Source organism: Calonectris borealis, chromosome Z (genome assembly GCF_964195595.1).
Source record: "Calonectris borealis chromosome Z, bCalBor7.hap1.2, whole genome shotgun sequence".
Classification (NCBI taxonomy): domain Eukaryota; kingdom Metazoa; phylum Chordata; class Aves; order Procellariiformes; family Procellariidae; genus Calonectris; species Calonectris borealis.
The window spans coordinates 71,344,020-71,481,531 of NC_134352.1; the positions used below are offsets into that span (position 1 = coordinate 71,344,020).

General features: G+C 43.2%; 1 protein-coding gene across 1 annotated transcript; it reads left to right on the forward strand.

Moving 5' to 3' along the window:
• The first annotated feature begins 19,614 nt into the window (after nt 1-19,614).
• On the forward strand, nt 19,615-103,826 carry PLCXD3 (phosphatidylinositol specific phospholipase C X domain containing 3). The gene is made up of 3 exons (XM_075136654.1): nt 19,615-19,717; nt 73,084-73,792; nt 103,670-103,826. Exons 1-3 carry the CDS (start codon nt 19,615-19,617, stop codon nt 103,824-103,826), a joined length of 969 nt encoding a protein of 322 aa, XP_074992755.1.
• Nucleotides 103,827-137,512: the final 33,686 nt, after the last annotated feature.

Consider the following 137,512-nt stretch of genomic DNA (forward strand, 5'->3'; position numbering starts at 1 on the left):
GTTAATTGAAATGTATTAAAAAAGATGTGAGACCTAAGCACGACGTAAATGGTATGGAATAAGGGGTGGATACTGTCCTGGTTTCGGCTGGGATAGGGTTAAATTTCTTCCTAGTGCTGTGTTTTGGATTTAGCACGAGGAGAATGTTGATAACACACACTGATGTTTTCAGTTGTTGCTAAGTGCCCTCCTAGTCCAAGGACAGCTCCCGTGCCTACTGACTGAGCTAGGTACACAAGATGGGAGGGAACATAATCAGGACAGCCAGCCCAGCTGGCCAATGGGGTATTCCATACCATGTGACGTCATGCTCAGTATATGAAGGGTAGGCGTGATCCAGGAAGTACCGATCGCTACTTGGTTATCGGTCAGCGCGGGTGGTGAGCAATTGCATTGTGCATCACTCATTTTGTATATTTTATCATTATCATCATCATTGTTATTTTCCCTTTCTTTCCCTGTTCTATTAAACTGTCTTTATCTCAACCCACGAGTTTTTCTCACTCTTATCCTTTCGATTCTCTCCCCGTCCCGCTGGGGGTGGGGGGAGTGAGTGAGCGGCTGCGTGGTATTTGGCTGCCTGCCAGGTTAAACCACGACAGTAAATTATCATAAAAAGTTTTAGGTGAGAGATCTCCTAGAGAAGCTCTACAGAAAGATAACTTTTAAAATCAGGGCAAAAATACGAGGTTAAGGGGGATGGCCTAATAAGCAGAAAATGGGGGGGAATGGACACAGGTCCCTGCTCAGGGCGCCAGGCGAACCCCCGCCCGGCCTCCCTCACCTCAACCTTCCCAGCTGCCCCTACACAACAGATATGGGGCTCTGGAACTTGAGGGCCAGACGAACGAGGACGCAGATGAAGGCCCATCCAGGGGGTTGCCCGAGGCGAGGCAGCCAGCCCCACGCATTACGACTGCCTCCGCTTAATAAAAAAGGAGGGTAATTGTCATTGGTGATTCCCTTCTGAGGGGGACGGAGGGCCCGATATGCCCGCCAGACCCATCCCACAGGGAAGTCTGCTGCCTCCCTGGGGCCCGGGTTGAGGACATCACTAGGAAGCTCCCCGGTCTGGTACAGCCCTCCGATCACTGCCCGCTGCTGGTTATACAGGCTGGCAGTGAGGAGGTTGCAGAGAGAAGTCCCGAAGGGATCAAAAGGGACTTCAGGGCACTGGGGCGACTGGTGGGAGGATCGGGAGCACAGGCAGTGTTTTCCTCGATCCCTTCAGTGGCAGGGCGGAACACTGAAGGGATCAGGAAAACTCATCGGATCAACACGTGGCTCAGGGGCTGGTGCCATCGGCAGAATTTTGGCTTCTTTGACCACGGGGAGGTTTACACGGCACCGGGCCTGCTGGCGACGGACGGAGTTCAGCTGTCTCGCAGGGGGAAAAGGATTCTCGCGTGTGAGTTAGCCGGGCTCATGGAGAGGGCTTTAAACTAGGTTCGAAGGGGGACGGGGATAAAACCAGGCTCTCTAGAGAAGAGCCTACGGACCGCACGCCATTGTCGGGGGAGAAATCGGCAGCCCAGCTCAAGTGCATCTATACCAATGCACGCAGCATGGGCGGCAAACAGGAGGAGCTGGAAGCCATTGTGCAGCGGGGTAGCTATGACTTAGTCGCCATCACGGAAACGTGGTGGGGTGAGTCTCATGATTGGAGTGCTGCAATGGATGGCTATAAGCTCTTCAGAAGGGACAGGCAAGGAAGGAGAGGCGGTGGGGTAGCCCTGTATGTTAGGGAGTGCTTCGACTGTCTAGAGCTCGATGGTAGTGATGACGAGGTCGAGTGCTTGTGGGAAAGGATGAGGGGGAAGGCCAACAAGGCAGATATCCTACTGGGAGTCTGTTATAGACCACCTAGCCAGGACGAGGAGGCAGACGAAATATTCTACCAGAGGCCCACAGAAGTCTCACAGTCGCTAGCCCTTGTTCTCGTGGGGGACTTCAACTTTCCGGACTTCTGCTGGAAATACCACATGGCAGAGAGGAAACAGTCGAGGAGGTTCCTGGAGTGTGTGGAGGATAACTTCCTGACGCAGCTGGTAAGCGAGCCCACCAGGGGAGATGCCTCGCTTGACCTGCTGTTCACAAACAGAGAAGGACTAGTGGGACATGTGGTGGTCGGAGGCTGGCTTGGGCTTAGTGACCATGAAATGATAGAATTCTCAATACTTGGGAAGTAAGGAGGGGGGTCAGCAAAACTGCTACCATGGACTTCCGGAGGGCAGATTTTGGCCTGCTCAGGACACTGGTCGAGAGAGTCCCTTGGGAGACAGTCCTGAAGGGCAAAGGGGTCCAGGCACGTTAGGTCGTGCAGAGAGGAAATTAGAAAGGCAAAAGCCCAGCTAGAACTCAACCTGGCCACTGTCATGAGAGACAACAAAAAATGTTTTTACAAGTGTATTAATGACAAAAGGAGAGCCAATGAGAATCTCCATCCTTTATTGGATGCGGGGGGGAACGTTGCCACCAAGGACGAGGAAAAGGCTGAGGTACTCAACGCCTTCTTTGCCTCAGTCATTAGTAGTCAGAGCAGTTATCCTCAGGGTACTCAGCCCCCTGACCTGAAAGACAGGGACGGCGAGCAGGATAAACCCCCCATAATCCAAGAGGAAGCAGTTAACGACCTGCTACGCCACCTGAACATTCACAAGTCTATGGGGCCGGATGGGATCCACCCGAGGGTACTGAGGGAGCTGGCGGAGGAGCTTGCCAAGCCACTCTCCATCATTTACCAGCAGTCCTGTTTAACTGGGGAGGTCCCAGACGACTGGAGGCTTGCCAATGTGACGCCCACGCCCATCTACAAGAAGGGCCGGAAGAAGGATCTGGGGAACTACAGGCCGGTCAGCCTGACCTCAGTGCCGGGGAAGATTATGGAGCGGTTTGTTTTGAGGGCGCTCACGAGCCATGTCCGGGACAACCAAGGGATCAGGCCCAGCCAGCACGGGTTCATGGAAGGCAGGTCCTGCTTGACCAACCTGATCTCCTCCTATGACCAGGTGACCCGCCTCGTGGATGAGGGAAAGGCTGTGGATGTGGTCTACCTGGACTTCAGTAAAGCCTTTGACACTGTCTCCCGCAGCATTCTCCTAGAGAAGCTGGCGGCTCACGGCTTAGACAGGTGCACTCTTCGCTGGGTAAAAAACTGGCTGGACGGCCGAGCCCAGAGAGTTGTGGTGAACGGAGTTAAATCCAGTTGGCGGCCGGTCACGAGTGGCGTTCCCCAGGGCTCAGTTTTGGGGCTGGTCCTGTTCAATATCTTTATCAATGATCTGGATGAGGGGATTGAGTGCTCCCTCAGTCAGTTTGCAGACGACACCAAGTTGGGCGGGAGTGTTGATCTGCTGGAGGGTAGGAAGGCTCTGCAGAGGGACCTGGACAGGCTGGATCGATGGGCTGAGGCCAACTGTATGAGGTTCAACAAGGCCAAGTGCCGGGTCCTGCACTTTGGCCACAACAACCCCAGGCAACGCTACAGGCTTGGGGAAGAGTGGCTGGAAAGCTGCCCAGAGGAAAAGGACCTGGGGGTGCTGGTTGACAGCCGGCTGAACATGAGCCGGCAGTGTGCCCAGGTGGGCAAGAAGGCCAACGGCATCCTGGCCTGTATCAGAAATAGTGTGGCCAGCAGGAGTAGGGAGGTGATCGTGCCCCTGTACTCGGCACTGGTGAGGCCGCACCTCGAATCCTGTGTTCAGTTTTTTGCCCCTCAGTACAAGAAGGACATTGAGGTGCTGGAGCGTGTCCAGAGAAGGGCAACGAAGCTGGTGAAGGGCCTGGAGCACAAGTCTTATGAGGAGCGGCTGAGGGAACTGGAGTTGTTTAGCCTGGAGAAGAGGAGGCTGAGGGGAGACCGCATCGCGCTCTACAACTACCTGAAAGGAGGTTGTAGCGAGGTGGGGGCTGGTCTCTTCTCCCAAGTAACAAGCGATAGGATGAGAGGAAATGGCCTCAAGTTGCGCCAAGGGAGGTTTAGGTTGGACATTAGGAGAAATTTCTTTACTGAAAGAGTGGTCAAGCCTTGGAACAGGCTGCCCAGGGAAGTGGTGGAGTCACCAACCCTGGAGGTATTTAAAGGACATGTAGACGAGGCGCTTAGGGACATGGTTTAGTGGGCATGCTGGTGTTGGGTTGACGGTTGGACTCGATGATCTTAGAGGTCTTTTCCAACCTTAATGATTCTATGATTCTATTCTATGATTCTATGAAATGCTCTGCAGTAAGATTCTACTGTTACTTTTCCAAAAGGATGAGGCCCAAAGAAAAGCCAAAAAAAAAAAGAGGAGGAAACTATTTAGCACAAACCTGTGCAAGTCAAAAAACCCCAAGCGATCTAGAAGCTTTTGCAAGTACAAGGCAAGGTGGCTGTTGCCTAAAGTGCTGAAATTAGGCAGGTTGGCTTCAGAGTACAACCGCTTAGGTAGCACTCCAAGAAGTGAAAAGTTGAAAGCTTAAAGGATGATGGTAAATGAATTCCTGCCTGGGAAAGACAGGATCTGTGGTTAACTGTGGTTAGCTGGACTGGGATAAATCCTGACTGGTGCTGCCAATGATACAAATCTGACCCCAGCCACCCAGCTCTCCAGAGACCTTCACGCACCCACATCGTTGCTGCAACTTCAAAGCTGATCCCTAAAAATGAGGGATGGTCTAATGCTCTTTACTAAGTCTTTGCCCTCTGCTCACTGATATTTCCAGGTTGTAGATGCTGGTGTTGCACCCAAGACACGCAGGTGGGAGGCAGTGGCCTGGGGGTGTTTTCCCCCTCGCAAAGCACCGAAAGAAAACCCTCTTCACAGGGCAGAAGTTCATCCCGATGCTGACGTGGCAGGAAGGGCCAGGGAGGGGCGATGCCCTCCGCCTGCTCTGCCTCCGCATCAGGGCAGCATGTGCTCAGGGAGCGGAACAGGGGTGCGTTGGTTCCAGCACCAGCGGGAGGTGACCCCTAAGGAGATCCCAGCATTTCCACGCTCCATCCTCACCTGTTGGTGAGCAGGTCTTCCTTGACTTCAGTGTTACAGGACCCAGCACTTCCTACACAAACCACTGCGTTTTCAGTAGTGGAATGAACACTTGTATTTCAGAGGTTTTATGGATTTCCAGTAAGTGTAAACTAGGGCGGGGATGAAATGTTGACATGAGGGAGTGCTTGCTCGCTTGCTTTTTGTAACCCACAGGTGTTGGGTTGCACAGCTGGTATTGCACAGCTCTGCACCTGAAAAGCAACTAAAAAGCTTTGGCTCAGGGAGACTGATGCATAAACAGCAGCTTTCGCTCGCAAAACCTCAGCTTCCAAAGCAAATTTCACCTTAACTAAAACAGTAATTTTTTTCAGGAAAATGGTGCTGTCTGTCATGATTCCATTTGGCAAGCCTCACTAGCTTTACAGCTGTTATTTAGAAACACAGTGTTTGCCAACATGATACAATTGTAGATGCAAGTCTCTACTTCAAAGAGGAAACAGCTTTGAAATGGCAAATGAAGTTTGGTAAATTTTGGCAACTACTTTAACAGTGAATTATCACTGAAAATATTTTTTTGCCATGCAATTACTCTGTTTTCCATGAGAACTCCTGCTGAGCCAGCTCAGGGACAGCAGACGCAGTGGTACCACTTTCATAAGCTAAGGCAAAGCCTCGGTAAAGTATTAACACACACCTACAGCTGTGACCTAAGCACTGACTGATTTAAAATAGATTATTTTTTCCATACTGAGCATTTGGCAGGCTGAACTGAAATGCTTAGATTATTTGATTGATTTCCATTTCTATGATAATTCTGTTTTTGTTCAGTCTTGCCCCCTGTTTGATGCCAGGGATAGGTATTTGGGCTCCAGAGTTTTCCCTCAGCCCCCTCCGTATATTGCGCGTACAGGAGTTGGCATTGCGGTTTGGTTTGTTGCTTGGAGACAGCTGCAGGGACGCACAGTGGCATAAATCACACCTGACTGTTGCTAAGGAAATAGGACCGTCTCCTGCTTTTCCTTCAGGCCTTGTAATAAGAGAGGCAAACAAAATTCGTATTCAGGATATTTAAAATATTGCTTTAATTCAACAAAAGTGAAAAGGAAACTACATAATGCACATCTGTAACAGCTTTCCAGGGGAACAAATACTGCATTTTCTTTCTTCTGGAGGTGATTACTGGAAGCACAGGATTCGAACACATTGTGTGATGGAGGAGAATAATTAGACACAATTTGAATTTGGGGCATAAAAACTCAATAAACTTTTTGGAGGGTTTTTAAACTTGCAGAGCAGTGCCTGCTACTCACCCTAATGTTTATGCGGTTTCAAAGGAAAAAACCAAGACATTTTTGCTACTAAAAGCTTGACTGTAAAAGTGAAAATTGGACTTGAGAAGCTAGTTTTTCCTTCAGGAAGACCATAAAAGAAATGAATTTGTCAAGCTAATGAAGAATCACAGATGCATACTTCAGTTGTCCTTGACAAAACGCTCATTAAGGAGTTAGCTAAGAAAATGTATTTGGGGAACAACAGAGAATGTGTGAACGCATTTCCCAGTCTCTCCCAGCTTTCTCTTAGGCTTCTTTCCCAAGGAGAAACTGGGATGCGGCACGAGCACGAAGGCTGGTCAGATGGACCTATTGCTGCTGCTGGTCCCTCAGAGTAGCGGGAAGGAGTTGGGCATCCTCTGTTCTGAATCATTCTTTCCCCTTGGTGAAAGCAGCGTGCAAATAGCTCCCTTTTTGTAAATGCTTCACAATGTGCAGTGTATGTTATTTTGCCCTTTTTCAAGTAAGACAAACTTTCTCATCTTTTATCCTTTGCAAAACCTATGTAAGTCCCTAATCAGCACAGCATACCAAATCTACATGTTGCATTGTGTTGGAAACAAAGTTCATCACTACAGGGAAACACATCCTTGGAAATTTTACTCTTGAGAGGTATTAAGAGGTTTAGAGGTACCTAAATGTTTAGAGTCTGTTACCAGTACTGGCACTGATTTGCAGGTCTCATAATTATTTCTTTATGTCTCATTTATTTATTTTGATTTATACAACCAATAAAGGAAAAACCTATCCCTGTCCCTAAGCATTCCTCATAACTTTTAAGATCTGTCTTAAACTTCCCAAGCTTTATCAGACAAAGCACAAGCAACAACATTTGTTCCCTCTTATGAATCTTTTAAAGACCCCAGCTTAAATGCCCATCATTTATCCTCCTGAGAAGTTTCACCTTCAAAGTTCAGGAAACGAAGCTGGGCTTTGTAGGCTTGACCAGAATACCTTTCTTTAGGCGAAACAAAAATGTCAAACAATAAAATTGTTCCCAGTAATTCATCCCCTCTGATGCAGGGCAAGGTTGATGGCATGAACGGCTGGTCCTGGTGACGGCCGGCGGAGGGTCAGGCAGGAGGTGGGTCCTGAAGCTTTCCCCACCAGGGGGGAATTTGCAGTTGTAGGAGCCACTGAGGGGAGCTGTAGAAAAGCCAAAGCAAAAACCTGTCCAGGATTTCACAGGCACCTTTAACCACCTGAATGCTAGTATGCTAATCACTCCTTCAGGTTATGAATTTGTATTGCATTAATGAGTAGAGGTCCCTATTAGCATGTCACTGTGAACAACACCTGAGCTGAAGACTTTACTGCTACAGTAAGAAAGTGAATTGCAAGGAGAGGGAAAAGTGAGGAAACAGTGAGGGTCAAGGTAGTACACAGTGCTGCCAGAGCATCTGCCCAACCACTGCAAGGTTTTTTGTAGGTGCTGTGCTGTGAGTGGATTACAAGAAGAGTTTAAAAGAAATTACTATTCCTTCTCCTTTCTCCTGCCCTCTTATCTCTCACAGACACAGGCAGTTTTAGCAGAGAGATTCATTGCCTTTTCTTACTTATATTTTTAAATATTTTCTTTATGTGTGTACATGAAATGCCAGAAGTTCCTTTTATATCTAGCAAAACTTCCTTTTTTCAAGGACTGGGTGCACAGTAAAAGGACATTCAGATTATACCCATGTACTTTTGTGAGGATTTTTTTTTCCAAAGGTTATTATTCCTTGGTTGGCAAACCATTTATCCACTGCAGGCATGCACACAGCTTCTGAAATCCTTTGCTCTCATATTTTTCTTAATTATCCTTCTTCATTGTCCTAGAGCTCCTCTCCGTGCAGCAGAAAGAAGGTTGCACTTCAAACCAATCTCGGCTGAACTTCTCTAACTTCCTGAAAGTTGCTCAAACAGCTTCTCCCAATAAAGAGAATTTCTAGAATATTTTGTTGTGAGAAGTATTGGAGAAGAGAGTTAGGGTGGTGACTAATATATATTCTTCTCTCAGAAATCCCTCTAGTGCGGGTCATGAACCGTGTCCCAGATGGATTTCCAACTTCAAGTGTGCGTGCAATGAAGCACGTTTCTCAAAATGGCTTTGTTCTTCCTGGAGGCAGTAGGGTTTCAAAGTACGCCTTTGACCTCTGGGATGCCTTTAGTTTGAGGGATTAAGGACAGCTGTCTCCACACAGGTCGAGAAAATTTTCAACCTGGGATCTCAAGTTGGTTTCCAGAGAAGAAGAACAGTGCAGGAGATCAGTGCGTATTTCTGACTCTCACTTGCAATGGAATAAGTAGCTCCTGCTTTCCCTTCTCCTCTACAACACTCTGGCTGTTTAGCCAACAGTGTGACTTGCAAAGCTCTTGCAACATCCCAGGGAAAGCCAAAACAGCACTTGTGAAGGCTGGGTCCCTTGCATTCAGCACTGAGCCTCCCATCGACTTCAAAGGGGCTGTGTCTCCTCAGTCTGTGCGTGATTCAAGTTGTTTATCATCCAGACCATTCACAAACCTCCTGCTGCCGCTTCCCTTTCAGCAATGGAAAATTCTTCCAAAAATGACATTCTAAAAATGGGACTGAGTTTTGCTGGCTTTTTCACTTCATATGGCTAGTGGAATAACACATCAATGCTCCTGTTTCTCAGATGGCATATGCTTAACATAACAGTGAGGAGACATTACCAGTTTATCTTTACAATTTAGCTGCTGCTGAATATGCTGTACCATTTCGACACAGAGATTTTCAACAAAATACTTACGCCCTGAATCAATGTACATTTTCTTCCATTCATAAATATGTATTGTCTGATTTTGATATGCTTACATACGTACACTTGCATAAATCTGTTGATTTACATAGAACTGCATCTCACCACACTTCAACCCAGAAAGAATCTTGTTAAAACAAAAGGCTACTTAAAAATCTTCAAATTGAACCTAGCACTTAAAATTACACTAATTAAGCCTACATAAATACTTTGTTATGTTCTGCCACTGTGCTCTGCTCAGAAAGGTCCTTTCATTTGTCTGGAGAGCAATGAAACCAAACTTTTTTTCTCTCCAGCTTCTTCCTCTTCTCCAAGTCTATCTGCACCTCCTTCGTTTCACGGTGCCTTTGCTGGCGCTGGGGACTGCCCTGACAGCAGCTGTGGACATAACCCAGCCGTCCCCTGGCTCTCCAGACCCAGCCTCCGTGTCAGCCCCAGCGCCCGAGGAGCTTTCTCTGCACTGCAGCCCGCTGACGCCGACGTTCCCAGCACCGCTCCTCCCAGTCTCCTCCCGAGGCTCGTTTAGCTTTATCCTCAGGTATGTGGGCTTCGCAAAGCTGTAATTACCGCGAGGAAAACACCCTGCATTTCCCCTTAGGTGAAAGAAAACAGCATGCGCACTGGCTGGCTGAAGTTTCTTTCCACAGCAGCAGAAATTGGAAGTCTGTTGCTTTGCACACACAAGAAAGGGTATTTCAGTGAAGTTTGTATGTCTGTGTGCAGATCACTGCAAAATTCTTTTGCTTTTCATGGTCTTATCCGTATGAGCCCCACTGACCTCCACAGGGTCTGGAGCCGACATGAGGAAGAGCAGATACTGCACATTATAGCACAGCCGTGCTCTAAGTTGCTCAGCCCTTGCAAAAACACATGTTGAAACCAGCTGGTTTGTGGAAAGGACAGGGAATATTTATTGCTGTAAAGGATTGCTTTTCCTTATCGCCCCGAAAAATTGTAATGAGAAGACTGAGGATCTGAAAAAAAGCAGAACAACTAAAAGATCAGATGTATATTAAGGCAAAATGATGGTATGCTGAGCTCAGGCTATGGGTCAAGGAAAGGAGCTGCCCAGTACTGTTGTGTGAAGCACTGGGGCTTTGTTTTGTCGTTGGAGTGACATTTTGGATTTGCAAGGGACACTTCAAATTTAGATTCCACTTTTGATGAGACATCCTTCTCCCCTTGAAAAAAAAAAAAAGATGATCTCCAGTGCTCACAGTGGGCGTTGTGGGGGTAAGGCATGAACAGCTGAGCTCCCAGCCCCGGCGCCAGTCCTGCTGGCAAGGGCGTGAGCACTGTCTGTCCCTCCAGCTGCTCATCCCGAACGGCCCCATCCCTCCCACTGCCGTCCTGCTGGGATCTGTCTTCCCTGCCCCCTATTTGATTTAGGGGGCAAAAGACAACTTTTGAAGGGATTATTTTAATTTGCCAACGTGTATTTTTCAACAGGGCTCTGGATGTCAGGAGAACGCGATCAGACTTTAAGGTCTTGAATCCAAAAAGCAGGTGCTGAAACACTCTTTGTTAGACTATGACCACATGTAGGTGCTTCATTGGATCAAGGCCTTATTCTGATTTCCAAGCTACTGCATCCAATGAAAAATAGTTAAAAATGGGTAAAATGGGAAAACACTGCTAAAATACTGGCAGGCTGTGAGGACCACTGTATTAAAGCTGCAACCTGCACGAGCTGCTGGAAGCATGCAGCACTTGCAGCACATTGGAGGGTGGTTTGCAGGTTCTCCTACCTGCTCGAGAGCAGCGGGAGGAGGCTGGTGAGAGCCAGGCTGCACCTTTTGCCCTTTGCGATGGTTTATGGTGCTTGTGGGTTACATAGCGAGAAGTCTCAGATTGCCTTTTTAAGCCTGGTCTTTCCCAAGAGAATTAGCCAAGTATTTTACAGCTTAGCAGCTAAAATGTGTGACTTTATATTGCAAAAAATAATGAGTTTTAATCTTTAATATGCTAAGGCACATGGAGGACAGGGAGGTGATTTGAGACAGCCAGCATGGCTTCACCAAGGGCAAGTCCTGCCTGACCAACCTAGTGGCCTTCTGTGATAGAGTGACTACATCAGTGGACATGGGAAGGGCTACTGATGTCGTCTATCTGGACCTCTGTAAGGCCTTTGACGTGGTCCCTCACAACATCCTTCTCTCTGAATTGGAGAAGTATGGATTTGATGGGTGGACTGTCCAGTGGGTGAGGAATTGGTTGGATGGACGTATCCAGAGGGTAGTAGTCAACGGCTCAATGTCCAGATGGAGATCGGTGACAAGTGGTGCCCCTCAGGGGTCCATATTGGGACCAGTACTGTTTAAGATCTTCATCAATGATAGAGGCAGTGGGATCGAGTGCAACCTCAGCAAGTTTGCAGATGACACCAAGCTGAGTGGTACGGTTGACATGCCTGAGGGACAGGATGCCATCAGAGGGACCTGGACAAGCTCGAGAAGTGGCCCATGTGAACTTCATGAGGTTCAACAAGGCCAAGTGCAAGGTCCTGCACATGGGTCAGGGCAAGCCCCGGTATCAATACAGGCTGGGGGATGAAGGGATTGAGAGCAGCCCTGCTGAGAAGGACTTGGGGGTACTGGTGGATGAAAAGCTGGACATGAGCCAGCAATGTGCACTCACAGCCCAGAAGGCCAACCGTATCCTGGGCTGAATCAAAAGAAGCGTGGCCAGCAGGTCGAGGGCGGTGATTCTGCCCCTCTGCTCTGCTCTGGTGAGACCCCACCTGCAGTACTGCGTCCAGCTCTGGAGCCCTCAGCACAAGAAAGACATGGACCTGTTGGAGCAGGTCCAGAGGAGGGCCACAAAAGTGATCAGGGGGATGGAACACCTCTCCTATGAGGACAGGCTGAGAGAGTTGGGGTTGTTTAGCCTGGAGAAGAGAAGGCTCCAGGGAGCCCTTACGGCGGCCTTTCGGTACTCAAAGGGGGCTTATAAGAAAGATGGGGACAGACTTTTTAGCAGGGCCTGTTGGCATAATGGTTTCAAACTAAAAGAGGGCAGATTTAGACTAGATATATGGAAGGAATTTTTTTTGATGAGGGTGGTGAAACACTGGCACAGGTTGCCCAGAGAGGTGGTAGATGCCCCATCCCTGGAAATGTTCAGGGTCAGGTTGGACGGGGCTCTGAGCAACCTGATTGAGTTGAAGATGTCCCTGCCCATGGCAGAGGGGTTGGACTAGATGACCTATAAAGGTCCCTTCCACTCCAAACTATTGTATGATTCTACGATTCTATGATTCTATCTTAAGGGGATTGTATTTTTATTAGGAATTCATCACATCTTTTATTCTCTTGGTGTCATATGGATCACTACATTTTCAAACTTAATTATCTTTATAATCCAGAGTTGTACTGCATTTAATGAAAATGTTCTTAATGACTTTTCATTCTGGTAGCAAGTCGTGATGGACAGCGATTAGGGCCCAATCCCGTGGGCAGAAAATTCTTTTGGAAACTGATGTCTGATTTCCAAGCTCTAGGAATGGTTCATTAGGTACAGTGTGGTCAGGCAATTAAGGTCTTAGGTGCATAATTTAATTTGCCATGTAGGTCAAGAGTGAGGCAGCAATTCAGAGCAGAAAGAAGTGGAGCCGAGTCTACAGGAATCAGGAGGAGCTGGATGGCAGAAGGACAGACATTCTCTGAAGAAAAAGCAAGACCAGCTCCTCCATGCCATCGCCCCAGAGGATGGAGGTCCAAGGGCAGAGATAAAACCCAGAAGTTGGTCTCTAACCTCCTGGTGATACCACCACCTTTGGATATCAACTTTCCCCATGCCCTTGGGAGATTCTTTTACTCTCTTCGTTACCACCCACTTTTTCCATTCTCTTGTTTTATCCCTCTTTCTCTCTCATTTCATTTTCTTGGGCTGGAAGACAAAATATCCATGGTTTCATGTAAGAATTTTTATGTTTTTGCACAGGATATTACCTCTGAGCAACAACTGTGTAGCATTCTTTACATCACAAGGTGGAATGGGTCACACCATGGAAACTCTGACTTCCCACAGGTAGTTGTCGTCTCTGTTTCTCTAGCGTCGGTGCTTCCTTTCCTACCTCTTCCTCTAGAGAAGCCAGGTGCACCACCCCTTTCTTTGGAGTTGAGACACTGCCCTGCATCCTGTACTACTCAACCTGCAAATGCCAAGCTGGAACAACTGCACTGCTCACACCGATCATGGGGTGTGTGTAATTAAAAAGGGACATTACCTCTCATAGCCCCAGCAGGCACTGACTGCAGCCTGTGGAATATGGCTAGCATAATAGTTCGAGTAGTCCGCTAAAATCTCATTACTCCTGCTGACTATTTTCAACACCTTTTGGGAGTGCTTCATTACTATGCAAACAGCAAGAGCCTGTGTGGAAAGCCTCATCCAGGATGCAGAAATGCATCTTTCGTGAAACATGACTCCAGTTGCCAAGAGTGGAACTGACCACTGTTAACACTCCGCAGCTCCTGCTGGAAAGTCTCTGTGTCATCTACCATCCTTTCTATTTAAAAATAGAAAAGACTTTTCATCTCCAGTGGCTTAGGATATAAGCACAGTAATCGCAGCAGCTATTAACCAACTGATACTAGTTTTCCATCCAGTAGCGTATTTTCATTATCTTCACTGATTTTGGACTATTCTCCAACAGGCACAGAAATAAAAATAATTCGTTTATTATTGCTTAATATTCATTGCTTAAGCAGCCATTATACATTTATTTGCTTTCACTATTTTCTCATTTAATGCAGTTCCCATTTCTTTTAGCCTCTTTTAAATAACATTTACTACAGAACATGAATGGTTTGACTGATGTTTGCTCTTTTAAAAATAATCCTACAGCAAAGAAATGGGGACTACATAATAGTGCATATGTGCTGCTCAGTCATAGCCAAGATCAATTACAAGATGTCATTCTGAATATCTTGATGGTAAAGAAACAGTTGTAAAATCTGTCCCTTTTTATAGCACTTAATTTCCATACTTTAACAAATCAAAAAGTACTTTACTATCTATTTAGAAATACTATTTCACTTTTCTCCCTCAGTTGCTAAATACCCTGCAGTAGGTCTGAACTACATCCTAAATGGCTGACGCATACAAACTGATTGCATCTGCTGTTTCTGATGGTCCACTGTAAAATCCTGCAAGCACTATCCACTTCTGATTATTGTGACCACGTCAACAGTACATTGGGTGGCTACACGAACTATGATCAGCACTGCAGCTTGCTTCTGCATTGCCTGTAGTAACTCCACTGCTAAACTACCTCATTTAGCTCTTGTTTATGTTAAAACAGAGTTTCCTCCCTTGAGAATGTGCTGAAATTCAAATGCTTGAATCAAGCTTTGTCTTGAAGTCCTTTACAAAGCTAAACATAGGGCCTTCAAGTCACAGAGACACTTGCTCACGATAAAAATGTTCATGAGCTTCTATAGAAAATTTTTAAACATTGTCAGGTCTATTTAGAAAGAAAAAGCAACCTCTCTCTCATCCTTCCCTGTACCGAAGTTGCATACTTTGCTGTGATCTTATAGCTAGAAAATAGGACTTTTCATGTTCTGCCGTTGCTGCTCTCGGTAATGCCATTAGAGTCCTTGCAGGAATGTCAACATAACCAAACTTGTTTATTTTTAACCAGGTAAAAAAGTAGCTGCTGCTGTGTTTTTAAGCAAACATCTTAAGTGAGACACAGCATGACTCTGCATGACAAACTTAGAAAACAAAAAACCAAGAAAAACCTTCTTCCAGAAACCTGAGAAATACTCTTCAGAGAGTAGTAGCTATAATGAAATTGATTTCCACCTGAAGACTGGATACATATATTATCATTCATCTCTTTATTTCAAGTTTCTAGAATTCGATAAACTATAACGAACTGTCTTGCCATACACTTTAATGATTTTATTCTGTTCTAATAGTAGATGTAATATGCATTTTGGACTTGATTTTTATTTGCATTAAGACGTATATATTTTCTTGGGTCCTCTGTATATTATTGTAATGCCTCTGCTTTTGTTATAAAGTATGCAAGTAAAAACATATGTTGGATCTTTATATTAACCGTAGTTCACAACAACAAAGAGTGGGGATAACATTAACATCCTGACATTTGTGAGCTGCCCAGAACAAATATGGCTCCTTCTCAGATTCAGTATCAGCACCAGCAAGGATGCTCAGATTCTCTTAGTAGAGAATAACAAATCAGAGTGCAGAATAAACCACATTTTCTTTTGCTTGAAAAGCAGAAACAGACATATTCTTTCCCATAAAATGAGGAAAAGGCTATTTACCCTGTTTCTACAAGACTTTTTTTTCTGTCTGCTCGGAAATTTTGTAAGCTGTTTTGACAGGACAAATACTCCTAAATAGAGATTGCTTAATGAATGCAAGGTGAAATTGTCAAAGTAACAAGATGAAGTATGAAATGACAACAAAAATACTTGTCACCTCTTCTATTCACCCATATGGTCATTTAAAAAATGATCTCATTCAATCAATCTACTTACTTTGTCTCTTAAGGGTTTTATGTGCTTGTCTTACCGATAAAAATGACTTTTTACACTTGTTAGCCATAAGAAGTAAAGAACTTGAGAATAACACGGATTCACTGCATTCTCAGGTAACAAGAAGATAATTGGGAACTCAGCTGCAGACAACTGGAAGGGTTTTGCTGCCCAGATGTGACTGATGGCATCATTTAAAGCCATGAGAGCTGTAAATATGGGATGGCAGCCAGGATTTGTTCTGAAAAACTTCTATTAATAGAAATGGGCAGTAATAAGGAGGAAGAGACCAAACCTCAGAAGCAGAATCCACAGAAAAACTTCAAATATTTAAACAATAGTAATTCTTCTGTTTGAAGCCTCATTTTGAACTCTTAACAACAGATTTAGAGTAGCCTCTATATAAATCAGATATAATAGGAAAATTACAGAGAGACAATGCCCCATTTAGCCATTTTTTCTTTTACCTTTCAGAGTGGAATGTACTTTATGTAATTTAGAGAAAAAGATCCTGTTACTCCTTTGTTATTCACATGATTAAAACAGATGCCAAGGACATATAAAAAGGTAAAGTATCTGACTGTTAAAATGACAAAGTATAACAGTGGATGTTACCATTAAAATGCTATTTTTTAAGAGAATAAAAACAATGGGAAGCCTTTTTTAACAATGAAATTAATTTTAAGTGCTGAAGAGACATTCCTACTGGCTAAATTACTCTGTTTTTCTGTTCCATTGAAGCAGAGGTGTCACTATTCATTCATGCTGTTATAGTTGCAGACTGGAGAGAACACAATACGTGATGAACAGATAGTACAATTTCAGTTTTCCTTCTCTTCATGGCATCTTCAGTGAGCTCAGCATAGTTGTGAATAAAAGAGCAAAGATGGTATTTTTCAGTATCTTGGCACTGCCTTTCATTTTCATTGTATCTGGTCTCTCTTAAGCTTTTAAAGTATTTGATTCCTGGAATCCACTTTCTTTGACAGTTCAGACTTGTTATGTGTAGGAATTTCAGTAATTTGACCACAAATGTGATTATTATTTTGTTTACTTTTTTTAAATAGGAACAAAAGTTTGTATGGATGCCCTGATTTTGATTTACAGGCTGCCATTGTTTATAAATCAGTTAAAATTAGTAAAATGGCAGGTTCAACCTAAACCACAGTAAGCTGCTCTTCAATCAAGATAAGTGAAGAGTTTGTTCTGGTTTTTATTTAAATTCTTCCCAAGCAGATATAGACAAATGCTGAAGTTTCAAACCACTGAAAAGCTCCAAAAAGCTACCTTTTAAGTCAAAGCTTCCACATACAGGTTTTTTTCAGGTTGTAGAGATGTTTCCCATAAAACCTTCTTCTCCTATCCCACTTCCCTCCAAATTATTCAAGCCTGCGTTCCCACAAGTTCATAGAGATCCAGTGCCAGATTTTAAGCCTGCTATCTTAGCAGTTACAGTGCATTAGAAACAGAGGCGAACCTCTTCAAACATGATTAGTGTGAGTCATGTTAGAGGCGGACTGGTTTTTACAAACCAGAGTATCCATGGTTTGAAAATCCAGACTATGAAGACTCTTTCTTTGGGCATTAAAAAAAAGAAGATACAAAAGCTCTAACTACTCGTGGAGGCGAAGGCTAACAAGTTTCTACTCAGCGCAGAGAGGGACGTTTACAGTTCTCCAGGTCAGCAGAAAGCATTACTGAGAGACCTGGAATTATATCAGATGGTTTAGGCATTATTATACATAATAATACATTTTAAAATGACAGTGTTTTGCAGGTATTTGTTTTATTGTGCTCTGAGCTACACCCAAAGTTTTAGAGACTGGAGGAGATCAACAACAGTATTAACAACATGTTTAACCTTTCAAAAAAGCTGTATACTTCAGTTTTATCTCAGAAAAGATAGAACACATAGTGGAGTGGATAAGAATTCAGCAGCAGTTTTCCAGGTAACCAGAGCAATCATTAATAACTTTGCCACTTAAATTAAGTTGATCCAATCATGCTGATAAAAACATTCATTACTACTTACTTGAATGCTCTTAGAAATCTTGACCTTTTTTTGCTATAATTTCTTCCTGTCCTTTGAAGATGATGTAAAGTAACATCTTCCATCTTTAGGTCATTAGTGGCTTTTATGTCTTTGTATCCAAAATGTGGCTTAGTCTTTTTTTTTTTTCCCCCCACACACATTTACTAATACCAGTGATTTTGGAAGGGGCAGATTAGCATGCTAATAGGCAGGAAGTAATACTGCAAAAATTAAACCTGTCTCAGTGACTGTTTGCTTACTCCTCCCCCTTTTTCATGTATTACGCGACTCAGATTCAACATCTCCCCCGAGGTCAACCATTTATTCACATTTCCCCAGTAAAATCCCACCTTAAGAGCTATTTCTATTGCAAAAAGTGAGTCAGCAAAATTTCCTTTATTTTTAAAAACCTCAGAAATACTAACTCATTTTCCAAGAATTCATTCCTTTCTTTTCTGGCTGAAGGAAGAGCTTTTCTTCATGTTTGCTCTGGAAACTTGGACAGAAAGAGAAAAGAGGGTTATTATTAGTTGTTCCCTGCATTTGTATTTCCAAAGCCAGCTGTTATAGAAGATGTTGAGTGAGAACACAAACTACAAGACCACAGCTGACCCTCCTAGGAATTCAAGGTGAATTGATGATGATATCATTCAAGGTGAATGATGATTGATCCTGGCTCAGGCATGGTTCTCACCAGGCACTGTTTTTGACAGATCTACTAGGTGAACTTCCACAAGTGTATCAACAACTTTGATAAAAACAAACAGTCACGCTGAAGTCAAGAGATCAACCTTGTTGTAACTGTTCAAGATGGCTCAGAGTTTTATCAGGTTCATCATTCATTGATCTGGAGGCAGTAACGTAAATGCTTTGTTAATGCCAACATTTAAGATGCTTCTCCAAAGACAGGTTGTGAATGAGAGTGGAAGATACTACTTTGGATCATCCTCAAAGGACAATAAAAAAGTATTGCCAAAAAAATTACAGATCATAGAATAGTTTGAATTGGAAGGGACCTGTAACAGTCATCTAGTCCAAGCCCCTGCCATGGGCAGGGACATCTTCAACTCAATCAGGTTGCTCAGAGCCCTGTCCAATCTGGGCTTGCATGTTTCCAGGGATGGGGCATCTACCACCTCTCTGGGCAACCTGTTCCAGTGTTTCACCACCCTCATTGTAAAAAATTTCCTCCTTATATCTAGTCTAAATCCACCCTCTTTTAGTTTAAAACTATTATCTCTTGTCCTGTCGCAACAGATCTCCAAGGAGCGTTCAAGTAAGAAGCAATGCTTTTTTAATGTGAGTAACCCACCACTAATTGCAAAAGGAGAAGTTTGCATCAGAGGCAGACAAGCCTGGCACAGGAATCAGCTGCGAGATGTGCCCAGGTCCCAGCCGAGAAAGCGTTCAATCAACCCCTTGCCAAGGTCGGGGAGGTTATTGCAAAGTCTCAGGGCTACGCAGGGGAAGAAGAGCCAGACATTGCCCCTAAACGCCATCCTAGGAGCAGATGCTTCGGCGGCTACAGCTCCGTGTCCGTGGCCGAGCTCTCGGGTGGGCTCTGCTGCCTCTCCCCGACCTGGGGGCACGGCGATGGGGCTGAGCCGGCCGGCTGGAGAGGTGCATGTTGGCGGGTGCGAGGGGCCGGTGCAGATGTGGCTCCCGCCCAGGGCCTGGGCGGTGACACCGCTCCCTCCCCCATCCCCCTGTGTTATTTAGGGCGTTTTCGCCCTCCCGAGCACCCCGGGCCCCGCCGCCGGTGATGCCGTGCGGCCCCGCCCGCACACGCCGCTGAGAAGGGACGGGGGAGCCCGGCGGCGGCAGACCGAGGGGTCTCACAGGACCCCGGCGCTGCGCCGGCGGGAGGCGGCCGGGGGCAGCGCTGGGGCTCGGCGGGCGCCGGGGCTCGGCGGGCGGGGGGAGGTGGTGCGGGGCGGGGCCGGGCGGGGGCCGAGCGGGCTGGAGCGAGCGGCGGCGGGAGAGCGGCAGGGGCACGGCGGCGGCGGCGGCATGGCTTCCTCGCAAGGGAAGAACGAGCTGCGGTTCGCCGACTGGATGGCAGCTCTGCCCGGCAGCATCCACCGCACCCCGCTCACCAACCTGGCCATCCCAGGTAGGTGCTGCCATCTCCCCTCCCCGCCGGCTGGGCTGCGCCGGGAGAGGACAGCGGAGCGCTGAAGGCGTTTCAGTTCTTCATGCCGCCGAGGAGGCAGCGAGCGGCGGGCTGTGCTGCTGCGGCTCTCCTCTTGAGATGTCTTACCGTGCGCTGCCTCGAATAAGAGGAGCGGGGCAGGTGCACGGAGGGGTGCCTGCAGGACGCGGTTCTTGCGACCCCAAACCGTAACGAACTTGGAGGCGACGGCTGGCAGAGTGCACAGGCTAGATCTGTTGTTTGTGTGGGAAAGTGGCGGGTTCCTATACCTCTTTACTTGCGTAACAGTCCATTTACTGCACCTCCTGTACGACCGAAATGCCACGTATTGCCTTGCCGCGTATTGCCTCGTAAACTTGTGTGGCGAGGTCGGGTCTGAGCTCGGGGGGGGGGATTGGGGAAGGATGCTGGGCTGCCGGCTGTCGTGAGGGTTGACAGATTGCACCACTGTGCGACTTCATTTCTTGTCACCTTCAGAAAACATTCGATCTCAACCTAATTGAAGTAAGATGAGAAATGGCAGGTCATGGTGCTTTGATCATGAACTCTTTCTTTCCTGCGCTCTCTGCATTTTTTTGGTAAGGTATTAACTATAACTGTAGACTTACGCAAAATACATGTCAGAATCCAAACCAGTAATTGATTCAGATGATTCCTGGTTTGAGGGAGCACCTCATTTTGCAAGATCTCTTTACCAGCATCCTGTCCCCTCTGAGATGCCTTAACAGGAATGATGTTCAGAGATGCTGAAGCTGTAACATCTCTTAAGCTCCTTATGAGAAATGTTCACTTCTTGCAAGTTTTGTGTAGCAGTTGCTTGTGTTACAGCAATTTTTATAACACTAGTCAAAGATATTTTTTAAGACAATGTAATTGCAGGAGCTATTTGCTAGAATGTGTTTTCCATAGTTTCGTTTAAGCATAAGTGTGCCCTTATAAAATCATGTGTCTCTTAGTTTCTTACAGTTTGCACAAGCTATGTCTAGTGCTACACTGTTTTTTGCTATTGGTTGAATATATCGTGTATAAACCTGTGTCCCTCCGGGGCATAGGAATCCAGCATCTGTAACTGTTACGTCAAATCATGTTGGAGCTGTAAAAGCTTTTGGTGTTAATAACTTTTCATTAACCCACAAGCTGTGCAGTGTTCTTGCAGAACACTGGCTATGATGAGAAGTGAGTCTGTTTGTGATTCATTGGGCCTTTACAGGTTAAATGTATTGGTTTAGAGACTTTTTCTTGGTTTTTGAGGAGATCATGATCAAACTTACTTGCTTCCAAGTGCAAGAAATTGCCTTTGGTATGCATCGCCTTAAACTGACTTCCTTGACTGAAGCATCATGAGGCCATTATTGGTGCATCTATCTCACCAAGATCTCTCAGTTACTTTCTCATAGCCTCTTTGTAAAGTATAGGACAGTTTTTCACAGCGGATGTTTTTTTCAGAGCTTTGGCAGTAATAATATAAGCTTTCACACTTCGTTAACATGTTTAAATTAAAAAAAACCAAAACAAACCTACTGGGGGCTGTAAGTGCCAGTAAATCCCAGCACAGCATTAAGCAGTGGGCAAGTTCTGCAGCCTGTAAACGCAGAGATTGACCCCTCACATTGGCAGAAGGGTTTTGTTCATGTAACAGCCATGCACACAGTTTTGCTTTTTGTGAAATTAGCAGCAAAACTTAGGTATGACTTGAGTGGCATAGTGTTAAGACCTTTGAAATGCACCCTTTTGTTATTATAAATTGACACAAACCTCACTTGCCTGCCTATGTCACTTTTAAAATGCCAGCTTTGGCAAATAAAGCCTTATGGGGAGGGGGGCGATATATTTCATATGAATTTGTCAATTAGGGAGTCTGGCACATAGGCTGTAGTTTAAACATTATAACAGTAGATTTATTATTATATTCAACATACGATGTGGAAATATATAATATTAGTACAAAGGCAAACATGGGATTGGTTTCATCCTTCAAGAAGAAATAACCTTTGAGACATTCATAATGTTTATTTGGAAGTTTCCTCCTGTATGACCACAGCTGAACATTAATAGCTATTAACATATAACTGCTATTCAAGTAGTTAATGCAAGGAATGTGTAGAATCCAAAACCTCGTATGTCAAATCTTCACAGTTTTAACTTATGTATTTTTAACTAACATTTAATTTAAACTAACATTTAATTACTAATGTATTCATCGAATTGCTGCTATATCTTGTAAATAGCATTTTGTTTACATTGTTTCTTTTTTTTCCTTACCAAAAGAAGTTAACAGTACATTTTTGTTTTTTCCAGCAGAATGTAAGCTTCCCTTGCGCAGTAGGAATACGGATTTTGACCTTAATTCAGCAGGATAGAATTCCGTTCCGGAGCCAGAGTCCAATGCTAATGTTGAAGAAAACAAACTATTAGCTTGAAAACGTTAGAATGAATTTTCCAAATGAATGTGTCATCACTTGTCCAATACACAGGATGTTCCACTGTATTAGGGGAAAAATGTTGTTGTTTTATTAGAAATCATCAGTACATTTCTCATTGTTTAGAAGGAGTGCTTGGAACTGAGATGATACACTGTGTTGTTTTTGCACAGACATGCATGTAATATTTTAACTTGCACGGAGAAGCACAAAACCAATAGTATTATGTCATGATCGTATTTAAACAATACTGTTGAAGGTATGTTATGTTCATATTATGTTTAAAAACATGAATGATAACATCTTTTTTTTTTTTTTTTAAATTGGTCAGTTGTTAAGTTTATGCAGGCACAAATTTACACTATTTATCACCACTTATGCTTCCATAGTCATTCCTGGATTTTGTTAGTATTCCAGTAAATTAATTTACTCTTTTCATTCTCTGCAGTTCAAGCCAGGTACTTTTGTTTTCCTAAGACCAGGAATCCCGTAGATGAGGCAGAGATCTCTAACAAAACTTCTGCCAGCTTTGTCAGTCAGGAACTTTTCCATTTGGATTTCTTCCAAATACGAGGATGATGTGTTACACCATGATGTTTTCTTCTTTTATTGTGCTGTCTTTGTCTGTGTTCTCTTGCACTGCAAATGGCAGATTTTTCTTAAGTGAGGGATACCAGTAGTGAATAATATTATACACTGTTTGGAAATAAAATAATCTCTTAGCTTCCAGTAAATATCACGCATATTTAATCTTCTATTGCTATGACAATTGGAACAATGAAAGGACATATTCTTAGGATTTCAGCGCAAGATGTATGTCTCCTAGTGTTTGTAAACTGCCTCTTATGTTAAAAGATCTGCCTGGCTAAACTCACAAGTCGGGCTAAGAAAAAGTTGGAGGATTGTGGGGTTTTTTTTTGTTGTTGCTGTTTGCAGGGGGCAGGGGGTGTCTTTTGGTAGTTGGTAAAGTGTAGTTTTGTTCAATGCCTGCGCCTCTTAGACCAGGATAAGAAATAGTTTTTTGTAGGTAATGTACATTTATAGCACTGAAATCTTTGTGCCCCCAAGTTGAGGCTATAGAGAGGTGAGGTATAGAGAGCCTATGTATTCCGCTGTGTTAATGCCCTCTTCTTAATCCAGGTTGAGGATATGGGCTACGTGCAGTGCAGTAAAATAGACATCAGCAGGCAGCATTTGCTTATGAATTGACATTGACAATCTGTAAATATGTATCTAGTTTTATATCAGTCTGAGTTTTTGTACAAATAATATGTGTAAAGTTGCCTTTTCCCCTGGTGCTAATATTCCAAGCCTCTGAAATGTCTGTAAGAATAATTTATGATGGAAAAAAGTATTTTCCTCCCCAGATAACTAATCCCTCCACCAAAACTGGTGCTAGCCTAAGATCTGCCATATGAGCCATCCTGATGTGTGCTAGGGACATGTCTGTCCTTCATACAGTGTAGATAAAATCTTCTGAATGAATTTGAAACCCAAAATATCTCTTGAGTGCATAATTTTGAGAGTTGGGACTCTTCAGGCTTTCGTTTCATAGGAGAGTTTTCTACTTTCTTTGAGCAGATGAAACCTTTGGCCTCAGCATGTGCTTTTGTCGCTGGAGGATTCACTGTGAGCAATACAATTTTCAGTGAAAATTATTTTCACAGTGATACCAGCTTGGCAGCTGTGTTTACTTAATGTAGTTCCTTAAGAGGAATGCACAGGACCTGACTGGCAGCTTTTGTTTCTCAGATGAGATTTTTTTTTTTGTATTTTGACCTATAAAATTCTTTGTCCCTCAGCCAGAAAGCAGTTACTGGACACAGCAGAACTAAAGTTGGCTCATTTTAAATAAGGAGCTGTTGGCAGGTGGAATTTTTTTACACTACCCATCTTTAGAAAGAGGCTCTGAGACTTGAAATTTGTATTTCCCACTATCCCACCATCATCATGCTTTGAAAAGAAAGAGCAAGACCTCATAGAGAATTAGTTTACCAAAAAGGAGGATATGCGTTAGTGTCAAAGATGTATTAAGAGATGGGAGATGGTACGGGGAGACTTGGGAGAAGCATGCATGTTACTGTAGCTGGAATATTTTAGCCATTTTATGAATGACAGCACTGCTGAGGTAATAGCTCTGTTTTAAATACGTTAAATTCCTGTCTTCCGTTGTAATACTTTGCAAATGTTCGAGTGATTACTTCTTGGGCGGACACTTCTCATTCTCAGCCCCACAGGGAAATAATTTCATCTTAAAAATAGCTAGAAAAACTTCCTTGTCCGTTACATATATACACAACACTTTCACTGTTTAAATGTTATTACGGAGCTCTTTAATTTTGAGCTTGAATAGCCAATAAATTGGATGTTCTTAGAGTGAAGAGTGGTTGTCTTTGGGAAGTGCTTGGGACCTGTTTCATCCTTGACTGTCCACTAGTGGTCAACAGAGCACCTCCGCTTCGCTTGCCAGGGTCTGATTCTGTACAAAATTAGCTCCGCCTAGAACCGTAAACTGATGATGCATGTAAACTTATAAATAAACCTATAATGCAGGTTGCTCATCAGCTTTTGCAAGTGTGTAAATATCTGGAGGAACTGTTTCTTTTTCCAGTGCACCCTGTACTCTACTTCATTGTTCTTTTACCTGAAATGAGTACTTTATGTTTTATTTTCCGCTCAGAAAATGAGCGAAGATCTTCATAACTGACCTTCCTAACTTTTTTTGGATAGCTCTCTTCTCTCTTATTGATGGTCTTCTTTTTACATCACTTTTATCCACAAAACAGTCTCTCATTGGCCCTGCACATGCTAATGTGTCATTTCCAACCCTTTCAAAAATATTTCTGTGTGATGCAGTTTCCTCTGGCATTCACCATTAATTTCCCCTGCCGTGACGTGTTTCTAGCATGCATAAAATGAAGCTGGCTGGTTCCTCATACTGCCATAAAAATCAAACAGTTCAAGCCCTTCAGTTACTTGCCCATCTGCTACAAGAAGTAATTTGAAACCGCTTTTGCTTGGTTTCCCAACAGGAGCTATTTATTTAATCCATCAGTCTCTGTCCACTCTTGTCTCCTGCAGCTTAGTTCCAGCAGAGCTGGCTTCCTCTCTGACCTGCCTCGCATCCCGCCACCACGGCAGGTGCAGCAGAACGAAGGGCTTTATTGCCATCTGGAATTATTCCTCTCTTTCCACCTCATTGAATTCCTGCTTCATTTCATCTCTTGGCCGAAGATGACTTAACTATTCTGTGTATCCAAACTGCCCTTACCTTCTGACAATTTTTAACTTTGTGTTTGGTATGCGTTTTATGTTTGGTAACTTTCTACAGTGCTTGCGATAGTGCAACTTGTACTTTGTCTTTCGCACAAAATGGTACTTGCTTTGAAGAAGCTCAGCCACACTCAACTGTGCAAGTAATTAAAAATGCAGGTGCAAAGTAGACAAAGTTATGGCAACTGTAACTTTTAAGCCCCCAAGAGGGCTTCTACTGCTCTGCATAGAGATGTTAATTAAAATTTTAGCTACTTAATTAGAAATTGATTCTATATCTTTAATAAATACTTTTCCGATTTAGTAAACAGATTTGTTCTGCTCTTCAAAGAGCAGCCAATTTCCAGGGACAATAACTTCCATGCCCATCTTGTCGTTTCTTCAAAGTAGGTGGAAATTATAGGTGATTGACAGATCCACTTGTGCAGTCCTTACAGTGAAGCCCATGGGACACTGCAAAGAATATAATTTGGAAGAAAGAGCATTCAAAATCTGAAACTTTGGATTTTAATCTAAATTTTTGCAAAGTTGAATGTTTTTTGCCGTGACCTACTGTAGCAAACCTTGGTTTAATCTTATCTTTTCCATTATTTTGAACAGCTGTATGGTATCAGCTAGTAACTGTACAGAAATACTGAAATGCTGGGGTAAATCAATGTAAACAAAAGTGATGAAACACTTCTTTTCCCTTCTCAAGTAACCTGCCAAAAATGGGAATCACTAGTGATTTCCTCTGGGGGATGACCATCTACAAGATGGGTCAGAAGGAAGATCTGGGGAACTACAGGCCTGTCAGTCTGACTTTGGTGCCGGAGAAGGTTATGGAGCAGATCATCTTGAGTGCCATCACATGGCATGTACAGAACAACCAGGTGATCAGGCCCAGTTAGCATGGGTTTATGAAAGGCAGGTCCTGCTTGACTAACCTGAACTCCTATGACAAGGTGACCTGCTTAGAGATGAGGGAAAAGCTGTGGATGTTGTTTACCCAGACTTTAATAAAGCCTTTGACACCGTTTCCCTCAGCATTCTCCTGGAGAAACTGGCTGGTCATGGCTTGGATGGGTGTACTCTTCACTGGGTAAAAAACTGTCTGGATGGCCGAGCCTAAAGAGTTGTGGTGAATGGAGTCAACTCCAGCTGGCGGCCGGTCACAAGTGGTGTTTTGCAGGGCTCAGTATTGGGGCCAGTTCTGTTCAATATCTTTATCAATGATCTGGACGAGGGGATCGAGTGCTCCCTCAGTAAGTTTGCAGACGACACCAAGTTGGGCGGGAGTGTTGATCTGCTGGAGGGTAGGAAGGCTCTGCAGAGGGACCTGGACAGGCTGGATCGATGGGCCGAGGCCAACTGTATGAGGTTCAACAAGGCCAAGTGCCGGGTCCTGCACTTCGGCCACAACAACCCCAGGCAACGCTACAGGCTTGGGGAAGAGTGGCTGGAAAGCTGCCCAGAGGAAAAGGACCTGGGGGTGCTGGTTGACAGCCGGCTGAACATGAGCCGGCAGTGTGCCCAGGTGGCCAAGAAGGCCAACGGCATCCTGGCCTGTATCAGAAATAGTGTGGCCAGCAGGAGCAGGGAGGTGATCGTGCCCCTGTACTCGGCACTGGTGAGGCCCCACCTCGAATCCTGTGTTCAGTTTTGGGCCCCTCACTACAAGAAGGACATGGAGGTGCTGGAGCGTGTCCAGAGGAGGGCAACGAAGCTGGTGAAGGGCCTGGAGCACAAGTCTTATGAGGAGCGGCTGAGGGAACTGGAGTTGTTTAGTCTGGAGAAGCGGACGCTGAGGGGAGACCTCATCGCGCTCTACAACCACCTGAAAGGAGGTTGGATTCGATGATTTTAAAGGTCTTTTCCAACCTAAATGATTCTGTCATTTCAGTGATGAATAGTTTTTGTGCTGATTTTCATGTATTTATGCTTCTGATAGAAAACTGTACCAGTTGCACAGCTAGACCGCTTGAGGTCATATTTCACATTTTTTATAGTAAGGGTTCAGTTTCCTTATTGATTATAGATAGGTAGCAAAGAAATAGTTTGTGCTAAGAAGCGGTTGGTTAATCTGGGGTTCTGAAATAATTTTTTTTTTCTACTATTGGCTACATGGAAGAACAGCTAAACCACAAAAATATAAATTGCAGTTTATAATACTAATAGTAATCCCTCCTTAAACTGTCATCTGTCCAGAATACTTGAGGCAAAGCTGAAGATCTTTCTTCCCTTGTAGATTAGTGCCTGGTAGATGGGGACTAAATGCTGAAAGGTGCTGAGTGCTTGCAGATCCCTTGGAAGCTGGGCGTCCTCAGTCTTCCATCAGCTCAGATCCAAGTATTCAAAGAGAATCTTCGCTGTGTGATGTTCCTACTGTAGCAAAATAGCATAGCCACTTAAAAGTTGTTTTTCTTAAGGTGAAATGGAATATATTGTTTCATCTGTTTGGAAGTACAGATTTGGTCTTTTTCTGTCTATTTTAAAACCATCTTACAGTTTTCACCGTGATCTGATTTAAAACAAATCACTAGAACAATTTTCAGATGCTTTGCCACTTTTTAAAACATCTCTGTTCATATTAAATAAAGTTTAATCTTTGCTTCATCTAATCTCTTATCTGGTTAGCTTGCATACCTCATGCTTAAATACTTCATCTTAGTGTTTCAACTATGAAATAAAATACTGCAGAATAGCCAGAAAACGAAAAAGGGAGGGAAGAAAAAATGGATTTCCTTAGTTGTGGTTCCAGGCTTCACTCCCTTCTCTGTGTAACTTTTAGGATGTTTCAGGTGATTGGAGACGTATGACATGTGCTGCTGGTGAAAACCTATCCATGACGTTTATTGCATTATATATTTTGCATGTGATTTTAAAAAAGCCAGGATAAAGGGCACTGAGCTAACCTGACCTTTAAATAAATTCTGTAGCCTTTTTTTTTCCTTTTTTTTTTCCACAAAACAAAAGGCAGTGAGATGAAGAGTATACTTTATGCTTTACCTTGTTGTCGTGCTATCATCCACAATGTATTCATGTTTTGATAGATTTTTTTTTTTTAATTTTATTAAACATTTGGCATGTATTTATACTTCAGCAGCCATGCAACTTGGTTTTATAACTAGAAAGCGTTGCTAAACTGGGACTTAAGTGCGAGTAGGAAAAATGTAGAATATATGAGTTACGTGTAGTGCTATGCAATCAAACTGTTGGCTTAGGGCCTCTAAGTGTATTAGTTTGTTCTTTTTGCTAAATCCTTTTGTTAAAACTTTGTATTCTTCAAAAATACACGTTTCAAACTAGTCTGAATGTTCACACCAAAGCCAAATGACATGTTTATACATCTTCTGAACCAGCACATGACTGGAATTGTCTTCTGATGTTTCACTCAGATGCCTGCCATTAAATGGTAGAAGAGAAATGGGGAAGTTTTAGTCATTTTCATTATCTGTGAAGCTGCTGTATGATCTTAAGAAAGCTGTTAGAAATCTCTGCCATGTTTTCTTTTTTTGTAGACCGGGACTGGTAATCTCAAGAAGACTACTGATAATGAGGCTGGCCTTGTTCTTAGGAGGAGAGCTGGGTTAGGAAGTGTGCTCCATTGTGGAACATTTCACTGACCCCTAGGCAGTGCTTTGGGAGAAAGGCTGTTTGTTTGTTTTACACTGCAAAGCTCACACAAGCTTTTGGTGGAGTGCTACCCTCCAGTCATGTGAATGCTACCCAGAAGTTGCTTTGTCACCAGAGGACAAGTTTGAGTAGGTACTGATTCTAGTTGCTAGCGCAGGAATCCCAAAATGTTTGCTATTTTAGAATTAGTCTTATTTCTTTCTGTTGTAGCCCTTAAATTTTGCAAGACACTTTGTTCCAGTTGTGTAGATCATGTTCACAAATACTGTCTCAGAAACCATGCAAGCTGGGGAGGTGGCCTTCCTTATATATCATGTGTGCAGATGTATGTTCCCATCATGTGATCCAAAAATGTGAGTCTTTTGCATTGATTCCCTCAGACTTGAAGTGTCTGCTTTGACATTTCGAAAGTGGCTTACCTGTGTATGATGGATAGATCAGGAGATAGATGACTTTGAAGCTACTGCAGAAAACTTCTGCCAGTTGCTTTTTCCATTGCTGGAAAGCAAGGAGGACTGCATTGGCATGATGTATTGCACTGCGGTGGAGTGAATCATTAGTCAGTGCACTGGGGTGAACTGGGGCTGAATGAAGCTGGTTTTGAATAAAAATTCCCCAGTTATCCTCAGCCACAAAAAGGGGGCGGAGGATGTTGACTGGAAGTTCTCCTGGAGGCAAAGATCTAACTTGGACAGGTGCTGTGGGTTTGTCTGCATTCTTCTCTGTATCCTCACTGCACTAAAAGAAATGGTTTTAGGGGGTTGCATCATTGGATCTCCAGAATCTCTTCTCAGCAGGTGCATGCTGGAATTAGCTGTGCTTGCTGCCTGTGTGTGACGGGCTTCAGAGTACACCACAAGAGTCAGCAGTACATTTTTTTTGGTCAACAAACTGCATGTTTAAACTCAGGACTGTTAGACCATGTAAGTATGTGAATCCAAGTCTGGAATTTTCTGTTTTGGACAGTGTTTGTGGGTTGGTTTGGGTTTTTTTTAATGCTTCAACTTTTCTCCCAGTTGGTATAGTTCTGTCACCATCTCCAAGGTTGAAGTGAAGGCTTTTCCAATGGCACGGTGTCCTGGTTTCAGCTGGGATAGAGTTAAATTTCTTCCTAGTGCTGTGTTTTGGATTTAGTATGAGAAGAATGTTGATAACACACTGATGTTTTCAGTTGTTGCTAAGTACCCTGCTAGTCAAGGACATTCAGCTCAAGAAAAAAAAAAACCCAGAACAAAACAAGCGTTGGGAGGGAGCATAGCCAGGACAGCCAGCCCAGCTGGCTAATGAGGTATTCCATACCATGTGACGTCATGCTCAGTATATGAATGGTAGGCATGATCCAGGAAGTACCGATCACTACTTGGTTATTGGTCAGTGCGGGTGGTGAGCAATTGCATTGTGCATCACTCATTTTGTATATTCTATCATTATCATTATTATTTTCCCTTTTCTGTTCTATTAAACCGTCTTTATCTCAACCCACCAGTTTTTCTCACTCTTACCCTTCCAATTTTCTCCCTGTCCCACTGGGGGGGGGGCGGGGGGCAGAGTGAGCGAGCAGCTGCGCGGTATTTGGCTGCCTGCCAGGTTAAACCTTGACACACAGAGATGCTCAGTTTTGATGAACTTTAATCTTCAAACCATTGGTCGGTTGGAGTTCTGGCTTACCCTGCTTCTGATGCAAAATTGACAGCCTTTGTGCTTTCCAGTAGGAGAGGTTGCCTCAAAAGAGTCCTGTCTGGGATGGGAACGGGAAGCACATGTATTTTGACCGTCTAGTCATGCTTCAAGGCTTATCTACTAGTGCAGGCTCTTGGTGCGAGAGGGCGCTGGACTCGTGCCGTTAGCAAAGTGTTATTTAGTGCATGTGCGTAGTGAGTGTTTTGGGAAACATTTTATAAGTTGACAATAATAAGGAGAAATCAAGCCAGCTTCAGTAATTTTTGGATGTAGCTGTCTTACAGGGGAAACAAGCCAAGGCACACTGTGAAGGACATGAACAGTGCATGTACATATGAATGCTGTTGCTTCTAGTGTGCAAGAGGCAGGAATCCCTGTAGAAATCACAGTGTGGAATATGGAGAAAACTGGGATTTCTAAGATGAGTTTTAATGAACTGGCTGTCAATGATGCAGGCTCTTCTGGCTGGAAACGATGTGAGTATGAACCAATAAAACCCGACACTGACTTGTTTGAGACCTCGGGATGATGCGGTGGTGGTACTGAGGAGAAATGGTTTGCTTTTGTGCCATTGTGTGTTTGGCCCTGTTGCGTCCTCCTGCTCTGCAGGGGTCAGCACAAGTCACTGAAAGGTTGCCTGCTCTGGTCCACCTTACAAGTTCAATTCCTGTTTGTTAATGTACTTTCTACACCACAAAATTCTTACAGTTTCCTTTGAGGCTGCATCCTCGACAAAAACAGGAGTAATCTCTGCTATTGAGAAGTTACTTCAGTTTTGCAGGAGAGCCCTGTTGGTACATGAACAAATAAACATAACGGGGATTAAACTGAACCAGGGTTACACGGTGTGGGAGCTGCCAGGATGGAGATACAAGGCCAGGGTGAGAAGTGCTGTGCTGAAGGAAATGACAGGTGCAGTTAGTTTAGTGCCCTGGCTCTGGCATCTTCTCTGGCCTGTGTCATGGAAGGGGCTTAAGGACGAGGTGAGAATAAAAGGATATTCCTCCCCACAAGTACTTCTTTACTCTTCTAGCCTGTGGATTTCTTGAGCCAAAAGGTTGCATCCAAGTTACTATGTTGTACAACTCCTGATGGACTGCTTTTCCAGCGGCTTTCACGGGGGAGCTGTGTCCCTTAGTCTGTAAATGAGGCTGGAGTAGGGATCTTCCCTATTCCCTGTGGCTGCTCAAGAGTGCAAGGTTTGTACAGCCATGGGGAGACAGCACAAGAGGTTTGTGATACTGGGTCAGTGATGGGAGAACGTGACTGGGACAAGAGAGGACTGAGACAGGTTTGGGTCCCTGCTTCTGGGGCTGCTTAGGTTTTTGACACTGAATAGATACTGGATGGAGCGACGGAACCTGCGCTGGGGGCAGCAGGTGCAGCCGCAACGCCTCCTTCCCAACCGAGCATGGATGTTCATCTTGTTTGTGGTCTCCTGGGGCCTGTGAATCTCGCCTGCTGCTGCAGAGATGTAGGGGCATGGCTGGAGCATTGTCCAATGCTCAGTGGCTTCTGGCTATTTACAATCCATATAAATCAACATTTCTCTACTCTGGAGGAAACATATCTTTCTGAATTGCATGGACTGTGCCACCTACTCTAGAGGAACTAACATTTGTGGTGGCCTCTTTCCAGCCTGCATCTCAAGTAAGTCTTCAGGCAACGAGAAGCCACTGGTGTAATTTTCAGAACTGGATCTTTTTTTGGCATTGCTTTCCCAGGAGTGCCAAGAGAGATAAGATTTCTTAATCTTTAAACCACCTTTCTAGGCTGTGAATTAGCTTGAATTTTATCAGAGAGAGGGGAGGTGATGGTGTTTTATTGTAATTTTAAAGTTTTAATAATAGGTGTTTTCATATTTCTAATGGTATTCAGAAGCATCAATAGACAAACAATGCCTTGAAATCAACTTCTCCGAGTCAAGTGAGAGATAATGCCCTTTCTTTTTGAAACTGCTATTGTCTACAAGAGCATGCTGTTCCTGGAAGACAGAAGCCAAGAAGCTAAAAGCAATCCCTTTTACATCACACTTTCCTTCAGATGTCATTTCAACTTTGTCTTAAGTGTGGGATACAGGCCAGGAATACTTTGTTAGAGAATATATGAAGCCAGTAGAAATATGGAAGAGTATTCTTCTAACATGGAAATCACATTTAAAAGTAAATGGGGATTGTCTAGCAATCATGTCTCTCTGTCTTAGTACTGTTTTAATCTAGGAGGCAAAGTAATGTATTTTCAAAACTCTCACCAACTTAGGGACAAACTAGGAAAGATGCAGGAGGGAGGGAAGGAAACATTATGCTTGAAGTAAGCTTTATGCATGAGTTCAACCCAGTTCACAGTTAAGTTTGGGTGGTTTTTTGTTTGGTTTGGTTTTGGACAGTTTATTGGATAATAGAATTCACCGACTGCCAGGAGAAATTTTGACATTAGTCTGACTGGGCCTGGTTTACCACTGCCTTGTACCATGTGTAAATGCAGATCTGAAGTGTCACTAAATCAGAGCAGTAACTCTCTATTTTCACTTTGTGCTCTATGTGGTGTGGAACTGAGTCTGTCTTGGTTATGTCTTGATGAATAAGTTGCTCTGAGCAGCTGGAGAAAGCAATGCTGATTAGATGATGGGCTTAAATATGGCCCTCTAAAATACCCAGTGTAACTCATTTGTCAGAAAGATGAGTACCAGCTCATGTTGCTTCCAGTCCTTAAGTGAACCATTACTAAAGAGCTACATGAAAGAAATAATAGTCTGTCTTCAAAGTGAAAAAATCACAAGCTTTACAATTCAGCCTTATCCAAAAATTCCATTGTCTTTGATTATTACCTAAACATAAATTAGGAAAGAACTAGAGAAAAGTAGGATTTTGGATTTTACCTATTGCATTTCGAAGTCAACTGACAGATACGTGTGATGACTAGTGCTATATTAGGCCCTTAGTTTGTTATTGTAGTGAGTTAAGGAACATGCAGAAGAGGAGGAACTAGCGTATAATCTAATATTTTTGAGATAGTGCGCTACTGAAATACTACTAAGTAATATTTTGGTTTTGGTCTCCATTATAATGATATTGGAGCCAGCTGGCCTTTCACAGACTAGCTCTTTTTTTACTATAAAATTAAGAAAATATATGAGACTTTCAAATGTATTAACATTTATTTATAATAATATGTTTTAATATTTAGCCAGCAGTATTTAAAAAACAAGCTAGCTTATTTTCAAAGTCTCAACATGTCTTTTAAGATGTTCATATAATTGAAGTCTGGAGAACTCTTGGGACAAGTAAAGATTGTAATTTCTGGCTTTTGTCTCCCAGTTCAAATGTATTGACTTGTTCCTGGAATTACTATGGAATTGAGGTACACATTTGAACTGGAGACAAAAACCAGAAATTACAACCTTTACTTGTCTGTTGTATCGGCCACAGATACTTCGAGATGTACCTGCTCTGGTGTGGACTTACTCACGGCCACAGACACTTCGGGGTGTCCTGCTCCCTCGTGGACTCATCCACAGGTCACAGTCCCTTTGACTCGAGTTCACACTGGAGTTCCAGCCTGTCCACTACAGCAGCACAGAAGCAGCAGCGATGCCCTGGCCGTCTGCCAGCCGAGGTGCATCAGAACATCCCCAGGCACAGCACAGTGAGGTGATCAGCAGCACAGCAATGCAGCAAGCAGCGAGAGCAAAAAGCAGCCACCAACGAGCACGAGGCTCTAATATGCAGTAAGACAAGCAAGCCCCATGGCAAGCACAGAAGCCTGCTGATTAATAGCTAAACAGCAATAACAGCTATAAATTTGATCTAGCACATTCCAGTCAAACCTGTTGTTATCTTGAATCCTTTGAGCACCATGTTGGTGCCAAAAAGAACTGTTGTGGTTTAACCCCAGCCAGCAGCTAAGCCCCGCACAGCCGCACGCTCACTCCCCCTCTGGTGGGGTGGGAGAGAGAATCAGAAGGGTAAAAGTGAGAAAACTCGTGGGTTCAGATAAAGACAGTTTAACAGGTAAAGCAAAAACCGTGCACTCAAGCAAAGCAAAACAAGGAGTTCATTCACTACTTCCCATGGGCAGGCAGGTGTTCAGCCATCTCCAGGAAAGCAGGGCTCCATCACGCGTAACGGTTACTTGGGAAGACAAACGCCATCACTCCGAACTTCCCCCCCTTCCTTCTTCTTCCCCCAGCTTTATATGCTGAGCATGACGTCATATGGTATGGAATATCCCTTGGGTCAGCTGGGGTCAGCTGTCCCAGCTGTGTCCACTCCCAACTCCTTGTGCACCCCCAGCCTACTCGCTGGTGGGGTGGGGTGAGGAGCAGAAAAGGCCTTGACTCTGTGTCAGCACTGCTCAGCAGTAACGAAAACATCCCTGTGTTATCAACACTGTTTCCAGCACAAATCCAAAACATAGCCCCATACCAGCTACTGTGAAGAAAATTAACTCTGTCCCAGCCAAAACCAGCACGACATAGAAATAGAAAATACTCTCCAAGAAAGGGCTTTAAAATGTCTGTGGTGTAATTGAGGCCATGTATGGTTGTTTCCTGACAGCAGTATTGGTCTGTTTTCCAAAGCCCTGGAATACCAAGGCTCTTTATATCTATTTTGAACAACTTCTTACAAAAGAGCAATCCTCTGCTTTGGGCTCTTCTTACCTGGATTTTCATGTTGTATTACTGACTGTGGGATAGTTTTAAAACAAGTAGTTTAAATAATACTGAGGTGTAAGGGGAGAACAGAAGAGCAACTGTCAGAAACACTGCGTGGATTTGTGTATCGCATTAAAGGTAAGGATTTACGGAGTTTTTGGTGCCTGGACTGGCCACTGAGAAGAACAGTAGAGCTGGAGATCCTTGAGACATCACAGTGCAAGTGACCAGACTGGGTGACTTTGATATTAGCCCAGCTGAAGCGTGCAGCAGACACATCTCTGTATCAGTATGTAAAAACACTGATGATTGGTGGTGTGGCTGATTTAGGACAGGGCTTCTGACTTCTGGCTGTTGCTGGTGCTTCCAGAGGGAGATGTGAGATCAGATTTGGTAAAATGGATTTAGAGCCAAAGACATGTATTTAAAGCTTGTCTAAAAGAAACGGTCAGAGCATGGAAAGCGTGTGCATCATTTAACCATCTCCATAGGCTCCATACTAAACACAAATCGTAAAGGATTCATATTCTGTATTACGGCAGGATGTTTTCCACATTTCATGGACCAGAAAACTAAATGGCTTGCTTAAAATGGGGGAGGCTGAGGCAGGAGTAGGAAATGAACCTGAGTTTTATAGATCTTAATTTAGTACCTTAGCCTTTGAACCATGCTTTTTCCTAAACAGTAGTGTAATTTAGAATTGATGTGTTCTGCTCTGACAGTGAATTACAGTGTTGTATAATAGAGGACAAAGACAGTATCCAAAGCTTCTCATGATAGCTGACACATTAGGTTTTGATGTCTTGTACGTGAGACTTGTCTGGTTTGCACTTTGTCATACAAGCAAGGAAAGGAGACGTTTCCCGCAGGAAAGCCACACAAGTTCATTAGTCATCAGAGGGTGTGATGGCATACGGGGCGCTAGATTGCATCGCCCACCTCTGAGGTGGTCTCTGAGGAGGACCAGTCAGAAGCGAGACCAGATCATAAGCGATTGTAGCAGATCCCCATGGGTTAGAGGGTGAGCCGCAGGAGGTGAGGTTTCTGGCCTCATGTGAAAAGCAAAAGAAGTGTTACAGCAGCTTCCACTAAACGGGAGGTTTGCAAAATCTGCAGAGGAAGGACTGGCCAGTTCGCAACAAATTCTGCATTACGTTAAGGGTTGCATGTGCCATCCATTAGTGTTACATGCAAACACTGCCTCGTCGTTGCACTGGGTGTTTCCTGGTGCCATCCAGCAGCATTTCTTCCCCTTTCAGTAGGTGAACCATAGCCAGCTGGTTTTATCTGTGTCCTTCAGTCACCTGTGCAAAGAACAAGAGTGTGCGATTTGTTTCCTGAAGTGAAGATTGTTGAGCAAGTTGTTTATCACCGTAGTCTTTAATATGCACTAGTGGCGAGTGGGACAAGGTGTGAGCACTTGGAAGCCTCCTCAAGCACTGTCTGAAAGCTTGAAGGCACCAGTAGTTTCATCCGTTCACCCAAATAGTAAATTAAAAGGGGAATAAATACACTGAAGGCTGGAGGGATGAGGACAAGCCATTTAGGTTACTACCCTAAATCCCTGCCTGCAGATTAGGGGGTGAGCGCTGCCAGATGGAGCGCCGCAAAGAGCTCCATCTCTTTGCAAAGCATTGCTTCAGAAAGCATCTAGAGCACAGCCTTGATTTTGCTTCCAAGACTTGAGGAAAAGTGGAAGAAAATGTGTGCTCAGAAAGAGGGGGCACAGGTATCACGCTGCTGTTGGGAAAATAAGTGAAATTTACAGTAAGGAAAACCACATTTTACTGCTAAATAAAAGGATATACCCACGCACTTCACCAGCTGCTAAGTTCATTTGTGGGCTCTGAAAAGACTGCTTTACTTCTGTCGTTCTTACGTATGTTCCGAAAATATGTATCGCTGCGATATCACTTTCTATTACATTTTGTCCTGAGGACCTCTGTTTGGAAAGAACTGTCTGTATACCATTGCAGCCCAGGCCTTTCTTTAAAAAATGTGAAAGTGACAGAATTTGCTGTGGAGAAGTTTAGGTAAAATGAATGATAAGCCATGCAGGAAAAAGGTTTCTGTGAGCTCCCGGCAGAATGGAGCTATGTTCTGACGATTCGGTGCTGAGATCAAGCTATTCTGCCATATTGAAATATTCCACAAGTGCCAAGCTAGGATATTTAAAGTGAAAACTGTTGACGGAAGATTTTTTTTTGTAGCTGCCAAATTTAAATCAGGATATGGCATTGCTGAGGGCCTGAAATGATGTTTGCCAGTAGCCCTGTGCCTGCTGTTACACGCTTCTTGCTGCTCTCCTTGACAGTGAATTCATGTTGACTTTAGAGAAATAAGGTTCAAGTAATTTCTTTTGAATTTGTTTGCATCCAATCAATCTGAAAGGCTTTCAGGTGAAGACAGCACTGAATTGGTAAAATTGAGTTCTGGGCAGGGTGTTTTTTCACTGCTGCAGTGTTTGGATCCTGTTTAATTTAATGTTTTTCATTAATAACTAGATGAGAAGAAGCTCATTATGGAAATACGTGAGTAATAACAATTGAGGAGTAATAACAAATGAGGAAAACAGTAGCCCATATTGCTCCACACTGAAATGAACTTCATTTGGATAAAAATAAACTAACAGGCTGGGGCTGAACTGTAGAATTATTCAAAAGGCAGTTGTTTTTTCAGAAGAGGGATTTAAAACATGATAATTCAGGAAGAGACCTGGAGGGTAGCAGTGGCTGGGATTTTGACAGGTGAGGCAGCTGGGAAGAAATCACCGCTGCAGGCTGCAGCCACATGCTCAGAAGCAGAGTGTGTGGCGTAGAGATGGTAGTCTACTGTGGCCACAAATGAGGTAGGGTATTCATCGTTACTGGCAATACAGACAGAAATGGAAGCTGAAAGTGAAGTGGCAAAGCCCTTTGAGGATAGTGTGTCAGTGTGAGGAGTTGTGAAGCACCCGGGTACAACTCTGGAAATCGGGCCGAGATCAGCGAGAGGTGACAACAACAGGAAAATGTATCGACGATGGATTAACTATGTGATTCAAAGAAAAGAAATGAGTTATGATCCCTTTGAGCTCCTTTAAAGATGGATTGGAAAGAGTGCCTCGTTGTAAAACAGAAAGTTATCACGTTACCAGGTGGTGCCCTGCCTGACCTCAGAAACCCTCTCTTTCCATCCTTCACTCATCTTCAGGAAACCTAAGTTGACATGTGGTATGCTTCAACAGCCTCAGTTGTAGTAATGAGCGATAAATCACAACGGGTCATGTGTAAAAACTTGAGGGCTCCTGGGGGATCAAGCTTACGCAATCTTGAAGCTGCAGCTTGGCACATCTTCACCATGACCTGTAGCTATCTTCAAATCTCGTTCCTCTTCCAGCAGCTTTAGCTCTGGGCCTCCTTGGGAAGTTATGCTGCATGTGGATAACCGAGCACCAGTCATCAGCTGTGCAGGGGACTTTCTGCTGCGGGTTGGCAGCACGTCAGTGATGGTTTACTTGTGAAGGAACCTTCCATGGAACACTTCTAGAAACTTCTTAAGAGATGAGAAATATTCATCCATACCTCATTGATTTCTCTCAAATTGAGATCACCTTCTGGCAAAAAATATTTAGGAGAAGTGGTTTAGAGAGTAGCAATTAAGATGCTTTTATAGTTCTTCATCAGGGACAAGTTTAGAGGGGTAAATTCAGACAGCTTGCTGCTAGTGCAAACCGTGGGTGAATTACTGAACTGTTGCTCTATAAAAAATGATGCTGCTAATGCCTTGATAAGGTTGGTTTTGCCATGCTGTATAAAAAAAAACCAGCCTGGGCAAGCACTGGAAGAGTGAATTTTCTTACATGACTTGAACTTCTCTCTGAGCTCTTCTCTGCAGGGGGCATCTTAAACTCTTTGAAAATGCAATGCTCCTTTTCAGTGAAGTTTTGTGCTGAGTAGCTCTTTCTGGTAAAGAGCCAAGATCTGTGACCTGGAGCCTCTCTCGAGATGATCTTGTGTATGGCAGAGTCAAGCCAATTGAATTACAGCCTGATAATCATGCAGAAATCACTCCTCATCAAGAAGCAAATTTTGAATTCTTTTCCTCTTAACCAGTGCGGTTTTTTACATGAACAGGCCCACTGGTAGGACTGCTTACACCTTAGGAAATCTCTTACAAACCTGGAGGTTGAGAACTACAGTTGAGCCTTAACTAGTCATGGGTGTAATTCAGGTGAGAATTAAATTCATACCTTAATGCTTTGCTGGAATCAAGGCATGTTCTGTCTTAGAAGAAAATCTCAAGCAGGGAGGATGTGAGGAAATGCATTAACAATTAAGTGCAGTATTACTTTCCAAGGTCCCTGAGCCACGGGGAGCACCCAACCAAACCCTGCATCAGGGCAGTTCCCTGACAGCCATGCTGCCAGTAGCTCGCTTCCCATCGGTCTTGAGCTAGGCGGGCTGAACCATTATTTTTGGCTTCTGCATACACTGTCCTTACTGCTCTGCCAGCACTTCAGCCTTAACTACATGGAAGAACCTTTGCAATATCCAGGCAGAGAGGAAATTGGGCCCCTCCATATGTGGTTCGGGGGTGCTTGTCACATCCTGTGTTGCAGAAATACTTCCATAAGACGAAGGCAAACCAGAGGTTTGGTGATGTGGAAAAAATGACTAGTGTCTCCCTTTCTGAAGCTTATCTTGTAAAAATAATTCCTGTTAATTTACACAGTAGCTGAATGTGTGTGTTAAAATGCTGTGATGCCTAGCAGGGAGCTCACATGATATCAAATTACCCTCTTCTCCTTTAGAGAGTGATGCTAATTTTCTGAGCTGTTCCTGAATCTGCAAAGGAAAGCCAAACCCTACACAATTACCACAATATTTGTTACTCTGTTCATACTACCTGAACAGCCCTTCCATCCCTAATACAGTCCTCTTTTTACCCTCGTGAAGACATTACACCTTTCAAAAAGTATTTGAGGTTCAGGTATGTGGCAGTGTGATTCTGTATAAAAGAGCATGTTTCTGTCCGTGCTGGGCTTCATAATCACAGTTCTCTGGTTGCCGAAGAAGAAGGTATTGCTGTGTAATATGTTGGAGTAGGATTTCAAATGTTCAAGAAGTGCAAATGGTGAGGAATCGCTTACCCCAGCCAAAGGGAGGAGGGGGAAGCTGGCGGTACCAGGAGGAGAGGCTGAAATCTTTGCTGCTCCTGTGCATTTCAGTCTCAGCATCTTTGGAGGTTGAAGATGATGTCCTGTAAACTATACCACGAGCTGCCCTTTTAAAACTTTTAATGACACATTTTATTCTGACACTAGAAATCATAAAATTCTGAGACCATTTGCTACATCAAGACCATCAAGAAGGCTGGCGTTAGAGACCCTGTGAGATTCATATTTTTGATCAAACTGTCTCTTCCTACTGAGTATGAAAATGTTTCTGAGTCTGATTAAAGAATATGAGCAATGTTTTTTCAGGATTGCTCTCCAGTAGGAATATAACTATCACAGCATGCTCTGGGGGTAGTCAAGAAGTGAAATATAAATGTCATTTTTCATATATATTCATCTTGGAATTAAACAGTGCGTTTTTACCAATGAGACTGCTAGCACAACTGATAGGTTGGGAAGTGAAATCTGTTAAAGTGAGATTAGAGTTCTTTCCAGAAAAAACACTCCATCTCGGCATGAGGTTTCAGGGTTGCTGTAGAGTCTATTGAATGGATTTACTCTGTGGCTTGAACAAATTTCTTCTTCTGTGCTATGTAACAGTCCAGCATAAATAACCTATTACCTATTGTCGCCTTAGAGGTCTGTAAAGAGACCCTGATCTGAAAACCCCTAAGACTATTGTCTATTTTCCAGTAAATCCCATATTGTCAGGAAAAGAACTTGGAAAGTAACAGATGCTTTTTTTTCATCAGCTGTTGACAAAAGTCAACGGAAAAGGAATACTTTATTTGGGGTGGAAAATAGGCATTTTCTCATTAAAAAATAAAAAAAATTACTTCAGTCATGAGCCAATTTAAATGTATTAATTCAGCGATGGCAAGATACATCAAACCCAAAGGATTTATTTCAAACCAAGATGTTCTGTTTAAAGTGCCATATAAATCTCTGTACTGCCATCTCCCCCTTGTCCTGCTCTCCAGCAGTGACCGTATGCAGAGTCGTAGATAAGAGCAAGAACAGGGGCAAGCAGATCTGCTACTTCCCTTGTACATTCTTGCAGTTTCCAGGTACTAAAAATGGCATAAGCTTTGCTTTTGTTTCACAGAAATACTTGTGCATCTTCTAAATCTTTTCGTGATGCTGGATGGAGAGATGCCTGATTTTTTCAAGACCGTGAAAAATGTTCAGCTAATTCTGTTCAGAAAGCTGAGGTCGAAGTAGCTTTTTATTCTGTGAGTCTTTCCAGATCTTGAGGGTTTTCTAACTTCTGTCTGGGTCACTTTACAAATAGGACATTTCTTACAAAGAATTAATTTGCAGGAACACCGCTGTACAGAAGGCTGTACTCCACCGAAACTCCCCATACTAAGCCCCTATTTTAAAGCTGTTTCAAAAATGAACAGATTTCTAGTTGAAAGCTTCTCTTTCTGTGACATCTGTAATATAGATTTTTTTTTTTTTTTTTTAAAAACCACTTATGTTGTATTTCAGTTTTTGGGGATTGTAGACTTAGATCAGAAGTAGGACGTGCAGGATGGAAACTCTTGACAAAGAGCCAAGGTGAGCTGGAAATACTCGAGAACTAAGTATGTTTCTGCCTCCAGTATTTTCAATCCACTTCTCTTTGGGGGGGGCTGTTGTAGGCTGTTTTTGTTGAACAGCCTATATTGAGTTCTAATATGATTTCGGTGAGAATCTATAGATACTGTCTGTTAATTCCCTTGGGTGTTTCTGTCCTGTAAACCAAACATGTAAGATTACTTCCCTCTAAAATAATACCTTGCAGGCATTCTTGAACAATAAAATGTGTAAGGTTGGATTGATAGGTGATCACATGTAAAAAATTAATGTTATCTCTTACTGATTTAAGTAATAGAAAATATTTTATGAAATGGACAACATGTCTTGTTAGTTTAGGATCAGTGGTCTAACAAAAATAATCCTTTTTCTATTACCTGCAAGACCTGGAAAGTGTGGTAGTATTGCTACTTTGCAGAGGCTTCTGACATCTCTCAGAAACCAAACCATTATCACTTTTTTTTATTTAAGGAAAAAAAAAAAAAAGCCTGCAAGAGGCAGCGACTACTCTTTACAAGGTTATCAAAGAGTATTTCACTGCAATGCCAATTTTGCTGTCTGCTTCAGGAGGAATTTTTCCTGGGTGGCTAAACGACTGGTTTAGTTGTACATGCTCTGAAGCAGTGAGCCTTTTCTAGTCTTCTAGGAGCAAGAGTTTGGTTTTTAGGAGCCAGAAACAGGCAGTGATATCTGAAAATACTCACTTAAACAATATGCAGAGAATATGTGGACTGACACAGTATTGCTCTCCAGATTGAACAAGCAGTGATAATTGTGGCATAGTTAATTAAGGGCGTTTAATCATGACTACAACAATTTCTTCTAACTAGATTTTTTCCTCACTTTATTTCTTCCTTCATAATCATTAGGCTTACTTAATTGACTTGTATAACAGATAGTGCAATCCTGTTGACTTGTAGAATTTTTGCTTTCCTTACTCTTACTGTCTTTTGACATTATTTATGAAATTTTTCATTTTCAATCTTTTAAAAATCAAACCATTGTTTTGTAGTATTGGAATTAGGTAGTTTCTTTTGTCTTTTCAACCTTTTTTGGCAGAAAAAATAATGCTTGGTATGGGTTTTTCTTGGGATGTTTATTTTCCCTTCAGCAGACTAAGATCTCAAATAGGGAGAGTATAGAATGAATTTATAAACATAGACTGTTGTGGGGCTGACTGGGGTAGACAGAGCAGAGTGTAGCAATGAAAAACATGTTATCAGCTATAACTTGTGTTCAGTTTTTCTGGCTAAAGTATAATCCTTCCAGTATCGGAGTTGCTTAGGGAGAGCTTTGTTCTGAGGATGTTTTATAAAAGCTCAAATTCTAAAAGCTTACTCATATCCTCAAACCAGAAAAAGTCAGAATGTGAATAGGGTACAGTGTGGCTGCGATCCTCGGTTCAGTAGGTTAAAAACATTTGTGATACAGTAAATTAAAAGTATTAGAAGGTAATTCTTGAATACAGTGACGCAGTGAACTTTCCTGAACACTCACATAACCTTTCTTATGAGAAGCAATTATGTGCGTGAAACTAATCGGAGGGAGTTTACTCACCCCTACTCACAGGAGAATAAATTGATAAATCTGACTGATAAATAGGCTGCAAAATGCACACAGTATTATTAGTCCTAGCCAAATTCACTGTTTCAAAGCAAACTGTGAACTAAGCTACATAATATGAAGAGTAAATCTATGTGCTTGGAATGCGTGTAAGAACTGGAAGCATGAACAGCTGAGCTACAAGATAATGAAAAAAAAACTATAAGCCACATAAAGGCAGTGAATCTTTTCAATAGGTGGTCAGCAAACAGTAAAGGTAATGTGCATGAAAACATTTTTTAATTCCTTGTTTATGACAAAAACACTGGACTCCCAAGAAGCAAATGATACCTGTATATATTTTTCAGGCTTCCAGGTGCTTAATGTCAGGTGGTGATTTACAAAATGCAAATATTTTTCTGTAGTATTTAACATATTTAACAAGTGCATACCTGCCAGTTTGGGATTTTTGCTGGCACTTGCTCAGGTAACATGCATATATGAGTTTACTTTCATGGGAACTGGTAAAAGTTTAAATGTGGATTTTCAAATGCACCTGAATTCATGAAACCACGCTCTGGAGAAGTCAGAATTAGGTCAGTGCTGAGGTCCATGTACGTGTTGCCCTAAGCTGGCCCATTTGAACCTTAAGTAAATGCATGTGGGCTCCCCTGAGAACAGCAAGTTTTTTATATTTTCAAGGCATTTTGAAAGTGGCCCTGTTACGTGACCATGTGTGTGACGTTTGTCCCTTCCCTAACTCAGGGCGGAGTACTGTCCGTCTCTCTCTGGGTGTCCTGATTTCACCACATGTTCTTGAATTCCTGGAGAGGGCAGTGAGTAGGATTAGGATGTAACAAATGATTGCAAGGATCCATCCTCAGGCTCCCATTCAAAGGAGTCCTGCACACTTTTTCATTCATATATATGTATAAATAAAAAATACAGATTTTTTTTGTGTGTGTGTGTATATATATATAATTAATCCATTCATGGTTTTTTCCAACTGTTGAGCTAGGCTTTCACCTATAGTGATTTTCTCATTTAATTATCCTCTGTGTACAGGTCTTCAGGTTAAAGAGGTAAAAACACAGTATGCCTTTTCTGCCCAAAGTTCATCACTACTTAATTGGTCTGTTGGAGCTGGCAGTATTCAGTGTCCTTAGCTCTGTATTGGACACCAGCTGTGCCACTGATTTGAGAGGTGGTTATTAAAAGTACCAGAAAGACTAACTTTTCGTCATCGAATGTTGTAACCAGCTGAACACAGGGCTTTGTAGCTAGCTTACCTCCTCAAAGCTGAGTGACTGGGCTGGAAGACTACTTGCTCACCTTTCCTGCAAAGAGATGCTTTAGTGACTGAGGTTTCTGTCTTAAATTCTGTAAGTTAGCTCTTTGAAACACATTGTGAAAAATGGACTCCCAGGGGCAGCTTGGTCCAACCTGTCCCTCTGCCTGCTGTGCATACTCAAAGGCCTGAAGATTAAAGAGCCTGGGCTTGCTCTGCGTTGTACTTGGGCACAGTACATGCTGAAAAGAGTAGTTAGTTATTTTAAAACTTGTTGAATTTGTACAGTTACGTAGAATCACAGAATCACAGAATAGTTTGGGTTGGAAGGGACCTTTAAAGGTCATCTACTCCAACGCCCCCTGCAATGAGCAGGGACATCTTCATGATCAAACACTTGCTGGAGACCAGCACGGTGTTTCTTTGGTGAGTCAGCTCCTCGTTAGACCAACCGTCCAGGTAGGAGAGCCGAGGGTGTCCCTGGCAGTAGCTGTGTTACTCTTCTTGCGCTGGGAACAGGTATGCAAACTTGACATAAACATGAACAGGGATTTGAAAAATGAATTTTCTCTCTATTTGTGGCCGCGACCAGTAATGTTACACAGATTTGTCTTTTTCTTCCTTTGCACTCTTTTGTCTGTCCATCTCTTGTCCCTGTTTTAGATTGTATGATGTCCAGGGCAGAGGCTGCCCATGGCTTAGCATGCTTAAGTTCTACACAGGGGTAATTTTGGTAAAATCCTAAATTCTTTAAAAAAAAAACCCAAAAACAAACCCCAAAGCAAAAAAAAAAAACAGGGTAAAGGACCACACTTTGTGTTGCACTGGCTGCTAGGCTTTTTTGATGAGTGGGAGTAGAGGTCTCAAGAACTGAAAAACTGTCCTGGGCCAAATCCTGATTGTTTTGAAGTCCGCCTTTTTGAAGACAAGGCAAAACTTTTCCTGCCAAGGAGAGCAGATTACCCCTTCAAAGGATAAAGAGCTACGTTTCATGTGATGCTGAAGTAATCACTTGGTTACTAGATATAATAATAATATAATAATTTGGACATGCATTAATCATTGCATTGACTCCAGTACATATGTGTTTGTGTTTGTGTATGTGTACATACATTTTTCTGTGTTTGTTCATTCAGGTGGCAACTCCCTGTTGAAAGTTCCTAAGGGATGAAATTAGAATTTATTTTGCAAGGTGCACAAAGTATATGGGACAAATCGAGTGATAAATGAACAAGCTAGAAAAGGAAAACTTTCTTATGTCTTTGTAGGAAACCCTCAAAAGTTGGACAATCTTTTTTCAGAGTAAACATTGCCACCGTCTTCTCCAATTCTCTGTTCCTCTGTTCTCCGTGTGTGTGGCACTGTTGGAACACATGGGCACCCTACACTGGGTGGTGCAGACGCAGTTGAGCAGCAATACCTGTCTTGCTCTGACAAGAACACATGTGGGAACTCTCAGAGAACATAAACAAGTTGTGTCTGCTCAGGTACTTTACAGTAGTGATTGCTGTCCTGTTTGATGAAGAAGAAGAGCGTATGTGTCAAGGCAAATTATTTTTATTTATTAGATAGTTCAAGGTTCAATTACCAGATCCTTGCACAGACACTCTACTGTAGTGTCTGGACATCTCCCAGGTTTTTAAAAGATAAATGACAATTATTTCATTTCTCTCAATTTACTTTTTTTTCCCCAACACCTGTACGTGATCTATCTGATTTGGCTGGAGAAAGCTGCTGGGGGGAAGCAAACTTCAAGAAGTGGGGTTTGTGTTCTCATGCAGGGTGGCTTTAATTCCGCAGCTCCCCTGTCTGTGAGAGCTGCATCCCACCTTCCCACTGCAGGTGGCTACCAGGCACTTACAGCAGCCCCATGCTTTGATCTTGCATGTTTGTAAGATTACACTTAAGCTCAGCAACCCTGTTTTGGAGGCACGTTCTCTGTGAATAACTCGGTGTTGATACTTCCTCTTAGATTATGAAACTGTGGGATTTAGGGCCCCCGGTGTAGTGCGGTCTCTCCGCCTCGAAGCCTTCTTAGTAGCTAAAGCATGCCTTTGGCAAAGCTCCGTCTGCGTGTGGACAGCAGAGTAGAGTGGGCTCCGTCAGGACTCTGACCATTAACATCAACTTCACACAGAAGCTTCCCTGGAACACACATATTTTAGGCTAAAGCATTGGTCATCTGAAGCAAAATAACAAATGCCTATATGCAGAACCTCCTCTACATTTCCTTGGCTCAGCTAAAAATCTCCTGCACTGTAGGCAAGGTTTTTATGACTCTCTTTCTATTTCTGTCCCCTTGCACAGCCTATTCTTCTGTTCTTATCTGGTCTCTTCTGCTATAGATGATCTGCTTTATTGCATTGTCTCTTCCTGTCTTTTCTTTGAGGTTTTTCCATTTTCCATTTATGAGTTATAATTTTCAGTATCTTCTCTCTCTGCCCCCCTCCCCCCCAGCTGCTGAGTATTTGTGTTTGGTGCAGTGGTTAGGAACCATTAGCAAGACAGTCATCTTTGGCCAGGACTCATCATTGCCAAGGATCAGTAATTACTTCCGCTGGACAGACACAGAGATATTTCGACTCCCTTCTTGAGAAAAGAGGCATGGAGTAAAAGTTAAAAGCAATTCAGGGAGCTGCCACAGCCAGATTGGAATTTGTGAGATGATGCGGTCAGATTACCCACATTCACCCGGTGCCACAGTTTGTTTCCAGTTCTAGTGTTGTTCTGGTGGGTTTGAAGGACTTCAGAAATGATGATGGTTATGGAGAGAGCAGTCACCTCTCAGGGACAATATCATGAAGAATGTGTGCCAGGTCAGAAGTCTGCAAAGGATATACGGACCACCTTTTCAAGCTGAAATGGATGCTATCTCTGTAACTATACATATCATCAGTTGGACCGAAGGAGGAGTCTTTACCTGATTTCACTGAGATGCTGCTTTTGAAGTGAAAGTTTTACATCTGTAGACCAAAGAAAATGAGACAGGAATCTTGTTTGCTAGGATTCATTAGAGGTAAGAAAATTTTTCAAGGTGTGGAATACAGATGTAGAATTAAAATTTTGGCAGTGAAATGGGCACTGGCTTTGGAGGCTTTAGGCAAACTCTGTGTCCTTCTACTTTCTTCAGTTAAATGCTGGTCATCCACCCCAGCTTTGCTGTGATTGTTCTGTAGGATGCTGCTGGATGCGTGCTAAGGACGTTCTCTACTGAATGGAACCTAACAGCTTTGAAATATTGATGAATAAAAGGTTAATTTTTAATTCCCTATCATCTGAACTAATAGGAATTCAATGTGCTTTTGTCCAAGAGACTTTCTGACACTATATGGTTTAATGTGGCTGCACATTTAAACAAGCATGGAGCTACAGGATTTTACTTTCCTGGAGGCCAAGGTGTTAGGTTGAATAGAAGAAAATGGTTTTGTATACTTCTATTTATAGTATGCCAATGGCCCAAATTCTGCTCTTGCATATTCTTTTACTGTCGTCACATAATGCTGCTTCCATTGAGCTAATCGAGCCATAAGGTCTTCCAAGGGCTCATGCCACGGATCATATATAAATAAATTAATATTGAGCCCATCTGAACAATGATATCCTGTAAGCACAGATATGAAACTTGTCAGTGTGTATTTATGCGTTCCTTCCTTGTGCTGGATCACTGACCTGCTATGACTTCAGTCTTGAATGCCTGCATTTGTGCTTGTGTCTTGGAAGACCTGAGCCAGCTAGAATGATGGTCATCTCACTTCCGTCCTCATTCGTGTTTTGGTTGTCTGATGGTTTGGCCTAATTAAAATTAATGAATTTCTATTATGTCTGTATTTGGAAATATAGAATGATGGTCACAAATCCTGATTTTCATTAGTGGAAAAGAACTTACTAAAGTACAATGGAAAAGAAATGTTAATCCCTGTTTCTCGTAGTGAAATGTTGTTTCATTTGAAGTGGATGAAATACACCTAGCATGTTGCAGCCTTTTTATGCTGCCAGGATAAAGGATCTTAATAACACTACAAGAAATAATGGCAAAGAACTGAAGAAGATGGGGAAATGTTTCCTTCTGCCCCAGGAAAATACGTTATTTAGTGACTGCCACTGTGCTCTGTGCCTGACTGAGCCAAAACCGAACATAGCTGGTGCTCAGGTTGCATTTCTGTTTGAGTGAGCATGGACTATGTTTGCATAAGCCACAGCCACTCAGTAGGTATGGCCACAAGGAAAAGCTGTTAATGGTAGGTCACTAAAATTTCTGCTTCAATGGTGGTTGTCCAAAAGATTGGTTCCATTTGTGTATTTGCCATCAAACCATTTATGTGAGGCCATCCCTGGCATTACGAGTTTAGCCACTCCACTGCCAGAGAAGATAAACTTGGACTCTTTTGCTCTTGCCTCCTTAATGTTTTTTTCCTGCAAAACTGGGGAGATGATTGCTGGTATATGCTTGGTAATAAAGCTTGTCAGACACAGCCAGCCAGAATTCTTCTGAATTCACATTTAATTTATTCACAGCACAGCATGCAGCAGAGCTGATGGCTGCAAGTTAATGTGCTGCACTGTAATGAGATAACTGTTTGCCTCCCAGGTTTTGAGGTTTATGCTAGTTTTATTTGTCAATGTGGCCAAAGCCAGAGCCGTAAGGAATCACAGCTCTACACTGAAATATTTTATTTACTTAGCTGATGCTTTTGCCAGAAGAGAAATCGGTGAAGTAATTAAATAGTGCTGCTTCTATTTTAGAACAGGAATTTTTTTTTTTGAGCCTGCAGTTTACGGTATGTCCTTGTCAGTGTTCTGGCTCACGAGTATTACCTAGATAAAAATATTCTATTCACAATTTCTCTGTACTTGTGGAATTAAATTTCCACCTGTCTTTGAAAATTCATCCCTTTGATTCTCGTTTCCTTTAGAGGTGTATATTCCAGGGGAGGAGGGGCAGGGGGAGAGATGTAGGAACTCTGTAATATCAAATGCAAATGCAGAAATGTCAGTGTGACAGAGTTGCAAAGACTCCTGTTAAACAACAGATTATATGGCTCCACTCAGGTTTTGAAATCCAGTTCATGCCAATTGAGTCTTTGCGTTACAACTCAGTCTTTTAACAGTGGCAGTTTCTCCTCATTAACTAGTTACTGCATCCATAATGAAAAGAAGATGAGCCCCAGTCAAAAAAAATGAGGTTATGATGCATCACTAGTGAGACCATTTCTGTTGCGCGGTGGGAACACGCAGGGGTCGGGAGGCACCTGGGAGCATCACCCCTGCAGATGGCTGTCGAGTGCCAGCCCTCGCAGGTTTGCGGTCCGAACTAGACCCCCTGCCCCGGGGTGGGCAGAGTGTGTGGACACGGTGTCTCTTACAGCAATCTGGCAGCCTGAACTGCTTCAATCAATGTAAGTATCCTCTGAGAGGCTTGCATTGATTTATCTAAAGCCAGTTAAAATATAATTTTAAGTCTCACTTGTACTTATGCCACTCTTTGGTGGACTTGGCAGTGTTAGGTTAACGGTTGGACTCGATGATCTTAAAGGTCTTTTCCGACCTAAATAATTCTATGATTCTATGCAGAAACATTCTTTCTGTACACAAGAGTGCTTGGAAAGGAGTCTCTGGGGCGGAGTTAACATCTTTTGTGTGTATTAACCTTTAATGTCTAAAACTTGTCAAAGTGAAGGTCAGATTGACCTTTCACTTCACCATTGTACCTTTGCATTATGTTTTCTGCAAAACCAAAGCCTGTTTCACTTCCCACCTTTTCCAGCAGGAATACAGCCATGTTAAGAAACTGTGTAGTTCTCCGTCAGTTTTGTGCATCATTTGTGACACAAGCTATTGTCTGTTTGGATACAAATGCACGAATAAATAATTATTAGGACATAACTGATAGATATATGGGAAAATGCTATGCTATAACAGACTTCTGTTGAAATGTCCCTGATGTTAGTTATAATCTCCTCTTCTCTTGTTTCTTTGCTACTAACAGAAGGTTGGGGGGAGTGGAGAGGGACAAGAGAGGGAATGTATTGGAGGGGATTTGCCACTAAACGTAGTTGGTTTTGGGAATGGGGAGAACCAAATTTGTGTCCAGCCCTTTGCTGAGAAGCTTCAGAAAAAGACATACAGGGGCTATATTTGGAAATATTAAACGGTGTCTGGCAATCGAGTCAGGTGATGTAACCCATAGAAAGCACAAGATTGAGCATTTCTTCAACCAAATTAAAAGAAGTGTTCATTTCCAGTGCCATGCAGGTGGAAAGAAGCACATACACAAAGTATCAGCACATCTGCCTATCTGTAATGCTTTTTATTTATAGGCATCTTTCCTTTCTCTTGGACCATGAGCTGCCTGTTAACTGTGCCTTCCCCAGATGCCAACAGCATACCAAAAGGAGAAGTCGTGCACGCGTGCAGGGAAGGGTTGTGGAGGTGGCTGGGGGAGAGGGGGCTTTGCCTTTGAGCAAGTGCCACCTCTATAGCAAGGCAGTTCACACAGTTTCTGGGGTTTCTTTCTTACCTTAATGATGGAGCCTTAGATACTAGAGCAGTCTGAGATTAGTAGTTATTTACTTGGCAGAGGAAAAGGTAAATTACTGCCACGGATTGCCAAGTGCTGTTTCCTGTGGTGTTAAGAGCTGCCAGCTGAGTTTGTTACCTGTTGATCAGGAGTTAATGGGATTAGTTTAATGAAGGAACTTAGGGTTCACAAAATTATTAAAAGTTTAAGAGGTTTGGGTTTTTATTAGCCTCCTGCTGTGTAAGAAATAGTCGTTTTAAGGACTTCACATTTGTGTCCAAGGGTGTCCAATCTGATGTTATTGTTATTTTTCTTGATGCTTTCATAGGGTTTCCAGGTCAATTTGTTGCTGGTGGTGGGTGTTTTCATCGTGTTAATGAGATTTCTTTTTTTTTCTTGTTTTGTCTGTCAAATTATTTTGGCAGCGTTTTAGGGTTTGCTGTATAGTGCTTGGTTTTGTTTCAGGAATTTTTTTTTTTTAGTGTGTTGGAGCACATTTCTTGTTTCAGTTATTTCCTGTGGAGTTGAGTGGCTGAGTGAAAGAGATAATTTCTCAGTTTTTGAAATTCTCTACCTAGTTGTATATAGAAGTTAAAAATGAGTAATACTTAGAGGTTTGGGGGTATAGGTCTTCTGGGTATGGTGTGTAAATTTGAGAACTAAATGGTAATGTGGCTTCATTTTTCTTCACTTTGGGCAATCTCCATTCAGACATCAAATTCAGTATCTTCCCATATTGTGGTAGTTTCCTTACGGCTGTGATAGTCCAAGAATATCAACAGCCAGGCACATAGAAAAGATATCTTTTGAGAACCAGTGGCTATAATTGGAAAAAATTGGATAAACTTTTAGGTATAGAAGCCTTTCTTCAGGCCTGAAATGGAAGCGGCAGACTTCAAGCTAAGTACAAAAATACAACCTGACACTGATCTAATGCTGGTGCCATCTAAGAATAAAGACAGTTTGAGCAGCTCAATCTGTGAACCATGAAGGTGTCACTGTCTGGATATCACATGGACTCCAGCCTGGGTTGTGCTGAGCGTATCCCGAAAGATGGTTTCCCTCATAGCGCCAAGGATGGGCCATCTGGGCACTGTTCTCGTGTCGTGGGGAGAGAAATACCAAGATGGCTTGTGTAATTTTAGTTTGTCCAACACAAAGTGTTAGGAGGCGATATGTTGTTTCTCCCTGTAGGATGTCTGTCTTGTAGCTTACGGAGAGCACTCAGGCAGGGTTTGTGGTGGTTCTCTCTGGGCTGTGTGTGGCTACGTACCTCCCTCTCTACACCGCTCGTGTAGAGCGACGCGCAAAGAGAAGGGTGCATTTCCCCACGGGTGTTTCTTCAGGACTCGTAACAGCAACTCTGGTCTTGCAGGCTCTCCTTCCTTTTGTCCTTCTCCACACCTCCCTACTCGTCACTGGGCGCTCACCCCTGGTTTCAGAGCCCCAGCTTGCCTCAGCCCAACCGGTGAGTCCTCGGAGCCGTGGAGGGTTGGTTCTTGCCTGCGTTCCTGTAGTAATGTCGCCTTCTCTTGAACTTGAATCAGCATTTCCCACAAGCACCATCACCTTTTCTCTTACGCTTTTTCCTGTATTTCTGTGGGGGAGAAACACTGTTTCAGAATGGGAGTCTTATTCCAGTCTTTCCCTAAAATTGAGCTCTACTGTGATGTAAAAGCATGAAGCATTTAGCAAGCAGTTGATGAGCTCTGACCTTTTTTTATGCTATTAGTTGTTATCTTAGTGTTTCTTTCAGGTCTCTTCTTTTGATTTTTATTTCTACTTCATGCATTTCTTTTTATCCTTAGATGGTTAGATCCTTGCAGAGATAAAGGTTGTTTGTGATGTGTCTCTGTAGAAGTTTCTCCAGCTCGTATCTTGAGCAAGGCAGCGATGCTCCTTGGTGAGCACTTCTTCAAGCTATCCCAATACAGGTGTCACTGCTATAATTGTACCTCAGTGAGACAGAAAAGAAATGGAGATACCGCTGAATATGGGAGAGTACATTTAAAAATTTAAAAAAACACAACAAAACAAACTGAACATTTCTGGTGCGCAGTTTGAAATACTGCGGGCCTGGATTTCCAGACTTCTTGCACTCTCAACTGTTTTCACTCCCCCGCAACACACACCCCTTATCCCTTAACCATACTCCTTCCTCTGGACCGCGTGGCCTGATGTCTGGAGTTACTGAGCACCCTCAGGTCTTTCTGATATTCTCTTGTGTGTGCTCACAGCTTAGTTCCTAAATAGGGATTTAGAGCAAGGACACTTTAAGTTTGTGCCTCCAAACAGGGCTTATATGCTGTTTGGGCACGGAGCTGTTCATCCAGGAGACTGACTCATTTCTGGGCAACTCTCATTGCTTGGGAAATGCTGTGGTAAGAAGTAAGACTTTCTACTCTTTGCCTGTCTGCCACAGAGGGGTTTTCAGGGTCCTAGTTTTAGACTTTAAACTTCTAAATTCCATGTAGATGGACTTCAAATTATTTTAAGGTACAACTTGCAGCCTCTCAAGACCCTAACTTGTCCGTTAGTAATACAGGGATAATATTTCCCTCTCCTTAAAGATGCATTAATTAATAGTGAAGGTATGTATGCTGGGATTCATCTCACCTAATTTAGCTGCCTGAAGTGAGCTGTTTGTCTCATTTAAAGAGCAGAGAAAAAGGATCACCTCTACTGGTGAATCATCCTAACTTATATTAGACATCTATATCTGGACAAGGTAAGTACACACCAGAGATCACTCTCTTGCCTTCATCTTTGCTGGAATTTAGATGACCAGTACCAGTTCAGATGAGAGGCTTAATTTTAAGCAGCTACAATTGGGTGAGGTGGTTGGGGTGATAAACATGGACCAGCTAAATGGATGTTAAGCTGTGTGATGAAATTAAATACCCCATGCATTGCTGCTCCTGCAAACAGCATGTGTTCAGCTGGGGGCGGTTTTACTGCTAGAATTTTGTAGAGATTTCCCACAATTTTTAATTTTTGATGCTGAGGATTCAAAACCACCCATACTGAGATCCTGGAAATCTTCCTTGTGTCTAAGTATCACTGTACAGTTGCAGGAGCAAAATCATAAAAACATTTCTTTCCTTTGGCTTGGTTTCAAATAGGGTGACATCATTTTTATCAAACTGCCTCTATTAGTGCTTTAATTCAGCAAACAGAGATTGCTAAGTAAGGTTCCTTTTCCAGCCAAAACGTCAATCAGAACTGCATGCTCCACAGAGTACTGTAAAAATTAACATTTTAACATCGCTATTGTAGTAATTATTCTGAGCATCTTTCTTTTATGACACTCAACAAGAAAAGGGATGACTTGTCACTGAGTTTCCAGGCTCTAATTTTCTCCCTATATAAGCGTGCTCTGCTGACATCTCTTTCCCCTCTGGCTGTGCAGTGTTTCTCTGCTGCTCACACCCAGCTGGGAGCTCCCTGTCTTAGTTATTGAGCCGCCACAATGGAGGGCAGGAAGCATCCAAACAGCCTTTGTGTGTGTGAACAGGTGGTTCGAATGCTCAGAGAAGCTGATGAATAGACAAACATATGATTTGACTGCTAGGGAGATGCTATGATGGCAAACAAAAGGTCACATACCAGCAAAACTGTTGACTGGTGACATGAGGGTGGGGACTGCAGTTCTGCTCACTATTCATTTTCCTCCTACACTGAGGGGCAGATTCTGCCTCCGTTGCAGCTCTTCTTGCTGCACAGGATGAGCAAGCTTTTTGGGTGACGTGCCTGTGCACAACCGCTAAATAGAGCATGCAGCAGACAGTGATGGATTTCAGCACGGATCGGTTGCCATATGTCTCCTGTTCCTCTCTATGAACCGTTTACGTGTGGCATCATACGCAAACCCGTGCCTTGCATTTGCATTCATACTTCCCTTGTCATCCTTGAACGCTTCATTTACTGTCCAGAGTGCGATGCCCTTGCATGCCTCTTTGTTGCAGCTTGACTGGTGAAAATCAATCAATCAGTGCTATGAATCTGGCTTTTTATATGCAAATAATTGAACTATGTTTTGGGGCTCTTCAAAGGAGGCTCACTTATGGAAGAAGTAAGCAGTTAGTGTTTAATTTGAATTTGTACCTCTGCATAGAGAGAGGTATGTTAGTGAAATAAGGCAAAAGGTGGAATATATCTTTTGCTTGGGGATCAGGTGCAATTCTGGCATTTTTTTTTTTTGGACAGCTAGGCATCTGGAGTGAGAAGTACCTGTGCTTGAAGTGCACTGCAGCAAATAAAGAAGCCATTGTATTGCCAGTCTCTGCTCAGACGACATAGCTTGCATTGAAAAGCTTTTCATCTCAAGGTTTTGTGCTGATTATTCCTTTGGCTTTCATTCACCTGCACCAGGTTTGCTTTTTATTCTTACTACTTAGGGGAAATTACGGTTCACCTGGCAGATCCAGCAAATTCATAAAACTCTCCACTTGATAACTGGGTGGCATTAAACCTGCCTAGAACAGTGCTCTATTTCAACTGTGGATGTTGAAGAACTGTATAGTAATGAGATCTGAACTTTAGTAACAGCTACATCACTATTTCAATTTTAAATTCCTGCCTCTTCAATAGCAATGATAACTGCCTGTGTAGTTAAGCACTGCCAGGCTTAAAACTGTCTATCTCACTTGGAAGAGCCTAGATGTCACTGACTCCCATCAATAGACAGACTCTTGCGAGTCAGAGTTCCAAAGGTCTTTGGGAACAGAAAGAGAGAAGTATATGCTCAGAGGGTTTTTCAAAAGAACCGAAGAAGATTAGTTTCTGTGTCTCGTTGAAATGTATTTAAAAAAATACTAGTCGCTGTAGCAAAGGAATAATTTCTACCTTTTTTCTTTATTGTATTCAATGAAGAGAGATTTTAATACTTTCAGCTAGTAGTTTGCAAGTGGCTTTCAAAAAAGCAGAGTACTTAATTGGAAGACAGATATGTCACGATTCATGATGTCAGAAGAGATCTTTTTTGTTGCATTAGTGACTTCTATAACATTAAAGCAACTGCGTGTTGATAAAGATGCAAAAACGCTTCATAGCAAGTGCACTGCAAATTTTCTAGACAGTGATTATAATGTGTGAATTAGAGCTAATTAAAGTATGTCAGTAACATAATGTACAAAATGGCTGATTGCCAACTGCGGGAACAGGTTTAGGAGCTTCCTGCGAATTTTAATTTTTGATGAATATGTTTAGATTTCAAAACATGCCCTATGATAAGAAGTATTTATTCTTTGTTTATATGTCAGTGCTGTTGCTAGTAACAGAAGATTACAGACTAGGTGTTCGTCATAGGTGAGAAATAATTTGCCATGCAATTATTTTGATTCTTTCTTCTTAAAATATTGAACATTTTCACCGTATGCAAGGGTGAATGTTTTACAATCGTGAGCACAGCACACAACCGAGCTTCTGCAAAAAGGCCTCTTGTGTTGCATGTAGGATCTGTTTCGTCAGTGACGATGCTACCGGGGCAGGAGAGAAGGATGATGTCCTCCTCGCGGCACCGTCTGGAGCACCATTGCCCCCAGGGAGCTCCTCAGCTGCCGTCGTGGCTGTGCTCGGCTCACTGAGCTGGCAGCGGTGCCGAGGGGCTGCCTGGCTGCCCAAGGCCCGCGGGTTTGGGGGTGGAGGGGGCAGTGCAGCAAGGTGGCTCTTTGGGCCAGAGGGATATCCTTCTGGTCCGTGACAGGCATTAACAAGAATATTGTTAAGCTGCTGACTGAGTGTCTATTTGCACCAGGTACTGCCTCAACTAAAAATTCAGCAATGCCTCGTTCCTACACAGCAGTTTTTACTGTGAGACTTCTAGTGGAGAAAGTGTACTAATATCCTCCATTTTACAGAAATTACACTTGAGCGATGAAGAGATTTTCACCAAAACTAAGCGCTGAATTTTTCTTCCACACCGCTCTCTGGGTGTGTCGGAGGGATGGGGGTCCTGAGAACTCTGGCTCCACGTGCTCCACAGCTTCAGTGATGTCCTGGCAGGAGGGCAGTTCTGCATCCAACAGAGCGGTTAATGTCGTGAAAAAGCTTTTTAAACAAAGTTAAATGTGAAGATCTAGGTCTCTATCCAACTGGATCCTCTTTTAGATAATTGCAAGTGTCTTGCTGGGTTGTTTTTTCCCAGTACAGGTGCTCCTGAAGGAAGTAACAAGGATTTTTTTTTTTGAAAGATCTCAGTAACTCAAAATTTGTCAAATTCCTGAATTTATATATATGTCTATAACTGGAATAAAGGCAGAGAGAAAAAAAAAGACACTGTATGATAAAGACTCGGCTTTGACAGTCTCCTTGAAAAACGGCAATAATGGCTGTGTGGAACAGCTGCTATTCTGTTTGACTGTGTAGTGGGACTGTCGAACCAAGACACTGCCAGCCAATGCCATTTATTAAAGAATTACATAATGGTTTAAAGCAAAGGATCTCACTTTCACACAAGCCACTCACATCCTCTCACAACTGGATCAGAAATGGGCCGTCTTGAGCAAGTCTTTGCAAATGTCTTGAAATAATAAATATTCAGGATGGCACAGAGCTAGAGAGTGGAGGGGAAGGGGATGTTAAGGCAGTTTGGTCTGTGATATTCCTGCCTGAGTAATAAGGGCAATCTCTAGGCAGAAGAAGAGGGTAACACAGAAGTTATTAGGGAATTCAAAGGAAGCATGAAAGAATTTGTGCTGGCATCATCACTGCACTGTAAGCGTCAGCTTTACGGACATCGTCAGCTTTACCAGTATCACCAGCTATGGGATTATTGCAGATAACAGTATTTTGACTTTCAAGCTGAGGAAGTATCACGTTGAAGCCAAAACACAGTCAGTCTAGGTGGACTGCAGTCATTGCCATGACGTTCAGAGAAAACATGGCTTTTTTGGGCACATTCAAGACTGAAAACATTCCATGTTTGGATGCTCTGAAAGGTCCTTAAAATACATTCACTAATTTGTAAGTTTTACTGTATCAAAGTTAACTTTTAAACCAGGTCAGAACAGCTGAAATGAGTTAGAGGGAAGATGAGAATAGTATCCAATTACATGTTAGAAAATTACTATGAAATGTTGTATTTTTGTAGTGTTAGTATGAAACAGCTGAACTAATTATTGTTTTTAAAGACATGAGCATATCCAGTGTAAATCAGATGTATCCTGAGCCTGGACAAAGTGCAGATTAGCCCACTGTTCATTCAGTTAATCAGTAGTACTGCCTGTGCTTTTTCATTGACTTCTTAATGCTAAATGGTAAACACTAACAGCCGGATCTGTGGCAGTCTAAATTGGCCTAATGGGTCATTAGAGCTATACTGATAAATACCAACAGGGAATCTGGTGTGGAGCGTAGACTGGAAATTTAGGAAATGGAATACTGCTATTTTATTACTTGTTTCATTCATTTCTTACAGTCCTCTGTGTTGTGTAGTGGCTTATTTGATTGCTGTATTGAATCAAGCAGGATACTGTTAGCAGCAAATACTGCAAGAGGAACTGGATTGAAATTGGATTGCTAGGCACAGTGTGTTTGACAGGACTCGAGGTTGATTGATCATGTGGGGCTTTAAATTGCCTGTTCGGTGGTGGTAGAAGAGATGACTAAAAGGCAGGCATTGACAGTTTGAATCCTCTCTATTCTGTGTGTCTTTATTTGTCGCCATTCTGTTTGCAAAATGAAATTATTAGTCTCTTCATGATCCTGAACCAGGGAGAATGTGCACCAGCTGATGTAGCTGATAGACCCATTTTATAATCCGACACTCTTCCAACAGTGGCTCTTACCGGTATTACAGTGTGGGGTTTTTTTTTTGGTCTACCGGCTAGAATAGCATCCAAGTGAGTCCCGTTTCCTGCCTGTGGGTTGAGATTGGGACCTGTCTTTAGGCCTCTGGTGTTTTGCTGTGTTTTCTTTCCTGTTGTTTTGTGATATCACTTGGTCTTCAAGGTCAAAAATGAAACGAGTCACTTGTGTGGGGAGGAAGATTATTCAGAGTTATAATTAAAAGCATGAAAACTTTGGAAGGGGTATTATTAAACCTCATATTTTAGGGTTTAATCTTACTCAGAAGTCACGTTGTGAACCTGTGGGGAAAAAGGGGTGGCAGATTATCCCATACCTCTGCTGTCATCATGGACAACTTGCTAGCACCCAGAGATGGTTCATGATGCCTTGCAGCCAACGTTGTACAAAAGCCACAACCATCTTGAACTGTCACATGCAAAGTCTTTGAAGGAGATTATTTTCCTCGTTCTGCAGTCGTACATAAAAGACAAATACTCATTATGAGGAGGAGACAGTGAGGCCTCCTAGAAACGTTTTTTCCTCTGTAGCGCTTTCCCAGGGAGTCATGTTGTAAAACAGTGGTTGTACGTGGTAAAGCAGAGCTGTGCTGTATTTGCAGACGTCTGGACTTGAAAAGGCTGGTGACGCCTTGGTGTGGTAGCGTGGTGCAGGGGTTCTATTTATGGCCAGCTGAAGGAGCCCATGTGCTTCTTCCTGGTGACACTTCTCCGGTTGCCCATTCTCTTGCACCCTGCCTAGTTACAAACTGACTGTGGGGGATTCCCTGTGCTGGAGGGATACCCCATTTGTATGTGCATAGCTGTGCCTTCCTAATGTTCAGGATTCAAGTGCTTAGGCCTGTTTTTCTGGATTTTTGCAGGAAAAGTATGCTTTGGAAAAGATGATGTAGTGTTTTCCATTCGCATCTCGGGGCTCAAGGGGAAATATTTCATTATTTCCCCCTAGTGAACGTGAAGTCAGACATTACAGTGTCTTTGCTTATAGTTGAGGAGATTTGCATGAGAGAGGCTTCTTCTAGAGCACCTGGTCTCGGGAGACATGTCTCGCACTTAGCGCGGTGGCTAAGGGAGTTATTTTGTTTGTAGCAGTTTGTCAAATGTGCCAGGCAATACACAAAAGTAGAATAATGTCTGATGTGAAGATTTGACGCCAACAAAGGATAAAAGGTGCAGAGCAAGGGGAATGGTCAAAATGTAACACCTTACATGCTTCCCTCTTCCTCCCCGTTCTTTGCAGTATTTTACATCCTTCTGTTATCTCTCAGCCTTGGTGTAGTCAGTCGGCTAAGTTATATGGACAACTTATTAAAAGTGGTCTTTTAAGAGGGTTTGTATGTGAACGCCTTTGCGAACTGACTCAAACCTGCCTGCTTTCCCAGCTTTCTCCCACAAGAATCAGATTAGCTGCTCAGATTTGTCCCAGCTTTTGAAGCTCAGTGACTGAGAAAATGAAAAGGAGCGTAGCCTGGATTTCTTGCATGGTAATAGAAATATCGTCCCTAGGACAACACATCCTGGAGTGCTGATAATCTGGCTGTCAGTGCACTCACTACAGTGCAAGAGGAATCCATATGCTCTATGTTGCAGGTGTCCTTGCCGCAGAGTTTGATGCTTGTACAAACAATTGAAAAATCTTGCCTTTAAAGTTCTTGTGGAGATTAATCTCAGATTGCAGTGGCTTTCTTCAGGGATCTTAAAAGTAACACAAAACCTAGTTTAAGGCCTCATTCTTCCACTGGCGGTGCAATACAGTTTCATTTTACCGAGTCACACCTGCTGGTTTTCTTTTTCTTGACCTTAAAATAATGGGTAAAGCTGAAGAAACTACATATGCTGTGCAAGTAATTTTTGTCAGCTACAAGATCACTAGGACTGTTCAGTAGTGGTGTTCAGATTTAATAGAAAATATTGCACTGTTGTTTGGTTGTTTGTGGGGTTTGGTTTTAATTAAAAAAAAAGAGAAAGGGAGAACACAATGAAATAAGAACTATACTGATGCCAATACATGTGTCAATGCAGCCGTGAGTTAGGAGAGGGCTATACTGTATATGCCAGAGAAAAAAATGTACATCAAAGAAGAGGGCGGAGGCAAGAGATGGGGGAAATGCAAAATCAAGTATCCAAAATGTTCTGTGGTGCCAAAAAGATGCAGTAAGTGGCAAGACAGAGATCTGTGAAATCAGAAGCAATTATTTCAAGGGGAATTTCTCTTGTTACCAAGAGTATTAAAGGCTGTTTTCCATGAAAAAAAATCAAACAAATAAAAGCACAAGAAGCAGAGGTTTTCTGATTTGACCCTGTTTTAGAGTGTGAGCATTGAATTACTTGTGGCTATACATAATAAGTAGTGCTTTATGTTTCTTTGTGCATGGAGAGGAAGAGACATGAACAGCTCGACAGCCTGTTCTCTTTTTATAAGCCTCCTCAGTTGCATACTGCCCTTCAAGAATGTCCTGTCAATGGTAGCATTAGGGTTATGAACAAGAATTACGATTGGAAGGCAGTCACTGTGGGGAGATGCCATTTCGCATGCTCAGCAGAGCTGCCCGGGGTCATCACAGCTTCTCACTAGTCCCAAAGCTACTGGCTCACAATTCAAGTGCTGCTGATTGCCCAGGAGATATGATTTGGATGCTGATGACATACTCAGCCAAACTGAGCTGGTGCTGGAATAAAATATGCCCCAAACTATTCCTGGCAAATTAATTTTATGCTTAGAATCAGATATACCTCTGCTATTCTTTTCTTCCTGAAATGTTCACATTCTTGTGTGCTAGTTCCTGAATTAAGAAGCAAAATAGCTAATACAGTACTTCTGACACTAGCGTTTAACTAAAATGTCGGATCTGATAGAGATCTCTGATGCATCTGAACAAGCAGCAGTGAGCTTGCAGAGCAAAATGAAAAAATAGCATAGTAGATTTGTTTGCAGTGTTCCCAAAAATGCAAAAACTTGAAAGAATTGTCATTTGTGGAGTGCTGGTGATAGACAGTAACTACAGCTCTGCCCCCAAGTATTTTATTTCTAAGTGATTAGATAGCTAATTTGTCTTCAGATTATTGTTGTCTATAAAATACAAGGTTGTATGTGATGCTTATTAATGTGATATAGAATATACTATTTAATCTTCATATATGCAGTCAAATTCATAAATGAGAAGGCCGTGGCAGTCTGCCTATCACAGCACTTGACCTGCATCATGCAAGCCATAGTGTTGTGTCCAGTCTGCTGTTGAAGTTGTAACTTCTGATGATCTTAAACCGTTTGTTTAGGTGCCTCGTCAATCCGGATGTAAAGATTCTTTAAAGAAATTGGTAGTTACTCTTGCTATGTTAGGAATAAGAGCTGATTTACTAATTGTTATAAGTTTGAGTTGAAGTTCTTGTTCCATGAGTCCTGCTGGTTTGTAGCCTGATAGGTGAAGGGACCTTTCTTCTACTATAGAATTTGTGCTATGTGTCTGTTCACAAACCATCGCGAAATCATCTTCACAGTTTCACTTGACTGAACAAAGAAAAATAACTTTTTTAGTGGCTTATTGTAGGGGCAGGTTTTAAAAATTTTAAGGCTTTTGCACCTTTTAAAACTTTCAGTGCAGTGCACAAATGTCCAACAGGGGCTTTTTTTGCATTTGGTATACACACAGGTGATATTACTGCCTTCCTCCTCCACCTTTTCTTCTGTGTACAGTTGAGAGGTTTAGATCACATTTGGAAGAAACAGTGGGGAAGGCACGCCAACTGGTTCTCTCAATCCTCAGCATGATCATTTCCACTTCTACATCTATAATGCAAAAATGTTCCCCATGCTGTTTGCATTTAGATGTCTGCAGGAAACCTGGTGGCGTGGCTTGCGCTCGGCAGAGCAGCTGGGTATGGCTCTTGGTGCCATGGAGATGGGGAGAGGTTGTGAGCAGTGGTGCTGCCCAGAGCTTGCCCTGCTGCCGCTGTGGCATTGGGAGAGGTCTCCACTGCGCTAATTAAACGTGAGAATTAGCGTGCTCCGCCCTGCACTATGGCCTGATCTTGCAGCCCTTTTTCAGGTTTCCAGTGGTGTTAATCTTACATTTGTCTGAGTAAAGACTGGCTTGTTTAGAACCTACATTGGATGAAACTAATAATTCACTTAATAGTGAGCTTTTAGAGTACAGTAATCTGGGGCTCTTGGAAAGCCCCCGCCATTCGCGTACTGCTCCACTGTGCTGTCTTCTGTGTGCTGCCTGCATGAAGTCTGCACGGAAATCTGTCTGGAGGTGGTTTGACTGGGAAGAGGTGGGAGGCTATCTACACTTAGTGTCTCAAAAAACGTTATAGCACCTCCTGCTACACAAATAATTACAGGACAGTAAGAAAGTTACCAAGTCAGAGGGGACACATGCTCTCAGGAGGTCAGCACGTGCTTATTTTCTGCTAAAGAATAGTTTCTTTAGCAGAATTGGCCGTGTGATGTCCATAGTTGTGAATGTGCTCACACTGTCTGGAGAGCTAGAAATACAATTACAGCTTGTTTTTTCTTATTTCTTTACTTTTCAACAGAGTATTGAGAATTTGAAATGTGGAATTAACTGATGTAGTGTTCTAAGAGCAACAGGAGCTGGTCTTTGCGTTTGCAGGAGGGACCTGTAAGAGACTGTGGGTACTTTTATGTACACTAAACGTATTAGTATGAATTGAATAATGAGTAACCTAATCAGATTTTCAGACAAGCTTGCCTGTTGTACTGTAATAATTGCCATTTATCTTGGGCCTTAAAGCCAAGTAGATCCTTCCCCACCTTCCAACCTGTGTGATTTTAGAAGTGAGTTCCTTATAGGAAAGAAGCAGTACTTAGGTGAGGGGCTGATCTTGGCTCAGCCTAGTGGCCAGAAACGATTCCCCAGTGCAGGCACTGCCATAGTCCACAAGCTGTCACTTAAGAAAAACAACTTAAAATGGTACCAGCTTCGGCCTGAGTCAAGAGCGGTTTGTCATGGCCATGGAGATTACTGGCAATGGCAACAGTCATAGCTTCCCCTTGGAGGCAATTGTAGCCATAGTCAAAAGCACGAAACACAATGATCCTCAGGAGTATTTCATAGGTGGTAAGGAGATGCCAGAGGAACAAGAGTAAGTAGTTGCTTAAAATCCTTTCTTGTGTGTGAGAATATTATTTGTTTATGGGGAGGACAAAAACATAAGAGTCACTCCAGGTCTGAAAGTTGGACACTAGATACGGGATGCCACCTCCAGACCGATGGACTAGCAGTTCTTTTTTCTTCCTAGCTAAGAAGCTGGTTCAGACAGGTCTTTTTGAGCAGACTTCAATGATTTGTAGTAATCTGTGCAAACATTTTTCTTTCTTACTTCGCTTTTGGACTGAGGAGAAGGGGGGGGGGGTTGGACCAGATGACCTCCAGAGGTCTCTTCCAAACTCAACTATTCTGTGATTCTCTGAAGGATGAACTCTCTGTTCTGTATTACGTTGATCAAAGAGCAGTCGCTTTGTGCTCGGTTTTGAATGTTTTGTACTTTGCCGTGTGCAGCTCTAGTCTGTGTCCATTGATCCAACAGTTGGTGCGTCTGTTGCATCTGTGACATGTGATGTGGACTAAGGTGCTCCGGCTGAGATGTTTTGGCTGAGAAATGCAGAGGTCCACCTACGGCAGAAGTAGAATTAGAAACCATGTCTGGCAGAGATTGACAAAACATGACTTTGAAGTGGTTTTTAATACAACGTAGTTTTGCTCACCCTTGCAAGCAAACCATGTTAAAATGTTTGCATACTGATTACTGTGCACCTATCTGGTTTCTCAGATTGTCCCTTTGACACACAGCTTTGCCTGCAATAACAGTCCCGATAAGGCAGCACAGCACAGACTCCTGATGCCGTGTCCCTAGGCACAGGACCAAGGTTACGGTTATGTGCAATTCCGATGGCTGGTCCAGGACTCACCTGGTGGCGGAGGGAAAATGCACCTTTATCTGCTGCAGGAGGAGGGTGGGGAATGAGGGGGAGGCTACCAGTTCCGGGAAGTAACTGGGCAGGAAGGAAGCAAATGTTTCCTTTCCTTTTCCCACATTATCACCGAGGTCTTCAGGGCAGAAGGGGATACAAGCGGAGGAAGAGAAGAGTTTGTTGGAGGCGATAGGACTGGCACAGAGGACATGGGCAGATTGGGGACTGGATTTCTGATGGGGAAATTGTGATCGTGCTGTATTTGCAGCAGCATCTAAATTCTTGTGAAGTTAATAGTAATATAACAAATGTTATTTTAACAGCTTCATTCCCTGTCACTCCTGTCACCTTTTTTGCTTACGTTCTCAAACACAGCCAGAATACATTTTCTCTTTTGTCACTGCCTCTTCTTGCTCCCAGATATTCAATTACTTCAATTTAGCTGGTGTTAATGTAACTCCAAAGCAATTTAGAATTCTATTATTCTGATAGAAGCTAAAGCAAAATGGGGCTCTTTCCTGCAGGTAATTAAAATCATTCAAACAGTTAAGTGTGCTTAGAATTGGACTCTGGATTTGTACTTGATTGGTAATCTCCGATTGAAAACCAAGGTTAATTCATCCCTGTAGTTACAGTTTGAAAGCATTAAAATACTTACTTAACGGGTTAAAACTATTGACTACGAAAGATTTAACTGTCAGGATATAAAGTTCTTTGTGCTGTATGATTTGGAAAAAGATTTGATTTTAAAAGTGGAATGATCTCTGTTCGTGTTACCTGACAGATATTTCAAGTTTGTTTAATGGGCTTAGTTTAAAAATGTCTTTATTTTGGTTTACATCTTTTTTTCAATAGAAACATCAGAGCTTTATATACAAAAAGTGAAATAGCTCTTCTGTTTTCACTGCTTGAGAGGGGGCGATTCAGTTTGATTTGACTTACGTATGGGCTAGCTCACCACCTACAAAATGCAGGCTTGTAAAATATTTTTTTCTTACTTTCTGATCAGACAATTCACTTGAATAAAATCCAGATATTCTTGTGTATTATAAAGTATTCTTCTCATGTAAAGAAAAGTCTGAGTTTTTATTTTTAATGAAAATCCCTATTTCCATGCTGAGACCAAGTTACAAGAATGTATGGTTGTTTGGCTGGCCAGGACTCTGGGAAGAGCAGCCACTGCTCTGGCTTTCCATTGAGAAGGTTTCCTGAGCCTTCAGAAAGCCAGGCGTGATCCTGCTGGTACTGCAGGCAACCTTGCCTGAAAATCTGGGCTAATTTATGGACAATGCGGGAACTGCTCGCGAGTAGGGAGTTGCAGAAATCCCATGCGACTGTTGGAGGTTGAGGTGGGGGAACGAGACTGTGGACGAGCTTCCTCGCCAGGTACCTGCACCTTTGGCTAACTGGCGGTTTGGCTGGTTGTGACCATGGGGTTTGGGTGGGTGAGACCTGGGAGGTGGCCAGCTCAGTCTCTGCAGGCTTCTTAATTCAAACAAGAGTTTTGGGGATTGCAGGGAGAAAGCTCCCTGGTCTCTCTGTAGAGGGGCAGTTTTAGGCTTCTCAGTTCCTCTTCACCAGATCTAAGTTGACTTGCATGGGGCTTTCTGTGCCTCTCTCACTGGTTTACTTAGAAACAGCAGCATAGTGCTTGGAGAACCAAGCTGTTTCTCATACGGTTTTGACAGAGTTTATGAGTCTAGAAGAGGTTTTATGGGTAGCAGAGAGTTGTTTGTACACGTTACATCATAACTTAATGTGATCAGATACGTAGAGCCAGTGGGCCTGTGTGTACAAGAATGGGTCATACATGTACTCTTGTTCTGACTCTGACTGGTTCATTATCTGGATTTTTGCATTACCTGAGGTAGTGTCTGCCTCTCCTCCCATTCCTTTGAATCATGGAGTGCTGAGTGTAAATAGTTGGCTAAGCTCTGTAACCTGCGGTTGGTGTCAGGGGCTCAAAACTGGTGATGAACACGGGAAGACCAGCTGAGAAGTGAGGCAGTTACCTGTGGGGAAGCTGAGCAACTGCACAATCTATAATCTCTTTTTTCCCAGTTGTTTTTGCTTTGCTCTCCTGGGTAATATTTTTATCAAACAAAGCTTGTATCACCCAAGCAGTTTAAATGCTAAAGGTAACTGGACTGTGAAGTCTGAATTACATCGCTCTTGGTAAAACCTTTTGACTTCCTGAGATGTGCCATGGCTTTGGTGGAGCGAACAGTGCTCAGCCATCTTAAAAAGAAGGTAAAACACAATATTGAGGTGCAGCAATTCTAGTGTTTGCTATTCCTTGAAATAGCAGTGTGGCTAGGTAAAGATTCATAAGGGTTTTTTTCTTTGTTTGATTGATTTTTAAGGCCAAATGAGACAGTGAGAACAGACCAAATGAGGTTGGGAGAACATCTGCATTGGTCTCCTGTGTGCCAGAGGTCATGGAGTTTGTCCTAGATGTTCTCCACAGCATCCAAGAAAGGTGTTGTGATCTGGTGTCAGTCATGTCAGTCACTGTATAGCCCTCATTGACCGGGATGTTTTCAAAAAAGTGAGACTGCACCGCATGTGACATTTCAGCAATAGTCACCAAGGGATGTCATCTTCTAAATATAGGGAGAAAACAGCAGGTAAAGCTTTTAGTAACACCCAAAGCGGTAGTAAAAGAGTCCACTTCTGACAGCTGTTGGATAAGTCCCAGTGCAGAGACAGGAGGAGCTTGAGGTCTGTGGGAGAAGGAGAGTAAAACATGCCAAAAACAGTGAAACTTTGCTTCTATCTGTTTGTGGTTTTCCTGTGACTTGTGGATATTCAGGGTGTGATTGCTGTTGTCAGGAGCATGTTGAGCAGTGCTGTTCGATTCAGTACCTCTATTTTAGGTGCTGTTTACCAAGTGGTTGTTAAGGGGGGGCCAACAGTGAGGCAAGGGGAGGACAGAGTGAAGTTCAGCTACGCTTGCGTGCTTTATGAATGATATGTTAAAACTTAGCCACCAAAAATAGTAGCTTCGCTGTGCCTCTTTCTAAATCTCTGTGGGACTGAAGAAACGATTCTGAACAGGAACGCAGTCTCGCCGAGGGACGTTTTTCACCACTGAGCCCAATTATTTTTTAAATAGGGGTTTAGCCCTCCAGGGAAGCCATAAATATGTCCGTAGCTGAGCTGTTGTGGGTTATATATTCCCAATTGTCCTATTAAAGGAATTCAGTAAAGAAAAGAGGAGACAGTTCTCCCTAGTAAAAGTACTAGCAGCTGTTTTCTTGCAATATTGCATTTTACTCTTGAATATCTAAATAGTGTTTGGCCACATCTAAGTTCATGAAAATGTAATGTCTCGGGGGTTGAAACTGGCCACTTTTGGTTTTTGGATCACGGCTGGTGCAGACATTTTAAGTGTCTCTTGATAACTGCTTCTAAGATTGACAGACAGGAAACAAATCTTTTGTATCTTGGGGGAGGGGGGAATAAGCAGACACAGAGTAATTTAGGTTGGAAAGGAGCTCCAGAAGTCATCTGGTCCATTCCTTGCGCAAAGCAGAGCTAACTCCAAGTTAAACGAGGCTCTTAACCATTGAGAATCAAGGATACAGCATCCAGTCCTGCTGGGCTCACGCTCCAGGGCTTAACTGGTCTTGTGGGGAAGTTGTTTTTTCTTTATGTCCAAGTGAACAAGTCTTTTTCTGCAGAGCTGCTTGCTAGCCAGTTGATCAGTGCTACTGAATGGGTCTCCTGCCCTGTTCAGCGGTGGGCCAGCATTCTCCTTGCTCCCTTTTGCTGCTGACGTATCTGCAGGAGCTCTGTGTTGCATTTCCCATCCCTTGCAGGTTTCCCATCCCTTGGAACTCCAACCAAGCTGTGGACTTCCTAGCTCTCTCTTTGCATTCCTCCTCTGTTCCTCCCAGGGAGCCTGTCCCTGCTTACACCTTCTGTAGATGGCTTTTTAAGTTTGAGCTCACTCAGGAATTATCCATTCAGCCAAACTTGCCTCCTGCCTTACCTCCTTGTTTTCTTGCATGCTGGGGTGGATTGTTCATATGCTTTAGAGAGGTTGTCGTTCAGTTTCAACCATTTTTCCTGAGGCCCTTGGCATTTAAGGTAATTTTCCCACAGGCTACCACTTACCAATTTCTTGAACAAGGTAAGACTGCTGCTCTGAAATCCAGGATCTGTATTCAGTTATTTGCCTTCCTCACTTTCCTCAGTATTTTAAATTTTTACATCACCTTATAGTCACTCCGGCTAAGGCTGCCATCAGCCTTCATGTCCCTAGCCATTTCTTCCTTACTTCGTACCACGTCCAGCAGTGCGCCTTGTCTGCTTAAAGGAGTGCCTGCAGAAAAACAGTCTTAGATGCTCTCCAGATTGCCTGTGCCCTGCTGTTCTGCTTTTCCAGCAAATGTCTCCAAGTTTCCCATGAAAACAGGCCCCGTAATAGTGAGACTTCTTCCAGTTGCTTGAAGGAGGCTTTGTCCACTTTCTCTTCTTGACTGGGCAGTCTGTAGCATATGCACACCATGTTTACCCCTTGTTTGCCACCCCCGTGATCCTGATGCACAAGCCTTCATCCTTGACTCCTTGGATCAACAATACGTTGTGTTGTTGAAATAGTGGGGACACACTGTGCAATATTTTAAGAAAGTGCTAGACACTTACTAAACCGGTGATAAAATATGTTTGCACACAAGAGGAATATCAGACTACTCCTCCTCCCTGCATGACTTGGGACGAGTCATTCCCCTCTCTTTTGCTTCCCTGTGTCTCAGGCTGTGAAGTCGCTGTGGTAGAGACTGTCCCATACATCAAGTCAGTGTGTCCCCTGCCCTACTATAATAAAGACAGCTGATGTGCAAGCACTGCTACCTCCCAAAGATTGCAGGCATCATTGCATTAGTAGTTCTGAATGTACATTGCATCCTGTCTTCACGGGAGCTGAGATTTGGTGATACAGCGAACCTGCGAGCCCACTTCCCAGTGGCAAAGTAGGATGGGAATGTCCCCATGCACCAAAGTGAAGCTGGAAGGAAACCTGGTTGCTAAAAACAAATGTATGTCGGTACAGGATTTTCTCATTACCAGGAACATAGTGATTTGGGGCATGAAAGTGGAAAAGATCACACTCTAATTTGCTTTGCCAAGTGTAAGGATTTTGAATTTCCCTGAGTTATGACAGTAAGCTGGTTAGGACAACAGGGCAGGATGAAGGCAAAATGAAATGTAGATGAGTGCATGATGAAAACAAATATTTAAACGACCTGCTCAAATTACTTATACATGTGGAAAGACAAAACATTTGCTGCATTTTTCAGTGAGGAGGAATCTTTACATACTCTTGAATAGCTGACATCTGCTTCATTCAGTGTCAACCAAGTTAAGTCAAGCCTTATTTTCTTTTTGCAGTATTTTATAGGGCCTCCTTGTTTGGGTTACAAAACATGGAGGTTCTCAGTGCACTGTGCGCTCTTCTCTGTACCTTACATATAGGAATCCCCATTTTTAGGCTCAAATATGTGCATGAAGACCTTAATTAAGAAAAAGTATTTTTCTAAACTATCCTGCTTGTAATGTTCAGTCGCTTCTAACTGTGGTGTTTCCCTCGCCTCCTACACACTCTTCTCTGTGTTTTGCATTACCAATAGCTAAAAGCTACCGGCTGACAAGTTGTTCACCTTAGTTTTCTGCTGTGAGAACTGGGCCGCCTCTCTCTACTTAAGTAGTTTTAAGTAGTGGTTGGCACTGTGTCGCATATTGTCCACGGAGGTCAAGTTTAGCTACCTCTTCTGCAACTTCGATTGCCAATGGCTGTAGATCAGACAATAAAGGACAAATGGTTTAATTAATCTTAATACCATTTTGAGCCTACTGCTGCAATCAGTTGATCATGTTTATACATGTACTTATTCTGACATCCTACTGAAATAAGAGGGACTTCAATGGACAAAGTGAGGGCCTGCAAGATTCATCCCTTGCTAATGTCAGTAACTATGCCTTTTTTTGAACAAGACTGGATTTACTTTGATTTCTAAATTAGTGCAGGTTACATTGAGCAGAACATTTAATGTATCTCATTGATTTTCCTTGTAATACTGTGGAAACACAAGTCACTGCTCTAATCATTTGTTTTACCATTAAAATTCTGTATGCAGATCTGGTCCTCTGGGATATCAGTGTGTAACCAGATACTCCATGATCTAATCAGGCTCTGCGAGGAATATGCTATCGCTTCAACACTTAGCAGTAGAAAGCTTCATCAAAGTGGAAAATTTATGTGATATTTAAAGTAAAATGCAGTTCAAAGAGACAACCATAAAAAGCAGGGGTGTACAAAATTTTAAGACATTTCTCAGATTAAACAAAGCAAAATCCAAGCCAGAGTTTCAGATGACTTGTCGTGACTCCATTTATTGTTAAAGAAGAAAATGTTACAGCTGTCACTTCAGTTTATAGGGTTTGTTCCAGTTCAGTTAAAATAGCATCGCCATCAGAAATGACTGACTAGCAGGATTTCATTAATGTGATGCTTATTTGCCACAGCATGCGTGCTTTGGAAAGCAATTTTGAAAAGCACCTACAAAAGCCTCAGTAGCAGGCAAGACTTGTGCTCTGAACTCATTTTGACGCTAGGATTTGGATCTCTGAGGGCCTAGTACTACATTTCAGAAATAGAAGTCCTGCTGACCTTGAAGGAGTTTTGCAAGCGCTGTGACGTAGGCTGAGGAGCAGACCTGCTTGCTTGCTGCAGTGAGCCTGACCAGAAGCATCCCCTCCGGCTGGAACAGTGGGAGTGCGGCTCTGCCTGCAGCCGGACAGTATTTCTGTATAAACTGCCAGATTTCACCACCAGGTATTCAGAAGGCTAGTGGTAGACGAGGGTGATGAGCATCTCCTAGGGTCAGCTCATCTCTCAATAAAGCAAGACAAAGTCCCTTACAGAAGAATTATCATGTGTTTGCAGATGTCCTTAGCTTTATCAGCTGCTTTCACGTAAACGTCTAAATGCTGAGCAAAATAATTTGTTGGTTTTTTGGTTTGTAGTTGTTTTTTTTTAATGGATGTACCTTGAGACAGAGAGAATTTTGCGTAGCAAAGTGTCTTACATATTTATATTCAACTGACTAAGTTGTGGAAAATGATAACTTCTGTACATAGGCATGTTAAGTAGTATGTCTTGCTCTTGTCAAAAGCTCTTGTCTTGTGGGGTTTCTGTATTTTATCAGTGGAATGCAATGCTATCCTTGTCTCTATGTGTTGTAATTCTGTAGCAAAGGAAAGCAAAGAATTTTAGAGGTAAATTTAAGAAGGAAAACAGCATTCAGTAACCTTGTTGATGACCAGATGAGACTTGCAATAAAGAAAAGGTCAGAAAGGTTACATTTCCTTGGCATTTTTCACCCCTTATTTTAGCTGACTATAAAGGTGTGGGGGGGATGATGTTGGTTTCGTTTGGTTTTTTCCTTGGTTCTGCAAACGAGACGGTGCACAATTCAGTGTGCAGGGCCAGACTCTCCTCGTTGGCTCTAGGGATTTATTATGTGACTAGCTTTGCTGGAGTTACGCCAGGATTGCTTTGACGCTCAGAGCCCGCTGACTTCAGTGAGCTTAAAGGCATAAGTAAGAGCTGGAAGAGAGCGAGGGAATGCCCAGACGAGCAGTGAAACAGGCACTACCTTTCCTTCAAGTTCCTGGGAGGTGCTGGTGGGGTAAATGCTGCCAGACAAATATAGTGTATTGAGAAAAAGAGCAGGGGAGGAGTCTGTTGGTGAGTGTTGGAACAGATCAGAAAATTGTGTTTATTAAGAAAGAATCACTAATGACTTTTAATATATGAATACAATATTGATTATTTTCTTCTGTTGTGTTTTTAGGGTCTCATGACTCATTTAGCTTCTACATCGATGAAGCCTCTCCGGTTGGGCCTGAACAGCCAGAGACGGTCCAGAATTTTGTGTCTGTTTTTGGGACTGTGGCTAAAAAGCTGATGAGGAAGTGGTTGGCTACACAGACCATGAACTTCACCAGCCAGCTGGGGGCAGGTATACGGTATTTTGATCTTAGAATTTCCACCAAGCCCAGAGACCCAGACAATGAACTCTACTTTGCTCATGGTTTATTCAGTGCCAAAGTCAAGGAGGGTCTGGAAGAGATCAATGCGTTTCTCTCTGACCACCCAAAAGAAGTGGTTTTCTTGGACTTCAATCACTTCTACGGGATGCAGAAATACCATCATGAAAAGCTTGTCCAAATGCTCAAAGACACGTATGGAAGCAAAATGTGTCCTGCTATATTTGCCCATGAAGTCAGCCTCCAATATCTGTGGGAAAAGGAACACCAAGTGCTGGTGTTCTACCACAGTCCAGTGGCTCTTGAGGTACCGTTTCTTTGGCCAGGCCAGATGATGCCAGCTCCTTGGGCAAACACAACAGATCCGGAAAAACTCATTCAATTCCTGCAGGCATCAATCACTGAAAGAAGAAAGAAGGGCTCTTTTTTTATATCTCAAGTAGTGCTGACACCAAAGGCGAGTACGGTGGTGAAAGGGGTTGCTAGTGGTCTCAGAGAAACGATCACAGAAAGGTAAGTTTCTGGCGGGTGATGTGTGCTGACTGTGCTGAATGTGTGTGTTGGTAATGCTGGTGTTCTAATTCCTTTTAAAGAAACTCCAGCAGATGTGTTTCTTCCATGCTACTGTGGGTTTGTCAGAACTTGGGCATAGTCCTAAAATATTTCAAGAGAAACACATTGAAGGAGAAGCTTTTGTATCTTGAAAGAAAATCTGGCCTAATGAGATCTCAGGGGATTGGCTTAGCCTTTTCTTTTCCTGAATGCAGGTTTTTCCATTTGTTTTGTTTTTCAAATGTGGTTTCTTACCATGAGCATTGAACATCTTGCCTCGGATTTCCTTACTGGGTGTGGACAAATCTATCTGAATGATCTAGATCATGTAAGTTTTTATTTATGCAACAGGCTTCAGGTATTGGGTAAATAATTTTTTCATTTTGGCTCATCAGCAAAGCCTGACACTGCAGAATTTGCATCCTTAACTACCTTTACACACCTTAAACTTGTGTGTGGCTGTTCTCTCTGCATACCATCACACATTATATCAAAGATATCAGGACACCATTAGAGTGGATTTGCCTCCTAACAGGCCTTCATTTATCATACAGGAAAGAGACTGCAGGCCATTGTGGAGGTTGTGTACGTGGAATACTGTGTTGACAGGCCATTAGTTGTTACATTACAAAAAAAGCCATCTGTGCAAAACATGCATTATTTATACCATCCTGACTTTGATAAATCACAGCCAATTTTCAGCTTAAAGGCATATATGTGTGACTACGTTCTTGACAACTTGGTAGGAAACCTGAAATTTAATGCCAAGACACAAGAGCTATTTTTTTTCCCCTCAAAAAAAGAAGAAGGGTTGCAGAGTGTAAAAAATTTATAATGGGGATCAATGGCCTGCTAATGTTCTGCTCTCTGCGTGGATGTGCCTGTGCCAGGAAGGTCTATTGGGAACACTGTCCCCTTCTACAAGATGAATGACACAGTGCCTGTGACACTACACCCTGCAAAGAAAACATGCCTCATTTTTGAGAAAGGTTGAGCCATTTTTATGGCATTTTTCCTAAGCGACTATTAACTTTCAAAAACAGGGAAAAACTTTACCTGAAATGGTAAAACACTGACACAGAAGGTTTTATAAGCAGTGGAATGGGATTCAGAAGTACTTGAGCGACCGCACTTGCAGCTGTTTGTATATCCTCCATATACAAAAACCTACTTGTAGGCTCCATTGGACTGGGGATCTCCCTCTTTCTGGTGAGTCTGAAGAGCACTTCTCTGTACTGAAATACTACTTTGTTGATGGATTTTACTGTTAAACACTTACCTTGTTGTTCAGGGATTTGTTTTCCCTGGTAAACATCTTTCTGGTTGTTCTTCAGAACGTGAAGTAGCACACTCAAGAAACTACCAGGTTCTTAAAACTTGCTACATCAATAAAGTAGCCATTAAAAAACCTTTTCTTCTTCTCTGGCTCATAATGTGCTTCCTAGAAGCTGTTTGGAAAAATAAAAAGTTCAAATGGATTCTGGATATGTTTGGCTGAGCTCTGAATGACTTGAGCCTTTGAACTCTTAGTATGCCTTTCTCTACAGCAAATTTTGAGATTATAACTGACTTGAAATGTCAGTAACTAATTGGGCCGGAATACCTGGAAATGTTGTTTTTCCAAATTGCAACTGAGATTTTCACATGAGCCACAAGTGTGTAATCACGTCTGCTGCATGAATACTTTTGTCCTTCTTTGCATAACTCTTTTAACCATGGCAAAATAAATGGACCTTTAAAATTACCTCCAAAGTTGGTATTTAATCTTCCAAGTGTGGCATCTCGTTTTGAAATACTACTACTTATTACAAAAGTACACTGCAAGAAGGCAGAGGCTTGAAGTGTGTGTTAATCTACACAGAAACTGAGCACGTATATTGAGTTAACTGCTCTGAAAGTAAACATCAAGTATACTTGGAACTACTCCTCATTTGATGATGATCCTGTTCAAAAATAAATAGATGAGCAATTAAAGGATGCAGCACAATTAGTGGAATTTACAGAATTCTCTTCAATCTTGCTGCATTAATGTTTCAGTAACTTAAAAGGATGTAATCCATACTAAAGGGGCATATGTTCTAGCTGTGCTGTGTTTGCTACTTTGAACCATCTCATAATTATTCATAAAAAGATTATTCTGTCCTTTTCAGAATAAATACACAGATAAAATCCCATTATTGTGTCCAGGTAGATAACATACGTGCTTTTGTTGTCAGTTGCTGCATAGATTTATATATTTTGTACCATTTTCTGCTTATTAATAAATGCTGGCAAAGAGCTTTGCATTAAGAATGCAGTATCTTGCTTTTGGCAGCAGTTTTGTAAGAGTTCTTGGGTGGAGTTTTTCCCTCACATTGAATTTTGAAAGATCTGAATGCAAATGTGGAATAAGGTTGAATTTTTCAAATAATTCTGGTGTGCTTTTTTTCCCCTAAATTAAATAGTATTTTTAAGAAATGTCCCTTTGGCATTTTCAAATAAAACCCTTAGTCATCTCTTTTTTCCCTCCATCTGTACAGCAGCCATTTTCATTTACATATTAACTTAATTCTGAAAATAGAGCAAGTTTAGATCCTTTTGGATCCAATAAAACATGCCAGGTTTTGATCTCTGATGTTGTTTGTTGCTCAGGAGATTATTTACCATTTGAAGAGCAATGGCCACCTGAGAGGGAGGACGTGGTTTCTCTCAGTTGCAGCATCCGTCAAACCAGGAAAACCGCAGACAGACACTGTGCAGCAATCCATGCCCCTTTCTGCTGCTTTGCAGCTCATGTTGTGAAAGAGCACGGTGAAATATTCCTCTATAGCCAACATAAGATGGTTGGTTTAATAGTTCTTCATCACAGCTGCTTGTGGTGGTGGAGATCCACATGTTCAAACTGCAGTAGAGCAGTCTCCTAAGGCAATGGATTTCAGAAGAAGTGATGTTATTCCTCATTCTGTTCCCCACAGCACAGACATGCAAGATGAGAGGCTCACGGTAACCTTGATTAAAAAAAACAGTTTCATGCTCCTAAGACTGAATTCAGTAGAAGATATACCAGGGCTGTTTTTTACTGATAATGCTTGCTCGCAGGCTTTGCTGCTGTCATCACATTTAATACTCTGTGGGACAATACTTTGAAAGAAGGAGAAGTTATGAAGTCATCAAGCTTTCTATCCTGCACATTTCTCATAAGCTCTTCCTAGGACCCCAGCTCAGCATTACAAAACTTTATAACACAGCTTTCATCTTCATTGCTTGAATGAGGAGAATCGCTCACATGAATGGTGCACGTTATGTTTCTTGGATTTGATGAAAAACTTTGAGGACTAACAATATGTTTTCAGGCTTAACATTCTGTCACACACAGTTTAGATGCCAAGAAATACTCTTTGATTAGCAAACAGTATGTACCAAATGAATTACGTTCCCTCTGCTTATTGAATTAACTTCACAGTGAGGCAGCTGCCTTCAGTACATCTGAAAGGCGGTTGTGAAACGTTTTGATGAGTGTAGAGCTCTTCTTCCTAATAATCTAGTTTGTTTTCTGATTTGCAGTGAAATTACTAATTGTATCTCTGACACTGGAGACAAGCATGATACTCTCTTTGTTGTCTCTGAGGTTGAATAATATAGAAGAAGAATAGAACTGCTTCAGAGGATGCAAAAATGCTGTGGTACTTTTAAAGGTTTCGAGAAATAGAAAATAAACACATATCCAGCTGATTGTCATTTGATTTCCAAATTAATCTCTAAGGATAATGTTCCCTGTAGTTTACATGTGACTAAATCCTTGCCCACCATGCTAAAGCTTCCCCCTTAGCAACCAAAGCAAATTAAAAAAAAAAAAATCCTGCACATGAGAATGAACCTTTGAAGTGGGGCAAAGCAGCCACACAATACAAAAGGGGTGGTAAGTGGGCGACAGAAGCTGTCTGGAAAAAAGCCATCTCTGGGTGTAGTCGTAAACTAAGCAGGGTCGGATTTAGCTAGCAAATAGGTGGATATTATATGAAAAATAATTCTTGGAGTTGCAAGAAGTGGGATTTTTGAATCAGTTACTGAGGGTGCACTCCTTCTCCAAGCCATATCTCAGCCAGCTGAATTTTTGAGAGTTTCTGTGTTGCTGGAAGAGTGGGATTTGATGATGTTTTGATCCACACTTCGAACTGAGTGATGCCATTCTTAAGCTATTTTCTGTGAAAAAGAAAAACAACAACAGAAGTGGCTACTGTATTTTGCTAATTGTGTGGGCATCCTTCCTTCTTGTAACCTTGATGTCTGTCTCCATTATGGGCATAGAGCACAGGTGGTGTGTGAGCTCTTTAACTGCCGAGAAGCAAGTGTAGACTTGGTCCCTCGCTAATGTGTATGGTACAAGCACGCGTGTCCCTCACTGCGTGTGACTTTTGGAGGCAGCTGTCTTTTTTTTTTTTTTTTTTTTTTTTTTTTTTACCCCAGAAGGCACAAACTGTCATTCTGGTATATTACTAGGGAGTTCAAAAGTACCCTGGGCAATCCAGCCATATCCTTAGTATTTCTATTCTTCCTCAAACTATCCTTAATTACTTTTCTAGTCTTTCCACACAAGAGGCAATCTCTGTGTTTGCACACAGAGCAGCACAGGGAGACCTTGGTTTCATTTGAAACATCTATCATCTGCCACGTCAGCAGGCCTGCACAGTAAAATCCCGAATGGGCTGTGTATATTCAGGCGTTTTAGTGGCATTTCATCACTGGAGCATCTGTCTGCACAAGGATTTTAGTATAGCATTTCCTTGGGAAGTGCTGGGTGGTTGTGTGTGATGGCTTTAGTCATGAACCTGGAGTAGTGTTAAAATGCCACAAACTACAAAAGCACAGGATTTTTTAATAACTTTGTCAGGGAAGAGTATTTATCTACATATCTGTGGGATTTAGTCCAGAAAGGGAGCTGGCATGGTGATCACCAGCTCTGTGACCACCAGCATTAATCGGTGGCTTGGCTTTGGGGTGTTGGTTTGGGATAGTTGGCTTGGGGTTTTCTTGTGGGGGGTGGGGGTATCTCACAGACTTTTCCTCAGCTTGGTCTGCTTGTAACTTTTATCATTTATGCTCCAAAACACCTGCTTGCAGTTACAGTATATGCCTGAGTGACTGTTGTAAAGATATTTCATGTGATCCCGTCATCACACTTTGAGCACAGTCTGACCCTGCGTGTACAGAAAGCAGCAAGTGTTTCTCATCATGAAAACGAAATGTTCATTCCCCCAGCCCTGCTGCTGTAAGCCATCACTAACGTTTACTTGTGTCAGAGATTTCATGCTTCAGTCTGCACGGCTGCTGTAGTGAAACTGCAAATGGCTCATTAAGTCAGTTGGGTTTTCTTTGATCTTTCTAACATTACTTAGATCACTAATCTAAGTACTACAGCTAATAGATGCTAACATGCTGAGCCTGGGGGAAATGCCTTGGTTGGTGCTGGACCTGGGTCTGCCTAGCTGCTGTTACCTCATGGTGAAGGGAACAGTTCCTTGATGGGTTGGTCCTTCTCCTCTTCATTTATGAGGTACAAAATGAGCACAGAGGTTTACACAAACAAGCCTTTGCAGATTTATTCACAAGATGGCTTTCAAGCTGATAATGACTTTCTGTAATACAAAGACATTTAATACAAACTCAAGCAAATACGAAGTCAGCAGGTATGACAACATCCATGTCTCTATGTTGTATCAGCACTTGCATGCTGCAAACCATTGCCTTCAGGACCGTATGAGTAAGCAGATCTATAGGCACATCCTTGTCAATTTTTAAGCAGAGAACTGGGCAGTTCTAGACTAACTAACATGCGGTCACTATATGTTTGGAAGTTTGCATTCTTAATCATCTGTAGCTGCTCTGTGGTCCTGGAGTGGTAGGATGTAGATAGAAATTGTCAAAAAATTCCTGTCAGCTCTTAAAACCCTGTTGCGCATGCTGTATCATTCCTGATGGATTTGGGCAATTCTCAGCATCCTCCAAAGCCTTAGAGGGCTTTCAGTTGTAATCTAGAGAGAATGCATCCACTCTCCCTAGAGAAGTCTCCTGCGTATCCACAACTTCTGCAGTGGGTATCTCTGCTTGGATGGTAGGCTAAGGAAACCTTAGCTACAGAAAGCCCCTGGGATCCATTGTCGGAAGGTACACCAAACCTGCAACTAATTTTATTAAATGCTTCCCTGTGCTTACAAACAAGTAGCCTTTGTGGACTGAATGAGCAGTTAGGCATTCAGGCTATAGCCAGAGCTGTGTTGGGGCAAAGCATGCAGGGGAAGCAGTAAGGGATCCTGGCAACCTGGTGCCACATTTGTACAAAAGAAATGGCTAGAACAGGGAGAGTGGAAAAGGACTTGTAAATAGGGAAGGCAGCCAGGCCAAAGGTCTTGGTGATGTACCGCTTTCTGTATGGTGCAAAACTTGCATAGGCTATAAAAATGCCTATGTTTTTCTTCTGTTAAAACAGAGATGATAAAGCTTGTTCCCTAGGAATTCACTAATGTCTGTGGGATGCAATCCAATTCTTTCTTAGGGAGCCACTGTCATTGTGAAAGATGCTGTTTTTATACAATATATGCTTATTTTTATTTCTTTTATTCTTAAAGCCCGGAAATGTTTAACCTCATTTTATTGATCTTTTCTCTATAACTTTACTCCTGGGCAAATGTTTCATAATTCCATTTTCTTCCAGGATTGATTTTTTTTTTTTTTGGGGGGGGGGGGGCGGGAGTGGCTTAGATATAAACTTAATGTAGTCAGAGATTATAACAAGAGTTTGTCTATAATTATAATAATAGCATTGCATGTATTGTCCCAGGCTGAGCAGAGCACAGCCTATTACAGTAAAATGTCTTTCAGTATTTATCTCAGACATTAACAAAAATAATAAAAGACATGTCTTTAAGACACTGAATGATCATACAGTGGGATTTGACCTTTGGCAAGATTTTAATATTGTAGCTGTTGATCTGAGAGTTTTTGTAACTAAGCAACTGTCATCCAGAATGTATTATATCATAAAATAGTATTAAGACATGAAGGAGACTGACTGGTTAGAGTGGAGTAGGAGCCATGGTGAGATGCAGGCACTTCCCCACTGAAAATTTTTATTTTCTGAGCTATAGCACAAAGGAGAAACCTTACCATCATTTGTTTCATGGTGAGGTATTGAAACCTGCTTAGCTTTATCTTTCAAACAACGCCATGGTGCTCTCAGTTGTGCCAGCAAGCACTGTTGTGTAGTAAATCAAGAATGAAATCAGATCTTGGGTGATAGGCTCCTTAATTTTGCTGCTGGACAGTGAAGGGGGACAGCCGTGGACCTGTATTCCCTTCCTACTTGGATTTACATACTCTGAAGACTGAAACTGGCTTCTCTCCTTTTCCAGTGAGACCCATTCAAACTACACCTCTGAGGCAATGCCATAATCCAAGTAATTCCATGTACAATTCCATCCATAGTAATACATGGTAGTGTACTGTGTTGCTTGAATAACTGGGAAGGCATCATTTTAGCCAGTGTGTTCACTGCTTTGTTTCCCAGGATTTGAGTGGGTACGGCAAAGAAATTTGCCTCCTCGTGAGCAGGCTTTTTTTGAGAGCTCAGTTCATTACGGTTTGCCTTGGTTTTGCTGCTTACCAGAAGAAAGCAAGAACAGGGCCACCTCTCCGCTCCCTGCTTTTGATTGAGGGAAGTGCTGAAGCAGTGAGGACTCGACTCCTCGCTGCCCCTCCCTGCTGTCTCAGCTGAGCCCTCGGCTGTGCGGGGCTTGTGACTGCCGTCCCCGCCTCAGGAGGAGGAGCTGCCTCCGCTCGGGACCACTGTTGTCGCATCCTTTCCTTAGCTGCCTTTCACCATCTCTCTCCTCCCATGCACACTCTTTCTGCTTTGTTTTCATTTCTTCTTCAGGGCTGTTGCAAGCAGTCAGCCCAGCAGGTTTCATTTCTACTTCAGCTGCATGCACGGTAATGGTTAGGATTTGGACAATTAAGATGAAATAATTAAATCTGAAACCAGAGTGTTAACCATCAGTCTTTAAAGTTGCCACTGGGAGGAATTAGGAGAGGATGTTTTGTACCCAGAGATGCTGTTTCAGGCTGTCATCGGGTGCTAGGCAGGCGGCTCTGAAGCTCATTGCTGGAAGGTCGTCAAGGTACTTGTTGTGTTGTCCAAGACTGGTGCTGTTTCTCTGAAGAGTATGAGCATGGGGCATGGCGAGTGTCTGCACCCGGTTTGGTCCATCTGTTAAGTATCCTTCTGCAGAAGGTAAAGGACAGGGCTCAGCAAGCAGGGTGAGTAAGGTCACCACTGTGGCACTGGAAATGCCATGCCCTCGCCCTGCTTTCACACCAGGCACAGTAAGGTCTTCTGAGCCTATTGCTAATCTCAGCTCAGAGAGCGTTTGGTTGACAATGATCTGTCTCACCCAGAGTGGCTGGGTCCCTCTCTCCACCAGACAGCATTTCAGTGCTATTACTGTCTGGCTGCGCTAGAACAGAAGAGACATAAATCCAGCTGAATGGTTTTCTCTTGGTGGAAAGCTCCCTTCTTTGAGCTCTGCAATTTGAGGAAAATTTGTGGAAGCAGTAATCCATATGATGAATATCTAGGGTTTTTTTCTTCTAAGCTGTTTCTCATGAGAGTTATAGGTGGACTGCTGCTTCAAAAATATTTTCCAGCTCAGGCATAACTTTTCTTTATTCTCTAGTAACCATTGATATGGTTACTAGATGCATTGGATGGACTGACCACAAGGCTCAGTTACTGTAATTCCCTCTCAGTAACCTTCTGGGCTTCTCTCCTGCTTACAGCCAGCATTGACTGTAACAGCTGTGCAGCTCTTCTCAGGGTACATCTCTTCTGAGATGCAGACTCACAGCTGCTTTTTTTATTTAAGTGGTGTGTATTTTTCTCCAGGCCCATGCTTGTGAATTTTCGTCAGCTCTTAAATCATGTGTCCGCTGAGGCACGCTACACCAGCACGTTGGGTGACACTGACAGAGGCTGTGCAGTCTAGCAGGTCTCCCCCTGAGTCAGCGCTGGGAGGAGGGGTGCAAGGTCTCTCTGGCTGGTCTGTGATGCTTGATGAGAGGCAGATGCTCAGCTGAGGCCGACCACCGTCAGCATCTGGTGTGAGAGGTCTGTAGGAGGAAGGCGACTGCAGCAGCTCTATGGTGAATGTGCAGCTCGCTCTGTATCCCACCAGAGGAGTATGAGCCACTGCAGGGACTCTTGCGCTCAGTGCATGGCTGATGCGACAGGTCTGCATTTCCTTGTGGCGATGGAGCGGAGTGGTCTGGCACGACTCCGTGTCATGCTGAAGGAGGAGGGAATGACCTCCCTTGGCAACCTCTCTTCCCGCATCTCTTGAGTGGATGGACCTCAAGGCAGGGACTGCGGGAGAAAATTCCCTCCCACTGTAAGAGAAGATCAGGTTTGAGACCCCCTGAGGAACCTGAACATGTGTAAGTCTGTGGGACCTGATGCGATGCATCCCAGAATCCTGAGGGAATTGGCTGATGTAGTTGCCAAGCCACTCTCCATAATATTTGAAAAGTCACGTCAGTCAGGTAAGTCCCTGGAGACTGGAAAAAGGGAAACATTGCACCCGTTCTTACAAAGGGACAAAAGGAAGACCGGGGAAACTACAGGCCAGTCAGTCTCATCTCTGCCTGGGAAGATCACGGAACAGATCATGATCTGTAATCATGGGAGGTAATTCAAGACAGCCAGCATGGCTTCACCAAGGGGAAGTCCTGCTTGACCAATCTAGTGGCCTTCTATGATGGAGTGACTACATCAGTGGACAGGGGAAAAGCTACGGATGTCATCTATCTGGACTTCTGTAAGGGCCTTGACACGGTCCCCCACAACATCCATCTCTCTGAATTGGAGAGAGATGGATTTGATGGATGGACTGTTTGGTGGATAAGGAATTGGCTGGATGGTCACATCCAGAGAGTGGTCAACGGCTTAATGACCGGAGATTGGTGATGAGTGGTGTCCCTCAGGGATCTGTATAGGGACCAGTACAGTTTAAGATCTTAATCAGTGACATAGACAATGGAATCGAGTGCAACCTCAGCAAGTTTGCAGATGACACCAAGCTGAGTGGTGCGTTCGACATGTCTGAGGGACAGGATGCCATCCATGGGGACCTGGACAAGCTGGAGAAGTGGCCCATGTGAACTTCATGAGGTTCAACAAGGCCAAGTGCAAGGTCCTGCACCTGCGTCGGGGCAACCCCCGGTATCAATACAGGCTGGGGGATGAAGGGATTGAGAGCAGCCCTACAGGGAAAGACTTGGGGTTACTGGTGGATGAAAAGCTGGACATGAGCCAGCAATGTGCGCTCACAGCCCAGAAAGCCAACCATATGCTGGGCTGCATCAAAAGCAGCGTGGCCAGCAGGTCGAGGGAGGTGATTCTGCCCCTCTACTCTGCTCTGGTGAGACCCCCACCTGCAGTGCTGCGTCCAGCTCTGGAGTCCTCAGCCCAGGAAAGACACGGACCCGTTGGAGCAGGTCCAGAGGAGGGCCACAAAAATGATGAGGGGGATGGAACGCCTCCCTTATGAGGACAGGCTGAGAGAGTTGGGGTTATTCAGCCTGGAGAAGAAAAGGCTTTGGGGAGACCTTACTGCAGCCTTTCAGTACTTAAAGGGGGCTTATAAGAAAAATGGGGACAGACTTTTTTGTAGGGCTGTAGCGGTATGAGAAGGGGTAGTGGTTTTAAACTAAAAGAGGGTGGATTCAGACTAGATATAAGGAAGAAATTTTTTACGATGAGGGTGGTGAAACACTGGCACAGGTTGCCCAGAGGGGTGGTAGATGCCCCATCCCTGGAAACATTCAAGGTCAGGTTGGACAGGGCTCCGAGCAACCTGATCTGGTAGAGGATGTCCCTGTCCCTGGTCTGGGGGGTTGGACTAGATGATCTTTAAGGTCCCTTCCAATCCAAACTATTCTGTGTTTCTATGTCCTCTTTGTTATGGTGTGTCTCAATCAAATATCTATCCTGGCTTCACTCCAGGAGGATTTTAGTTTATTGTTGATGCATCCTCTGCAATCTGTTGCTATATTTTTACAAGCTATATAATGCATTTTTTAGAATACCTTTTCCCTTATGGTCTGTGATGTGGTTTGTTTCATTTGTGGTATAGCAACCCTAGTTCATCAATGTGGAGTTCTCATTAAATAAAATATGAGATAAATTGAGAAGTTACCAGTATTACTGGAAACATGAGACTTCTAACAATGTCTGCCTATTTTTAGTGCTGATCAGAACCAGTAAGAGCTCTCCAAATCATCAAAGCATTTTTGTTTTTAAAGCTAATTTGAGATCACATCAGTGGTATATTAGTTAATATTTTATTTCCTTTTTTAAGAGTTTGGTCTACAGTTGCTGGTTTTGTTAGATGTGACAGCAAGTGCATGTTTGTGTAAATTGTTTCAATCCAGCAATTAGAAAATCATTTGTTCTTTTTCCCACTGGTGCAGCTTTTTATTGAAAACTGCAGATATCTTCAAGTCTACTCTTTTTTTTTAGGAATGTATCTTTCAGTGTTTTTCTCCATGGAGAAGTCCATTTTAGCAAAATAGTTTATGTCGAAACATTTCAGCTTTGTACTTCTATTAATTCTGTCTTGTCTTCAGATTTATGTTACAGAGTTAATTGCAATATTAATAATATTGCTGTTTCTATACTCACAGCTTTTCATTTTTGTATTCAGAAATAGGGCTTAAACTTTATTTGTTGGGAAAGGCCATCATTTTGTATTTGCTTTCTAATTGGAAACAAAATCACATTTTGAAATGCTGGAGTTTCTCACAGAACAGCAGTTTCTTGGTTTCAGGCCAGATCTATTTAATACCACAATGAGTGTATAGCATTGAAGTACGCAGCCTTTACTTGCCCCTCAATATCACTGTTGATCAAGTGACAGTCTGCAGACGGTATCATACTTTTTCTCTCATTCCTAACGTCCATTTTAATTTTGCTTATGACTATTGGAAATTACAGTTTTATCCATTAGCTACAGGGCGAATACCACGGGCCAAGCAAAATAGCAGTATTACTAACAATAATAATTCACCTGGTGTGCATGGTAATAAACACTGTAGAAGGACAGAGTTCTTCAGGGAGACACTATCGTCTAAGTCATACTGTGGCACATCTCCAGGACTTCTACTTTCTTGCAGGAAAAATAAGTCAGAACCTGTTTTTAATTTTTCTCTAAAGTTCAACCTCATTATTTTGGCCAAAAGTGAAATGGCCCAACTGCCCTCTTTAAAATTTAAAATTACTTGGAGTCAAAGCGGACAGCTTGATGGTAGATGTAGTCTAGAGTTAGTGATTCAAGAGTATGCAATGTGAAAGAATCTGACTCAGCTTTATGACTGCTCTGAATTTTGCTGTCAGTCATGTTATGTTGCCATTGATTGTATCATCAGGACGTTCCAAGATTGTTGGCTATAAGATTGAGTTAAAAGAAAAGATTATTATTAGCATTTGATTAGAAAATCTGCCAGTTAAAAAGGATGGCTCAAAGGTCAGCAGGAATATCTACCAGAGTGAAGCAAGCAGATTTTATTCCTTCCAGTGGATTCCTTTGCACAGTATAGTAAGTAAACTGTACCACTGTTAGGTTAATGATAGCCCTTTGTGAGTTGGTTAAAATAACTGTATTAATCCTACTTACCTTTATGTTAAGTTCTGCTATATTCAGTGTGGAGCTTGGAAGTTAGTTTTTCATCCAGTGTTTGAATTGTCAGGATTCCTGTTGGAGCCTTCTTTGTGACTCCCGATATCACTGGGAAGGTGTTTTATAAAAGCTGTAAGAAATGAATACATTCAAGGAGAGAGGAGAGTGATTGGTGTAATCCCCATAGCAGAATTGCTGAAGGACAAGCATGAGCACTGCACACATTAAAGCAGACCTATGAAAACCGTGGTTTAGAGGTGAGAGCAGCAAACATAACGCCCTTATTTAAAAATAATGGGAATGGTTTGACTCCCACAAGCTTTCAGGAGAAGGCAAGACTGAAGAGCTTAACTGGAAAGAAAATGTAGGAATTAAAGGAACAGAGGTTAATGGAAAGTAGGATAAATGTTGATGAGGTTTTGCCAAAGGTGGGTGATGTCAAACGATCTTAATTTGGTTTTGTAAGTAATTCTATGGAAATTTTACAGGAAAATTTTGGGATTTTAGTAATGCAGCTGGTGAAGTGTTAAGTAGGATATTACCAACCAAAATGGAATTTGGGAATCGGAAATGGAGTTGGGCCTGGTTGGAAGTACCAAACTGAAGAGAAGGCAATGGTAGCATTGGCTGCCATTGAGAGCCTGGTTGTCTTTAATATTTCCATGAAGGACCTTGGATTCAGCTGTAGGAGACTGCTAATGGAGTTTGCTGATAACACGAAGTAAGAGGCTATCATCATAACAGAGGAAAGCTGAGGGGTAACATACAGCAAGAACTGGATGCCTGCAGTATTTAGAAATGAGCTGGAATTCAGTGATATAAAATGCAAGGTCTAATGATGGGAGCATGCTCTGGTAAGGTGGGATCTCATCATCTGGGGAAGCCAGGCAAGGCAGGTGCTGGAGCATCACCCATGGCTGGCTAAAGCTGAGCCCTCAGTGGAAAGCATCTGGGAAGAAGAGCATTGTCTTCTTGATACGCACTGAGGCGTTTCCAGCATGCGCAGAAAGGTGGTGATATTACTGCCCAAGGTGCAGGTAGGATATCTTTTTGGATATCCTGTGCAACTCCGATCACCCATGTTCTGGGGAGTAGATTAAAATTGGCACAGATGCAGAGAGGGACTACTAACGAGGATAATCAGGGAATGAAGTGCTGAAAACATCGAGAGAGCTTGTCTTGTTTATCCTAGCGCAATGAAGCCTGAGAGGCTATGTGATTACTGTCTATAAATATCACAGGGGAATAAATACCAGGGAGGGAAAAGAACAGTTTAGGCTGAAGGCCAGTGTTCTCACAAGAGCAACAGTTATACACTGACTAAATAAATTTAGGCTGGAAGTGAGAGAAGGGCTCCCTGCCGTCAGAGCTTGAAGTTTTCAAACAGTCTTACAGTTGGAAAAGCGGGCGTGAGAAAGCTGACCACTTTTAAGATGAGTTCTATCAGCTTTTTAAAGAGGAGCAGCGATCATCAGCAGAGTCCTCCCAGGCCCCCTTCTACGGGACAACGTCACGGCTGCTAACCTGCCTTTTCAAAGGCAGCTGTGCATGGTCTTGTCCATGCCACTTGCTTTGTCACTGGAGATGGGAGGACAGGACCACATGGCGCAGCGTTCCTCTCCCAGCTAGGTTGCTTGCGGGAGCCCTGGGAGCAGACTGGTCTCAAGGCATGTGAGAAGCCACTGCCCGGTGATGGGGAAGCAAGTGCTCTTGCAGTATTCATTCGTAGCCCCGCTGGTTATTGAGGATCAGAGAAGTCTGTGTTAGGGGGACAAATCCTCCTGACATGGGACCACCTTGGCAGGAAGATAGGACAGTCCAGCCCATGTCTCCCCCAGCTGTAGCCAGAACAAACATTTCTCACTGTGAAAGAGCGCTGGCTATTCCGTAATATCTCCTGGGTACTGTATTTGGCATAATTATAATTGGTATAATACAGGGTTTATCATATGAATGCTTTGGGCTTGTTAACACTGGGTTGTGAGGAAAGCAAGTGGAAGGAATGAGGAATAGCTCAGGGAAGGCTGCTCCTGGTAAATGATTCACAGCAATGCCCAGGATGCTATTTAGGAGGATATTGCCACTGGGATCCAGCTGATTAACAAAGCTGGTTTAGCTGTGTGAGGCCAGAGCTAGAAGCCAGAAAATGTATAAAGGATAATAAGGAGGTTAGTCTCCCTCTGATGAGATGAAGCAGTTGTTGTGGAGGAGCTAGTGTGTGTGCGACGACCCTAGACCCCCGCAGCCTGCGGTCTGGGCGCTGGGCTGGGGTGCTGGGTGGCAAAACCCTAGGTAGCAATGACAGCAGAATAATAAAGGATGCTTGGTGCTGGGTATCTCTTTGATACACACCTTGCAAGGGAAATGATAAAACTAGCTTTGCACAAGAAGGCTTGGTGGAGAAAGAGATGGAGGAAGTTCAATCCACACAAAAAGGCAGTTCCTAATATAATCAAAGGAAACGACAGCAGGAAGCAGAAGAGGTGGTGCCTCAGAGGGAGAGAGTTACAGCAGGGAAGAATTTTGGTGCTAAACAGAAATTTGCTGGGAAAACAGATTTGTGAGCACCATTGATACTATTTGTGAAATTGGGTCAAACTTGATGACTAATTGTATTTGAGGAAAATATGTAGGAAAACATTTCATCTTGATATTTTCTAACTTAATGTTTTAGAAATAATGAAGTGTTTTGACAGTTTCAAAATAACTTTATTTTCAAATGACACCTAATTTAAAATTATTTAAATTTTAAAAGACCAAAAACTAAGCATGTTTAATTTTCTACATTGAATATTAACTAGACATTTAATTTTTTTAATTAACTGAAAAATTGTATGTTCCTATATAATTTTGTCCCCCGCCATCTCATTTCCTGACTTGTTTTAATCACAGCATCATTCAAATCAAAGCTGTAATTATGCCCAATTTCTGTTACTTGGTTGTGCAGCCTGAAACTCTTACTATATTCTCTGCTGCTTCTTGCTGTCCAGATAGCAGCAGTGATGGAAAATGACTATTTCCTTGTACCTTTTTTCAAAGGCGATTATTTTTGTCATAATTTTCTGTTTAAAATTAGTTGGGTGGATTGCTTCATTGTAATCTACTAGCTGATTTTCACGAGTGAAGCAGGTTTCCATTCTCTCTGAAGAATCAGAAAGTGTTAAATTCCTGGGAATGCTGCAAGACCCATCTCTTTACTGCAGCTTTCTCTGATTTGAGTATGGTTATTTTCCTTGCATTTTTCAACATTACATTCAATATGAATTATTCTATCTGAATAATGTATTGTGAAATATACTGAGCAAGGTACTATGGCAAACAGCTGCATGCAGTTTCGTATACTTCTGTTGTCTGTTCACTGCCACTGCAGACTGACTGTATCTCCAGTTGATGGAACAAAAAAAATGGAACCACTTAGAGCCGTTTATCTGTAAGAAGATGGAAATTGCTTTGCTCTGTATTCAATAGCAAAGGATTCAAATACTTTGTGATGAGATTTAGTTTAATTTCGAAGCATCTGCAGGAAGAAAACATTAATTTTGCAGGCTATGCTATTAGACTAAAAAAAAAAAAACATATTTTACCTATTTAATTAAATAATTTAGATTTATTGTAGTATCTATTTCAGTGGAAACTGTGCAATGGTGTGTGAAATTCTGTTACAGTAATATAGCAGAGTGGTAGTGCTGGCAGCCAGAAGCTTCTTAAATAAACTCTGCCTTCTACCTAGCTGCTCTGCTTTCCCTGATAGTGATACGTACCTTTTTACTAACTTTTCCAGTTACTCAGAAGTGGTTTTATTTTTTCAGAATGGCTCTGCTAATTCATCTGTGTTCTGGGCAGGGCTAAACACTGGTAAAAATTACCTCTTCTTGTTAACTCTGGTAGACTGTATTTCATTGTTCTCCACATTAAATTTCAGAGTATTTCCTCCATGCACAACATTTTTTTTTTTTTAATCCATTGCCTTTTAATCTCTCTCTTCTTTCTTACATCATTCAAATTTTACATTCTCAAGAATGTGAGTTTTGTAACGAGGGGCTGAGCCCTCACAGTGAAACTGTGAACTGGGGAGTAGCTGGGCAGCTCCATGCCTGGAGTCCCCTACCAACTTCCTCAACAGGAGAGCTCTGTGAAAGGTCCCAGGCGACATATGGTGGCAACCCTTGGAGAAAACGAAGCCCTTGGCCTCCTGGTGGAGGAAACCTTGGCCGTGAATGGTCTAGTACTGGCTACAACATACACTTATGACAAAGCAGTCAACTCTAACACCTGATTTGAATGTTTAATACAATGAGTCAGTGTCATGAGTGTATGAATAAATCATAACTTTTTTTAAAGGACTAGAAGATAGGGGGAAAAAAGCCCCAAACCTGTAGCTATTCCCTTGATTGGTGACAGATGTTTTCGTATGTAAAGCAGAGGTTTTCTCTGTTTCACAGGCAGTGCAATAAGTTCCAGTTCCTATTTCCATAGCCGTGCTTATTGTAATTTCTGTGAATTTCTTGGCATTTCTTGAACAGTCAGATTTCTATGTGGAGCTGGGATCAGGACCGACTGTCTCAGGCAGGTAAACTACGCCACATGCAGGCACCTGTATAAATGAGTGTTCAGGCTTATCTCTGTTTGGGCCACAAAAGGTTGAAAGGAATGACGTCTGAACAGCACTCAGATCTCTCTGTTCCCCTCCATTTTCATAGCTTAGACTTGCACCACTGTTACGAACATGGGAGATGTTTCTCCCCTCTGTGATCTCCACAGAGATAACTGATTAGAAGAGCAGTTGATGAGCTTGTCGAACTTGATATGCTGGATCACTGAGAAAAGCCAGCCTTTGAACACAGGCATCCTCATGGCAGGCAGTAGTTTTCCTGTTAATCTATGGGCTATCATGTATTTGTCCATACTAACATATGTGTGTTACAAGGCCGCCTTCAGTCATGATACCAAAGTCAAATGCCTCACTTTGTGTGGTAACAGTTCAAGCTTTTAGCTCTGTCATTGCCCGCTTCAGTTCCCCACTACATCGACCAAGAGAGTAGTCGAAATACTGGAGTTGCCTCATTAATGAGATCTTTTATACTACAGGGTCCACTGAGTCCTTTCCCAGCTGTCTCCATTCCTAATGCTATTAGTTAATGGCCTAGGTGCAACGGCTAAAACCATGGAATTGGGGAAAAATAAGCTGTTGAACATTAATCACCTCCAGAATCACCATTTGCTGCTATTAAATATCCCATTGCATTTTTGTACAACCATAGAGGTGTAGGTTTAATAAATTAAGCTGAAATGTTCTTTGAAGGGAGGCTGGGAGAGGCCCTTTTGAGCTCATTTCTGCCTCCCCTTAAAAATGAAACCCAGAAGGCCAACAACCGCTCTGTAAGAGAGCAAAGACATCTGGCCCCTGGTGACTCTGCAGAGTACAGTACTATGATCGATTACATTAAAATATTCATCTTACCCCAGTACAGTAGTCTGTGTCATCTGATTAGATGCATTTCCAAACTGTATAAAGCAATTGGAGATGACTGAATTATAGATAAGCATTTCAGAAGAATAAATTCAGGGCTGTTGGATGTTAATGTAGGTAGTTCTTGCAACATGACAGCTCATGGACAGTGTAATGTCTATTCAGGATCCGGGGAAAGGAATTCCCACCTGTGTGCCTTTGAGACTATTAATAATAAAATTTGACGCAGCGTTGTCCAAATTTTCTGGTTCTAGTCAGTCTGGCCTTGGTAGTGCTAATTTTATGGCCATACTACTGCTGCCTAGGGAGGATCTGAGAGGTGAGGAAGTGAATCTAAGGAGTTCCTTCCCAGCCCGTTCATGCTGAGCTCAAGTAAATCTCTGTACTTCAGTTCATTTGTTCCCACAATTTGGGAGGTCCTGTTATAAATCAAATCTCGTCAATGAACTGGGCCATTTGGGACAGAGGGAGAGCAACAATGATTGATTTGTTTCTGTAAATCCAGACCATTTCCATGTGCTGGTTTTTATTTTGTCCCTACAGGTCTATTAGCACAACTGAGAGAATGGTAAATTTTGATCAGGGAGCAGAAACAAACAGTTGGTGTATAAAAGAAGAGGACCTTTTAAACTAGTTTTGCCACAGAGAAAATTATGGTAGAATGATATACTGTGGAATGGCACCTAAGGTTTATGTTCTGCAGGGAAGCTTATTTACTGATTAACAGTAAATCTTTAGTGGGAGCAGAGTGAGGACATGGTGAACAGGCTTGAGCAGCACACCTTAATGACATTATTTCTGGTGGCATCTCTTTATGGGTACTTGTGCTGGTTTTGGCTGGGACAGGGTTCATTTTCTTCACAGTAGCTGGTATGGGGCTATGTTTTGGATTTGTGCTGGAAACACTGCTGATAACACAGGGATGTTTTCGTTACTGCTGAGCAGTGCTGACACAGAGTCAAGGCCTTTTCAGCTCCGCACCCCACCCCAGCAGCGAGTAGGCTGGGGGTGCACAAGGAGTTGGGAGGGGACACAGCTGGGACAGCTGACCCCAACTGACCAAAGGGACATTCCATACCATATGACGTCATGCTCAGCATATAAAGCTGGGGGAGGAAGAAGGAAGGGGGGAACGTTTGGAGTGATGGCGTGTGTCTTCCCAAGTAACCATTACGCGTGATGGAGCCCTGCTTTCCTGGAGATGGCTGAACACCTGCCTGCTGATGGGAAGTAGGGAATGAATTCCTTGTTTTGCTTTGCTTGTGTGCGCGGCTTTTGCTTTATCTATTAAACTGTCTTTATCTCAACCCACGAGTTTTCTCACTTTTACCCTTCCGATTCTCTCCCCCATCCCACTGCGGGGGAATGAGCCAGCAGCTGTGTGAGGCTTAGTTGCTAGCTGGGGTTAAACCATGACAGTACTCCCGCTGAAGCTAGTGAGGATGTATAAGGATATTTACATAGGGATGCTTTGGATACAGAGGAAGGTTGTGACATCTCCATCACTGGGGGCTTGTAAGTACTGATTAAATTGAACATTCATCAGGAGTGGTTTGTATCGTTGATCTTTGTGTAGTTGATCCTGCCCAGGATGGGCTGGATGAACTTGAACGACTTTTCAAGGTTCTTTCCAGTCATGATTTTTATGATTCAGTGACACAGGAGACATCCACTGCTCCCACTGGAGCGATGAATTCTCAGCATCCTTGAAAAGCCAAAGACAGCATATGCTGAATTACGGCTCCAGAATTAATCAGTGTTCTTGCAAACATGGGTAAAATTGGATGGGGGTGGGAAGGAAGTTAAAGAGTGTAGGGATTCAGATTCAGGCTCATGTGAGTACATCCTCCTGCAGAGGAGTGTTGTTTTGCTTGAACAGTAACACCTATTTGCAAAAGGGTGCAGGGGGGCAGGGTGAGTCCTTCGCTGGAGAGGGAAGAAATGCCACATGTCACTTCTGCCCTGAGCAAGTGAACCTGCTTTGGTTCTCGCTGGTGTTACTCGTAATGGGTGCTTAACGCTAGGCAGCATCGCACTCCGTAAATGAGACCAGTTTCTCACGCTGGGTTAGGTTGTTCTGGCTCCCTGCACTGCAGAAGAAAACTCTGCCTTTAGTGATCAAACTCTCATTAAACAGTGAACAGCCCTTTTGCTTTGTGTTTCTGAAGTTGCTTTTCCTCCTCCCCTCCCGTGAAAGCTCTGCAGAGAGCAACGGCTGTTTTGCCACAGGAGGTCCTGTCTTAGAGCACTGCTGTCGTTAGTCTTCTGTCACGTTGTCAGGCTTTGATGACTCAGGCATTAAAAAAAAAAACCAAACACCCTTCTTTCTGAACTAAAATAGCCTAAGAGCAATTTTTTTAAAGCAAATTTTAATGCAATTAGTTAAGTCATATTTTCTTTCTGAAAGCTTGTAATAGGACTCAGTTTTGCTGCTTGAACTGAAGCTACTTGAATGTTTAATTATTATTTTTTAAACAAAATTCAATACCATTGGAGCCCACTTGAGATCTCTGATAGATTAAAAAAAAAAAGAGGTCTTGAATATTCCATAGCTTTGGAAAGGGCTATGCATGTTCTGTAGGTCAGGGCATTGTTTCTCAGCTGAGTTCTTCAATGTGTCAGAAAATGGTTCCTGAAAGAAGTGAAAAACTTAAAAAGAAATCTGCGTGAATTTCTGTTTATATGAGCAAGCAAAGAGAACAGGGAAATTAGAGGTAATAAAATAACTGTCAAAGCTGAGCCTAGATTTTACTGGGTTGTAAATGAAAATGACTGTAGCAATGCTATATGAGGAACTACATGGCTGCTCAACAAAAAAAGGTTTGAAACGGTGATGTAGGGCATGTTTATATGCATGATGTAAGCCATCCTGATACCCAAGCCATGCCCAAATGATTAGTACCTGTGACTGAGGTGCCACCTAGAGATGGAAGCTTTGGTCTCAGAAGAAATACAGCCACATTAAGTATCTCTGCACGACACTGCGTTGTCCAGCATAGGTAGGTCCCTACTGCCCAGATCTCCTCTGCTCTCCCCCTTCTCATGCAGACTTTTTGGCGGGTCTGAGAGCCCCTGCAGGAGGCTGCTGGGCAGCGTGGGTGGCAAGGTGGATCTGGCCCCTGGTGCTGAGGTGCAGCTTTGGTGGGCTGGGACTGCACCGCAGCCCTTCCCACGAGGTCCTTCCACGTCGCGTCCGGTCACATCTCTTTCATCCCGCTGCTCTCTCGCCCTCCTGGGTGCGAGGGGCAGCAGGCTGGTACCTTCTAGTTCCCAGTCAGTGCAAATAAATGATATATTCTATGTATTCCTTCAGGACAGAAAAATTTTCACCAAGATTACTGATCCCAATCCATAGTCAAACCCAGGTAACGTGCCATTCCCCTCCTTCCCTGCCACTGCTCAAGCCCCCCAGTCCTGTGGCTTTCCCCTCCCTGCCCTGCTCGTGCCGCTAGCCCTCCCCTCCTGACGGGGACCTGGAAAAAGGAGTCGACTTCAGATGCTGGTTTGTGGGACAGTGCTGCACTGGCCTGGCAGCGTCGGATCTGGCCAGCCCTGACCCAGGTCGGTGGAGCTGCAGCAGGATGAAAGCAGTGCCCCAGGTAGTAGGGGGAGAGGAGGAGACTCCTCTCTTTCTCCCCGTGCAGATTTTGCTGACGAGCCCACTTTCTCTCCTCCCTGGCTCTAGGCTAAGGCAAGCAGCCCCCTTCTGTGTGTGTGGCTCAGCGTTACATGGTGGTTTTGCAACCCTTAGGGGTTAGAAGTGATTCCTTCCAAGAACTGGGATTGTGGCCACAAGGACTGGACTGCACAGCTGCGGGACACGGCCGACTTCAGTAAGTTTAAGGGGTGGCAGTATTCTGCGTCCGTCAGCTTCTCCAGCTGCCTGGCTCTTCGTTTGTAGCATGTTAACATAGGACTTTTCATCTTGTATGCTCTTCAGAACATTTACTCATGGCACTGAAACCTCACAACACATCTCTGAGGCCAGTAGGACTCCTGATCAACTCATCCAGCTTTCACTGCATCATTTAAGCAGAGGCAGCTGAGGCACAGGAGGGCTGGAAGACTTGAGGTTGCCCTCAGGAGAGCTAGAGCCTGTCCTGCATGCAGTTTCAATAGTGGCATTGCTGTTGTCATTACCAGCATGACACTGTTTTATTAGGAAAACTTGTTACACTAGCACAATGGAGCTGTGGCTGTAGTTACAGTATGACTACAGTAGTTAGTGGGGTAACAGCAGAGATCGCTAACCTTGAGTATCTACAAGTGTGGCCCATACTCACATGGCTGGGCTGTCCTCAGCCCCTGCAGGGTTGGAATCTGAACCATTGGTGCCAGAGTTTCAGTGAGACCCTTAAGCATGGACATCAACATCCTCCATAGGAGAGCCAGGACCTGCCTAAGACAGAGGCAGTGATGCTATCAGGGTTTGCAGGCTGAGAGGCTTGCATATGCTCATGTGCAAAATAATTTCTTATCAACATTGCAAGACTATCTACGAAGACCATGGTGCGTACTGGGTTTCTGTGAGCAGTCATGTAGGTGGCTGCCACACAGCATGGTTTGTGTTCCTAAGACCAAAACCCTTAATGAGAACAATTACCAGTTTGAGCATGCAGAGAGTGGAAATTACAAGGGAGGGTGAACAAGGTTTGTGCTGCTATCACAAAGGAACCCTGAGAAATGTTAAAGCAGGCTTATTCTAATAATTATTGTGAGCGTGTGAGAATTTGTACTGAAACGGAGCAACATGTGGTTTCTTACAGTCATTGCTGTAATCCACTTTCAAGATGGCACTATGGGAGGAAGATGATCTCTATGGGTTTTTTCTATGAATTTCTATCATAAGCAGAGTTGCATAGCCTAGATCAAATCTTTAAGGTCAGTGGAATCTTTTGTTCAGGTATTTTTTTTTACAGGATTGTGCTCTTTGGCTTTGCTATGCAAATAAGCTTTTTTTTTGATAATCTGATTCACTTCTTGACTTATCTCTGAATGTTCACTAGTCTCATGAACAAAAGATTTTTGTGACTTTATTTAACAATCTGCGTATGAGCAAAGGGTCATGCAATGTGTCCTCTGTGAAATAGCAGTAAAATGTAAATAACTCATTTAACTACCAAATCTAACTGGAGATGAAATGCCAGGGCAAACTGAGTGTAAGACAGAGCCCTAATCAAAAGGAGGCATGACTATCTGTTAAAGGCTGGCTTAATAAGAACATAGCAGGAAAAAGAAAACGGTATTTCAGTCTATATGGCTAAGTGTATAGACAGCAAACTCTATCATCTGAAGACAAAATTACATCAGAACCAGGTTCAGAATTATAGAATCATAGAATTGTTTAGGTTGGAAAAGACCTTTAAGATCATAAAGTCCAACCATTAACCTAGCACTATGAAGTCCAGCACTAAACCATGTCCTTAAGCACCACATCTACACGTCTTTTAAATACCTCCAGGGATGGTGACTCAACCATCCCTGCAGCAGCCTGTTCCAGTGCTTGACAACCCTTTCAGTGAAGAAATTTTTCCAAATATCCAACCTAAACCTCCGCTGGCACAACTTGAGGTCATTTCCTCTTGTCCTATCACTTCTTACTTGGGAGAAGAGACTGACACCCACCTCGCTACAACCTCCCTTCAGGTATTTGTAGAGAGCGATAAGGTCTCCCCTGAGCCTCATAGAATCATAGAATAGAATCATAGAATAGTTTGGGTTGGAAGGGACCTTTATAGGTCATCTAGTCCAACCCCCCTGCAATGAGCAGGGACATCTTCAACTAGATCAGGTTGCTCAGAGCCCCGTCCAACCTGACCTTGAATGTTTCCAGGGATGGGGCACCTACCACCTCTCTGGGCAGCCTGTTCCAGTGTTTCACCACCCTCATAATAAAAAATTTCTTCTATATATCTAGTCTAAATCTACTCTTTTTTAGTTTAAAACCATGCGCCCGTGTCCTGTCACAACAGGCCCTGCTAGAAAGTTTGCCACTGTCTTTCTTACAAGATCCCTTTAAGTACTGAAAAGCTACAGTAAGGTCTCTCCAAAGCCTTCTCTTCTCCAGGCTGAATAACCCCAACTCTCTCAGCCTGTCCTCATAAGGGAGGTATTCCATCCCTCTGATCATTTTTGTGGGCCTCCTCTGGACCTGCTCCAACAGGTCCATGTCTTTCCTGTGCTGAGGACTCCAGAGCTGGATGCAGTACTGCAGGTGGGGTCTCACCAGAGCAGAGCAGAGGGGCAGAATCACCTCCCTCGACCTGCTGGCCACGCTGCTTTTGATGCAGCCCAGGATACAGTTGGCCTTCTGGGCTGCGAGTGCACATTGTCGGCTCATGTCCAGCTTTTCATCCACCAGTACCCCCAAGTTCTTCCCTGTGGGGCTGCTCTCAATCCCTTCATCCCCCAGCCTGTATTGATACCAGGGGTTGCCCCGACCCAGGTGCAGGACCTTGCACTTGCCCTTGAACCTCATGAGGTTCACATGGGCCCAATTCTCCAGCTTGTCCACATTCCTCTGGAAGGCATCTCGTCCCTCAGGTGAGTCAACCACACCACTCAGCTTGGTGTCATCTGCAAATTTACTGAGGGTGCACTTAATCCTATTGTATATGTCATTGATGAAGATCTTAAACAGTACTGGTCCCAATACGGATCCCTGAGGGCCATCATTCCATCACCGATCTCCGTCTGGACATTAAGCCGTTGACCACTACGCTCTGGATGTGTCCATCCAACCAATACCTCACCCACCGGACAGTCCACCCATTCTCCAGTTTAGGGAGAAGGATGTTGTGGGGGACCGTGTCAAAGGCCTTACAGAGGTCCAGATGGATGACATCCATAGCTCTTCCCATGTCCACTGATGTAGTCACTCCATCATAGGAGGCCAGTAGGTTGGTCAGTCAGGACTTGCCCTTGGTGAAGCCATGCTGGCTGTCTCCGATCACCTCCCTGTCCTCCATGTGCCGTAGCATAGCTTCTAGGAGGATCTGTTCCATGATCTTCCCAGGCACAAAGGTGAGACTGACTGGCCTGTAGTTCCCCGGGTCTTCCTTTTTTCCCTTTTTAAAGATGGGCATTAGGTTTCCCCTTTTCCAGTCAGTGGGAACTTCACAGGACTGCCACGACTTCTCAAAGACGATGGAGAGTGGCTTAGCAACTTCATCTGCCAGTTCCTTCAGGACCTGCGGGTGAATCTCATCAGGTCCCATGGACTTCTGCACCTTGAGGTTTCTTAGATGGTCTCGAACCTCATCTTCTCCTACAGTCGGTAGCTTTTCATCTCCCAATCCACACCTTTGTCTACTGCGGCTTGGATGGTGAGGTTTGAGCACTTGCTGGAGAAGACCGAGGTAAAAAAGTCATTGAGTATCTCCGCTTTCTCCATATCCTGGATAACCAGGTCTCCTGTTTCCTTCCGGAGAGAGCCCACGTTTTCCCTGTCTTCCTTTTATCCCCAACATACCGATAGAAGCTTTTCTTGTTGCCTTTGACGTCCCTGGCCAGATTTAATTCTATCAGGGTTTTAGCTTTTCTAACCTGATCCCTGGCTGCTCGGACAACTTCTCTGTATTCCTCCCAGGCTACCTGTCCTTGCTTCCACCCCCTGTAGGCTTCCTTTTTGTGTTTGAATGTGTTCAGGAGCTCCTTGTTCATCCCTGCAGGCTTCCTGGCGTTTTTGCCTGACTTCCCCTTTGTTGGGATGCATCGCTCCTGAGTTTGGAGGAGGTGATCCTTGAATATTAACCAGCTTTCTTGGGTCCCTCTTCCCTCCAGGGCTTTGTCCCATGGCACTCTACCAAGCAAATCCCTGAAGAGGCCAAAGTCTGCTCTCCTGAAGTCCAGGGCTGTGAGTTTGCTGTGCGCCCTGCTCGGTGCCCTAAGGATCTTTCATGGTCATTGCAGCCAAGGCTGCCCTTGAGCTTCACATTCCCCTCCTTGTAGGTGAGAACAAGGTCCAGCATAGCACCCCTCATCTTTGGCTCCTCTGCCACTTGGAGAAGGTTATCATCGACGCATTCCAGGAACCTCCCGGATTGCTTATGCCCTGCCGTGTCATCCCTCCAACAGATAGTGGGGTGGTTGAAGTTCCCCATGAAGACCTGGGCTTGTGAACATGAGGCTCCTCCTATCTGTCTATAGAGGGCCTCATCCGCTCGGTCTTCCTGGTTGGGTGGCCTGTAGCAGACTCCCACCATAATGTCACCTGTCCCTGCCCTCTCTTTAATCCTGACCCATGAGGTCTTGATGGGCTCCTCATCCATCCCCAGGTGGAGCTCCATGCACTCCAGCTGGTCATTGACATAGAGGGCGACACCCCCTCCTCGTCACCCCTGCCTGTCCTTCCTAAAGAGCCTGTATCCCTCCATCCTAACACTCCAATTACAGGAGCCTCCTTTTCTCCGGGATAAATAACCCCAGTTCCCTCAGCCACTCCTCATAGGACTTGTGCTCTACACCCTTCACTGTTGCTCTTCTTTGGACACACTCCAGCACCTCAATGTCTTTCTTGTAGCGAGGGGCCCAAAACTGAACACAGGATTCAAGGTGCGGTCTCACCAGTGCCGAGTACAGGGGCACGATCACCTCCCTGCTCCTGCTGGCCACACTGTTTCTGATACAAGCCACAATATTATTGGCCGCCTTGGCCACCGGGCACACTGCTGGCTCATCTTCAGCCAGCTGTCAACCAACACCCCCGGGTCCTTTTCCTCTGGGCAGCTTTCCAGCCACTCTTCCCCAAGCCTGTAGCGTTGCCTGGGGTTGTTGTGACCCAAGTGCAGGACCCGGCACTTGGCCTTGTTGAACCTCATACAGTTGGCCTCGGCTCGTCGATCCAGCCCGTCCAGAGGCTTCCTACTCTCGAGCAGATCAACACTCCTGCCCAACTTGGAGTCATCTGCAAACTTACTGAGGGAGCACTCGATCCCCTCATCCAGGTCATTGATGAAGATATTAGACAGAACTGGCCCCAATACTGAGCCCTGGGGAACACCACTTGTGACCGGCCGCCAACTGGAGTTGATTCCATTCACCACAACTCTTTGGGCCTGGCCATCCAGACAGTTTTTTACCCAGCGAAGAGTGCACCCATCCAAGCCATGAGCAGCCAGTTTCTCCAGGACAATGCTGAGGGAAATGGTGTCAAAGGCTTTACTAAGTCCAGGTAGACAACATCCACAGCCTTTCCCTCATCCACTAAGCGGATGTCATAAAAGGAGATGAAGTTAGTCAAGCAGGACCTGCCTTTCATAAACCCATGCTGGCTGGGCCTGATCACCTGGTTGTCCTGTACATGCCATGTGATTGCACTCAAGATGATCTGCTCCATAACCTTCCCATGGACCGAGGTCAGACTGACAGGTCTGTAGTTCCCCAGATCCTCCTTCCGGCCCTTCCTCTGGATGGGTGTCACATTTGCTAACCTCTGGTCAACCAGAACCTCTCCTGTTAGCCAGGACTGCTGATAAATGATGGGAAGTGGCTTGGTGAGCACTTCCACCAGCTCCCTCAGTACCCTTGGGTGGATCCCATCTGGCCCCACAGACTTGTGTGTGTCTAAATGGTGTGGCAGATGGCTAACCATTTCCCCTTGGATTATGGGGGCTTCATTCTGCTCCCTGTCCCTGACTTCCAGCTCAAGGGGCTGGGTACCCCGAGAACAACCAGTCTTACTATTAAAGACTGAAGCGAAGAAGGCATTAAGTAACTCAGCCTTTTCCTTATCCTTTGTCACTCTGTTTCCCCCCTCATCCAATAAAGAATGAAGATTCTCCTTAACCCTCCTTTTGTTGCTAACGTATTTATAGAAACTTTTTAAATTGTCTTTTACGGCAGTAGTCAGATTAAGTTCTATTTGGGCTTTGGCCCTTCGAATTTTCTCCCTGCATAGCCTCACGGGATCCTTGTAGTCTTCCTGAGTTGCCTGCCCCTTCTTCCAAAGGTCCTAAACTCTCTCTTTTTTTTTTCCTGAGTTCCAGCCAGGCTGGTCTTCTTCCCCGCCGGCTCGTCTTTTGGCACATGGGGACGGCCTGCTCCTGTGCCTTTAAGATTTCCTTCTTGAAGAACGTCCAGCCTTCCTGGACTCCTTTGCCCTTCAGCTACAGAACAAATAAAGGACACCAAAAGAAGTTAATTATGCCTCAAGGGGAAGTAAAATATCAACGGTATCAACTTACGCAGAAGGAAGGAAGGAAAAATCTGTGCCTGCCTACAATCAGTTTGTTCACCTTTAAACCTGAAACTCTTTGAGCTTAAATAAGATGATATTAAAGACAACATACTGCCATCTTAGAAGTTCAGCCTTGTGTCTTTGTCCAGTGGTCAGCAGTATCCCTTGCGTGTGAAGATGCAGTGGAGTTTTCAGCTGCTCTGAGCTGCCTTTTATCACCTTGGTGGTCCATGCTGTTCTGCTGAGGTCTGTCCTGGTTCTGATTGCTCACAGATCTTTTCAAACAGTCCAGGCATTGCTGGATATTTAACGCCTGACCTGTGCCTGTTACAGTTCCACGGAGTGCAGCTTTTCAGGATTACATAAACTTACATCTAAAGATGCTGGCTGGGTTCTTATATAGCAGAGTGCTTAAGCTCAGTTTTATGAACTGGTACGCATACATGCATATGCTTAAGTCATATTGAATCAATGAGTGAAATAAAATGTTTTGCTAGGCTTAAACATGGATCTTACAGTGGATTTAAGCACATTTTGCTCAGGCAAAATGTTAGTGTTCTGCATTCTCCTGTAAAATCATAAAGGGGTCTAACTAAAACTGCTTGGTTTTATTCAGTACTAAATTGTTTTAAAAAATGACTGATTCTGGTGGCCACTGACAAGTACAATCTGTGTCTGCTAATAGTTCTGTTTTCTGTAGATCTATTTTTCTGAAGCTTTTGGGAGCAGATTTAGGTTCAGCACGTTCAGCTTGATTTAAATTACATGTACCTTGCCTCTATGAAAGAGGTTGTGCAACATGCTGGCGGAGGCGGAATCACAGATTTATAGATTTTAGAGCAAAGGGAGAACATGATGTTCATCTAAACTGACTGCAGCCCTGCCCAGTCCATAGGTTCTTTTATTTAACTCAGCAGCTTGAGGTTGACTGAGAGTTTATTTTTGGAATGACATCCAGGCTTGATTTAAAGACTCCAAGTGCTGCAGAGTTTGTCACAGTCGTTGGGAGTTTGTTCCAATGGTCAATTACCCTTTCTCTGAAAAATCCCCTTTCTCTGAAAAATCTATACCTTATATTTCTGGAACTCCGTTAACTTCTGTCTTCTGAAAACTGGATCTTGCTGCTTGACTTTCTCAGCAGTACTGGGGAGCCCTTTATTTTCCTGTAGATATTTCTTGTGATCATTAGTTTATATCTTCATGGTGTCAGAAAGACAAACCCAGTTAGGCAGACATCTTTTACACCCCAGTATTCCCATGCTAAGGGTCTGACGTAATAAAAATACGCCATCTTAGAGAAAAGTTGATAGGACTGAGGTGCTTTTTATTTCAGTTGCTAACCACTGGTTTATGATTAAATATAATTCATGGCTGGGATGTTAATACTGGGAAAGAAAGGGTATTTGGTATATGCTGTTGGTAAATCCTGCCTCGATGCATTTGTCTCACTGCTGTATGAATAATTATTGTTCCTGTTTTCTCCTTAGGGCTCTTCCTGCAATGATGCAGTGGGTCCGAACTCAGAAACCAGGAGAAAGTGGTGTGAATATTATCACTGCAGATTTTGTAGAACTTGGTGACTTTATCAGCACAGTCATAAAGCTCAACTATGCCCTGGATGAAGGTGAAGATGACACTACTTGATAGTACTATAATATGTGTGTTGTCGCGTTACTTAGGATTTAAAAAAAAGATTGCATTTTAAAAGAATTATCTTGTAAAACACTGATCTTCCTATAACACGCTGAGGTGTTTAGGGCTTTAGGGGGTGGGCGTAGGGGAAATGTTTTAATCAATTATGATCATTTTTTACATTTGTGTTTCATGTGAAGAGCAAAACTAAACATGTTTACAGTGTTTGATAAAAGAAGGCCATTTACATGTTTTCTGTGAGGTACCAAATACTATTCATGTGTCTTCTATGGTTATGAACAGTGCCAAGAAATTTGCTGCTTTCAGAGCAATGGGATGTGTGTTGCCCTCTGCCTGCTCACAGCAGGATTCCTGATGGTGTGAGCGTTACACCAGAAGACTAAGGACAGTATTATCCGGCCCGAAAATTTTAAGCTGCTACACTTCATCTGTTAGGTGGTTTAACTGATTGTATTTATCACTGAGCTACAGGTTTAAACACCTTTGTGAAGTAAATCCAAAGTCATGCCTCTAACACAAGCATAATCAGTGGGCAGTAAACATGACACTTACATAGCTTGTATACACCCTGCTTGCTTTTCATTCTTAAAATGGGGTTTTCCAATGTCTCCGCCCCACGTCAAGCCAGCAATATGTGGTGCTGGCCTAACTCTGTCCTAGGAGCTGCCAGTGCGTATTTTCCCTGGTTCTAGCAGGAACAGATTGGTGCACCACTCCCTCCCAGGGTTAATCTTAGGTAAGAGCCTGATCCAACGTCCACTGAATTTAATAGGAAAATTTCCTGTGTTTAGCATGGATTGAGCACAGGATCAGTAAATTGTGCGTACTGTAAGGTGGGCAGGATTTTGTCCCATAGTGGAAAGCTGCTTTCTGCAGGACTAAAACTGCACTTAAAAAAAATAGGTGCAGTCTATGCTTCTCTTTAAGGCAGCTACAAAAACAATACTCCTCTGCTGATTACAAAAAAATTGGTGCCAGTTTCATCAGTGAAAAATTGCTGTACTAAAGAGTGTAGTAGTTCAATTTCTAACTAATAACAATACTCTATAGTCCTTAAATTGTTTGTGGGGTATAATACTGCATAACACAAGGTTGGAAGTCTACTGAATGGCACTGTTCTAGCAGCAGAATCACTGATCATCCTACTTTTAATGAAACATATATAAAACTCAAATACATGGAAAACTTAGTGAGTTATAAAATGAGAGCATTGCCACTGTATGACACCTAACTGGATACAATGCAATCAATCATATCTCCTGGACATATCAATGCACAGGCACATGACTTTGGAAAGCAAAACATTTCATTTGTGCAAAACAACAAATGCTCTAATGTCTTATAAGGAAAATGCTCTTTGAAATATTGCAGGGCTTTATGGGATAAGACTAAGGTCAAGTTTCCACTGATGTTACTAGAACTTTTGGCTGAGTGAGAAAAGAGAATGGCATCATATGGTCCTTTGCTATTTTCTATCAGACGATAAGGACTACCATCTACCATCAGAGTTTAGAAAAAATGGTCTTATTGAAGAGGTGGGTTATGGGGGGTTGTGGGATTTTTGTTGTTTTTAGTTTAGGAAGAAGTGGAATAAAATGAACAGTTGCTGCTATTTTGTACTGAGAGGGTGCCTTGGAAAAAGTGTGTGTGTGTGTACCATAAGGAAACATTTAAGTGTACATGTACTATAAAGACATATTTAAATGTGTGTATATGATACAAAGACATTCATGCACGCTTGCATAATGATATTGCAGTTTCTGGACAGGAGTATTATAAATTTGGGTGAAAAAAACTGCAGGTGTTACGAAGTTATGATGTCTCCTTCAGTAGCAGTTTTTTCTGTACAGGTTAGGACTGTAACATTCATCCCTAGTGAAATCTGTGATCTAAGCCAGTTAGGTTTTTTACAGCGTTAAAAACTTCACCCGGACTGCCCCAAAAATTTACCAAGAGTCCCATCTTTACATTGAACAAGGGGTAGGACTCAGTGCTTTCATCCACAGCTAAGCAAGATACGGGGTGGGTTGATGCATTTTGTTTCCAGTTTTCACAGGCTCTCCAAGCAAAATTCATGTAACAGACACATAAAATGAAACATGAGCATGTGGTTTTTTTGAACCCATCCTATGTGGGTATCCCGCATAGAAACATGAAAATATTTGCTTATTTATTGGTGATGTGCTATGAAATGCTTTTTTCATTTTTCCATTTAGCTGGATTTGTTTGCTTCCAGATACTCCCTGTCATCCTTCAGCTACTTAAGTGTAGTCAAAAGAGTTAACCTATTCTTTTAATACAGTAAAGTAATCTGAATCCTTGGGTGAAGCAAAAAATAGGTTTCTTTTTTTGGATTCTGATTGAAATTCTGTTGAATCTGAGAGCACCAACAACACAGAGTTCCTCCTGGGACTCCCCGCTCAAACACATACCAGGCACACCGAGCTTTTCACTTACACAAAGGTGTTCTCAAAGCAAATGTTACTCTCTATTTAAGAAAAGTGTGTGTGTGCGCACACGTGTATATATGAATAAATATGGAGCTATCTTGAGCTTGTTAGCATTATTATGAAATGTTCCCTTAGCATCAGTTTTATTCTAATTATCATTTGGGTGCTGGAAAATAAAAGCAAAGCAAAAAAAAAAAATCCTCTGTCAAGAAGGATATAGACAAATCATACAGTTTCTCCATTAATGGGGGAAAAAAAAAATCTTAGTGAAATGTTATATTTGGTCAGAAAAATCATGTTTTCATTTAGCTGTTGATCTCCTTTCTGTTGGAGAAGCACAGCACTTTATGTTAGGGACAGGTAAACAAACTTGCCTTAATTACTAAAACAAAAAAGTGTGTGGGGACATACTATCCATGCTTTTCTGGCGATTTCATCTGCAGGGCCCCAAAACTGTAATTGAATTGTCCTGATAGGGATGCATTCCCTGTTGATACTGTTTGGGAGATCTTGCCAGAAGAGAACAAGCCAGAAGGGACTATGCAGCGCAACTGGACCATTCGAGAGCCCAGTTTTGCCACCCATATGCAGCTAAAACTCTCTTTGATTTCAACCAGAAATGTGCTTGTGGGGTTGGGTCAGATGAGTTGTCTGACCTGATTCATTTGAGGTGTCTATACATGTATTATGAGGAATCTGGCATGGGAAATTAGGTGACTGTAATCAGCCCATCAGAGGAAAAATACCTGTCTACACTATTGATCTTCATAAGCATCTGTTTACTCAAACTTTCATGTCATTCTCTGCCAAAACATTTTTTTTCCTTCCTGTGCTCATTTTCCCCCTTGCTATGTTCATTGTATACACATCAAGTAGTATTGTTTTCTGACATTTTCACGTGATTACTTGATCCTTTCTTTTCAGTCATACTTGAAAAACTGTGGCTGCGCCGCACAACACAGGCAGTGTCTCAGCTGGTGTAAACCTCCCTGGCTCCATTTTTCATTTTACACAAGCTGAGATGTCTTTGTTCGGTACTGACCCAACCCGCAGCGATTTGGACCAAATAGCAGCTGGTCTGATTCCTGCCTTGTGTGGAGAGGGGTAAGAGCAGAATCAGACCACAGGAGCCTAGTGCTAAAATCAGTGGGTTATTTGCATTCACTTGCTGTTAGTTACATTACTGGTTTTGTAGATCCTGCCATTTCAAGCCATTCTTTAAAATATACATGTGTGTGTATATATATGCATAGGTGCGTGAGAGAGAGTGTATGATCCTGTATGCTGGGCTGAGTCTTTCTGTCATACTGGTACAAATTTAGACTATTTCTACTAACTTCAAAGCAGTTACTGAAGTTTTACCCTCGGATGAGAGGGACCATATAGTCAGTGTATAGTAAATATCTGCTGTGTTGCAAAGGAAATTTAAAATTATGGAGGTTAACTCTACAATATCAAAAAAGTGGAGTGCCCTGAAAACACAGCTCCAGTGCTGTTTATCCTGAATATAGTATATGGAGCAGTAGGTATTAGCAACTGAGTAGACTATTTGGTGCTTTCAGCAGTTCACTTAACACCATTTTAAACTTCTAAACTCCTTTTCAGTGAAGTAAAAGCTAATAGTGCATATGATGTATTTGCCATATCTCAGTGGTAGCTTCTGTGTTACATACAGTCAACATTGTTCTGAATTGTGTATGTTTACCCAATGATGAGGTTAAAATATGCTGTATAGTATGTGCAATGTATTGATTACGAGTATGTTGGAGTTCAGTGATCTATTTAGTTTTTACTGTGCTGCTGTTTTGTAGGTATGTGTGTGTATGGGAGTGTGGATTGTCTACAATGTACAAGGAAATAATAATTAATCCTAAAGGAAAAGGGCAGTTATGTAACCTGCCTTAATGCATTTGCATAATCTTGTTTAAATCCCATGGTTATGAGTTCTGATTTCAAACATTACCAAGGATTGTCCATAGGGCTGACTCCCTCACTTTCCGGCACTAAGGAGTTATATTTGAAGCTACTTGGAGCTCACTTACATGTTGGTAAATAAAGAATAGGATGTTTGCCTGATCGACTACCTCGATTGTACAAGGTGGCAAAGACATGGTTTCTAGTGTGATACAGATCAAATCACTTCTGTGCACACACAGTTCCTGCTGATGCCAGTGGGAATTATGATCATGTAATTGAAAGGCCAAAAATTCATCTTCTGGGATACAGTCATGATAGGAGGGTGGTGGTACCCTGGCTTTGGGGAAGTGCCTGGATGCTATGCAATACTGCTCATGTCCTGTGCTGGAACGTAGCTGTAAATTCACAGGAAGAGCTTTGAACTCTCCTCCAATCTAGATTGGACTGTAAAAATCCTTATGTAAAAATGATAAATGTCAGAGGCTGAGCAGCCTGGCCTGGCTTGCCCACGTATAGCATTCTGCTTTCAGGAGCCATGGCAGCTTTAATTAAAAAAGCTATAATAATTTCCCAGTGGCTGGCAGGACCTAGCGCTCTAGTTAGGAATCTCTACATTGCCCACAGTTATGACCCCTCTGCTGTTCCCACAGTCAGGTCTAGCTCTCCCTTCATGGCTTCTGTCCGAGATGCCTCTGCCTGACACCAAGGGTAATTCTGAAAGACGTACTCAACACAGAGAAGGTCCGCCTCGTGCCTGGCCGGTTGGACAGGAGTAGGCAGAGCGTGCCTGCCCTACAGTACGTTTGGTGTGAGGTCAGCTTCAGTCAGACCCACCTGAACAGTGACTGAGGGAAGGCAGAAGTCTGATTTCAGACCCCCTTCTGTTATCTAGTTAAAATCCAGCATCTTCCCACTCTTCTCCTTTGCCTCTGCTCAGTGCTCCCTATCTCAACTTCTGCATACGCATCCCTTTAACTGCCAGCTGTGAGCAACACTGCTCAAAGTGAGTATTACAGGTTTGTCATCCTCAGTACACCATAGGAATCCACAAGTTCTTAAAAGATGTTAAGTATGGGGCTAAAAGATATCAGTGTTCCATATCTGATGTCCCAGGATGGTTTATCTCCACTCTCCAAGTTACATACACATGTCCTCTTAGATGGGCCTCACCTTGGCTGATGAGAATTCAGTTATAACCTTTCTCCCTCCAAATTAAAAACAGATTGGATGATATGCCAATGTGTATCTCCTAAGATGGAGGTACACTTAGGTTTTTTTTTCCTGCAGTAAGATGACAGTGTTAGTCTATTCCCTCAGCTCTGGGTCCTACAAAGTCAATTTGATTGGGAGAAATTCCTTGAGTAGCTGAAATTAGTTTTGCTGGGAAGCTGGCATCCTTTAAGCAGAATCCTGGGTTTAATTATTATTATTGAAAATAAAAGTACGTGGTTAAAAATATAATTTTAAAAAGGAAAAGAAGAAATATCTGGGCTTGCCAGGACAGTTGTTAAGTTTTTGACTGCCTCAGTCATCAGTAGCTTTAGGATCATGTAGGTGATGATTAGGATGTTATTGCCATGCTGCCTCCTGACACTGTTCAGGGTCTCTGTACAGAAGCCTTATTATTCCCAATGAGCATTAATGCATTTGAATGACTTTTCTCCATTTCGGTTTAACAGAGGACATGGAGCTCCCTGTGTGTTGTGCCCACAAAGGTTCACAGAGCTGCACCTTCTCTTTTTAGGATCTATTCAATGGTACTTTAATAAATGTTGTGTAAAAAAATGCCTACAGTTCTGTATAGCAAATGTGAATTTTTATGACAAGAGTGTGTATTTAATGTAAAAAAAAAGGAGTAATATAAAATCCAGTTTCTTTGTACCCAGTGAAACATCTAATAAAGCTCTGGTACCTGTATTCTTGGTTTATGGCTTCATTGCTGCATTGAAGACTTTACATGTAGGAGGCTTCTTAAACACAGTTTTGCCATATGGGGTGGAGTCGGATGTTAGACCCAGGCTGCACTATTATGTTAGGGGCATACGTGGACTGCCCCATGAGGGTACTGCAGGGGGAGGACCGTTTCCATGTGGTTACTGTGGGACCCTTGTGTTCGTGATGTGTTCGTGCTGCCAGGGACACAGCAGCCTCTCGGCTGCCTCTTTCTCGGTTACCTCTTTCCAGCCCCGATTTGCCTCAAGCACCAGGGCGTATGGTAGCCTGCATGAGCCCATGCTGCTACTCTTGCCATTGGTGGTGTCTTGTAAGAAGAAGGGAGATGGAAAGCAGGGATTAGAGCTCTGAAATGTTAGTCTGTCCCATTGGTCCCCTGGGCCCTCTCGGCATTGCTGCCTGTAGCTCACGTAGGCACGGTGACGAGAGCCCACCACTGTTGCAAACTCAGCTTGCCTGCAGGTGCTGGAGGAGCAGACTAGCCGCTGCCTCAAGCAGACTAGCCGCTGACTCCGGGATATGCCAGCCAGCAGGTGGGTTCCCTCCATCATCTCCCTGGTGCCTCCTGTGGGGTTTGGGGACCTGTTCCTCGGAGGGAGAGGCAGGCAAGCCCCCACCAAGAGCTCTCTGCACCCAGGAGCACGGCCAGCAAGGCTGGGCTTTGCAGCGTCCTGCAAAGGTGAGGTGTGCCATGTTGGAAGCTAAAGCTCTGCACGGTAACAGCTTGGAGCTTAAGGTTCGTATTATTTTTTCTTCCTAGCGAGGCCAGAAGTGGTGTTTTCCAGGACAGACCTCTTTTGCTCACCCCTCCTACCGAGTCACAGGCAAATCCAACCCCAGTGCTCTCCTCCTGCGCTCTTCATGCCCTCTCACTTGGCCCAGTTTGAAGTCAAGGAGCCAGGCGCAGGCTGCCAGGGTTGCAGAAGAAGATGCCATGGAAGATGAGCAATGCCAAAGAGGTCTCTCTGTCAGTGCCTCCCTGCAGAAACCCATGAATTAAATTTGCCTGCTGCTTAAAATGTCTCCCCTCCCCTTCCTACCCCACAGGTACTGTCTTACCAACAGGAGCGTATGGGTTGCTCAGTGCACAGAATGGATCTTCCTCATTGCAAAGGTGGTTCTCCTTTTTTTCCCTAAACTACTGCAATAAAAGAATCAGCAGGCCATCTTTATCCTGCTGTTGCAACAGCTACTTTATTCCAAACACGGGTTGCCTCTGTCCTAACTGTTGGTGTAGTGGTCTGATGATACGTGAGGGGACAGCCAGCTGCGGTGCTGATGCCTTTAAGAAAGCATGTGTAACACTAGGTGAGACAGGTATTTAGTAAACGGTTCTGATTCCAGAAAGTAATTGTATATTAAATCACTGGATTTGAGAGCAGAGGGAAAAAAAAAAATATGTTTTACTCTTACGTGTTTTTAATTTCTTAAGAGAGTTCAATTAAAATGCAACTATTCTCTCAGAAGGTCAATTTTAAATAGATTTTATGGAAATAAGCAGTTTATGGGCATAGGAACAGTGTAAGTGATAAATAGGACTTCCACATTTTTGGCCCAGTTTCTTGCTCCTTAGTGCCCTAGCTGCAGTTTCTGGCTTTATTCTTTTTTTTCTTTTTTCCTCCCAGCAACTGTGAAATTTCTGAGGAAAAAATAATTGCATTGTAAATGTATTGATTGAAATCAAAGTAATTTAAATAACTGGTCTTAATCAGGTTTAAATCTTCAAGTACAAAACAGCGATTTAGATAATGAATTTTAGTCTTGCTTTCCCTTTTTTCATCATAGTTTTTTGCTGTCTACAGACAGGTTAATCCTCACAGATAACCATTAAGACCTGATACAGCAACTAAGTGGAATAGCACATTAGACTTGGTATGTCTTTGCTAAACAGGAGGGTATGCTATACACATGGGTAAACAGGTATCTATTTTAACATGCATTCATGTATATTGTTATTTCATCTTTATTTTGTGAGGAAACAGCAAAAGGCATTTCTTACTTATGGAATTAATTTTTTTGAGTTTTTTCCACTCTCCTGAAGATGATTTGAGTGAATTAACACATATAAAATCAGCACTATGGCTAATAAAAGCAGTGTTGTAAATAAAATGGAGCTATATATGCTGGATCCCAAAGGAAAATCTATGTCAGCACTGAAATCCATGGAAAGTCATTTGTTTAATGAAAAAAGTTTGATCTAGAGTTAAGGATTTGAGACAGATTTTTTTTTTTATTATCAAATTCTTTTTTTTTTTTTTAGGACCAAAAGGCCACAAACACATGCATATGCTTTTTGTTCACAGATGAGCAGAAAAGGGAAGTCTTCCTGGCTTTTAAGTCAATTTTTTTCAGCTTTGAAAAAGCTTATTATTGAATTAAACTAAAGAGAGGAAAGCTTATTGATTTCTGCTGCAGAGATCCCACATGCCAAAAAAGTCGGTCGCTTCAGGAAACTTTATTCCTCAGTGCTTAGAGCTGGGGACCTCACCCATTTCAGCGTTTTACATTTGTCCATGTTTCAGTGTGAACAAAGTGGAAATTATTTTGTAGTACTAAATAGTAAATGTGAGCTTTAATTTGGATCAGTATCGATCAACAAAGCGTCCATCTCTCCTTTAAAATGGTGGAAGTGGTATGCAATTTTCATATTAATAGCTAGAAAACCTGCCCAGAAATGAGGAACGCTGGAATAAAATCTGTGGCTCTTGGAAGGGAGGGGGAATTTGACTCTTGTGCTGGTGGAGAGGAGCGCGGCGGGGGTGGGACAAACTGCGGAAGGAGCCGATCAGCTGGAAGGGACCCAAACGCAGGGATGAATTTCACAGGATTGCTCCGAACTGCATGTCCTGGGGGGCCGTGGTGTGGAAAGAGAAATGTATCTTGGGGACAGTCAATGAGAAAGTGGGAAAATCTAAGAACAGGGGTTTTGTTCACCTGAGAGAGGAATTATTGCCTCAGGAGGCATCACGTGGGAAGGGACTAGGTTTGCTGCTTTCTAAAATGCAGCAGTAAATGCTCCAGGTGTTTTGTTTTGCTGGGAGACGCAGATGTAAATACCCTGCCTGGCTGATCACACAGATTCAGCCCAGCCAGTGTGGCCTGAAAGACATACCTGAGCACCTTCACCTTCAAATAAGAATATTTGAGCCAGACCGAGCCATGGAAATAGAAAAACGTTAAGGCTGAACAATGAGCTGCAGGCAGGTAGGACCCCGCAAGGCTTTGGGAGAGCCATTGCTCCCTCACAGCATTCAGATTAAAAGGAAGAGAGCTTTAAAAAACTCCGGTGCTTGATTTACGTGATGCACACGGTCCTTGCTCATTAACGCCACATGATCTATGCAGATATATTCTGTTTTCTTGTTCCTGTGCAGTTTGCACAGGTGAGGAAGTGTCATCCTCATTAACAAAACTATTGTCTGACCAAACCGCTTCCATTCCCCGAGTGGCTGTCACATTTCTGAAACTCATAAACATCTTAAAATAAAGCTTGTGCAAATTGCAAGGAAGAATTGGAGGGCATGAGCTGGGGTGTATTTTAGATATGTCGAGTACCACATGGATGAAACAGCCAGAATAGATCTTATTTCATAAGTACAAAAGCCTATTATTAGCCAATTGCCTAAGTGCTCTGGCTTTGCTTTTCTAGTAACTCAGAAAAAAACATGAAACCCATCTCTCAGCTTGCATTCAAATCCAGGAGGACAGTGCATTATGTTACTGGGTGATACCTGAACGAATTGCGTATTCCTGAGCTTCCAACCTCTGCCTGCCCCGGTGCAGATCTGTGCTGTGGACAAGGCGCTGTGAGTAAGAGCACTGACACCAGCCAGGGTTTAGCACTTTCATCCTTCCCTAGTGCTGTACTCGTCAACCTGGCAGTTGTCTGACCAGTCATCAAAGATCTTGCAAAAGCTTTTTGAGGGTTGGTTTCTTGAGAGCAAATCACCATTTATTTCCCCGCAGTAATAGGAAGATTTGCCCGTGTTCATTAAAACACTTGACGCAAAATCTGAGCGAACTCCTTTTCCACTGTGTCATCTATCTGCTACTCCGTAAAATTCACTTCTGCTCTTCCTCCGATTACAGCATTAAAAAATAGAAAGCTTGATAAGTTGTCAGACATAAAACATACTGTACTTTTACATGCTCAAACCTTGTAGCTCATATAGAGTCACTGCAAGCTCCCAAAGTGGCCAGTACCTTTTAATAATCCCATTGGCATTGGATTGTTTCAAGAATAAGTGTCTGGTTTTATATTTTAACTGAAATTAAATACGCAATTAGCAGTGAATACAGACAGTGAACGGCTGTAGCCTGTTCTCCGGGCTATTGAGAAACTGTCTACTTTTCGATCCTCTAATGACTGTTAGCATCAGCACTGAAACAAACTGTAAATAATGGAGCAATAAAATTCATTTGCTTTGGCAGTCAAAAAAAGCAAATCACAGTAGGGATTATGAGGAAAGAAATAGGAACAAACCAGAGCACATCGTTAGGTGTTCATCTAAGCGGCGTCTGCATCTCGAGTCCTGAGCGCAGTTTGGTTAGCCAGCCTTAAGGAGCACGTGACGGATCTGGAAAAGACTCAGAGAAGGGCAACAAGGATGAGCGAAGTTGCGGCTGACTTCCACCTCAGGAAAGACTAGGTCAGGACTCTTCAGGCTGGAGAAGAGGCTGATACAAGGAGGTATGATAGATGGGTATGAAATCGTGAGTGGCATGGAAAGGGTGGACTGCAACTGGTGGCCAACGAGTGGGAGAAGGCATCAGCTGAATCTTGCTGGAGGAATGTTCAGACCAAACAAAAGGAGGGGATTTCACCTGCTGTGCAGTCACACCAGGGAGCTCCTTGCCGTGGGATGCTGGGGTGGGTGATGAATGTTTTCATCAGCCCAAAGGGAGACTAGGCAAGTTCACGAAAAATAAATTTATTGAAGGTTACTAAATACACAGACAGTGGATTCATCTCAGGGAGTTCCTAAGCTGCGAATAGTTGGGAGCTGGGAGGTGCTTATTACTTTTGATGGTAAATAAAGCGTAATCTTTCACACAAATCAAAATCTGATAGCACTTGTCTAGTGATGAATAGGAAAAAAGTTAATTCATGTTATATGGATGTGAAAGTAAACTCTGCTTGGATAGCTCACTCTTGAGCACCCCACTAATTTGTTATCATAGGGTCACAGAATAATTCAGGTTAATCTATTTCCATATTTAATCCTTCCTAATAACCTTGGCTAGGCAGCAATTATCAGATGCTGAAAACATTATCTTGGAGGAAAAGTTCCTGCTATGCCTTCAGTCATCCATTTGATGTACTGATTTTCGTAAGACTGCCTGGCTACTCACACAGCCTGCATTTGTGTAACAGTATTTTTGTGGGCTAAAGATTTCTGCCTATAATTTACAGCAGAGTGGAGAATCAGGACTACTTTATTAGCTGTAGTCACAGTTTGTCACAGGGCCTAGTATCAAACTGACCTGCATGCCTTGTCTCCATTGTCCAACCTAACAAGCTATTGTGTCTTCGTGCTCCATGTTCAATGCAATAAAGACCTCAATAGCCTTTTCCAGATGAAAAGCAAGCTTCCAGATTGAATGCTTTGGCATGATTAACTACGTAGTTATTCAAATAGGTAATCATACCCATGATTCATGGACTTGCACAAAATAGCAGTGGTCCAATTAATCAAACCTTTTAGAGACGAGTTTGTTGTCTGCTTGAATTACTGCATTACTAAAGCTGTAATATGGTCAGATCAGGTGCTTTTTTGTAATATGAGGATTATTACTCTGTACATCTGTTTGTGCAGACAATGTACTCTGCAAGAAAATCAGGTAATCTGTATTCTCCTTCCTAGAACAGTTAAATGTGCGAGCTAAACTTGGCTGAACCTTTTTGTAAGTGTGCATAATTGGTCTGCATGTAACGGGGAAGGGAGGGGGAACTTCTTTCAAAAAGCTGCTTGCAAAATCCGACAGCACCACCGTAAGCACCGACTACCTAGTCTGAACACGGGGATTTTAGCTTGCGTATAGCAAATGCAAAGTTGAAAGCGAGGGAATGGTTGGGGCAATTAGCTGCCTCCTCTTTGAAACGCAGCAAGGCAAAGCTGGTGTATCTCAAGGCTAGTAAAAATTAATGGGGGTGTTGTATCACACATTGCCAGCTAGTGCTGTAAGTACACTTGCTTTTTCAGTGAGGGCCAAGGCTCCTTGCATTTACTGCAGAAGAGGAGCATGGACCACCCAGCCAGCCATTATGGAGTACTTAAAAGACAAGAAATTTAGGCTTTGGGTTTTATTGGCAAAAATTTATTAAGAGCTGGTGCGCTCAGCTACCCCACCACTCTGTCCAGAGGAAAGCACATCAGGTAGGCTCTCAGCTTTCTAAGGGTTCAACTAAATGTTTCTGTTTTTATAAAATTTGCCTGGAGTTTAGCCTGGTGATGACAAATTGGCAATTTAAAACCAGAAATAGGAGCAGATGAAAGCAAATGCAACCCCACCCTTCCTGGAGCCGCGTAAGAGGAGGCTGTTTGCTGGTGAAGGGAGTAAACACGGCTGCTGCTGCTCTCAAATGTTTATCATCTTCCCTCTGCTTTCTTTTTAATAAAGCCTGAGTCCTAAATTAGAGCTTGCTAAAAGGACTTGACAAAGAGAAATGTAAATCAACAATTTATGATGAAGCTGCTTTTCAACTTTCAGGGCTGCTCTTCCTGTACATTGAAAGTGTCGGTTGTGCAAAGGCTGCAGTTAACAAGTAAGTGTAAAGTGTGTTAATTTGCCTGTAATCACAATGTTTAACACAGTAGAGCTCTGAGGAGCTTTACCCCTGATGTTCTCTTTGTGCAGCTAAGATTAGATTTGGGATTAAATAAATGCAACTTTTACAGTAAAAGGGAGCTTAATTTAAAAGACCAAGTTACTGATGTGAGAACTTGTATATATGTTACTAAATTAATTATTCAGTGAACCTCGTGCTACTTTTTTTTTATTTGCCCTTTTTCCAGACATTCAGAAAAAGCTCTTGACCTTTTAGAATAATTAAATAAATAGCTTGAAGAATTACACTGACAATTTTATAGTAACTTTTAGTCCCATAGCATTGTGCAGAAGAATAGAGAATTGGACCGGAATGTCTCACTTTTCGTATCAAAACAAATGCTTGACCTGCTACTGCTGCAAGGAGCTCTTTTCTTCTCTTTCTTGGGCATCATGGACAAAAACAGGACAAAAACCTGATACTGTTAACCAGTGGTGTTTAATGCCAGTGTCCTGCAGCTCCTATTACAGCCTTTGCTGCATCGATTGGATCAGGTGAGTGGAAGGAAGTGCTTTGGTGGAACCTTCGTGGGAGCAAAATATCAGTGGTAGCTTTTGGTCTTGTGTGTCTTGTGAGACCCACTGCATGCTCAGAAATAGTTCGTTAATAAATATAAATGGGATTTGTTCACAAATCTGCACAAGTTCTCTCTTACTTCAAAGTAGTAAGTATTGTAGCATTAATGATCTGAGTGCTGTTTTGATGCATTGAGAATTTATGATACACAATTGTAAGAACTTTGTCAATTTTTTTGAAAGGCCATGTAAAGAACCTGAGCCAAACTATGTTTACAAAGATTTGTCAGTAAGTCTGTATATTTTTATCCTCTAAGAAAAAAGAAGCAGTGATTGTGCCCTGTAAACATCATGCGTGCATATGTGTAAGCACTTGCCTATGAATATGCACTTAAAGGGGAGAGAGGTAACCTCCTCTGAAGAGGAATTGTCCTGTGTTTTTATATTTTACAAGCTTGCCTATGGGTTTGAGTTGGGTTTTTTCTTTCCTTTTTGATATTTGTTTCCTGAAACATACAGTTTTTCAACAATTGCTAATCTCTATCTTGTTAGCCAAATATATTGGTGGTGTAGGAGCCCTGGGCCCCAGCCCCAGGCAGCTCCCCAGGAACGGGTCCACGTGCTGGCTGATCTGCACTCTTCCATTCTCTTCTTCTGGGGCTCTTTTATGTTGCGTAGAGCACTTAAATACCAACAGATGTGGAAAATACAATATCTTGATTCAAGTCCATACTCCCCTAATAATTGAACAAGATGGAAGGGAACAAAGTGGTTTGAGGTCCTTTCTGTTGCTATTTTTGTGATTATAAAGGGGATGGGTAGCTTCAGAAGAGTAAAGGAGAAGAGAAGACAAAACATGTTTGTCTCCTGCATCTTTTCTCAAATTGCTGTACAAAACCTGTGTGGTGGGTGGTTGAGAGCACATGGACCTTCCAAACAGAAATCCCTTTTCCTTTCTGAGTAAAAACAGATGTTGATTCTCCCTGTCTGTGTTATATGTATTTGCATATGTGCAGCTGTTTGGGGGTCAGGTGCCATCTTTTAACATGGGATTGCCTTGTGCTTGCTTCTTGCAGCATTTCTCGTGTAAGGATGTGCCCAGGTTTTGCTCTGTTTTGCCTGCTCTCAGTTTATTTGCTCCACTACCTCGGAGCTTGCCTGACATTTATACCTCTACAAAGTGAGGGTAAGCTATTGGTGCTCTAATTTGCTAGCACTTGGCAAAAGTGTAGAGCTTTGGGAATGGGAGCTTCTCTGTGGATTTTGCAGGCAGCCGGGGACGGTGGTGGTGGGAGGCTTGGGGTCCAGCATGTGCCCAGCTGCCCATGGGTGAGCGGAAACAGCCTTCCCATCTGCTGGGGAAGGCAACCTCCACTACATCGTGTTGCAAAGGATTCCCTTTTAAACTACAATGTGACTGCCAGTTTCTATACCTTCAAGTTGTTCTTAAACAACAGCATTTTCTTGGTCTGTGTGTCTGTTATATCTAAGCTGTGTTATTTGAGATCCCATTAATTGCATTTTTATGCTAGATGGAGACGGCTCTTCCATTTCTTTGCTGTACCACAAAGTTTGCCTTCAAAGGTGCAGCTGGCTCTCCTGTATGGGTAGCATCTCCCTGATAGTTCCTGGGCATGTCATGATATAAGCATGGCTCCATAACACATCCAGGTGCCTCTATGTTGCAGCTGTCCAGATGGCAGATAGGATGCTTTCTTTGAAACACTGCCTGCAAGCTACACTAATCCGGTTGCTTTGAAGGTGATGAACCGTGCAATTCTGAGTGTATTTGTGTATTGATGAAAGAAAGAAGAATTTTTAGGAAATTCAGGAGAGACACCTGACTCTGAAATGAGCTCCTTCTTCAGACCAGACCTGGGGCTTTGATAAATCTCAGCCTTTAAGGACCCAGTTCTTGGTTACTATAAATCTGTGTGCTCCCGTTGCAGTTACGAAAGCAACATATGTACCAGCTTATTGCCTGGCTCTCATCTATGTTTATGTCTCGTTTATGTTTAATCACACTGAATCACACTGGGAATCATCAAGCATTCAAAATACTGCCACTCAGGCTGACCTGCAAGTCCCATGCAAAAAATGTTGCACTGGTATTGGGGATTTTACAGGAATTTTGCAGTGGCTAATTGTGAACTAAGCTATCCCCAGGCACCCCTGCTGGTCCTTCTGTTTTCAAACTCAAAAACGCATAGACTTTTTTGGCGGGGAGGGGGACAAGAAAACATCCACTTTCAGGACAGTGTCCTCCCCTTTCCCATCTCCTCCCTGACCAAAAATGTGCTTGTGAAACCTAAATACCTGACGTTTAATAGGATTTAGAGGATCTGGGTTGCATCAGTCTATGATAATTCCTTTCACAGTGTTGCTCAAGGACCAAATCAGGAGCAAATGGGCTGTTGGAAAACAAACAATGAATATGCAGTGTGGGCAGCTGTGAGGCTGAGGGGACAATTTACCTTAGCGCCACCAGCCAAACATTCAAATGTCTTTGTGTGGTACTTCAGACAATTCAAGACTTCAATCAAGATGAGTGCTTTACAGCAGCCTAGCAACCTATCAAATCTTACACTAAGGAGCCAAACACGTGTAATGTGAGATGTGCTTGTTTTGTCCTGAAGCCCATAACTGTTGCTCTGCAAGTGCTCAGTGTATTATTTCCAGTGCCAGCCACTGTTAAGAGTGGCATGACTTGCTTTGTAAGTCTCTGCTGCCTGATTCAGCAGTGTTGTGATCTAAATGTTATATCGCCATGAATTATAAAACACAGTAATTCTTACTGTAACACTGATCCATACAGTCTCAGCGTATGTTAGCCCTGGATTTAGTGCTAAATACTAAGGCATTAAATGGCAGTGTTTGCTCCCCCTTACAAGGGGTGATGGTGCAGCTGCAAATCACCCACCTGAATGCAGAAAATAAGGTTCTGCTCTGACTTAATTAATACAGATCTAGTTTTCATGATTATCCCTGAGGACTTGAAAAACATCAGTTATTGCTCATGTTTGTAAATTCTCGAGTGAATAGTGCAATTAGGCTTCAAGTGATATTTAAAAAATTAAATCCATATTTTAGTAGCATCTCTTCAGCATTCCTGCCTTGTGTTAGGCAGAAAACAGTAAGCCTGGCTATAGTAAACACACATGCATGGGGCAATATTTGTATTAAATAAGTTGTGATTTCTCTTGGGAGAGCATTCAGCCCAAGCTCCCTGTTGTACATCACTGTTCTCTTGCTTCACCTGTATCTGAATGTGTCCTACAAATCCACCATGTATAGTTTCAATACTATTTTGCTTTATTTAATTTAGTAGCCCTAAAAACTGCCTCCAGATTACATAATCTTTCAGATTGTGACAGATTGTGAGGATTCTAGAAACAGGAAGTCTTTATGCACTGCTGCTATGAGATATCAGCTGGATCATGCCTAATTAGATAGTGCACACTCTGGGTAATTAAATTTTTTTTTAGATAGTGGATCCTTCTTTTCGTCAACTGTTCTAATTCTTCCACAAGACCCATTATGATCAAACAATAAAACCAAATACTGTTGGTGAAGCTGAATCTCACTTTGCTCATTCATAAGAAAAATGAAGCTGAGTTAATGTGGTGATACCAAAACCCTAATTTTTTTATTTAGATATCTTGTTCAAAAACAATTAAAATTCCTTCTTGGGCTTGGTCATACTGAACATGGTCCCCTTTGCAATCATCTTCTTCTCCAAACTTCCAGCTCTAGTCACCGTACTAATCCCTCCTCAGCATACTTACCTTCTGTTACACTCGTTGAATCTCTCTGACATTTCATCTAAGAGAAGCTTCTCATCTCACTTGCTCTTATTTTTTTTTTTAATTAAAAAAAGCTCCAGCCACTATGATCACAAAATATCAAAAGAATTTAAAAATGAAGAGTCCTTTACTGTTCTTCCCAATGCTCTGCTTATGGCCTGGCTTTTAAGTTTGACCTTTTCTAATTTTTGTCTGAAGGAATAGCCTGTTTATGCCTAGAGATGGAGCTAACCATAGCTGTAGCATTGTAATTGCACCGCGCTGTTTCTATGCAGCTATGCAGGTCACTGACCATTTTCTCACTTCTGCAGAGCAGAATTAACACTACAGTGTCAGCTGGACATTAGTGACTTAAATTGAATTTAATGAAATGAAAGATATTTTGCATGACCTTCTTGGCTGGGGTGAATAGCAGAAAAAAAGAAGGCAATTTTCTGATATATGTTGCTTAATTTGTTTCTACAGGTTCCCTTGGGGTAAATTACTGCAGTGGTACTGTCAGCTTTCTTCACAAGGCCCACCATCATTACCAGTGCTGAAAAACCTCTCATTATGAATCTCTTTACAGGGCAAAGGTGGTGGTAAGCAAGTGTTCATGTAGTGTACCGTGCATCTGGCAATTGCAATACGCTGATGCTGCACTAAGCGTTCAGCTTGTTCCAGGTTCTTTCACCAAGACTGATGTCAAACGTCAAAATGGAAATTGTATAGCCAAAACCGCGATTGGAATATGCCTTTCATAGTCACCAGAATGCCTACATGCCCCTCCGGTTGGCTGTGAAGCAGTGAGAGGGGTACGATGGCAGTCTGGAGCAGCCTGTGGAGGAGAAACCATAACCAGGGCAGCCTGGAGTGCTGCCAAGCCTCTGTGCAAACAGGGTGGGTGAGTGGGTGTAGGGAGGGAGGGAGGGAGGGAGGGATGGATGGATGGATGGGTGGATGGAAAGAATGGGACCAGTGGAGAACAGTGGCAGCAGGTCGTTGCTGGTCATAAACTGGACAAGCAAAGATGAGTGTCACAGCTGGGGTGGTTATGTACTAGGAACGTATACAGAAACTGGGAGCCAGGGCTGTCTGTGCTCAAGCACTGGGAATAGGAGGATTTAGTGGAGAAAGTGTGAGTGGGAAAGCAAGCCTCAAAATGCCTGTAGTTAGCAATGTTGATGCACCAGGGGCCCAAGTGTGGTGCGTTAGCCATGAGACCTCTTTCCTGTGGAGTTAAATCCTGGAGGGCAGCGTGGGCTTGCATCTTCACCAGCTTCCTCCATCAGCAGCCTCCTTGCTTCCTGCATCCTTGTGGCTCACAAGTGCAGAACAAAAACCCTTCTGGTACATTCCCCCTTCCTGCACAGTGCTGTCTTCTCTTTCCAGTGTGAGTTCATGCAGCTGGCAGGGAGCGGAGCGGGGAGTCCAGGCTGCGCTTGGCTGTGCTGCAACGTGTGATGAGAAGCAGAGTGGTTGTCAGCGATGTCTTTATCCAAGAAAATTAATAACTTGAAGATCGTGTAGTGGATTTAGAGGTGAACAAATCTTTTTTTAAATAGGTGAATCAACCTGAGTCTAAAAATAGGTGAGGAAAAGGGCAAGAAAAGTGACTCGGCATAATCCATAGAAAAGAAGGCATGGGACTGGCTGTTGTTATTTCTGGTTCCTAACCTTGTGTTTGGTTGTCTGGACTACGCTTCCCTCTGCTGCCCTATCTTGAATTTCATTAATTTAATTACTTCAATGGGAACAGGAGCAAGACCTTAGGCTGGGATTTTCAAGGACTGTTGAGGGAGTCAGAGACTCACGGCTGGTTTCCAGAGTGATTTTGTTGTTTTTAAAACCTATTGGAAAGCCAAGATCTCAGTTACTTGTAAATGGTAGCTTAGGGAATTCGAAGTTCTTTCATTCACTTCCTGCTTGCAAAGCAGGAGGTCAGAAGAATTATGTGGACCCTGGTAGAGCCGTCAGTTGATTGTTGCGTTTGTTGGCCATTGCATGTAGCCATCAGGTTCCTTGACAGGTAAGTATGTACATGCTTTCTACAGTACATTTTTAAGACAATAAAAAAAAAAAGTAAAACTAAGAGTTGTGTGACAGGTAGACTTACAACAACAAAATCACAGTATGACTTACTGGATCCACCTCTTGAATGCCTCAGAATGTGTTAATACAGGTAAGGCTGAAGATCATAAACTCAAAAATGACTCACCGAGGACCTACTGGCACCTTGGGCAGGGGAAGGCACAGCCTGTGACTGCATGGACATCCATAGCGGGGAGCAAGGAGTGAGTTGCTTTTCCTCTTCAACAATTCAACTGTGTGAGTTTCCACCACTGTCTGCTACAGAGGACTTAGCAGAGTGAGTAGATCATGTAGGCATCATGGAGATCCCCCTTTATTTTCCTGGATATGCAAGGAGTTACAGTGCAGCTCAGGAGATGAAGGCTGCCAGTGCAGCCGAGTTGGGAGTTGGGTCACTCTGAAGGAGCTCAGTGGGAAGGGTGAGAAGGAGGGTGTCTGGCAGAATGACTGCCCGATCCATACGACATAGCATATCATTTTTCTTCCATTTTCATACAGATTTCCAAGGCGCCATGCACACAGTTATCCTTGGATACAGAGGCACGCATGTTAAATTTGCACAGCCAGCTGTGCTCTGCATGCAGGTCACATGCAGGTAAATGCACATGCAGTAAGTTTGGCATGCAACTCTCCTTCAGACACACAAATGTCAGCATAAGGCATGAGAATTAGAGACCCACAGCTGAAAACCTAGTCATTAGCATGCAAAGGAGTTTCAGTATCATCCGAGTCCCCTGTGCTTTGTCTTACCATAAATGGATCATGAATAAAACATTCTGAGTCTTGGAGAAGAGCACAGCTCCTGTAATTGCAGGTGAGCGATGTAAAGATGGCATGGCAACACCACCATGGCAACTCCATCCCACTGTAGGACACGAGGAGTGACAGAGAAAGAGTCATCTCGGCTCCATCAGCAGAACCATCTCAGGAACCTGTCTGCCTGCCACGGAGGCACGTGTGCACTTGCAAAGCATCATTAGATAAATCTACAGCCACAGCTCCTGGCTCTGCTGGCGGGATGCTGGACCACGACTTTAGGTCCATCCCAAGGTTTGGGTGGACAGCTGAGAGCATGCCTTTCTAATGCAACTCCACCATTGACTTTTGGATTTCATCAGTAAATTCTGTCCAGCATTGGACAGAATTGCCTCACCACAAAAATGCATGCATGTAAATGTTTATTCATGTTTGCAGAACTGTAACTACAAAGAGGACAGAGCTGACTTTGAGACAAAATTCCTTTCAGGATTTGTGGAAAGCTGTGGTAACTTACAACTCTTAATCGTGCCCATGGCAAAGATGTTGCCATCCAGGAGAAACAGTGGTGTAACCTGCTGTCTCTAAAGCCTTTCTATAGGGGTAGGGACACTAATGGCAGAAGATAGAGGTGATGTTTAGTCCCAGGAAAAGGAAAGCAAAGCACCATTTCCAGATTTGCCCTTTTTCTGGGAATATTTTTGTATACGGTTTCCTATGTGAAGAAGGACCTGCTGCTTGCTCCTCAACTTCTGTTGTGGATGACCTGTAAAACAAGCATACAAATACGCATGCACACATCTGTCATTCCAGCTGTGGCTCTGATTAGAAAAATCTAACCATATACTTGTTCAAGTTACTTTCTAAATGCGTCGTGATTGGTAGCGTGTCATGTTTCTTGGAAGCAGCCTGTTTCAGGTCACAGAGTGTAATTAAAGGCAATTAATGCAATTACTCACAACTGTGCTACTGATAATGCTCCAGATGCCATTACGGCACTGTGCTTCCTGCTGCTGGCCCTCCCAGGCTGTGCCTTTATGTTCTCCTAGTGTTGTCATTATGGTTAAACCAGGGGGCTGGAAATGGGAGAAAAGTACAATTTATTGTTCCTAACTCCCCTCACTCTGAAAATTTCAAGTGTGCTAGGCAGACCTCAAACCCATTTGTCTATTTTCTTTTCTATTCACTGAATGATGAAGAGTAAGGAGGAGATAAGGGTGAAGACTGCCATGGAAAATGGTCATAGTTGAAATGTTATAAAGCACTTACATATAAAAAAATATATTTTACAGTAGTCTGTTCTACAATTAAATATGTACTAAATGTGTCAATTTCCACTAATGAATTTTATAATTATGGAGTAACTACTCAAGGGGACTATAACTTTAGGCAGTAAAATCTGGAAGACTTGAATTAGCTGTGAACTTCAAACTTTTCGTTTGGAATCCAGCCCTGTCTTCCCCTTTTGTCGCAGCCGCTGCCGAGTAATTTACAGTTCAAGAAAGGCTAATGGAGCTATAAACAAAGCACAGATGCCTCTCACATTTCCTTTATTGGGCTGTGGTATGAAAATAGCTACTGCTTCCAGGGGAGGGCACATGCATAATTACAGAAGTGCCTCAAGTCTCCTGCTTATCTGCAGAACAGGTACACCATAAATCATCTTTCATCTTCAGTGGGGCTGGCTTAAGGGGCTGAAAACTACCTGAATTCACTCTCTGTCTTCTGGATTTATTTTTGTAAAGTGAGCGTTGGCCTACTGGGATGATTGTTAAACTCATTAAGTCTGTAAAAAAGGATTGACTACTGTAAGCTAGGTTTTAAAAGCTGTCTCAGATAGATAGTGGGCTATCTTTGGATCACCTCGTGAGCCTGTCAATCACTGCACGCACATTAAAGTTCAACATTTCCCACTCGCACCAGCATGAAACAAAAATATCTCAGCTGAGCTGAATGGCATTGAAACCATTTTACAGCGATGCAGTTGTGACTGAGTTCATTAGCATCAGGTCAGGGCTGTCTCGTGTTCTCCTATGCCTTTTTAGAAATGCAGGTTCAGTAGTGCTGGAGCCTGGGCAAAGAGCACTGTCCTGCTGCAGCTGATGTCTCCGAGCATGGCCTGCCTCCAGGGCCAGCTCCTCCTGCTGCTGCTGCTGCTACTGCTGGGATGGGGACACGGGGTGGCCTAGGCAAGCCAAAAGCTTTGGCAGGGAGGGCTCAGCCCATGTCCCTGCTTCCCACAGGGATGGTTGCAGGAAAGGGGAGTCTGTGTCCTTGGAAAGATGCAGTAGGATTCATCCAACACTTTCTTTGGAGAAGGCTGACTGTTAGCAGATGCAGGTAGCTGATGGCCAGCTTCACTGCAAGCAGGTATGTTAGTGCATTGTCGTGGTGTAACCTGGCAGGCAGCCAAATACCACGCAGCCGCTCGCTCACTCTCCCCCTGCCCAGCGGGACGGGGAGAAAATTGGAAGGGTAAGAGTGAGAAAAACTCGTGGGTTGAGATAAAGACAGTTTAATAGAACAGAAAAGGGAAAATAATAATGATAATGATAGAATATACAAAATGAGTGATGCACAATGCAATTGCTCACCACCCGCGCTGACCGATAACCAAGTAGCGATCGGTACTTCCTGGATCACGCCTACCATTCATATACTGAGCATGACGTCACATGGTATGGAATACCCCATTAGCCAGGCTGGCTGTCCTGGCTGTGCTCCCTCCCAATGCTTGTGTTTTTTTGTTGTTGTTTTTTGTTTTGTTTTGTTTTTTTTTAAGCTGAATGTCCTGGACTAGCAGGGTACGTAGCAACAACTGAAAACATCAGTGTGTTATCAACATTCTTCTCATACTAAATCCAAAACACAGCACTAGGAAGAAATTTAACTCTATCCCAGATGAAACCAGGACATGCATATATGGGTATTTCAGGACATGAGCCCAAATGAGCAGAGGTAATCTTGCCTGCACGTGCACCTTGCAGTTCACTCCCTGGTTTGCTGAAGCTGGGTTTGCTGGCTCTGGGACCTTGCAGGGCAAGCAGTTCTGTCAGATACAGATGGGCTCTGAGCAAACCTGAGGCTGATCTTCAGCTCTTTGGTAGTCAGCATTGCCCTGCAATGAAAAGGCAAAGAGGCTGGGTCATGTATGTACCAGTCAGCCAGAGGAAAAGCTTTTCAGACTGACGGTTTTCATGAACCCTGATGTTAAGCATTTGCATCTCAGCTGACAAGAGCCATGGTTTGATTTTTAGGTCTGCTCACAAATATCACTGGTCAAAGCATGACAGAGTTGCAGCAGCAGAGACCTTGGGACCCCTCACAGCGCGGGGCCCTTTTCACACACCCCTGCCCCCCAACAAACTTTGGCTGTTCCACTGAGTGCGTGGCTTGCAAGGCATTTTGGAGAGCCAACCTTTAGATGGGTGATATGACTATAAAGGGAGGTCAGAAACAGGATCTCTAAGATATGACATTTAGGATAGTTGTTCTGATAGTAAAGGGGAAGCAGCTTCTAGCTGCATAGGGCATTATTTCTGTACTGTATTGTACAGCCCATGCAATGCCCAGCAACCCTCAAGACTTTCACCCGCTGTATGGTTTCTCCTATCCAGCTTTGCAGAGCGTATCAAGCATAACTCAGGCATGTACCTGTTCTCAGTTCAATTTAATCTCAGCTGCCTCACTTCTGCTCCCATCCCTGTTGCCCTCAAACACAGACTAAGCTGGGGATTGGCATCCCTGGCCAGCCGAGCAGCACTGCGGCGCAGAAGCTGTCCCTCTGTGCATGGTCAGGAATGTCGCCTTAAATGTCATTGCAATGTACAAGTGAACAGGAGCTTTCCTACTGAATTCAATCACACCTTCTCTTGACATTTAGAGCACATTCACTACAGTGATATGACTATTGGGAAGAACAAGATATGAAATAACATGCCATTGGGGAAGGGGAGAGCCTTAATCCAACTGGAAATGGGCTACCACAGCAGGCTACATGAATGCAATTTAGTTTCATACAATAACCAAAAGGGTTTTTGTAAGAGTGCTCAGTGTGCCATCATCTACTGCATCAGGTTTGTAGAGCTTTGCATCTTGTGTCTTTTGACAGCTACAGCACATGCATGTTTGCTCAGAGAATTTCCTTGCAGTCATGGCACCAGCCACGGGGGAGAGCCCCTGTGAGCAGTGGCTATAGACTAATCTCCAGTCAAATCTCCTGGCAATTGGTGTGAGGTATGCCAGGGCTGCTTTCCAAATGGATGGCACTGTGGCACTGTCATGAGTGCACATCCTGGTTGTTGGGGAAAATGAAGACTAGGAAGAGCTGCAGCTTGGGTAGCTCCTGAGTCATTGAGTAATCAAGGCTAATCCCATCTTCTAATGTTAGAAGCAGAAGATAAGATGTGAAATCTTACATTAATGATAGTTTATTATACATTTTGGTCTGTATCCACAAAGCCATTTAGGAGATTGCGTTGACGTGAGCCTTGCCTTCATTTCAATGTCCTGAGGCTCCTGAATGTCCTCATGGAATCCGGCCGATGGGGTGTATAGCTAAAACCAGAACGGCCAGAGAGTTTCACAGCACAGTCTGACACCATCTTTAATGTCACCCCACTCTGGACAGACGTGACAGCAATGCCGATGTTTTGTGTCCCAACGCAGACAGAAAGGGTAAGGAGGACATATAGTTGTGCTTCTGGCAATAGGAAGAGGAATTGAAGATGTACTGGGTGAGCTGTTAGCAACCATCTCTGGTCAATTCTGCTGTGTAGACCGGGATTTGAGCTACAGCTCTGAATTTTCTCTGTCTACTCTGAGTCACTGCCAAACACCGTCAGGAACCTCTCATCCTGATTTGCCACAGAAAAAAACAAGCTGGTTGTTCTCTTGGCTCTGTAATGTACTTCGGATTTGACCTAGAAGGTTCATATCTGGTGGAGAAAAGCTCCTTCGGTGCCTGGTATTTGTCTTTTTTTATTGTGATAAAGTTACCAATCATACAGAAACTTGGAAAAAAATATCCACAAGTTGTAGAGATGAATCAGCAGAGCTCTTGATTGGTATCAATTTACAGACCTTGCTAAGTGATCAAATAAATTAAAATCTCTTGCCCCATTACTCCTGATTTATCTAGTTTCTCAATGGGCAGTTTTAAAAAATCACAATTTAAAATATTTGTTGTGTCAGTGTTAAATGCATTCTGTATTTTATATTTGTAGTTTGATTTCAATACAGAAAAGCTCTAAAAAACTGTCTGTTGGTGCTCCCTAGTGGTGAAGTTTGCCTGCGGTAAAGCTGCAGGAATTTTGCTAATGATTGTGCAATTCTGTATCTTAATTGCTTTAAATTTAAGTCCCTCAAAAAACCTATTTGAATAAAGTTATTCACACATATCAGTGCTTGCAGGACTGTGCTTTTATATAGCACAGGGCCTTTATGATGTGAAAAAGGTGCACAGCAACAAAGAAAATCCTTTTTCCTTCCTAGGCTTTGTTCATGCCTGTCCTTAGCATTAATGTGCTGTATAAACTTTCCTAAATAAGACAAGATATGCCACTCTTGTTTCTTTTCTCATTCTGTATCAGACAGAAAGCCAGGCATTAACGCTATCAGGAGGACACCCCCACACCCCCCCACCCCGCACCCCCCCGCAGGCATGGAGAATATTACTGCTCTCAAAACCCATCCCCAGGGTGCGTTTCCAGCAGCAAGTGGTGCAGCTCCCAGCAGAGTGGTCACTCACGTGTTGGGCTCCATGGCTCCCTCCCCATAAATGTGCCAGGCTGGGGACAAAGCATTGGCGAAAAGGAATTTAGAATCATAGAATCATAGAATGGTTTGGGTTGGAAGGGACCTTGAAAGGTCATCTAGTCCAGCGCCCCCCCTGCAATGAGCAGGGACATCTTCAACCAGATCAGGTTGCTCAGAGCCCCGTCCAACCTGACCTTGAATGTTTCCAGGGATGGGGCATCTACCACCTCCCTGGGCAACCTGTGCCAGCATTTCACCACCCTCATTGTACAAAATTTCTTCCTTATAGCTAGTCTAAATCTAGTCTTTGATGAATGCCAAACTGTCATCAACCCATGCCTCTCTCTCGGGCTGAATTTTACCAACTTGAGAAATATCTGAGAGAGGAGGAAAGCCCACAGCCATGAGTCTACTCTTGCCTGCAAAATACCTGTATGCGGCCAAGCACCACAACTCCCTAGTGCAGCAGGAACCAAGCACAACCATGTTGCCCCTGAGCAATGGCAGTTAAGCAAAAAAAGGTCTCTTCCACCGTTATCCACTGCCAGCCGTGGTGCAGGAATTACTCTGAGCCTGAGCTGACGGACAAAGCCTTGCAGACTGGCTTTGCAGAGGACAGATAAGTCCTCATTGTGTCAACATCCTCCAGCATGAACCCACTAAAGCCTTTGGGTTTCCCCAGCACACTCTGGGATTTATGTCTACACAGGCAGATGAAGGAACAAAAGGAGAAGTTGGTGCAATCTATATATCCAGATCTGATATCTTTTAAATACATGTATGTAATATATATACAAGCATATAAAACATATATAAAAATTATACCTCTCTCAAACACTCAAGCCCAGTACAACAGTGCTGGCTCAGGTTCATTTATGTGGAAGGTTGCTAAGGCTGTATTGCAGGAAAGGGAGTACCACAGCACTGCGTACGCAGAGGCAGTGGGATGCTTCTGCCCAGGGAAACTGCCACTGATCCCGGTCCAGTAAAGGACAAGGCTGACTGTGATGGTTTAGATTCTGCTGAGAAAGGGAAATTGTCGCAGGACTTCAAAAGGCCTTGGAGAGAACATGGGAGTCAGAGGATCATCTCTTTCTGCACAGAGTCAGTGAGTCTTAGCAGGGAATGGGAGCACTGGGACAGTAGTGATTAGGGATGCACCCAGTTCCCTTCACCTCTTCCCTATGGGGTGGCTTTCGGGTGCTGCTTTAATCAAACAAGGTGATTGCCAGATGCTTTGGTTGATGATTATCAAACTTTTTTGATAGTAAACAGCATTGTTTATCAGGGATCCCTATTGCTTCACATTGTTCCATTTGAAGCTTTTTCTATCCTTTTTTCTATCAGGCAGGATCTTACCTTCTGACCTTCAGCATTTTCAGCACCATGTTATCTCTTTCAGGAAGTTGAGACCTACCAGCAAACTGGCTGGAAGCAAACTGAGGTCAGTCTGTGGAACCTGTAAAGGAAAATTTCAATTTCTAGTGTTCGCCTTATGTATGCACATTACTAGACCTTCCCGCCTGATGCAAGAAAGCCCAGTACAGCCGATGGCTCCCACAGTTGCAAAATGTATTGCTGGTGGCCTGGAACAGAGCCTTTTCCCCATGTACTTTCCATGACTTGGGTCAGCTTTCGAGAATTGGTTCCCTGGGAGTTTGCAAAGCCCACCGGCAGGCGATGCGCACCCTGGCTCCCTCGCTGCGGACAGGGAGTGGTTGCCCTGGTAAATACTGGGCAGCTGTGGCACAAGCTGCTGTCTCCTGAACTCTAGGTATGCTCACAGGGGCTCACGGTACCGCCACCTGCATTGAGCCACAGAGTTATTTCATACATGAAATGACAGGTATTTTCTCCTGTCTTTTGCGTAGAATACCTGCTCAACGATGGAGCACAAATGCCTCACAGCTCTGTTGTCCCTCCTGTTTGCTAGCACTCCAGAAGTACTGGCATTTCTCGTAGAAGAACTAAACACAGATGCAGCTTCCAACATGACTTGCTGGGTGATGTTTCAGGGATCCCGAATCTCCAGCCCTATTCGCAGTCTCAGACCTCAGCATCCATCTCACTCCAGTGCTCCAGTGCCTACGGGTACCAAGAGAGAGTTAATTTGCACAATGACTTCAAGAGTGACTGGGAGTAATTTAGGAGGCAACTGCAAACAGGGAGACCCTGGTCTCACATTGCCACATGATAGATGACCGGTGTAGGACAAAGTGGTGGTGCCAGCTCACGTGCAGCAATGCCCATGGTCCAGCCATGAACTGTGGGCCAGGCCCTCAGCGCCGGCTGATGAAGCAGAACGAGAGCATGAGGCTGAAAACCTGCCGTCCCTCTCCTGCATTCACCCCTCTGCAGGCTGGGGGTCCTTGGATGGTCCTTAAAAGCCTCGATGGAGCAAAAACTACTCACTTCTGTGAAGGTCGCAGTCACGTATCTCCTTTGGATTGCATGGGGGAAACTTGCCCTTTTCAGCTCCTCCTCAGTGAAAAAGGGCACACAGCCGTGTTTTGTAAGTTGTGTTATTCGCTGGGACACAAGCCCCTCTTTGACTTGTCCTCCACAGAGGAATCCACCCCCGTAAATTTTGTGCTTATAGAAATCAGAAATTATATAAAATATGTATTATAAATGATACCTTTAATATATGTAATATAATTATAAATTAAATTTCTTTACTGAAAGAGTGGTCAGGCCTTGGAACAGGCTGCCCAGGGAAGTGGTTGAGTCACCATCCCTGGAAGTATTTAAAAGACGTGTAGATGAGGCGCTTAGGGACATGGTGTAGTGAGCATGGTGGTGTGGGGTTGACGTTGGACTCGCTGATCTTCGAGGTCTTTTCCAACCTTAATGATTCTATGATTCTATGATTCTAAATTATAAATTATATAAATTATAGATTGATCCAGGCAGCCCATGCAGAGGTGGTGGAAAGGGACTCCCCAAGATGCTGCCTGTGGGCCCAAGCTGTCCTGGGGTACCAGCTCTGCACGTAAAATAGGGATACCTGAACAGAAAATGCTGTTCTCCCCTTGGACAGGCCTCAGGGCATGTATATAGGTTTCTGACCGCAGGAGGCAAAAGCAGCATTGCAGACTGTCTGGCCCAGGAGCAGGGAGCCCCAGCGCTGGCAGCCGATTATTACAACCAGTATGGGGAAAGAGCACATTTTTGGCCTCGGAAGAGGCTAACGGGTTTCAGTTTTGGCAGTTCCAGCAGATTTCCAAGCCCTTCAAGGCAAGAAGAGACCTCTCCAGGTGCATCTTTTAGGAGATAATTTTTTCTCAAGGTTCTTGCAGGTTTGTTTTAAGTCTTTTTTGTTTTGGATGCATGAAAAACTGAGTAATAACTGTACTGAGGAAATCCTGCTCTGTGATTTGTTCTTGTCAATCTTAATCACCTTGATTTAAGCACTCATAGGGTTGCAGGAAGAGGGCTGTGTACATGTGTGATTCAGGTTTTTCTGGGCACACCACAGATTAGATCTATTTAGCACAAAGAACTGTCGGAAAAAAATTGCAAGGCAATGGAAAAATATGTCCATGTTTTTCAAATTAATTTCAAGCTTTTTTCAAGTGAAAATTTCTACTTTTTCTTGAGGGGGAGAAAAAGAAGGAAGAAAACCCTTCCCTTTTAAAAATGTCAGTCATCAAAAATGCAAGTTTTCACATTTAAAAAAAATAGGCGGAAGTAGGTATTTTCTATGAAAAATGTTAAAAAGGCAATTTCCATTAAAGTTTTGACAAACATTTCAACAGGTCTCTTATAAAAATAATGATCAGAGTACGTTTTATTGGTCGCTAATAATGCCATCGCATTAGTACTTGTGAAGTATTAACCAGGAAACAAAATACTTAAATGAATCACTTGTTTCATATAGTAGGCACGCTTTAGATGCAAATTCCTCAACATACAGCAGCTTGAATAGTAACTACTTAATGATAGCTTTTATTTATTCTAAAAAATGTTATAAGGTAAGGTCACATTCGCCTGGGCTAATACAAGGTGTGGGTCAAGCAGGCCAGCTCCTTCCTCCAGCAGCCCCATCCTCCATCCAGCTGTGTACCTGAACCACTAGTTAGTGCCAGATGCTTTCTGACCTCCTTCCTTCCCCATAAACCTTGCACTGGCGCTGCTGCAGGCTCCTTGCGGTGGTGCAGGAGGGATCCTGGTGCTCTGTGTTGCAGCTCATGCAATGGAGGATTCGTGACTCTCTTCTGAGATAAATCAGCTCAGACTCTCTTCATTCAGATGCTACTTCCTCCTTCCTTGGTGGCTGCTTTGGCAAGCAGGGTGTTGTGTAAAGGGTGACCCACCTTCCATCCACCCTCCATGAGGAGGTGGGGTGGCTGAGTGCTGAGTGAATGCCTGTATGCAATGTTTCTGCTTGGTTCCCTGTCCTCTCCTCTGCTGCTAAAGTGCCTTACAAGCATGGAAACTGGGATTTACTTTCCCCAGAATTTTGTTTTTCCACTGTCTGATGGACAGAACCCACTTCTAAGCTTTTCAGCCCCTGGTGGAAGGGGTGCTTTTGCTGCTTTGGGGGAATGCACCTGTGCTGTAGTGGTGCTCGGCTAATCCCATGGTCGTGCTTCAGTCCGTCGCTTCAGAGCAGTCACTGGGTGTTAATGGGGATGAAATCCAATGTGGCCTCTAAAGATGAAAAGTCTTAATTTAATTTCTAGGTGATCTGTGGGATGAAGAAGTGACAAAACAGTAGCCTGACAGCATGGAAACGAAGGAGGATGCTGAGCTGGGGTGTCCCTCCTTGGCTCCAGCCCGGCCATTACCATCGGGTGCAAGCAACAGGGCTGAGGCTCAGCTAACAAGACTCGTGCTGGGTCTTCCTGGTGATGCAAGCACTGAATTTGCCTTTCAGAGCTAAACACCCTGAACTGTGCCTGATCTGGAGCAAAGCCACCTGAACACGTTTTCAGAAGCTGTTGCCAGTTTTACTTGCAGCTGCCCCAGAATGACCTTGGTGCTGACCCCCACCATGATGAAGTCCTGAGTCCTGGGCTACTACTGATGCACCAAATACTTCCAGCTTGTTAATTAAAGTCATGAGCAGAAAATTCTATATAAGAGAGGGAATGCCTGACTGTTCGTTCGACAAAGCAGCTGGAGAGGGCAGCTGCAACTCAATGCTTTCAAATCCTGCAGCATAAAATCTGAACCTGCTAACACAATGCTTGGACAGAAGTTGTCTTCCTCCACAGGTGCTGCCGTTTCACAGCATCCTCTGTGCTATAAACCCCCTCTTCTCAAAGTCCTTGCCTCTGCTCTTTGATCCTACACCTCCTTCAGATCAGCAGTGGCAGCCAGGGAGGAGCAGCGGGGCGGGTTTCCCAGTGAAGCAGAGCACAAGTGACAGGCGCCTGGCTGCAGGCAAGGCTGCCTGTCACCGCCGTGCCATGCCAGGGGCAGTGCCACCCCTGTCATCAGACAGCCCGGCGATGGACAGAGTAAATAAGATATTTTATGGTTCACTTTTCTTATTGCCACAGGATATGTCAAAACAGCTCAGTATTGAAGCCATTCAGATGGCCTTTCTTGCTTAAAGGTGCCTTCATTCTTTTCTTTCAATATCCCTTCAATATATGGGGGGCATATAGGGTGACAAAAGTTTAAAGAGGAGGAAAAATACCTCACTGAATTATTGAATTAAGTGCAAAGTGTATTTTCCTCCCAGTCCAGCCTGATACTAAATTTTAATCTGCCATGTAGGGATGAGAGATTTTTTGTACTTTGTTTTCAGAAAGATTTGAGGGGGAAAAAGTATCTAGTGAATAGTATCAGTTTATGCTTTTAAAACTCCAGACTTTGTCAGGGAGCAGACAGCTGAAGCCATGTCTTCAAGATGTGTGTGAGGTGAGGGGTGCAGTTCAGTAAACTCTTGCTATTCATCATCCAAAGAACTGGAGGCAGGTGGTAAGAGTCTACAGTTTTGAATTTTATGGGACAGGATGGTTTTTCCCATCTCTGCACCTAGGAGATCTGGAAAGCAGCAAGGGATGTCACTTAAATTGAAAAGCTATTTGACTTCTGTTTTGCTTACCTAGAAAATGTGGTGTTTGCCCCCTTCCTTCTGCTCTTTCCCCTTTACAGTTCTAGATATTCTCTCTGAGTTTGGGGTGGGAACACAGGTTGCTCTCAGAGGGGGGGATAGAGGTTGACTTGGGAGGATAATATGTTTTTTCTGAATAGGAGGAATTAGATATAGGATGAAATAGATGAGGCTTGACCTTGTGAAACCCAGCTAGAAATGCTGGCAATCTCAGGCAAAATACTCATTGGATTTCTTCGCTCCCTTTGAGATAACATTTCCCCATTCTTTGAAAAATGATCTTTTATAAACACATTGCAGCAAAGATGAATGCATGTTATGTTTGTTTTGCTGGAGAAATATTTCTTGTAGAAATAATGAAATTGAGGCCATGGATATGTGCACAGACACTCCCAAAGTCTGAGTGTTGTAAAATGGCATACACTGACCACTATGGCTTGCTCCCAGTTTGATTCCAGTGATAGCGCTTTGGCCTTTGGGGAATACTGCACCAGAGCTTGAGACCAGAGACTTGGTAAGGCACAGCATGATATGGATGTGAAAGCCTGCAGGACCGCAGCCCAGAGGAAGAGCATCTTTTGGTGCTGATGATTTTCCATGTGAAAACCAGTCCTAGAAGGCACCCTTTTTTGCATGAGCCATCACTTGCCATATTGCTGACTAAATTTCTAAGTGCTTGTATCTCTAAACAGACTTATTTGATTTCTCATACTTTTAAAAGGTCATGAGGAAACCTTGCGAGTAGTTGACTGTGAGGACAGAAAGTGAACAAGAAGTGAAGTGTCAGCACAAGGGTATTGCCTGCTGCTCAGATGCCCTAACACATCCAATGATATAAAGGAAGGATGCACATATGCAAGTGCTGGTCTCCAGCCAGGGCAGAAGAGAGTGAGATTGCTCTGAGGATATCCTATAGATAAAGCCTGTGAGGAACTGAAGTATATATATGGAGAGCAGTCCTGCAGTGTCACGAGGTGAGCTGCCACACTTGGGAAAAGCTCCTCTCTCTAGTCTCTTTGGTTACGTGAGTGCCAGTTTCGTTGTCCTGGTCCAGACCCTTCATTCCTCTGATCAGCTCGTCTGCTTGCATCAGCATCTGCACATCAGCAGCTGCACGCAGCTTTGCCAAAACGTGAGTTAGCCCAAGCAGTGCTCTTTGCTGCTATGGCCCATCAGCTTCAGGCAACTGAGTTATGTTCACATGAACACCCATCTCAGGATTCAATATGGATGTACTTATGCTGTCCTCAAGCCCTGAATTTGTTGTGAAGTCCACCAGTGCCAGTCTCCACCTAACATTTCTGTTAATGCTAACTGTGTGCTTGTCTGCTAGCTTGTTCTCTGATTATGAATGGCACAGAGTGCTTGTAGACTGTGTGAAGTGTCGTTTCCTTGTAATCATTTTAAAATTTATAAACTTTTTTAGTAACTCCTTGTTTTCCTGTTGAGACAAAGAGTGAAAGTAGTTTCTCAGAAGCTTTTAACCATCTGCATTATACTACTATAAACACTGACTTGCAGCTCACAGCTGTGTTTTTTTTCTATAAGCCTGGGAGAAGC

What these genes read in the sequence shown, in the direction of transcription:
- PLCXD3 (XM_075136654.1), top strand. Translation starts at nt 19,615, where the DNA reads ATGGCTTCCTCGCAAGGGAAGAACGAGCTGCGGTTCGCCGACTGGATG. An exon ending in CACCAACCTGGCCATCCCAG is followed by an intron (nt 19,718 to 73,083) that starts GTAGGTGCTGCC and finishes TTGTGTTTTTAG; the next exon opens with GGTCTCATGACTCATTTAGC. An exon ending in AGAGAAACGATCACAGAAAG is followed by an intron (nt 73,793 to 103,669) that starts GTAAGTTTCTGG and finishes TTTTCTCCTTAG; the next exon opens with GGCTCTTCCTGCAATGATGC.